General features: G+C 46.4%; 2 protein-coding genes and 1 pseudogene across 6 annotated transcripts; 1 reads left to right on the top strand and 2 right to left on the bottom strand.

Moving 5' to 3' along the window:
• Nucleotides 1–5,360: 5,360 nt before the first annotated feature.
• OPRD1 (opioid receptor delta 1) lies at nucleotides 5,361–73,382 on the bottom strand. Of its 4 annotated transcripts, XM_084958637.1 has the most exons (6): nucleotides 73,103–73,382; nucleotides 68,994–69,147; nucleotides 66,691–66,755; nucleotides 60,585–60,783; nucleotides 15,398–15,747; nucleotides 5,361–12,830 (listed from the first exon to the last, which is right to left on the bottom strand). In XM_084958637.1, exons 5-6 carry the CDS (start codon nucleotides 15,735–15,737, stop codon nucleotides 12,289–12,291), a joined length of 882 nt encoding a protein of 293 aa, XP_084814763.1. In that variant the 5' UTR covers nucleotides 15,738–15,747; nucleotides 60,585–60,783; nucleotides 66,691–66,755; nucleotides 68,994–69,147; nucleotides 73,103–73,382; the 3' UTR covers nucleotides 5,361–12,288.
• On the top strand, nucleotides 33,669–34,072 carry LOC146402637 (small ribosomal subunit protein eS12 pseudogene; annotated as a pseudogene).
• Nucleotides 73,383–88,920: 15,538 nt separating the features above from the next.
• Nucleotides 88,921–119,386, bottom strand: YTHDF2 (YTH N6-methyladenosine RNA binding protein F2). Of its 2 annotated transcripts, none has more exons than XM_005665152.4 (5): nucleotides 119,175–119,386; nucleotides 118,651–118,675; nucleotides 118,017–118,096; nucleotides 112,549–114,135; nucleotides 88,921–89,774 (listed from the first exon to the last, which is right to left on the bottom strand). In XM_005665152.4, the coding sequence occupies exons 1-5, from the start codon at nucleotides 119,199–119,201 to the stop codon at nucleotides 89,751–89,753; spliced, it is 1,743 nt and encodes a 580-aa protein (XP_005665209.2). In that variant the 5' UTR covers nucleotides 119,202–119,386; the 3' UTR covers nucleotides 88,921–89,750. The 2 variants fall into 2 exon arrangements, with proteins under 2 accessions (XP_005665209.2, XP_084819696.1); XM_084963570.1 differs by having other exon boundaries at nucleotides 89,580–89,776; nucleotides 112,552–114,135.
• Nucleotides 119,387–126,957: the final 7,571 nt, after the last annotated feature.

Genomic DNA, 126,957 nt, shown 5'->3' with positions numbered 1-126,957 from the left:
CCCCTCTTCTTGCAGCCAGGCCTGGCAGGAATGGAGGGTGGGAGACAGAGAAGAGACTCAGACCCAATCCCAGCCCTCCTAGTCTAGCTCAGTCTGATGGTCAGTAAATGGACTGAGTCTTAAAACTTTTGATTGTAAATCAACTATTCTTTAATTTTTTTTTAAAGTGGAATTCCCATTGTGGCTCAGTGGGTTAAGAACCTGACAAGTGTCCATGAGGATGCAGGTTCGATCCCTGGCCTCTCTCAATAGGCTAAAGATCCCATGTTGCTGTAAGCTGCAGGGTAGGTGGCAAATGTGGCTCAGATCTGGTGTGGCTGTGGCTGTGGTGTAGGCCAGTAGCTACAGCTCCAATTCGACCCCTAGTCTGGGAACTTCCATATGCCGAAGGATATGGCCCTAAAAAGAAAGAAAAAAAAAAGTGCATTTAGAGAAAAAAAAAAAACTTTTAGGCTTAAGAATAACTTAGAAATGGACTAGTCGGTGGAGAGTTCCCGTCACGGCGTAGCAGAAACAAATCCAACTAGGAACCATGAGGTTGCAGGTTCAATCCCTGGCCTGGCTCATCGGGTTAAGGATCTGGAGTTGCTGTGAGCTGTGGTGTAGGTGGCAGACGCAGCTTGGATATGGTGTGGCTGTGGCTGTGTTGTAGGCCAGCAGCTGTAACTATGATTTGACCCCTAGCCTGGGAACCTCCATATGCCGCAGGTGCGGCCCTACAAAGCAAGAAAGCAAGCAAGCAAGAAAGCAAGCAAGCAAGCAAGAAAGAAATGGACTAGTCTGAGGGATTATCAAACACATTTAGCCACAGAAGCTCAGTGTAGGGAACAGAGGGAAGCAGAGCTGTTCTGAGCGAAGCAGTGGGTGTGCTCTCATTCTGGATCCTCCATGCACTCAGCACAGACAGCTGAAGAGAAGCTCCAAGGGGTTCTGGGGGCCCATGGAAGTGGGACAGCAGGAAGGAGCCCTTTTGGAGCCGCATATACTGAATGAGGGCAGAGACTGGGCTTTCGTCTGTTTAACTGCTTGTCCTCAGTCTGACCACAGAGCCTGCCGCCCTGTGCACCATAAATATTAGTTGAATAAATGAACTTGAAGCAGCAGCTCAGGATAGGAGAACATTCTTGGGTGGGGAAATTATCCCTCCAGGTTGACCTCATCCACCTCTGGGCACTTCTGGTCCTCTGGGGGTGGGATCTGGGCTGGGCTTCCTGCAGGTCTTAGTAAAGATTTTCAAGAGTTCCCACTGTGGTGCATGTCACAGGGTGGCCAAAAAAAAAGAAAAAAAGATTTTCAGTTTTGCTTTTTTTTTTTTTTTTTTTGGTCTTTTTAGGGCCACACCCACAGCATATGGAGGTTTCCAGGCTAGGGGTCGAATCAGAGCCGTAGCTACTGGCCCACGCCAGAGGCACAGCAATGCTGGATCTTAGCCACGTCTGCGACCTATACCACAGCTCACAGCAATGCTGGATCCTTAACCCACTGAGTTAGGCCAGGAATTGAACCCACAACCTCATGGTTCCTCATCGGATTCATTTCTGCTGCGCCACAATGGGAACTCCAAGATTTTCAGCTTTGCTGCACCTTCCTTCTTTTTCTCTTTGGAGCAATGTCTTAACAATCAGAGGAAGCTGTTGTGTGTCTTTGGGGCAAGTCATTATCCCTCTCTGAGCCTCCAGATCCTCATTTGGTAAAAATACACATTTTAAATTGTTTTTAATTATTCAAATGAAATATTCATTATGACTTTTCATGTGCCAGGCACTGCATAAGGCCCATGGGAATGAGCAAATAAAGGAGGTAACAGAGTTCCCATTGTGGCTCAGTAGATTAAGAACCCAACATAGTGTCCAGGAGGATGCAGGTTCAATCCCTGGCCTCGCTCAGTGGGTTAAGGATCTGGAGTTGCCCCAAGCTGAAGTGCCAGTTGCAAATGTGGCTCAGATCTGGCATGGCCATGGCATAGGCTGGGAGCTGCAGCTCTGATTCATCCCCTAGCCTAGGAACTTCCATATGCCATGAGCGGGGCCCTAAAAAGAAAAAAAAAAAAGGAGGTAATAGTTTTCAGGGACAGCCGTGCCTGACGTATAGTGGGTAGTCAGTCAGTGATAATTCCCTACACTTACCCAGTGTCTCCCAGCAGAATGTCTCCCTCTCAAGACCCTCTTTCAGGAGCCAGTTCCAGTCCACAACTTCCAGGGATGAGGAGAGGACTGGGCAGGTGGATGAAGTGTAGACAACAGAACAGGAGAAAGGAGTAGGAACCAAATAAAGGTGCATATGCCAAGTATGGCCAGTAGGTGGCAGAGGCATCCGTGGAATGAGCTTTTCCTCCTGCAGATGCACCTCAATTTCTCTCAGACCAAGCCGCCTTCATACAGTGAACACAAGGGTGTGAATAAGTGTTTGGCCTGGTGGGAGGTGTGTGTACAAAGAAGTGTGTGTGCATGCCTGTGGTATGAACGCACCTGTGCATGGGTATGTGAATAATATGTATACAGTGATTCTGGGTGAGAGAACTGAGTGTCACCAGTGTTGTGAAGGGGTGTGTGAGGAGAGGTTTGTGCTCAGTCAGGTGTGTGTGTGTGTGTGGCCTCAGGGTCAGTGTATGTCTATTTGCGAGCAGCTGTGTGGTGCCTGTGGACAGCCCTCCGTGCAGTTCAGCCTGTTACCGTTTTGGGTCTTGAGCCCCTGCAGCCTCCATCAAATCCTGGGGCAAAGCACACAGTTGACATACAATCCATACCCCCTTTCAGAGGGTTCTGGAATCATTGTGAACCCCCTGGGGGGCTCCCCTGAGTAAGGGGATACATTCAAATGTTAATAGAATGGGGAACTATGGGTGATTTTTTTCCGCTTCTTTTCAAGCTTATTCTGTTTCTATAATGAGCATTCTGCATCAACCATCAACATCACTGAAGGGAAAAACCCTTGTTTTTTTTAATTTTAGGGCCACACCCATGGCATATGGAGGTTCCCAGGCTAGCAGCAACCCCAGATCTGAGCCACGTCTGCGACCTACCCCACAGCTCACGGCAACGGCGGATCCTTAACCCACTGAGCGAGGCCAGGGACAGAACTCGAAACCTCATGGTTCCTAGTCGGATTCATTTCCGCTGTGCCACAATGGGAACTCTCCTTCCACCGATCTTTCCTGCCCTCTCCCCCAACCCCTGAGGAGGCAGCTGGGTTCCCCTGCATCTGGGCAGTGTGGTGGGGGCCCAGCAGCCTGCTGAGAGAGAGCTGGTCTTGCCTTGATAGAAAGAGCCCTGATAGCAGCTATGGGACATCCAAGCAGAGCAAACGGTCAGCACAGAACAATCAGAGAAGGCTTCCTGGAGGCAGAGGGAGTAGTGTTGACCTGGAAGTGAGATGGAGTTGGCACCTGCCTGTCCCATTTCTCTGAGGACTGCCTGACCTTGGGCTGGGCCTCAGAAGCCACCTTCCGGTAGAGGGTCCCCCTCTCTCTAAGGGAGTTTGAGGTGGCAGCCAGGCAAGATTGAATCTGGACTCCTAGAATCCTCCACTGGGAAGGAGCATGAGAGGTGATGTGAATTTTCAGGCAACTGGAAGCTACTGCAGGTGAAAAGAAGAGTGTGTTTCCCCATCAATAACAATGTGCCCTCATTACATGCATAGCTGTTGTCTTGTTGGGTCCTCAAGAGAATCCTGGGAAGTTAGTTATAGCGATCATTATCTTATTTTACAGAAGAGGAAAGTGATGCCCAGAGTGGTCCTATCCACGCTTTTCTCAGGGCATACATAGAGGCGAATTAAAAAATCTCTACTATGGAGTTTCTGTTGTGGGACAATGGTAATGAACCCGACTAGTGTCCATGAGGACATGGGTTCAATCCCTGGCCTCGCTCAGTGGGTTAAGGATCTGGTGGTGCCGTGAGCTGTGGTGTCATTTTCAGACACAGCTTGGATCGCGAGTTGCTGTGGCTCTGGTGTAGGCCGGCTGTAGCTCTAATTCAACCCCTAGCCTGGGAACTTCCATATGCCTCAGGAGAGGCCCTAAAAAGACCAAAAACAAAACAAAACAAAACAAAAAACCCTCTACTGTGTGCATATTCACATAAATGCCTCCGTGTTCTGGCACGTGCTTCCCCCTCCCCTCCATCTCCCGCTTCCCCCAGCCCCCTGTCATCCCCTTACCTTCAGAGCTGTTCTTTCCAGCCTCAAGTGGGAGTTGGCTCTGGGCAGAGCTGAGGGGCCTGTGGGAGGGAGGTCTCCTTGACAGGAGCCGCTCTCTGAGTAGAGGGAAGCCACGTGGTCGAATCCCTTCCCACAAGGGGCAGTCTGGTAGCCCTGCCCACCCCACTGCCCACACAGCCTGCAGCCAGGGGGGCGAGATCCTGGGCTGGGTGGGGCATCCACCTGTGCTCATCACTTTGACACTACAGGCCTCAGGTGGGCAGACCACCCAGGGCTTCAGCTCTGGGGCTCTAAAGGGAGGTGGCCCCAGAGGGGAAGAGGAGCTGCATGCCCTGGGGCTCTCTTAAGGCCCTGGTCACACTTGTGAGGAGGCAGATCCCGGCTCAGGAAGTTTCCCTTCTGCAAAGTTATTTATTAACCATCTGGGCCAGCAACTATTTGAGGAGGACACAGGAGGTGGAGGTCTCTGGAGGCCTCAGGCTCTAACTCCTGCCCCCTGGGCTGCTGTGAATGTGAGTGCACACAGAACAGATCTGAAGTTTCTATGGAGAAAGGCAAGGTCATTGCAGGGCTGGTGGGAGGAGCGGGGAGGGGTTAGTGGGAGACCCAAGAGGCATGAGGGCAGGACAGGGCAGAGCTCTGGAGGACAAGGGCCTTAGACAAGGGGGGTGGACCGCTGGGAAGAAGGAGGAGCCAACGTGGAGGTTTGGGGGCCTGGAGGCCAGGGTGGGGCTGGGGCAAGCTCTACGAAGCAGCTCTAGCCGCCTTGTGTGTCTGTGCCTTCCACCTGACGGGCTTCTTCTTCTTCTTCTTTTTTTTTTAGGGCTGCACCTGTGGCATATGGCTGGGGTCCAATCAGAGCTACAGCTGCTGGCCTACACCACAGCCACAGCAATGCAGGATCCAAGCCGTGTCTTCGACCCACACAACAGCTCACAGCAATCCTGGATCCTTAATCCACTGAGTGAGCCCAGGGATGGAATCCGCATCCTTATGGATATTAGTCGGGTTTGCTACCACCGCGCCAAAATAGGAACTCCTGGATGGGTTTCCGAAGGACAGTTTCATCTCCTCCAAGACAGGTCCTGAGGGGAGGGCCACACTTCCCACTCAGTGTGAGCCAACAGGTCTATGTCACCCTCCAGACTGGGGGTCCCCTCATGAGGGGACCACAGAGGATGAGCGAAAGAAACAGTGAGAGATGAGGACACTGAGAACAGAGCTCACTTTATTGGGAAAAGAGAAAGTTGGGTCCTTGGTCTCAAAACAGGACCTGGAAGAGGCAAAAGCCAGGTGTTTGAATCAAGCGTCATTTGAACATGCCCGCCTCCCTCACCTCCCAAGTGGGGCAGCTCCAGTTACAAGCACCAGCGGCCCCCGCCCCCCAACCCCAGGCTGTGTTACCAATGGACATCTGTTTCTGGGATCAAGGAACGTGAGGGAAATGTCTCCTTCTCTCCCAGCATGGCAGTGCCCTCAGAACCCATCAGCTCCTACCTCTAACCCTCCATTGCACAGAGGCCCAGAAAGGGACAGAACCCTGCCCAGAGGCACACAGTCAGCAAGTGCAGGATGGAGAGTCAAACCTGCATTCCCTGTCTCCTGGCTTGGGACTCATTCCAAGAGAAGATTCTAGAAGATGGGCCCCATCAAATGGGTATCACCTGCCCTGACACTCGCCAAGAGACTCCATCCCCATGACTCATAGGTGCAAGCCAGAAGACGCAGGCCAGTGCCACCTGGGGACCTCCTAGGGTGGGCCCCTGGGAGGGCGGTGCTGCTGAGGACAAAAGGGACAGCTATGGGGAAGGTGCTTGGGAAGAAGACATCCTCTTGAAATTTGCTTCTCTGATGAGTGCAATCCTACCTTCTGAAATCCAAGATGGTTAAAAAGCAAAGTCCTTCGCTCCTGACCCATCTACAGCATCCAGAGACGGCCATCAGAGCAGGAATAACCTAGAATGTTAGATAATGTCAAAAAGCTCCATTTGGAGTTCCTGCTGTGATGCAATGGGATCAGCAGTGTCTCTGCAGCACCAGCATGCCAGTTCAATCCCCAGCCTGGCAGTGGGTTAAAACAGGTGTTGCCACAGCTGCAGCAGCGTAGGTCTGCAACTGCAGCTTGGATCCAGTCCCTAGCCCGGGAAATCCCTATGCCGTAGAGTGGCCAAACACGGGAAAAAAAAGCTCCACTTGTCAAGCACTTACTATGCACCAGGCACCTCATTGATCCACTTGGTGGATTAACTGCCTTGTGCCAGTTGCAGCATCAGTTGCTGGGAAATTTGTGAGACTAAAACAGACATGATCCTTCACTCATAGCTTCTTTGTAAATCTTCACAACTTCTTGGTAGGCACGGTCCCCCATGATTAAGGAAATGGGCTCACAGAGTGAGGTGATTTTCCCAAGGTTACACAGCAAAGACATGGCAAGCAGTCAAAAAAATCACAGAACAAGCTGGCCTTCCAAGACACAGAGGGACTAGATGGGAGAGGGACCTGCCAAAGTCACAGCAGTTTCTTGAGTGGCTGGCACCTGCCCCTGCTACAAAGGTGATGAGAAACAGAGCTGGCAGGGAGCATGCTCAGTCCACACCTGTGAGCTAGACACAAGGAATCCCCACAGTGCCCTCCGCGTAATCACAGAATGTCCTCTTGGGAGCCAGGAGGAGGTAAGCAGAGGAAGTGAACTTGATGGAACCAGGATGGGATTCTAGCTGGCCCAGCCATGGACAAGCTGTGTGGCCTTGGGAAAATCATTCCCCTCTCTGAGCCTCAGTTTCCTCATCTGTAAAATAGGGGTAATAATAATGCCTACTTCACTGTCATGTGGTGAAGATGAAATGTTACCCCATGTAAAGTGCCTGGAACCAGGAAGGGCCCCGTGTGCCATCTGTATTATCTATTATAATGACACTGGCCTCTCACTGAGATCTGCATCTGGGGAGGGCTCTGCACAGGTGAGGCTCATGGCAAGTGGTGCTGATGGAGCCAGAACCTTAGCAAGCCCCCAGCCCAGCTCGCCACTCTGTCAGGAAGTCCATCCTGAAGACACCTCACCAGCCCCTCTCTGGCCCTCATTTTGAATTTCCAAGCTGCCTGACCCCAGGACCAGCCTGCTATTCTAGTCCCTGCTCTCCCAACACCTGCAAGCTCAGAGTAGGGGGGGGGGTCCAGGTCCTGACCCTCTGCCGTCACCCCCCTACACACACCAGCTCCCAGCACTAGGTGCTCAGTGCCCAGAAATGAAATAAAGGAAGAAATGATGATGAGTAAGTAAGTGATGAGAAAAGGGGTGTGTGTGTGTGTTTAAGTGCTGGAGCCAGGATCGGGGGGAATCACTTCATAGGGGTTTTAGAGCCTCAAAGGTGCTCCCTGCCTGGATCTGCAGTGGTTGCAAGGCTGAGGATCTGCAGCTGATGACAGAGGGGCTGGTCTTCAGGCAGAGGCCCCACAGGGGCCCAACCTGTGTTATTGCTCCTCCAAGTTCTCTCAGGACATAGTGACTCCACCTTGTGGAACATTTCAAATTCCACCTCAAGCAAACCTCTTTAGACAGCAGCCTCTGGCACCCCCATTACTATTGCAGAATAACCTTATATCAGGGCCCCCTATGTGCCAGGCAGAATCTCTAGGCCTCAGAGAGGGTGCTTGGAAACAAAGTGACTTGCTTAAGATCACATTGCCAGTAAGTGGACAGGAATCTAGCAAAATCAGGATACTCACTAGAAACTGAGCATCATATTAGAGACTGACTCATTCCCTCACCGTAAATCTAGGAGGAAACAGGAGTTCCCATTGTGGCTCAACCGAAACAAATCTGACTAGTATCCATGAGGATGCAGGTTCAATTCCTGGCTTCGATCAGTGGGTCAAGGATCCAGTGTTGCCGTGAGCTGTGGTGTAGGTTGCAGATGCAGCTTGGATCTGGCATTGCTGTGGCTGTGGCGAGAGCCAGCGACTGCAGCTCTGATTCAACTCCTAGCCTGGGAACTTCCATGTGCCATGGTGTGGCCCTAAAAAAGACCAAAAGAAAAGAAAAATCTAGGAGGAAACAGAAGCTCAGAGAGGGTAAAACCTTGCCAAGGTCACACACCCAACCAGTTAGCATCAGAAGTGAGAGTTGAATCCATTGTTGGGGCTCCCCAGGCCATGCAGAAAAGTGAACCTGAGGGCTCTGGTTTACTCCCATCACCCTCCTGCCCTCCCCACCCAGCCTCTCTTACATGACACTTGACATTATCCATCACTCCCTCCCCCTGGGAACGCCCTCCTCCTCCAGTTTCCATGGCAGCACATTCTCCCCATCCTCCTCTTGTTTCTCTGGCAGCTTCACATCTCCAACAGTGGCTCCTGAGCCTACAAAGCAGGGGGGTCCCCAGGCTTGGTCCCACATCTCGTCTCCCTCCATCGCTACCTCCAAAAGCTCATCTCCTTTTCCCTCTAGATCTCTAACTATCACTTTGCACTGCCGCTCCACTTTTAAGTAATAAAAAGCTCTTACCAAGTTCCTGTTGTGGCTCATCAGTAACGTAGCCGACTAGTACCCAAGAGGATGTGGGTTCAAGCCCTGGCCTTGCTCAGTGGATTAAGGATCACTGGCATTGCTGTGAGCTGTGATGTAGGTTGCAGACAGGCCTCGGATCTGGCATTGCTGTGGCTGCGGTGTGGGCCGACTGCTGTAGCTACGATTGGCCCCCTAGCCTGGGAACTTTCATATGCATAGGTGCATCCCTAAAAAGACAAAAAAAAAAAAAAAAAAAAAGCTCTTTCCACATGCTAAGAGCTTACTTATGTGCTGGGTCCTACACATGCATTAACTTATTAAATCCTCAAAACAACCCCAAGAAGCTATTCTACAGATGAGAAAACTGAGGTACAGAGAGGGAAAGCCAAGATCTGACTCCTGCCTTAACTACTATTTCTATTAGAAGAAGAGATCATCTTGAAACCAGAGGCAAAAACTGTCCTCCCACCTCTTGAAAAAAGAGGAGTAGAAATTCTGGAGGAAACCAGACCCGCTCTACCACTTTGAGAGCCCTGTGATGATCTAGAATTACACTGTCAATTTGGAGCTTTAAAATGCATCATGCACAATACACTTTGAAACATGAAAATTTGGAGAGCTTCAGGAGAAACAAAAGTTCACGGAAAATTGCCCTTTTCCCTCAGATTTCCCCACTCAGTTTTAAGTCTTCAAAACCCTCCTCCCAGGGTACCAGCTACTGAGGCTCTTCTATTTCAATGATGCCTGAGGTTCACTGGAAACTTGGGCTATGGAGTTCCACTGACTTGAGTTCTAACGGGTTCTGTGACTTAGGGGTAAGTGGCTTGACCTTTCTGAGCCTGACTTCTTGTCTAAACTTAGGGCAATACTACTTGCCCCACTGGGCTGGCATGGAGATCAAAGGGATACTGTTCAGCAAGCACTTGGCATGGGGCCTGGCACACAGAAGCATTAGGCTAAGCCCTATGTTCCAGCAGCGCATAGCTTCTTGCGTTTGCCAGGCACTTGAAATTGCCCTGCTTTTGCACACACTCTTCTTTCTTCTTGGCAGCCAACTTCATCATCCTCCAAGGCCCTCTGGCCCTTTCCACCTCTTCCAGAATTGCTACAAAGATGGATTTCAGTAAAAAGCTAGAAAAGGCACTTGCCTGTGACACCCCCACCCAGCCAGGAGCTCCCTGTCACTGCGTGCGTCACACTGAGATGCAGTGATCTGTTTATGCTTTGGTCCCAGCACAGGTTTGAACGTTCTGAGGGCAGGGCCCTATCTGGCTCATTTCATGTGAAGTGGATTTCCATATGTTTGCTCTACCTTAAATGCACATGGTCTGGACCCGGCCCCTGCCAACTCCAAGACAGATTTATATAGAGAAATGGTAAACAGCAAGCAGATCTGTTATACCCCCAGGAGATGGCACTGAGTGGATCTGGAGCAGCCTCCAGACAGGCCTGTCCCGGGAGGAGCTGAAGGAGACACAGTCTTTGTAAGGAGAATACAGTTCTGGCTCCAATGTCACCTCCTTCAGCAGTCCTCCCCAGTTCCTAAATAGTCCTCTTTCTATGACATCTCCACAAGGCATTAGCAGAAGGGGCCCCAAGTGATAAACAAGTGTCCAGGAGGTGCCCCCTCCTTGCTGACACTCCCCCATCCAGACACAGAGGTCTCTACAGTCACAGGCTCCATTTGGATGGTGATGGTGATCTAGGTGTGCTGGGACCCTAAACCTCGGTTGCTTAGCAGCCTGGATGCCCACATCTTCCAGGGTTCTAGTGCAGCCATTTCCTGAAGGAAGGGAATTCCCAGATCTGGTGCTTCCAGGACCCTCATCCCGGGGAGGGGGGGGGTTGTCCACTAAGGGCATGTGCCCTAATGTGCCCAAAGCTCACCTTGGTTCCTAAGTCCCCAACCCCCTGAATGCTAACTCAGCCCCCTGCTGGAGTGACAGCCTCCTAGACAGGGAAAAAACTTTTGTTCCAAGGAAATGACTGTCAAAAGGAGAAAAGGTGTCTTTTTTTTTTTTCTGTTTGAGATGAAGACGTCAATTTCTTTCCATCTGTCCCAAAAAGGGAAGAAAATTAAATTTGTTTTTACAAAGATGTCAGCACACTGCTTCAATAGGGAGTCAGGGGTGTGTGACAGAGAGAGGCGGGGGATGGGGGGGGATGAACCACACAAGAGGCACAGGAAACAAGCCAGACCCTGATCCTGGGGGAAGCCAAGATCTGGGAATGGTTGAATAAATTGCCAAACTAAGAGAAAAACTTCTATGCCTAGCTCTGGTGGACCTCACCCTCAGCAGCTCGAGCAAGTGGGGGACCTGAGGACCCTGGGGAGCGGGAGAGAGACGGAAGAACACACTGATGCTGGCATTTTGCTTATAAACCCCACCCCCCACTCCACCCCCACCCCATTCCTTCAAAGTCAGGTCCTGGGGTGGGATGCAGTTCCAGTTCCCTGGATGTACTGGGTGCAGCCAGATGTTAGAGAAGGGAGAGAGGACTTCCTGGTGGTTCTTATCAAGAGGCCAGAGATTGAGAGGAGGAAAATTCCACTCCAATGCTTCAGATCCCCCCACCCAGTCCCAGGGCCACCAACACTCATGGAGCTCTAACTAGTGTGGACCTCTGTCCCCCAGCACCAAGGCCAGAGAAAATGGGGTCATGAGGACCCCCCAAAGCATCTGCCCTCCAGCTTGAGGACCTAACCTCAAAACAGATGCCCCCTATTAGCCCTTGGCACAGAGACAGACAAGCAGTTCTGGTTTGGGGTTTTGGACCCACAGGTCCCCCCTTACTCCTCCCTATTAGGGATCCCACACCATCTGAGGCCCTGTCCCACTACCCCACCCTGGAGCCTTTGGCCCTGCTCCACTGCCCCATCCCAAGCCTCACTGGGACACTGTGCTGGGGACACTCCTTGGATGCTGGGCATCTCTACCAATTCCAGGGAAACTGGAGAGAGAAAGTATATTGTTTCTCTCCATATTATTTTCTCTTTATAAAGATGTCAAGCTGGGCCTGGACCTTGGCAGGCCTTGACTCTGTCATGACCTCCTGGCTGGGACTCTACCCCAAGCTGAGGCCCCTCTCCGCAAAGAGGCCCCATCTCATGGCCCAAGGTTGAGCTGTCGCCGCAGCTTCTTTGTCCTGTCCTTCCCAGTCACCCCCAAGGAGGCCCCTCCCCACCACGCAGAGACCCAGTCTTCCCCCTCAATTCCACCTTCCTCATCATTGCCTGTCCGGGTCCTGGGCCGGTCTCAGGCCAGACCCCGCTGCCCCCACAAGCCTGGCTTCAATTAGAACTCATGGCCCTCTCAAGGTTGAGACCCCACCCCCATCTAAGGGGCCCGGTTTAGCCGCCCGGTTCTAGAGCGGCAGGTCCCGTTCCCCTGGGCTCGCTAACTCCCCCAACACAACCCAAGGCCGTTGACCTTGCGCTCAGCCTAGAAGCACTCCCACCTTCTTCCTGCCCCCTGCCAGCCCCAGACCAAAGGTCCACCCCACGGAAGGGGCCTCATCCCCATCCAGCTGTCCCCTTCCGCGTCGTGGCCCCCGCCCCCAGGAGAACTTGGCGTGCCACAGGGTTACTCTGGAGGGGCGCACGGCGGGCCTGCCCGGCCGGGTCAGGCAGCAGCGCCACCGCCGGGGCCGTCAGACGGGGTGCAGGCGGTGACCCGTTCGCGGGCAGTGGCTTCGCGGGCGCGACTGAAGCTGCTGGGTTCCGGACGGCTGCAGGGCGTGCGGCAGAGCTGGCGGAAGCAGCGCTTGAAGTTCTCGTCCAGGAAGGCGTAGAGCACGGGGTTGAGGCTGCTGTTGGCATAGCCGAGCGCGATGCACAGGTGCAGCGCGGCCACCACGAGCGGGTCACGGCGGTCGATGTCCACCAGCGTCCAGACGATGACGAAGATGTGGATGGGAGCCCAGCACACTACGAAGGCTCCCACCACCACCAGCACCATGCGCGTGATGCGCCGGAGGCTGCGGTCCTTCTCCTTGGAACCTGACAGCAGGCGCACGCTGCGCAGCCGCAGCAGCATAAGGCCATAGCACACGGTGATGACGAGGATGGGCACGACGAAGGCGAAGAGGAACACACAGATCTTGGTCACCGTGTCCCAATACCAGCTGGGGCTGGGGAACTGGAGCATGCACACCACTGCCCCGTCTGGGCCAGGGAAACAAGCAAAGATAGACAGGATGAGGGCCTTATGGGTCTAAGGATCTTGCCTCCCTGCTCGCCCACCCTTCTCCCCTTGGTCAAGCTCCACTGCCTCCTCCTGGCCTTTGCTCCAGGGGATTTTTCTACCTGGAATGTCCTCCTTCTCTTCTGTACTTGGTGACCTCCTACTCATCCTTCAAGACCCCAGCAGGATTGGCCCCAATCTAGGAAGTCTGCTTACTGTATTCTCTCCTGGTACTTTTATATGCCTCTAAGTCCATGGGAAGCAGTGATGCTATAATTTTGCCCAAGCCTACTAGATGCTATTCATTATAATTACTCAAAGCACTCCACACATTTCCAGAGTAGCTCCAGTGGAGACAATACTGCTATGACTGACTTAGAGCATGAGTTAAGAGCAGGACTCAGGCCCTGCTAACTGTGTAATGTGGCCTTGGGCAAATTATTCAATCACTAGGAGAGCTTCCATAATGTGAGACTACTAACGGTACCTAAACTCATAGGATTGTTGAGGATTAAATGGGCCATAGCATGGAAAGCACTTAGCACAGTGGGGTTCAAGCACTCGGCGTACTCACAAGGCAGAGGGGCAGAAACATGTGGGAGGCCAGAGGTCAGAGCTAGGGCCAGGGAGGCAGATCTTAGCTTCATGTCAAGAACTTTCCAACTCCCAGACTTGACCAAAGATGAGAAGAGCACCCAGGATGGCGTGAGCTCCCTGTTCCTGGGGTGTGGGCTCGGGCTGGATGAGCACCTCAGGGGATATTGTGGGATTCAGATACAGGCCTGAGGCTGGCCCAGGGGACTCCCAAGACCTCTTAGGATTCTGGAATCTGAGGAGCCACACAGTGGACTTGGAGCCTGAGAGCTGTGAGAAAGGAGCTGAGATCCACAGACAAGGTGGGTCCACAGGACATCGGGCTGGCAGGACCCCCAGCGATGACTGAACCCAAGGACTTCATTCTACAGACGGCAGGAGCCCACTCAGAGAGGAATAGCACTTGTCTGAGGTCACACAGCAAATGGCTTATAGAACTGAGTGCCGATGGCACACACTGGGGGAGTGTGTATGTGTGTGAGAGAGAGAGATGAGGAGGCCCATCTGGCCTGGCCCCCAGGAGGGCTGCAGTTAATGGCCTGTAAACTGAAGGCTGACAGTGAGGAATGGGGCCCAACTGCTGAGTCAAAACTAATCACTGTATAAGGGCACCCAGGGTTCTACCCTTGTGAGAGTTGACGGTGGCCAAGAAACGCCCCTCCAAGCCTTTTCCCCTCTTCCACCACAACATCTACAATCTGCAAACCTTCCCCCCGGGGCCAAGAGGAGCAACAGATATGGGGGCTTAATCCTTGGGTTTTAGGCCAAATGCTACCAAACGTCTCTGGCTGTGTGACCCTAAACAAACCATCTGACCTCTCTGATTCTCAGTTTTCTTACAATCAAATGGCAGTAGGAGTCCCTGCCTTGTTTATCTTGTAGGCTTCATCATTCCTTTTTTTTTTTTGATAGGTAAGAAATAGATTTATTAAGATAGGATAGGACATTTGTAAGAGGTGCAAGCAGGCAGGCACAGAAGCTCTGCCAGGCTTCATCATTCTAATAGCTGCTATTTATTGGGCCTTGGCAATGAGCCAGGCCTTGTCCTAAGTGTTTTACACATATAACCTTGTGTAATCTCCTCAACAACCCATGGTAAAGCATGGCTCAAATAGGTTAATGACCAATGTCTTTGGCACTCCGCTAAACTACTTTTCCAACTTATTTACATCAAGTTGGGGTCATGTGATCAGCTGTCACTAGGAAGAGATGGGCCATGACATTTAAAAGTAGCTGTGCTTTCTCACTACTCCCATATTCATCTTCTGGCCAGATGCCAGCACACTGCATCCAACACCATCATTTGGAGCCTGGATTTCTGAATGACTGTGTGGAATAGAGCCCAGCCCCCTGCCCTCACTCACACTGTATTGTTTATAAGTGAGAAAATTCTACTTTGTTAAGCCTCTTAGCTTTGGAGATTGTTACCGCAGCCACCCTGACTGATACCAGTAGTTTCTCTATTAATTACTCTTACTCTGAGGACGTGCACCTGTCATTTGCGCAGGCTGTTCTCTGAGGCCTTGCTTTGGGCATCTGGGTCAGTGGTTTTCAACTTGGGGTAGAAGAGAGTTTGGGATGAGACTGCAGATCTATGGCCTCCACTGCTCACTGGTCATTGACCAGTGACACCTTCACCCCACTGGCCATCCATCCCTCTCCCTATATATAGGTCATTCACACTCATTTGGCCATCTGTAATCCCATTCATAAACTTCCTTTGGCCAGCAACCCCTATGACCACTGACCTCTGCAGTCAGTCCTTCACACTCCCATTGGGTTGACTATCCACACTCCCACTGGCCAGCCATCCACACTTTCACTGATCAGCAATCCGCACCTCCACTCGTGAGCCAGCTACAACCACCCTGGTAAGTGACCTGCCAACCCACAGAGGCCAGTGTGCTGCCTCCTGTGGTCAGTGACCTGTACCAAGGCACCCTCCCTCACTCACCCCGGGGGCGGGTCACGGCCATGACCATGATGGGTACACCAACACCCGAGGCCAGGACCCAGATGCAGATGTTGATCAGCTTGGCCTTGGCAGGTGTGCGGAAGTCCAGGGCTTTGACCGGGTGGCAGACGGCAATATAGCGGTCGACGCTCATCATGGTGAGCGTGAAGATGCTGGTGAACATGTTGTAGTAGTCGATGGAGAGTACGGCCTTGCAGAGCAGCTCCCCAAAAGGCCACGTCTCCATCAGGTACTTGGCACTCTGGAAGGGCAGCGTGCTGGTGGCCAGTGCATCTGCCAAGGCCAGGTTGAAGATGTAGATGTTGGTGGCCGTCTTCATCTTAGTGTACCTTAAAAGGAAGTACATGTGCAATTGTCCCATTTCACAGATTTCAGTTTCACATGAAGCTCAGGAGGGGAAGTGACATGTGCAAGATCACACAAAAGGTCAGGGGCAGAGGTGGAACCAGGACCCTGAACTATGATTCAGCATCACTCCCTTCAACTATAACAGACGCAAAAGGATTTCTCTGGCAGGAAGTATCTGCGGAAAAATCCTTATCTTCCCAGGGATTCTAAGAATATGATTAAAGACAAAACTGGGCTCCAGAGGAAAACAAGTCTAGGTTCTCATCCTGCCACTACTATTCATTAGCTAAGTGACTCTGGGCTAGTAACTTGATTTCTCTAAGCCTCAGTGTCCATAACTTAAAAAAAAAAAAAAAAAAAAAAGGCTCGGAGTTCCCTTCATGGCTCAGCGGTAATGAACCCAACTATTATCCATGAGGATGTGGGTTCAACCCCAGCCTCACTCAGTGGGTTAAGGATCCAGCATTGCCATGAGTTGTGGTGTAGGTCGCAAACACAACTCGGATCTGCGTTGCTATGGCTATGGCGTAGGCTGGCAGCTGTAGCTCCAATGTGACCCCTAGCCTGGGAACTTCCATATGCCTCAGGTATGGCCCTAAAAAGACCAAAACAAACAAACAAACAAACAAACAAAATGAAAGAAAACAAAGGCTGAAACTTTTACCAACCTCATACAGTTGTTATAACATCAGATGAGATGATATAGCATTTAGCCCTGAGCTCAAAACATGGTAAGTGCTCAATATGTTTTAGCTGTTATTCTTCATATATAAGAATGAAGCTGGGGGCTAGACCAGAGTGACCTGACCCTCTGGCCTCTGCCAGTGACTTGGCCTTTTGGGAATATGATTAGCCAGCTCTGAGGAAGCCGGGGCAGACAGGTTGGGGCCTTAGACCACCCGAGCGTTCTTCATAGTAGACCAGGACTCCCAGTCCGTGGTCTCAGCCAGACCATCTTATCCCCATGTAGTTGGACTCACCCAGATGTGGGAAAGGGGAACAGATGATAGATTCACACATCTGACCCAGGGCATGAGCCCAGGTGTCCCAGCCAGATGTCTGCAACCAAGGCAAGCACTCAGAGCTCTCCAACATCCCTCCATGCTCTGTGCCACCCAGCTGCCTGCACTGCACTTGGCCCCTTGTTGGCCAGCACGTACAGTCACAGCCCCTTCTGTACCGGGGCACTGAGCTGGGCAGCGGGGAGCCCGGAGGAGGCTAAATACACTGAAACAGACCATGTCTGTGCAGTGTGATCGTCACAGAAACACACATGCTGAGGCAGGGGTCAGGACGCCCCTGGAATGGTCTGAGAAACCCAGGGTTGCATGAGCAACTTGTCAAATTTCAGAGCAGAAAAAGCCCTGAGAGATTAAAGGGAAGTGATTTTACTAACATGGGGTCCAAGGACTCCCAAAGGAATTGCTGGAAGAGCCTATGGGAAATGCAGATCCTTGGACCCCACCCCAGACCTCTGAGTCTTAATCTCTGGAAATCAGGCCTGGGAATCTTTGTCTTTAACAAGATACCACAAAAGTTCCCTGGTGGCTCAGTAGGTTACGGATCTGGCATTGTCACTACTGTGGCTCAGGTCATTGCTGTAGTGAAGGTTCCATCCCTGGCCCAGAATCTTCTGTGTGCTATAGGAGTGGCAGAAACAAACAAAATGAAAAACAAGTTCTCTCTCTCTCTCTCTCTCTCTCTCACACACACACACACACACACACACACACACACACACACACACACACGATTCTCATGGGCTCTAAAAGCTTGAGAAACACTACGTAGCCCAAGGCTCACACTGGGGGAGATGGGAAACTGACTCAAGGTCACAGAGCAGCAGCATCAGAACCAAGATGAGACCTTGGACCTCCCAGCTCCCACACAGTACTCTCTCTCCACCCTCCACCAACAGTGGATCTACACTGCATGCCTCTGCTCCTCTGGGTGGGAATTCCCAGGGCATCCAGAATGAGTGCACCCCATGTGTTCTGAATGACTGAATGAACTCCTGTCAGCTAAGGCTGTTCCTTCATGAGGTATCTGATTTTTTTTCTTTTTTTTTGGTTTTTTAAAAAATCGACTCCTTCATTGGTTTTAATCCAGATGGCAGTGGGGAGCCATGGAAGACGTGTAAGTGGTAGAGGCAAACCTTAGAGTGAGCACCCTGATTCATGCGGAGGATGAATCGTGGGGCCAGGAGGCTGGTGTCATGACACCAGGGCCAGTATTTGTCCCATTCCCTCCCCAAATAGCTATCATTTGCCCCGGGGCTGGAGAAGCAAAAAGTTTTGCTGGAAGACAGCAGAATTGCAAGTCTCAGCACGTCTGCCTTCAGCGGGTGCGGGATCACGGCTGCGTGGGAAGCGGTCTCAACCCCACAGCTGACTCGTCTAATTTCACTTCTTTCACGCAGAACAATTAGAAGCTGTTCTTTGCCTGCTATTTTGATTTGTGAAGGATCCTTCAATTCCCAGAGGGGGCTGGGATGCGGGGAAGTGGGTGATGAAGCTGCTGTCGCTGGTCCAGGTAGGGCTGAGGCACAGCCGACGCTGGCACGCAGGGCCCCCCAGAGGGAGAGGGGGCCTCTCCTCATAGGTCTCCCAACTGCCACGGCTGCCGGCCACCAAGCCCGGTCCTCTTGGCCTCCTCAGACAGATCCTGCCACTCTCCGGCTCTCTGCTCTGCCCCAGAGGCTCCCCAAAGTCTTCTCCACACACTACAAACTGGCCCGGACCCCACCTCTTGAGCCTGAGCTTCCAGAACCTCCCCCTGGATGGATGTAGCCCCCACCCCAGCCTCTTTGTCCCGCCTTAAACACATCAAGCCCATCCCACCTCAGGGTCTGTGGACTGCTGCTCGCTCAGCCTGGAACCGTCATCCCCCTAAATTTTGCATGGCTTGTTCCTTCACTTAATTCAGGGCTCTATTCAAGTATCACCTCCTCAGAGAGGCGGCCCTGACCTCTCCACCTTAAGGATCCTCTCTCTTCCCTGTCTCCTTACACGGCTTCATTCTTCCCTGTGGCACCAATCACCACCTAACTTCTCGTCTCTTCTCTCCCTTGGCCTCTCTCGCCCCACCCCCTCCCCATAAGCTCCTGGAGGCAGGGCACTTTGCCCACCTCGTTCCCTGTTGTATCGTCAGATCTACCAATGGTACCTGGCAAACAGGCCCTCACCAGACATTTGTTGTGTGGATGCCTTAGTCCACGCCTCCTCAGCTCTCACAGACACCACAACAGCAGCCTCCCTCACCCACGATTCATCCTCCATGTGAGTTAGAGTGCTCACTCTACGATCTGCCTCTACCGCTTACAAGCCTTCCATGGCTCCCCGCTGCCATCTGGATAAAAACCAAACTCCTCACACTGGCATTCCAGCTGGGTAGCCTCCTTTCCCATGGTGCCTGCCCATCCTGTGCAGCCACATCTCTAGTTCCCTCAGATGTCCATGCCCTCCCTTCTAAGAGACAGCCATGGTGATGGTTTGGCAGGAATCCTTCCAAACCGCAGATATGTGGTTTCCGCCAACGCAAGACAATTACAGTGTGAAAAGTCACACAGCACCGTGATGAAAACAGTTGCCCTGCTGCCCTACCCTTCCTCACTTTTCTGTCCCGCTCCCCGGAGGCAGACACTTTTTTTTTTTTATGAAAAGAGTCAACCACTTTTAATGTTTTTAGTTATTCTTCTAGTGATAATGTCCATAGTTCTAAACAATATGCTCAAATACCTTTTTTGGGTTTTGTACGCACCCGAGGCATGTGATGGTTCCTGGGCCAGGAACTGAACTTGAGCCACAGCAGCAACTGGAGCTGCTGCAACGACACCACCAAATCCTTAACCCACTGAGCCACCAGGGAATTCCTTAAATGTCTATTTCTTGACGTATCTCTCTCTTTTTTTGCATTTTATGGCCACACCTGTGGCATATAGAAGTTCCTGGGCTACGGGTTGAATCAGAGCTGCAGCTGCCGGCCTACAACACAGCCACAGAGCAATATGGAATCTAAGCCGTGTCTGCGACTTACACCAAAGCTCACAGCAACTCGGATCCTTAAGACACTGAGGCCAAGGATCGAACCCGCATCCTCATGGTTACTAGTTGGGTTTGTTACTGCTGAGCCACAGCTGGAACTCCCTTGATGTATCTATTTTGGACAGTATCTGTTAAAGTTTGTATTTCATTAAGCCAGGGTATGCAGCAGTAATGAACAATCCCAAAATCTCAGTGGCTTGGGAGGTCCCATTGTGGCTCCGTGGCTAATGAAACTGACTAGTATCCATGAGGATATGGGTTCTATCCCTGGCCTTACTCAGTGGGCTAAGGATCAGGTATTGCTTTGGCTGTGGTGTAGGCCAGTAGCTGCAGCTCTGACTGGACCCCTAGCCTGGAACTTCCATATGCCACGGGTGCAGCCCTAAAAAGCAAAAAACAAAACAGAAACAGAATCTCAGTGGCTTAACACACAAAAAAGGTGTATTTCTTATCCTTGAAGAATCCATTCAGTGTCTCCAAGACAACCACATTCCATGAAGCAATTCCAGCCTGCTTGATACTGCGGCTCTGCTGTCTTAACCTAAGGCCTCCTTGGTCACCACGGAGGGAGAAGGGACAGCCACAGGGTCACTTAAGCTTCATCCTAGCTGCAACATGCACTTTCACTTGAAGCCAACTGACCAGAACTGGTTATACAACCCCATCCAATTGCAAGGAGCTGAGAAGTACTTTTATGTGCCCAGAAAGAGGGAGAACCAAATGGTATTGAATTCTGCTACAGCCCTCCACAGCTGTCTCATATGGCAGATGAGGACTGACTTCCTACACTACCCAACTTCCTCTTCATTGTCTCAATATAATCTTACCACAATATAAATTTTTTTAGTTAGATATTCAGCGTTTACTTTTTCCCCAGAGTTTATATTCTTTTTGGCCATGTCTGTGGCGTGCAGAAATTCCCAGGCCAGAGACTGAACTCTCACTACAGCAGTAGCCAGAGTCACAGCAGGGACAATGCCAGATCTTTAACCTGCTGAGCCACCAGGGAACTCCAGGGTTTTCATTCTTTTTTTTTTTTTTTTTGGTCTTTTGTCTTTTTAGGGCTGCACACTGCACCATATGGAGGTTCCCAGGCTAGGGATCAAATCGGAGCTATAGCTGCCAGTCTACACTACAACCACAGCAATGTGGGATCCAAGTCACGTCTGTGACCTACACCACAGCTCATGGCAATGTGGGATCCTTAACTCACTGAGCAAGGCCAGGGATCAAACCCGAGTCCTCATAGATACTAGTCGGGTTCGTTAACTACTGAGCCACGATGGGGACTCCTACATTCTTATAACTTAGTAGATAATTGTGCACTGCTGAGCCAAATAGTATAGTATAGTTACATTTGTTTTCTAGTCCCGATTTTTGTTTTTCCTGGAGTTAATAACTGCCTCTTTTTTTCATTTGCTTAGTTCAGTGTATTGCTAAATCTCCTCAAACACTCCAGCAGATCCATAAAATGCCTTTTCTGTGCAGTCACATTATCTATCTGTTCCTTTTGTTTTTCTAGTGATCTACTTCCTGGAGCTTCCCCCCTCTCCCTTTCAATCTAGGACTTGTTGCTTTCTAGACCAGCTGCACACTTGCCCCCCTGTTAGAGCAACTGTTTCCTGGCTTACAAGTCTTCTCTATGTTGGTTTTTGCCCTCCTTTTGGTGGAGCACATCCTCTAGTCACCTCCTCAGAAAGGGCACATAGGAAGTAAAAATGTTACCCCTTGCAGGTCTGAAAATGTCTTTCCTCTATCTTCACTCCTGACTTCTTTGACTATGCATAAAACAGTAGATTGGAAATAATTTTCTACCAGAAAATTGAAGGCATGGCTTCCCTATTTCTAGTTTCCTGTTTGCCTATTGGGGTATCTGAAACCATTCTGATTCCTGATGTTTTGTATGTAATGTGTCCTCCCAATTCCTGAAACTTTTCCAACCTTCTCTTTATTCTTAGTATTCTGACATTTGTGATAATGTGCCTTAGGATGGCTTTTTTTCTTTTTCATTTTTTAAAAGAAGAGTATATTCTAGGAACCAGTGGCAAACGATTTTTATGTTGGAAATGGCACTTACATTTATCTAAAAAAATTTTTTTTTCTTTTTGGCTGCACCCAGGACATGCAGAAGTTCCCAGGCCAAGGATGGGACCCATGTTACAGCAGCAACTCAAGCTACAGCAGTGACAACGCTGGATCCTTAACCAGCAGCACCACCAGGCCCTTTTTCATTTTTATTGGGTCCTCCTGGTCTGAAGGTTTATGCCCTTCAGTATGAAATGTCCTCTTATCATTTCTTTGATCATTTCCTCCCCTCTGCTTTCTCCAGAATCCCTGGACAATCCGGTTGTCAGATATTGGGCCTCCTAGATTGATCATCTAATTTTCTTATCTTTTTTTTTTATCTCTTTGTTTTTTTGGTACATCTTCTGGGAAATTTCCTTTTCATTACCTCTCAATCTATTAAATTTTTTATACTTTATTTTGGCTCACATGTTTTATTTTCCCAGTGCCCTTTCTCTTTTCATTATTCCCCCTTTATTTCGGCCACCCCGCAGTACATGGAGCTCCTGGGCCAGGGATCAGATCCGAGCCAAAGCCTGGAACTAAGCTGCAGCTGTGGCAATGCCGGATCCTTAACCCACTGTGCAGGACCAGGACCAAACCCGTGTCTCAGCCCTCCCAAGACGCCAATCCCGTAGTGCCACAGCGGGAGCTCCTATTCCATTTTTTTAACAGTTTTTACAGCATCTTATTTCATGGATATAATATCTTCTCTCTCTGAGGACACTAATAATTTTTGTTTTGTCTTTTCTTCTGCTCTCTGCACCATCTCCTTCAAACATTTTGGTTTATTAGTCCACTCTGGGCTTCCTCTTTTATCCTGGAGAGTTCCTTCAAATATCTGGTGATCAGTCTTTGAGGGAAGCACTAAATAAAGAATTGGCAGCTTGGGCGGGGGTGAGGCTGTCAACTGGTGGGCTTCATTCTAGGGGGACTGAAGGAAGATCTGGGTTTTACACTACGAAATATCAGTGTCTGGAGGTCTCTTCTTTGGGGCCTTCAGAAAAGAACCCTCCCGTTTCCTGCCTAGGGAGCACACTTCTGGCTGTTAGGATTCTGGGAGCAGAGCTGGAGAAGGGGTCTGGGAAATCTTCATTTTTTTTCTTTTGCTATCTCAATCTGACCCTTTCTGTGTCTGCTGACCCCAAATTCAGTTTCCCTAGGTTAACTTCTCCAAGGAAAAAACCCTGACCTCCTGCAGAGTAGAGGGGTAGTCACCTGGCTGGCTGTGCAGGGTGCTGGGGTGGGGGGCTAAGGGTGTCACTGCTCCCTCTGTAGATAATGGATTCCTTGCCCCTGTTTTCAGCCCCCACATCTCACCCCTGCCTAACCTGTCCCTCCTCTTCAAATTGCTTTTCATCATCCAAATATGTGTTACCATCACTTAAGGAACAAAAACTGAGACAGAAAGAGGTGAAGCAATTTGCCCAAGGTTGCATGGCTATTAAGTAGCAGAGCTGGTATTTAACTTGGGATGTCTAGTGCCAACATCTGGTAATGACTTTGCTATTCTGCCCCTCTGTGCTCATTACTTTCCTTTCTCCCCTATGTTCTTTGAAAAGGTCAAGGAATGTGAGCTTATTATAACCAGAAGTTTGTTCACTCAGCCAACAGGTATTAACTGAGCACCTGATGTGTGTGAGGCACTGAACAAGGGATATAGGAATGAAGATGCCAGTCTGGCTTCTTAAAATTTGTGGTCTAAGGGAGGGAGCGGACACTGAATTGCTACACTTTTAAAGGAAAGGAGTGACGTGGTTTGATTTACGTGTGTTTCTCAAAAGATCTTTGACTTACTGTGTGCAGGTTAGATGGAGGGCAGAGCAAGAGTAGACGAGAGAATGAAATTCCTAGAAAGATAAGTTGTTAGAGACCTACCGTTGGTCTCTAATTCTTTTTTTTTTTTTTTTCTATTTCAAAAAGTTGTAGCACTGACACTGGCCGCACCTAGAGCATGCAGAAGTTCCTGGGCTAGGGATCAAACCCATGCCACAACAGCAACCCAAGCCACAGCAGTGACAATGGTGGGCCCTTAACCCACTGAGCACCAAGGAACTCCAGACCCTTATATTATACCATATAAAAAATTAACTTAAAATGGATGAAAGACCTAAATATGTGCTAGAACTATAAAACTTGTAGAAGAGGAGCTCCCGTCGTGGCTCAGCGGTTAACGAATCTGACTAGGAACCCTGAGGTTGTGGGTTCGATCCCTGGCCTTGCTCAGTGGGTTAGGGATCCGGTGTTGTCGTGAGCTGTGGTGTAGGTTGCAGACTTGGCTTGGATCCCGAGTTGCTGTGGCTCTGGCGTAGGCTGGCAGCTACAGCTCCCATTAGACCCCTAGCCTGGGAACCTCCATATGCTGCAGGAGAGGCCCAAGAAATGGCAAAAAGACCAAAAAAAAAAAAAACTTGTAGAAGAAAACATAGGTGGAAAACTTCGTGTCACTGGATTAGGAAATGATTTCTGGGATATGCTACCCAAAGCAGAGGCAACAAAAAGAAAAAATAGAAACTGGACTATATCAAAATTAAAAATTTTATGCATCAAGGGACACTACCAACAAAGTGAAGAGGCCATCTGCAAAATGGGAGAAAATATATGCAAATCGCATATCAGACAGGTTAATATCTAGACTATATAAAGAACCTCTCCTACAACTCAACCATAAAAAAGCAAACAACAGGATTTAAAATATGGGTAAAGGACTTGAACAGACATTTCTCTAAAGACATACAAATGACCAATAAGCACATGAAAAGATGCTCACCATCACTAATCACTAGAGAAATGCAAATCAAAACCACAGCGAGATACCATTTCACACCTATTAGGATTGCTACTATCAAAAAACAAAACAGGAGTTCCCACTGTGGCACAGTGGATTAAGGATCCAGCATTGCTGCAGCTGAGGCATAGGTCTCAGCTGCAGCTAGGATTTGATCCCTGGCCTGGGAACTCCCATATGTCAAGGGTGTGGCCAAAAAAGAAAAAAGCCAAAAACAAACAGACAAAAACAGAAAATAACAAGTGTTGACGAAGATGTGAAGAAATTGGAACACTTGCGCATTGCTGGTGGAAATATAAAATAGCACAGCCATTGTGAAAAACGGCATGGCAGTCCCTCAAAAAAATTGAAAATAGAATTGCAATCTGATCCAGCGATTTCACTCTAGTATAAACCCCAAAGAATTAAAAGTAGAGTCTTGAAGAGACATATGTGCATCCATGTTCATAGCAGCAGCATCCACGATAGTCTAAAGGTGCCCATCGGTAAGTGAAGGGATAAACAAAAAGTGGTCTATACATACAATGGAATATTATTCAGCCTTAAAAAGGAAGGAGATTTTGACATATGCTACCACATGGATGAATCTTGAGGACACGGTGCCAGTGAAATAAGCCAGGCACAAAAAGACAAAAATGATTTGTATCCTATGATTCCACTCACATGAGGTCCTTAGAGTTGTCAGATTCATAGAGGCAGAAAGTAGAACGGTGGTTGCCAGGGGCTGAGGGAAGAGGGAAATTATTTAACGGGTATCGAGTTTCAGCTTGGGAAGATGAAAAAAAGTTCTGGAGGTGGAGGTGGCTGCACAACAATGTCAGTGACCCATACACTTAAAAATGCTTAACGTGGTAAATTTTATGTTACGTGTTTTTTACCACAATAAAAAAAAAAAAAAAAAGAAACCGTGGGTAATAAAAGCTCTCACTGTTTTCTAAGCTAGAGTCTGGTGAGGGAGCTCTTTAGAGGCATTCAGATCTTAGCTCCTCAGCCTACTTAGCTGTGTGATCTTGAAAAAATTACTTCACCTCTCTGAAACTGTTTCCTCATTGGTAATTTCAGTGTAATCAAGCTTTTTAGGAGCCAGAACACAGCTGGCACATAGACAAGAATTAGCAGATCTGGAGCTTCTGGTGTGGCTCAGCAGGTTAAGAACCTGACATAGTGTCTGTGAGGATTCGGATTCAATCCCTGGCCTCGCTCAGTGGGTTAAGGATCCCACATTGCCACAAGCTTCGGTGTAGGTCACAGATGTGGCTTGGATCCCTCGTTGCTGTGGCTGTGGCATAGGCCAGCAGCTGCAGCTCTGATTCGACCCCTATCCTGTGAGCCTCCATATGCTGCAGGTGCAGCCCTAAAAAGGAAAAAATAAAAAATAAAAAAAGAATTAGTAGTCCTTTGGGGTTTATGTCCCCTGAGATTTTTCTCCATTTTTTTCCTCACAGATTTCAATCTTCCACAACTGGATCCAACCCTGAGAGTGAACTCTATGGACTCTGAGATGCCTTTGCTCTTTTTCTAGGTCAAAAGCCCCATAAGTACATCTTTTTTTTTTTTTTTTTTTTTTTTTTGGTCTTTTCTGGGGCCACTCCTGCGCGGCATATGGAGGTTCCCAGGCTAGGGGTTGAATCGGAGCTGTAGCCACCCGCCTACACCAGAGCCACAGCAACACCGGATCTGAGCCTTGTCTGCGACCTACACCACAGCTCACAGCAACGCCAGATCGTTACCCACTGAGCAAGGGCAGGGATCGAACCCGCAACCTCATGGTTCCTAGTCGGTTTCGGTAACCACTGCGCCACGACGGGAACTCCGCACATCTTGAATTATGCAGCTGCTGAAGAATTTGCTCCCAACCATCTTTCTCAGACCTCAGAGAGGCTCCCTTTACACAGTGCATCAGGTGGCCGACCATGTTGGTTTCAGGGCCTTAAATTCATTCCATCATCTGCCAGACAAGCCCCCCTGGCAGGGAAGAACGTCACCATCTCTGAATTTTTCTTCAATGTCATGGCGACTGGGCGTGCTCTACAGCTGAAGCACAACCAGGGCCACATTAAAGCCACACACACACCTGGGTCTCCTGAGTGCTGGGCTTTTCAACTGACAAGAAAGCTCCTCGTAAGAATTTCCTCCCCCAGGCAAACCCAGGGCAGCTGGTCAGACCCGGGGACCTCTTAATGCCAGGTGCCCAGAAGAAGGCTGAGACATCCCCTCCTTTGTACAAGACTCAATGGGACAGGTCTGACAGCTTTGGGGTGGTCTTTTTTTTTCTCTTTTGCTTTTTATTTAGGGCCACACCTGCAGCATATGGAAGTTCCCAGGCTAGGGGTTGAATCGGAACTGCAGCTGCAGTCTACACCATAGCCACAGCAACACCAGATCCAAGCTGCATCTGAGACTTACACAACAGCTTGCAGCAATGCCAGATCCTTAACCCACTGAGTGAGGCCAGGGATCAAACCCATATTCTCGCAGATCCTATGTCAGGCTCTTAACCTGCCAAGCCACAGTGGGAACTCCTGTTTGTTTTCTTTAAGCAATATTCTCAGTGTCTTTTATTTCATGTACCAGGCACTATGCCCAAAGCAGCAAATGCTTGATTTCATTTCATCCTCACTGCAACCCTGAGTATTAAGAGCAGGTGTGGAAATGTCTCCATCCTACAGAGGAGCTAAGTTAGATGGCTCATCCAAATACACATGGCTAGGAAGTGACAGTGACAGGATTCCAACTTGGACCTGGTTTCAGTGCCCACTCTCATAGCCACCTGCGTCTGTACTCTGATCACTGTCCCCCAGCCACCCACCACCTGCACTAGCTCATCACACACCAGCCATGGGAGGGGCCCATCCTGGAGGCCAGGACCCAAGCGAGGGAACAGGGCCAGAGGCGGGCTGGCTCCAGAGTATTCACTTGTTTTCACACATCTCTCAACCCTGCTACAGTCTGGGGATTTGGAGATAATCTGCTCAGAGTCCAGGCAGGGTCAGGAAGAGACAGACTTACAAACATGAGAACAATGTCACCATGATGCCTCCTGGTGGGGCAAGGAGAGGTCAGTACAGGACAAAATGTACACCTCTGGTCACAAGAGGGTGGCAACCAGGATTTGTGGCATAACAATTATGTGCCAGGTCTTTCTCAGGCATGGCTTTATGGACTCCTTACACCTGTGTTGTGTTTAATAGATACGAGACATTTGCTGGACACTGACTCTGTGCCAGGCGCTGGGAGGGCACTTTATATCACCGAAGCATCCCGGCTCCCCTACAGGGTAGATAGTATTTATTCTTCCCGATTTACAGAGAGCGGCAAAAGAAACTGCCCAAGGTTGCAGACCCAGAAAGAGGCTAAGTGGAGATTCAAAGCCCTTGCTCTTCCCTGAGACCCCAGTGCCTTCCTCTTGCCTGAGGACCCAAAGTGTGCCCCTCCCACATTGACTTTGATCACGAAAACCTAAGCTCCTGAGGGCATGGCACTGTCTTGGCTGCCATAATGCGCCAGGGACTTCCAGCAGCGCCCGCTCAGAGTAGGTGCTCCAAACACACCTGGTGAATGAATGAATGTTGACGTGTCCATCAGCGTCTTCAGGCAGGAACCGTGTCCCCTGCATGCTCTGCAGAGGGGACCTAGCGTTTATCAGAGGGTTCCCTGTGCGACAGAGGGTCAGGTGCCCTAATCCTTGGAAGTAAGCAGCCACAGAGAGAAGAGCTTTGGGACAGATGAAAACAGCGCTCCCTCCCTCCCCACCTTCTTCCTCACCTCCCCCCTTCCATCCTCAACCTGGACCAACTGAGGTCCCCTGAAGGACACCTTGGGCCTGACCCTGTCTGTTCTGAATGTGTAGTGACTCGGCTCTCCTGAGGGAAAGGGAAATGTTATCAGATCATCTACCCAAAGCAGCTAATTTGTTTTTAGCTAAACTGGGGGGTATTTTTTTTTTTCCTGTTATGCACAACAGCTCACGGGGATCAACGTCAAGGCAAGAGACCTAAAAACAAAAACAACAACCGCAACAGTAGCAAGGTAGGAGCACCAACCCCCATCTGATCAAACTTGTGGCCCCTGAGGAACCAAACTGAACAAAATGGCTTCAGTCTGGATCAAATCTCATATGGTCCCAAACAGCATGTACTGCTGAAGTACTGAGTTAATGTTATTCCCAAATGCTTTGTGAGATCTCAAAAATAACAGCTGTTCACTCTAAACGGGCCAAACAATACAGAATCATTTCCAAAAAAAATTTAAAAACCACCATCAATAGTACAGACTATCATTAACAGATAATAGGCAAAACAGACATGCCCTGTTTTATATAAATGGGATCTTGCTCTAATACCATTTTATAACCTATTTCTTTCCTCTCAAAAATCTGCTGTGACCATCTTTCTATATCCACAGGTACAAATTAATACAATTTTTGGTGACCAACTGTTATCCTAGTCCAGCATAACAATTCTTTGTTATCCATATTTACAAACAATCCATATTTACTCTTTGGGTCTTTTTCTGTAAATATTTCAGGCTTGGTAGGCCCCAGAAGGTCTCTGAAGCACATTCTTCTATTTTTTGTTTTTGTCTTGCCACATCCATGGCATACAGATGGTTCTGGGCCAGGGAACGAACCTGCACCACAGCAGTGACAATGCTGGCTCCTTAACACACTCAGCCACCAGGGAACTCCTTGTTTCTGTTTTTTACAACCCTTTCAAAGTGTTAAAAAAACAGAGTCTCTGCTGTGGCAGAGGAGGTTACAGATCTGGCATTTGCCACAGCTGTGGCATAGGTCGCTGTTGCAGCTTAGCTTTGACCCCTGGCTCGGGAACTTCTACATGCCGAGGACATGGCTAAAAAAGAAAAAAAAAGTGTAGAGAACCATTTCTAGCTCAAGGATCATCCAAAAACAGAGTACAGGATGGAGCTCATCTCACTTATAGACATTAAAGCTCCTGAATAAAATTACTTTTTTTTTTTTTTTTTATGACCACACCTGTGGCACATGTGGGTTCCCAGGCTAGGGGTCGAATGGGAGCTGTAACTGCCAGCCTACACCACAGCCACAGCAACGCGGGATCCGAGCCACGTCTGTGACCTACACCATAGCTCACGGCAACGCCAGATCCTTAACCCATGGATCAAGGCCAGGGATGGAACCCACGTCCTCATGAATCCTAGTCAGATTCATTAACCACTGAGCCATCATGGGAACTCCATAAAGTTACTTAATAAATCCCCTATTAAAAGATATGTAGGGGGGTTCCCATCGTGGCGCAGTGGTTAACGAATCCGACTAGGAACCATGAGGTTGTGGGTTCGATCTCTGCCCTTGCTCAGTGGGTTGAGGATCTGGCGTTGCCGTGAGCTGTGGTGTAGGTTGCAGACACAGCTTGGATCCACATTGCTGTGGCTCTGGCGTAGGCTGGCAGCTACAGCTCCGATTCAACCCCTAGCCTGGGAAACTCCATATGCCGAGGGAGCGGCCCAAGAAATGGCAAAAAGACAAAAAAAAAAAAAAAAAAAAAAAAAAAAAAAAAAGATATGTAGGTCCTTTCTGCCTTTATGTTATTATAAATAATGGAGTGATAAACATCTTGGTGCACACAGCTATCTGATGGTCTCCCTGGGGAAACTTCCTAGAATCTCAGAGATAGAAGGAAACTTCACAGTGAGGGCATTCCCTCTGTGACACTCCAGACAGATGGCTATGCGGTTTCCACTTGACTATGTCCAGAGACGGGGAGCTCACCACCTGTGCGCAGAGTCCATCCCATTGCTGGGACAACTCACAGGGTAATAAGTTCTTTCATTTGAGTGGAAAACTGCCCCCTTCTTATCTGGCACCATTTTTCCTGCTTCCGCTCACAGAATCACAGAATCTAAACTTAACCTTTTCCCTTCCATATGCTGGGAAATAAAGATATCCACAGCACACGCCTCACCCAGCTGTGGTGAGACCTGAGTTATTACAAGTCAGTGCTCAGTAGGTATTAGAGGTTATGGCTGGTAGGTGAGCTGCCTTCTCACACTGGGTGGCCCTTCCTAGGAGCCCCCACCTCCGCTGGTCCTCATGCATTCATGAGTGTCATCATCTGAGGAGAGATGATGGGAGTTCTCTCGTTGGCTTAGTGGGTTAAAAAACTGGTGTGGTCACTGCTATGGTGCAGATTCGATCCCTGGCCTGGGAACTTGCACATGCCGTTACCACCCACCCCCTGCAAAAAAAAATGATATCTCCCTCTTAGGTTAAGGGAAGGCCCAAGATGATGCAGGTAAATCATATCACTGGCACTCAGGCCACGCCTTCTTCCATCACTCCAGGCAAGTAAATGAGGACAAATCCATTTCTTCATGGGACCCATAACCTCAAAATCATTAACATGGACACACTCCACAACAGAAAAGGTGGCCTCTATGGACAAGTTTCCAGGTTTCTACCCTGTGGCTGGCTGCATCCACCATACTCAGAGGTGCTTTTTTTTTTTTCCTTTTTCTTTTCTTTAAAAAAAAAATTTTTTTTTTCTTTTTAGGGCTGCACCCATGGCATACGGAAGTTTCCAGGCTAGGGGTTGAATCAGAGCTATAGCTGCTGGCCTACAGCAGTCACAGCAATGCCAGATCCTTAACCCACTGAGCGAGACCAGGGATCAAACCCACATTCTCATGGACACTATGTCAGGTTCTTAACCCAGTGAGCCACAATGGGAACACCTCTTTTTTTTTAATTTTTAATTTTTGTGGCTTTGTTTGTTTTTGGTTTAATTTCTTTTTTCCTTTTCCTTTCTTTTCAGATGTAGTTTTGTGTATTTCTTACCTCACTAACATGACTGCTGGTGGAACATCAGTTAAGCCTCACCCCATCACACATGTCCCCCCAGATTGGCCTCCCCAGCTCACAATTTTGCTCCTCTCCTTCTACTTCTAAACTGCTCCAGAAGTTCCCTGCTCCCTGCACCCTCAGCAGATACTGTCACCACCAAGGCTTTAATAACTGTAGTGGGTTGAATGGTGGCTCCTCCTCTAAAAGACAAATCTAGGTCCCAACCCCCAGCACCTGTGAATGTGGCCTTATTTGGGAAAAGGGTCTTTACATGTGTAATTAAGTTAAGAATCTTGAGACCATCTTGGATTATCTGGGTAGGACAGACAGTGTCCTTGGAAGAGACACACAGGAGAGAAAGATGCAGCCACAAGCCAGGGGCTGCCAGAGCCACCAGAAGCTGAAGAGAAGAGGAAGGATTCCCCTTAAGAGCCTTCAGAGGGAGTGCAGCCCTGAAGACACTTTCTGGACTTCTGCCCCCAGAACTGTGAAAGGATAAATTTCTGGGAGCTCCCATTGTGGCTCGGCAGGTTAAGAACCCAACTAGTATCCATGAGGATAAGAGTTCAATCCCTGGCGTCACTCAGTGGGTTAAGGATATAGCATTGCTGCAAGGTCGCAGATGCGGCTCAGATCTGGCATTGCTGCAGCTGTGGCATAGGTCAGCAGCTCCAATTTGACTCCATAGCCCTAGAACTTCCATATGCCTGAGGTGTGGCCATAAAAAGAAAAAAAAAGAGTAGGAGTTTCCGTTGTAGCTCAGAGGTAATGAACCCAACTAGTATGCATAACGACTTGGGTTTCATCCCTGGCCTCGCTCAGTGTGTTAAGGATCCAGTCTTGCCGTGAGTTTTGGTGTAGGTCATAGACGTGGCTTGGATCTGGCATTGCTGTGGCTGTGAGTTAGGCTGGCGGCTACAGCTCTGATTCAACCCCTGGCCTGGGAACTTCCCTATGCCTCAAGTGCAGCCCTAAAAAAAAGGAAAAAAAAATAAAAGAATAAATTTCTGTTGTCTTAGCCATCATGTTTGCATTAATATGTTACACCAGCTGTAGGAAACTGATATGGTAAAAGTGCAGCCAAGGAAAAGCATGGATTTTGGCATCAGACACTCCTAGAATCAAGGCCCAGCTCTGACTCTAACTAACTCTAAGATAGGACTTTGGGCAAGTTCTAACTTCTCTGAGCCTCAGTCTGCACCCCTGAGAACTGGGTATTACCATCCTACCTCTTGAGTGTGGTGAGTGTGGGATGATTTCACACCTATGATGGCCCTAGCACAATCCCTGGCACACTCCTGTCGCAGTGGTTTCTCTTCTTGTCCAGAGAGGGGAAATGGATCCAGGATGATCCCTGGTGAGCTGCCCTGGGGTCCTAGGCTCCCGATTCCTTTTCTGGCCATTGGTCACCTGCCACCATTGGGGTGGAACCCAAAGCCCTGCGCTAGAACTTCAGCACTAGAAGAGGCTCAGATCTGTTAACACTGAGTTCACACCTCCTCTCCCACTTTACAGATGGGGAAACTGAGGTGTGGAGAAGGAAAGATAATTGTGCAAGGTTACACAGAGTATCGGTTCCTCTGACATCTGGGAGCCCAAGATCTTTCTACTTCTCCAAGCTGCCCTCCCAGGAGCTAAGTCTCAGATGAGGGTTCAAGGTGGCTGAGGCCAAAGAGAAATAGAGGCTCCCATCCAAAGCTTCAGAATTCCTGGCAAGGACCTGAGCTCTTAGTAGACGCCTACATTCTATGTCCCCATGTCCAGCGATTCACTAATATTCAGTAGGTCCATGGATGGACCCATCCCCACCACTGTCATCATCTTTACCAACAACCACATCCAGCAGCTACACTGACTCAGTGCTCTCACAGCCCGATGTATTCTCTTGTGTTCTGCCGTGACATTTACAGAGATTATCTCATTTACTCACTCCGACAACCCTACAGAATTGCTGCTATGATCATTCTTGCACAGAAGAGGAAGCTGAGCCTTGGAGAACACAGGTTGAATAGTTTCTCCCAAAATTCATATCTACTTAGAACCTCAGAATTACTTGGCACTAGGGTCTCAGCATATGTAATCCATTAAGATGAGGTCATACTACTTTCCCCGCTGCCATGGAATCTTGCGGAGGGAGGCAGAGTTTTAGGTGCACTCAAGATTCGACTCTACCCATAACCCACCGCCATGGCCGAGGAAAGCATTGCTGCTAGAAGTGTAACGGACATTAATAAATACTTCTCTACAAGAGGTGCTGAAGACTGCCCTTCTCCATGATGGCCTAGCACATGGAATTCATGAAGCTGCCAAAGCCTTAGACAAGCACCAAACCCATCTTTGTGTGCTTGCATCCAACTATGATGAGCTAATGTCTGTTAGGCTGGTGGAAGCCCTTTGTGCTGGGCACCCAATCAACCTAATTAAGGTCAATGACAACCAGAAACTAGGGGAATGGGTAGGCCTCTGTAAAACTGACAGAGAGGGAAAACCCCACAAAGTGGTTGGTTGCAGCAGTGTGGTAGTTAAGTGACTATGGCAAAGAGTCTTAGGCCAAGGATGTCATCAAGGAGTACTTCAAATACAAGAAATGATCAAATTAAAAAACTGGCTCTTAACAACAACAAAAAAAAGATGTGGTCATACTAGACTAGGATTGACCCTAAATCCAATGTGACTGGTGTCCTTATAAGAGGAGACACGGAGGCACACACAGAGGGACATGGTCATGTGAAAACAGAGGCAAAAATTGGAGTGATACAAGGAGTTCCCGTGTGACTCAGTGGGTGAAGGATCTGGCGTTGTCACTGCAGCAGCTCAGGTGGCTGCTGTGGTGTGGGTTCAATCCCTGGTCCGGGAACTTCCACATGCTGTGGGTGTGGCCAAAAAAAATTGGGGTGATAGGGCTGCATCCAAAGGGATGCCAAGGAAGGTCGGCAATGGCCAGGCACTCGGCAAGGAGAGTCTTCCCAAGAGCCTTCAGGGGAGTATGGCCTTGCTGATTGCAGACTTTTTTTTAAAACTAGGTGTTTTTTTTTTTGTTTTTCTGCCATGTCCGCAGTATGCAGAAGTTCCCAGGCCAGGGACTGAACCCAAGCTCCAGCAGTGACAACAAGCCACAGCAGTGACAAGGCCAAATCCTTAATAGCTAGGCTACAGGGAACTCCTAATTTCAGACTTTTAGTCTCCTAAGCTATAAAGAATACATTTCTGGAGTTCCCATTGTGGCGCAGCGGAAATGAATCCAACTAGGAACCATGAGGTTGCGGGTTCAATCCCTGGCCTCATTCAGTGGGTTAAGGATCCGGCGTTGCTATGGCTGTGGCTGGCAGCTGCAGCTCCAATTTGACCCCTAGCCTGGGAACCTCCAGAAGCCTCTAGTGTAGCCCTAAAAAAGCAAAAGCAAAAAAAAAAAAAAAAAAAAGCAATACATTTCTGTTGTTTTAAGCCACTGATAACTTGTTGCAGCAGCCACAGGAAATTAATACAGAGGCGTTAACCATCTTGCCAGCCATGACCTAAAACACAGAAGCAACATCTGTTAAAACTCCTCCACTTCCCAGTTCTCCCAACAAAATAACTTTTTCCAGCAGGAAAATGAATGTTAGCACTGAAAGGAAAGACAGTTGATGAGAGTATTTAGTAAGCACTTACTATGTACCAGTTGCCCTGCTAAGGGCCACAAAAGTACATCCACTGTTCCACTGAATCTGTACAACCACCACAAGAAATGAGCATTATTCTCCCCATTTTACAGGTGAGGAACATTGAGGCTCAGAAGGTGAAGTAACTCACCCAAAATCCAGCTGAGAGTGGCAGGGCCTGGGTCTGTCAAATTCAATCCCTTTGTTTTACAAATGAGGCAACAGAGGCACAGCTAAAGCAGTGATTACAAAGGCTCTGGCCAAGATGGGGGATAAACATTAAACAAAGCGACTGCTGGCCAACCGGCCAACAGGGGTCCACCTGGGGCTCCCTCTATTTGCATACAAAGAGTGGTTGCTCTTCCAACTGGCAAAATAAGCCTGCCTGGGCAGCGAGTTCTGCAAGCTACAACCCTACCCACCATTGCACTGGAGCGGCAAGTGGCCAGAAATTAATTACCTCTCTCAGTTCTGGCAAAGCCTGAGGAAGGAGGGTTTATTATAACGAGGCCCAGTGAGTGTCGAAAGAGATGATTAAAGGCTGGAACATGGAAACACAGGGCCCTGGAGCTGCACACGAGCGGGCAGGCTGGCCAGTGCGCACTCAGCAATAAACAGGGCAGATGCCTTGTTCCGTTCAGTTCAAGAACCACAACATGCTCGTGGGAGGCAGGGAAGAAACACTCTTCTCCATCATCCTGGCTCTGCTACCAAAGTAAGGATGGCTGGACCAGGGGGTGGGGCAGCCAGACACAAGGGAAGCCTGGAGAGAGCAGATTTCCTTAAGTATGGCATGTCAGCCCAGGGGTGTCTGGAAACAGGACAGGTCCATCCAGCAAACACCTAGGGATGTGTCAGACCCTAGGCTGTGGCCCCAGCTACAAACAAAGGATGCTCACCTCACCCGACACGTCCTCATTCAGGGAGAGAGAGAATGAGTGATCAGAGGTTTGAAAAGTGGGTGGTCTCTGCTCTGATGGGGACAGTGTGGGAACACAGAGGAGGCATCAGAGAAGGCTCCTTGGAGAAAAGACTTAGTAAGCTGAAAAGCAAGGGCTCACTTTAGAGGGAACAGAGATCTGAGGTTCCTGCACATCTTCTTTCCCTCTTGTCTTGTCATTGGGGGGTTTTGATTATAGAGCCCAACTCCCCAGAGGGAATCCCATTAACGGAGTGCCGGGAGGAGTTCCTGTTGAGGATCAGTGGGTTAAGAACCTGAGTAGTATTCATGAGGATACAGGTTTGATCCCTGGCCTCACTCAATGGGTTAAGGATCAGGCATAGGTGGCAGATGTGGCTCAGATCTGGCATTGCTGTGGCTGTGATTGCTGTGGCTGTGGCGTAGGCTGGTGGCTGCGACTCCAATTCAACCCCTAGCCCTGCAACTTCCATGTGCCACAGGCGTGGCTGTTAAAAAAACAAACAAACAAAAAAGTGTCAGAGATTGACCTAGGAAACAAGACAGAAGATGAATGGGATGCTCCCTCCAGGAGCAACCAGTGCAGAAGGGAAGACAAACACAGGAACCAGGCACGACACTATAACCAGGAAATACCCATTTCGCGGCATGGATGTTTGTGCATCTTCCCTCTTCCCTATGACAGGCATGAGAGGAAAGTACTCGATTTGCATCATTGCACTTGATCCCCGCAACAAATGACTGTGGGGAAGCACTGTTGCTGCATTTGGCAGATGAGGGGACTCTGAGGCTCAGAGAGAAAGAGAAATTTGTCTAAGGTCATACAGCCTATAGGTTGTAGGACCAGGACTCAAGCCCAGGTCTGTCTGACCCTGTGATGATAATTAATTTTATATGTCAACGTGGTTGGGCTGTAGTCCCAGTTATATAATCAAACACCCACTGAAAACAACAAGGTCCTACTGTATAGCACAGGAACGATATTCAATATCGGTGTGATGAACCATAATGGAAAAGAATATAAAAAATAATACATACACATATATATACATGGATCACCTCACTATACAGCAGAAATTAACACAACACTGTAAAGCAACTATATTTCAACTTAAAAAAACCAAAAAAACAAAAAAAACTAAGGCATTCCTGTTATGCCTCAATGGGTTAAGAACCAGACTAGTATCCATGAGGACACGGGTTCGATCCCTGGCCTTGCTCAGTGAGTTAAGGATCCAGCACTGCTGTGAGCAGTGGTGTAGGTCACAGACATGGCTTGGATCTTGCATTGTTATGGTTGTGGAGTAGGCCGGCAGCTGCAGCTCCGCTTTGACCCCTAGCCTGGGAGCTTCCATATGCTGCACGTGCAACCCTGTTGCTGTGAAGGAATTTTGTAGATGTGGTTAACATCGACAATCAGTCGACTTGAAGTCCAAGTGGTAATGAAGGCCGGCCTTAAGAGCAAAACAGGTTTCCCAGAGGGAAAAGAAATTCTGCCTGTGGATTGAATTATCAGCTCTCACCCGAGAATTGCCAGCCTGCCAGCCTGCCAGTCTGCCAGCCTGCGCTGCAAATTTCAGGCTTGCCTAGCCAGATCCCACAGTGGCATCAGCTAATTCCTTGAAATATCTCTTAGTGGTCTGTCTTTCTGGTAGGGACCTGACTGATTCAGACCTGAAAACCATGCTCTAGGCTAAGGCTGATGTGAGAGAGCCACATGGTCTGCTCACCCAGAAAAGGACGATGACAACCACCACCATGTTGGGTTGTTTCGGAGGTCAAATGTGATGAGAGGCAGCAGGATAAAATGGAGAGAGGGCAGGCTCTGTGGTCACTTACTGACCTTGGCATCCTTGGGCAAAAGTCTCTTATCTCTGAGCCTCAGCTTCTTCATCTGTACAGCGGGCACATTCAATAGTTCCTGCTTCACAGAAGTGTTGTGAAGATTAAGTGAGATTTTGCATGTAAGGTCTCTTGTATGGAGCTTTGTAATAGGGCCAAAGAACATGCTCATTTTTGCCACAGCTGTAATTGGTGTTTTTTGTTTGTTTGTTTTTGCTTTTTAGAGCTATACCTGTGGCATATGAAGTTCCCAGGCTAGGGGCTGAATCGAAGGTGCAGCTGCCAGCCAACACCACAGCCACAGCCACACCAGACAGAAGGGGCATCTGCGACCTACACTGCAGCTCACGGCAAAGCAGGATCCTTAACCCACAGAGCGGGGCCAGGGATCGAACCGGCATCTTCACAGATACTAGTCGGGTTCTTAACTGGCTGAGCCACAACAGGAACTCCAGCAGATTCTTAATTATTTTGAGTCCTTACCATCGCCAAATAAACGTTCCAGCCCCACAATTTCATGTGAAAAGATACCACCCACAAGTCTATCCTTCTTAGTGGCCTTATATGGATGCTATGCACTTGGCCTAATCTGTCCCCCCATCCCCGGGCCACTCCTTGAGGACAATGGGCAAGGCAGGCCCCATGCAGAGCGCTTCACACACACTCTCCTTTGCCTCACACCCACTGGGGAAGTAGGCATCAATACATACCCATTTCGCTCACAGAAGGAGCCTGTGGTCCAGAGACAGAGTTGCTTGTTAAGAAGCAGAGTGAACAGGAACCAGGATCTATCTTCTTTTTTTTTCTTTTTCTTAAAGTATAGTTGATTTACAGTGTTGTGCCAATTTCTGCTGTCCAGCAAAGCGACTCTGTCATAAGTATATACACATTCTTTTTTTCTATATTATTTTCTATCATGGGCTAACCCAGGAGATTGGCTGTAGTTTCCTGTGCTGTACAGCAGGGCCTTGTTTATTCATTCTAAACAGAACCAGGATCTAAAGCCACATGTTCTGAAAGGCCCAGGCTTCCCACCGCTAGGCCTTTGGCCACATGGGTACTAGACCTCCTTCTGCCTGATACACTCCAGAGTTTCGCTTTTGTTTTATTTATTAACAATTCAGTATTTTCATAACTGTGAATCAATCCTCCCTGCTCCACAGTCTCTCCCAATCCCTGGCTGTTCAGAAAATCTTTGTTCCACAGTTGGACTCAGGGGGTATCATGAGTTGGATCTTCTTCAGGGGCATTCCTTCATGGACACTCTGCCCAAGTGGGCTCTGGGAATTGAGGGGCCTCGGTCCAAAGGCTGACTCTGCCCTTTCCCAGCTGTGGCCCTTGAGCCTCAGCAGCCTCATCTGTCAAATGGAAGGAAACATGGTACCAGCCTCAAAGAGCTGGAAGAACTAAATGAGATGGTATCTGTGAGGCGCTCAGCACGGACTGCCCACGTTGTCAGCCCTCAGGAAAGGTCAGCGGTGCTATTTTTGGTGTTAAATCCTGACCAGTCAATCTGCCATGCTTTGCTGTTGACCCCTCCCTTATCTGCGATGACCAGGCCAGAGCCAGAGCCCGGGAGGGAAGCGTCTTGTGGCCACCTGCCCCTCCCAGCAGGACAGTCCTCTGAGCACGTGTGGGCTCCACTCTCTCCTCACCGGGAGGAATGGAAAATCACTAGATGTGGGGCCTTTCCTAGCACTTCAGGAAGATGAGTTTTTGTAACCAAGGGAAACAGATAATCTCCATCTGGCCTGCAGGGGCATTTGGTCTGGCCGGGAGAAGCAGTTTCTTTCCCTTGGCTTAATCCCTGCCTCTGTTCCCAAGTCCTAGGCAACCAGCCAAACGACATCATTATCACCAACAACTTCCTGTTATGGGCCAGGCGTGTGCTAAGGCCATACATCATCTCCCTTAACCTTTGCCTTCACTGTTGCCTCTGCCTAAAGCACTTCCTACCAGCAACAGACCTCTGCTCAATCGTCTCCTCCTCAACCTCCCCATCTACGTCTGCAGCCCCACCGCTCTCTCTCTCGTTTTAATTGACTTCATGGCCTACAGCACTGTCCTTATATCCATTTCTTTATTGTCTATCTTTTCCCCACTAGAATATCAGCTCCATGAGGACAGGGACTGTGGCTTGATCATGCTGCACACCTGGCACCTAGAACTGTGCCTGGTACTTAGGAGGGGCTGCTGAATGTATGTTTGCCTGCTGTGTAGGTGTTTTTCTAGCACCCCCATTTCATGGATGAGAAAACAGGCTTGGGGAGGTAAGCCCAAGGGAGGAAGGCCAGCAAGAAGCCGACATAGCTTTGAACTCCAATCTTTGAAGGATATGGCTGCCTCACCAACTGCTGGCCTTGCCCCAGGGAACTCGGGTTCTTGGGGCCTGTTAAGTGTTGTCAGTGGCCCCCAGGATGGACTGCCCTGTGTAGGAACCCACTTCTCATGCTTCCAGCCACCCTTTGGGTCTCCAAGAAGGGGCAGAGGGTCAGGAAAGGCAAGTTCCAGTCTTGGCCATTGACTCCAAGACAGAGAACCTCTCCAAGCCTCAGTTTCCTCATTTATAGATCAGAAGGGCTGGACTTAACAAACAAGATGGCAGAGGACAGGGCAGTGGTTAAAAGTGCAGACTCTGTGACCAGAATGACCTGATTTCATTCTGACTCGGGCTTTGAGCATGTTATACCCAACACTCTCTGAACCTCGAGGTTCCTCATCTAGAAAATGGGCACAACAACACTCACCTCACACGGTTCTGTGCGGATTAAACAGCACACTATATATACATCTCTAAGCAGAGCGCCTGGCACTAAATAACTGTACCATAAAGAAAGTCATCATCATGATTCAAAATCCTATGCCTTGGGAGTTCCCTGATGGTCTAGTGGTTAAGGATATGGCATTGTCATTGCTGTGGCTCAGGTCACTGCTGCAGCACAGGTTTAATCCCTGGCCTGGGAACCTCCACATGACGCAGGTGCAGAAAAATAAATAAATAAATAAATTCTGGCGTTTCCCACTATGGCACATTGGGTTAATGATCCGGCCTGTCTCTCTGGAGGCACCGGTTCAATCCCTGGCCCGGTGGAGTGGGTTAAGGTATTGCTGCAGCTGTGGCATAGATCACAGCTCTGGATCAGAGTCAGTCCCTGGCCAGGCAACTTCCATATGCTGTGGGTGTGGCTGGAGAAAAAAAAAATCTGTGCCTTAGTGAAAAGATTACTTCTACAAGAGAGGGCAGCAAGGCCATTTCCATCTCTCCCTGTGTTGTGTTCACTGAATGGGACTTTTTTTTTTTTTTTTTTTTGTCTTTTTTGTCTTTTTTGTTGTTGTTGTTGTTGTTGTTGTTGCTATTTCTTGGGCCGCTCCTACGGCATATGGAGGTTCCCAGGCTAGGGGTTGAATCGGAGCTGTAGCCACCGGCCTACGCCAGAGCCACAGCAACGCGGGATCCGAGCCGCGTCTGCAACCTACACCACAGCTCATGGCAACGCCGGATCGTTAACCCACTGAGCAAGGGCAGGGATCGAACCTGCAACCTCATGGTTCCTAGTTGGATTCGTTAACCACTGCGCCACGACGGGAACTCTGAATGGGACTTTTTGACCTCACAGGAGTCTGAAGTTTGAGTTCCTTCCACTTATCAAGAAAGACTCGGAAAGCTGCAGAAGAAAGATTCTTTCTGCACTCACCCCGGCCCCAGACAAAGCTGCTGATTTCTGCAGCTGCACTGGGAGCTATAAATCAACACAACACACCCCAGATACCCCACCCCACTCCACACCCCCCAGCTGGTAATGGGGCCGCCGCCGCAGCCTGCATGATGGTAAATTGCTAATTTAAGCCAGGCTTTCTGCTCTACCCCGCGATTATCCCTCTTCCTGTGCGTGTTATGATGCTCTGGGTAGCCAATTAGATTTAAAGGTCCCAGGACTCTGAGGTTAATGAAATCATGCTTTGCCCTTGCACAGCCCCCTTCCTCTCAAAGTTCAAGCATCATCTGCCAGGAAGGGGAGAAGGGAAATCTGAGATCACAGAATCTGAGAAGCATTCGTCCCGAGTCTCAGCTGTGGGGAGAAGAGCCTGAAATTATGCTTGGTCTATCTTTCTCCACCGAAATCTCCAGTGCCAAACCTCCACATAGTGGTTTGCCAGTGTGCTCTTGCATGCCTTCAGTGACAGGAAACTCCCTGTATTACACAGCGGCCCATACCTTCTTTTTTCTTTTTTGGCCACCATGTTGCATATGGAGTTCCCCAGCCAGGGATCAGATCTGAGCCGTAATTGCGACCTAAGCCAAAGCTGCAGCAATGGGGGATCCTTAACCCACTATGCCGGGCTGGGGATCAAACCTGCATCCCAGTGCTCACAAGACACCACCAATCCCATTGTGCCACAGTGGGAATTCTGTTCATACCTTCCTGAACAATTCTGCTATAAAATCCTTTATAAAAATAACATAAGATGTATACAAACATGTGTTCAAGAATATTCATAGACACTATTTAGAATGCCATAATATGTGAAACAACATTAAGTCCCCCCTAGAGAATACATTCACACAATCAGCCACCAAAAATCATGTCTTCAGGAGTTCCCTGAATCTTGCGCTAGTGGGTTAAGAATCTGGGGTTGTCACTGCAGTGGGTTGGGTCACTGCTGTGGTGCAGGTTCAATTCCTGGCCCCGGGAACTTCTTCATGCCACAGGTACAGGCCAAAGAAAAACATCCTGTCTTCAAGGAATATTTGATAAATGAGAATACACTCATGACACAATGGTATGTGAAAAGACAGCTTAAAAAGTATTTTATATGATGTGATCATTATTTCAATATAGTATGACCCTAATGTCATTAAAACAAGCACACACACACATGCACACACATATGCAGAGCAAGGGACACAGAAAGAGATGGGAAGGAAATACACCAAAATGACAAAGCTTTTCTCTTCATGGTAGGATTATGGGTAATGTCTGTCTCTGCTTAATCTACTCGTATTTTCTGAAATAACTACAGTGTTACTTGTAGTGATTTATGTTACCATGTTTATTACAAAAGAAAATGTCTAGTACTGAGCTGATAAAGTTTCCCTGCAGCATCCACCCAATAATTCTAGCTCCCCGATAAATATTTAACAAACGAATGAGAAGCAGGTCTCACTCTTCTTCTAAATAGACATAATAATAGAAAATGTTTATAGGATACTTACCAAGTTCCCTGCTCTGTGCTGAAGTCCTGCACGTCAAGCCTCATGAACTTCTCATAACCACTCTATGAGGGTCCACTGCTACTCCCATTTCACAGATGAGAAAACTGAGGCTCAGAGATGTTATATGTGTATCGCCCAAGCTCCTCTCTTAGTAAATATGATCCCAGGCCAGTCTGGTGCCGATGTCCAGGCTCTCCGCTATTACTCCATGCAGAAGCCTCAGAGGTTTGCAGACAGCAGCCTGCCCTGCTCTCCAGCGCTGGTGCTCCCTTCTTCAACTAGACAGCCCCAGCTCTCACCTCCATTTCCCATGTGTCTCATGGACTGGACTGGCAGAGTGGACAAGGAGGGGTTTTGGAGCTGGAAAGACCTGGGTTTGCCCCTCTCTGGTGGGGAGAGGCACCTGCCCGCTCTGAGCCTCGCCGTCCTCATCTACAACCCCCTTGCAGGGCCATCATGCAGCTTGGAGAAGCTTCTGGCATGTGGCAGGAGCTCAGGAGAGGCTCTCCAGCGCCCTCTGTGACTGCTCTGGCTTCTCCCCAGTGTGCCTGTGAGTCACATATGCTCCCCAGGGAGTGAACCGGAGACCTAGTAAGCGGAGGCCCTGGGGCAGGGCCAGGAGGCACTGCAGAAACTCCAGCCAGGGCTGCTGCCTGCCCTCCCTGCTCAGCCTCACCAGCTCCTCCGGCCCAGCCTCCTGCCTTCTTGTAGGAAAGTCTCACGACACTCCATCTTAGAAAGGGACAACCAGGGCCAGGGTTTCTGGGACCTGTCCACGGTCACCCAGCCCTCTTCCATCGCCCTGAGCTGACCCCATTCAATCCACCCCACACCCACCCACACCAAATTCCTCCTCTGGAACTCCATTCTGCACCAATGGCTCCAAAGTCCTCTTCCCCATAGCCTGGGACCCAAAATCCCCTCATCTACAGCATGGCTGCCTCACCTCGCCGTGGGCCCCAAGAACCTGTTCAGTCTCATAACTGGAGCCTCAGCACATCCCCTGGCCCCTGGCCTCTAACACTGTCATGTTCTCTGTCCTCCCTTCCCTCTCCCCTACCCATCGGAAAGACTCCCTCCCAAATCCCTGGGGACGGTCCATGCAGTTCCTCTAACATTTGCACCTCCCCAGGAATTCTGGAAAGCAGAACCAGAGTTCATCACTGGCCCCAGGGCTTGGCTGCAGCTTAGCACACAGCAGGTGCTCCCAATACCTGTGGTGGGGAGGACACCTGGCAGCCTCTCCAGCCTCACAGCCAGCCCAGCCCCTGGTACTCTCAGTTCAGCCATGGTGAACCTCCCTGCCCTCAGCTCTGCCAACCGATCATCCGCTAAAGCCTTCTTTGCTCATGCTGTTCCCTCTGCCTAGAATGCTCCGCCCTCACCTCTCCATGGAGCTGACTACTGCTCCCGCTTCACGACTCAGCCAGACACCACCTGCTCAGGCTGAGTCAAGCCCCCCCACCCCAGGACTCCCATAGCTCCTGGAAGCTGCAAGTGTCCCTGCAGCTGTAACTAACTAGGGGGTTCTGGGAGCAGGTCATAAGCCAGAGGCCACACTGAGGCTTAAGCTGAGAGTCCGGGCAGTGGGAGCTGAGGCTGAGCTGAGGCTGAACAGGCCTAGCTGGGTCAGCATCATAAATGCTAGTTGAAATGAGTCAATGTGCAGACAATGAGGGAAGCAGGAAGGGACCCAAGGTGGAAACAGAGACAATCAGGCCTCAAGGCCACCGGCTCTGCCTGCCGACAGCAGCTGCAGGGGGCCTGCTAATCTCAATACCTGGCATATACTGAGGACCTACTGTGTGATCTTTACACACGTGATCTCACTTAATCTTTCCAATAACCCGTCCTGATGACTCCAATTTCGCAAATGCAGAAAAAGAGGCTCAGGGAAGTTGAGCTGCTTGCGCAGAGCCACAGAGCATCTAGGACATGTTTGAGCTGGGCTAGAGATCCCCATGACCTATCGCTCCCCCACCCCCACTGGGACCTTTACCACTGTGTCACCTCACTGGGCTCTCCCCTGGCCTAGGGGCCCTGGGTCCACAGACCCCAACCTGGGCTAAAGAGCAGAGGGAGACAAGAGGGCAAGGGGCTCGTGCCAGATCTCCACAAGCAAGCCGGGGACTTGGAGCTCCCCGGCTGAGCACTTGTCCCAGGAACCCCTGGCACCTCGATAGGAGACAGAGGGGACAACCAGACTCTTTCATTCATCTCTCGTGACCCTGACCTCTGCCAGGCTGCCCAGCCCAACCTCCCCTCGCTGCTCCTGCTGCAGTCAGCTGGGATGGGAGGGTAAACACGATGCTTTACCAACAGCATCTTCCTTTAGGACAAAGGTGCCTCTGAGGCAGGGGCTATGATCCACATTTTATAAATGAAGAAACTGAGGTGCAGAGTGGCCAGCCAACCGGCTAAAGATCTTGGCAGGTGGCAGAGCTGGCACTTGATACAGGAGTCAGGTGGCAGAGCTGGCACTTGATACAGGAGTCAGAAGAGATACCAGCTGAGGAAGAGCTCAAGGGGCAGAGAAGTGCATAGCCTGAAAGAGAATCATGAAAAGGCAGGCTGGGCTGCTAGGAGGCAGGGAGGCCCCAGGGGGTGGTGGCTGGTAAGAGACACGGCAGGGTGCAAACCTGCTGAAACCAGGGTCAAGGAGAGGTGGAGGCAGGTGACAGGGCAGGTTGTCAAGAGACCGGATGGAGAAGCATCAACTCCATCCTACCTGGATTTAGGGCCAGCCTGAGATTGGGAGATTGGGCCGCAGAGAGAAGATGGGCTCACACACCTGATATGCAGGGGTCTGTAAGCCCTTCGCATTCCACCCTGCCTAGAGGGCTGCCTAGAGGGAACTCTAAAATGCCAGGGCACAACTCCACCCAGGAGGACTTGTGGGGTATCCGCTCTAAAGACCCACCGAGGAGTTCCCTGGTGGCCTAAGTCAAGAATCTGGCACTGTCGCTGCTGTAGCTCAGGTCACTGCTGTGGCATAGGTTCGACCCCTAGCCCGGGAACTTCTGCATGCCACAGCCAAAAAAAAAAGACTCACTAAGTCTCCATGAAGGCAGAACTTACCCTGCAGGGGTAGGAAGTGAGGACCAGAGATCCCCCGAACCCTTGCTCATACTTCATGGAAGCCTCAGCAACCACATGCTGTTTGCTAAGAGTGCAATTCTCAGAGGTCCCTCTCACGTATCCCAGAAGGATGAGTGAGCTTCTCAGGCAGGTCCATGGAGCAGGGAGAGGGTCAGAGTGTCAGGGAGGAGCAAATGGAGAGTATTTTGTGCACTGGGATTCTGAGATTTCTGTGTTCTTTTTCTTTTCAGCCCCTTGTCCATGTCTGGCTTCCCATCACAGGCTCATCCCTCAGCTTCTTACCCAGTTCCGCCCCTGCTCATCCTTCAGCTCTTCAGAGGCCTTCCCTAAACTCCCTGTCCAGGTGAGACCCTCCCCCCATGGTGGGCTCCCACAGCCCCCTCATACTCTTCCACAGCCCTCAGCACAGCTGCAAATTTTTTTTTTTTTTTTTGGTCTTTTTGCCTTTTCTAGGGCCACACCCGCGGCATATGGAGGTTCCCAGGCTAGGGGTCGAATCGGAGCTGTAGCCACCAGCCTACGCCAGAGCCACAGCAACGCAGGATCTGAGCCGAATCTGCAACCTACACCATAGTTCACGCAACACCAGATCCTTAACCTACTGAGCAAGGGCAGGGATCAAACCCACAATCTCATGGTTCCTAGTCGGATTCGTTAACCACTGAGCCACAATGGGAACGCCACAGCTGCAAATTTAAATGTGCTGGATGCCTGGTTGATGAATGTCTACTTCTCCCATGAGGGCAGGGGCTGTGCAATTTCTTCCCCACTGTTGTATTTCAGCATCTAGCACAGCGCATCCATAGGATTTTTTTTTTCTGCGTCTGAGGTATGCAGAAGTTCCCGGGCCAGGATTCAAACCCGCACCACTGGAGCAACTGAGGCCACAGCAGTGACGATGCCAGCTCCTTAACCTGCTGCACCACAAGGGAACTCCCATGGGATTTTTCTTGAATGAGTTCATTCTTTTCATTTCTTTTATAGAGACCTTGCCTGTTAGAAAGAGCTTAAAAGGCTCAGACACAACATGCTATCTCATTTAATCCTTACAGATGCACTGCTGTTACTTCTCCTTCACAGGTGAAGCAACGAGAAAGGTGAAGTCACAAGAGCAAATACACAGCAAGTGGCTTTGGGCTCAGGATCTGCATGTAGATTTGCCTGGCTTCAGAGCCTCAGCTCTGCCACTACACCACCCTGCTTGTCGGCCTCAAGGGTCCTCTGGACCTTCCTTTGCAAACCTTACCCTACTCCCCAAATAGCCTGAGCTCAAGACTGACAGGCAGAATTGATTCATTCAATCACTCATTCATTCCACCCAGCAACTGACTCACTTCTTGGGGGGGGCTGGGCTCTGCATGGGGTGTCGGGGAACTGCAGATACCTGGGAGGTTTTCTCCTTCCTGGCTCCCCTCCCTCCGCTGCTCTCCAGCAGAAGCAGAAGCCTCAGGAAGCTGCCCAGTCCCCAGCTCCCTCTCACTGAGGAAAGATTAAGTGGGGGGAGGGGGATGGCCCTCATTCCCCTCCCCCAGGGACGGCAGCCTAAAATACGTATGCTGAACGATGTGTGCGGTCACTGTCCTTTTGTCTCCATCATTCTGAGAATCCTAGGACAAGAGGAAGGACAGGATTCTGCCCCCTCCTTCCATGCAATTCTTTGCCCCCTATCCTAAGCAGCTATGGAAAAAGTTCTAGGCAAGACCAGGGTTCTAACTCCTGGTCTGGGGCCACCTGTGGGACCTGAGGAGAACAAGCCACTCTGCTTCCCTCCAAACTGCCCGATTCCTCACCTACAGAATGGAGATGACAATGACGCGGATCCCGCAGGGTTGCAGATGAGGATTAAATCAGTCAGACCCAGAGACACAGTGATCACACAGATGGTTGGCCTGGGAAATATCTTAGCAACACAGGGACCTCCGGGGAATGCATTTGACAATGTGATTTCGAGAAGGCTGGTTGGGAGCCCTAGCAGACGGAGCCCAGGGCCTGCCCTGAGTGGACCCTCAGAAGTGAGAGGCCCTCCCCTGGCTCAGTGGGGGAGGAGGAGAGCCGCACTCATCAGCCCACCAGCCAGAGGCCCTGGGAAGAGGCTGGAGGACATCGAAGCTCAGTTTTCCCCTGGCTAGAGCACTGAGACCCCTCCTAGAGCGCCAGGAAGCCGGGATTCCCAGAATCAGAGCTCTTCCCAGGCCCGCCTTAGGGTGGCCACGCTCTCACTCTCCTCCCTTCATAGGCACTGGGTTCTGAAGAGTCTGGAAAGTTACTCCTCTTCATCACACACACAGCTGCCACTTACAGTATCCAGGCACCATGCCAGCTGCATTATATATGCTCGCTCAAGGACACCTCACCAAAACCCTATCAAAGAAGGCTCCACTATTCCACCTTTCTATAGAGGAAGAAACTGAGGCTCAAAGAGGCTAAATAATCGGCCCAAAACACAGAGCCAGTTCGTGGCAGAGCTGGGATTAACACTCACACTGACCCGGGTCAACAGCCTGCACTACTCCCAAAGGTAAAGTGGAGAGGATCACTGATAAAAACGCAAAGATAAATCCTGCCTGTGCTTGGGGGAATTTTCCCTTTGTAGCTGGCGATGAGTCACTGAAAGCACAAAAAATTCCTATGCCCTCCACTCTTTCTGGGGGAGCCAAAGTTCCCTCAACACCCACACACCCACCAACGCTCCAATGCTCTGTGCCCTGAGCAGCAGAGACCCCATACTCTGAAATTCATGCTCCCAACTAAGAAGAGTGAGTCTCAAGCCCTCAGATGGGGAAACTGAGGCAGACGGGGTAGATGGAGGGCAGGGGAAAGGGACATCCCCCCTCCCCCCTGCTGCCCCCATGACAGGCATCAGCGACTGGGCTGAGACCACAGTTCACATCTTCAGCCTCTGAATCCACAATCTGCCCTCTGCCTTCTGCCCTGCCTGGTGACACCAGAGCCCAGAGAAATTTAGGGTTGTACCCTTAGTCAACCAGCATGGATGACCCATTTCCAACGAACAGTAAATACCAGGGATCTTTGTTGTTGTCAAGATAGGATTTCCTGGAGTTCCCGTCATGGCACAGCAGAAATGAATCCAACTAGAAACCATGAGGTTGTGGGTTCAATCCCTGGCCTTGCTCAGTGGGTTAAGGAACTGGTGTTGCTGTGAGCTGTGGTGTAGGCCAGCAGCTGTAGCTCCGATTCTACCCCTAGCCTGGGAAACCTCCATATGCTGCAGGTGCAGCCCTGAAAAAGACAAAAGATGGGGAAAAAAAAAGATAGGACATCCTTCCTTCTTTTGCCCCGTCTGCACTGGCAGAGCTGATCAGGAAGGCTGCTTCTGGGTAAGCCAAGGATGTCTTATATTCTCTGAGCATAGATACGAAGACAAGAACTTGGCTTCCTCAGGCTCCTGACATGAAAGCACAAACTCCACTCCAGCCCAAATAAACCACTTTTGCCTTTGCCAGAAAAAAACAAACAAACAAACAAACAAAAAAAAAAAACTGTTAGAGGAGAGGAGAAGATGAGAGGAGGCATTTGTGAGGAAAATCTGAGGCCTCGCTGAATCACATCCAGAGCTCACGACCAGATGGCCTCTGGGGAAGGAAGCAGAGAGCGACTGGTCAGCCTGCTGTACCCAGGAACCATGGCTCCCCCTTGGCAAACGCACACACAGGTGCACAAACACCAGTGCCCAAGCCACTCTGGATGCGCTCCTGCCCCTGGGGTTTCTATATAACACAGTCACATTGTCATGTTCCCATACAGAGAGAATCACAAACTGACAGTGTGGGACAAGCACATATAACAACACTGGGACCCCAAAAGAGGATACCTAGATGTGACTTAGTTAAGTGCCCCACACCATGATGCAGACACACAAGCACTCCTATGCCCCCACCTGCAAAGACAGCCCACACACCACTGTCTCCCCAGAAGTTCATGGCATCTCAAGCATCTCTGCCCACACCTACCAGGTTTTTGGAGGTCCTAACACATATTCGTACTGTAAGGAACACAGAATCACGCATTCACAAACTGTGACAGACACACAACTGTCACTAAACTGTCCCACAGAGCTTAATACAGAAATAGCGGTATACCAACATATGATCAAATGTTGTTTAGTTAAACACGGGGCGCACGCGCGCGTGCGCGCAACACATGCACATACATACATACACACAAAGGCCAGCGTCCCCCTTGAGATGGAAGCGGTCTCTCCGCTGGGCCCCGGGCGCCCCCTGCAGGAAGTACAGAAGCCCAGGCAGTGCGGGGTCCGAGGTTAGGATCCCAGGTCCGCGATCTCCAACCTCACCGGAGGTGGGGGGGGGGAGAGCCAGTCCCGGACATCAGCCCGCAGCGGACTCACCGGACGATGCCGAACATGACGAGCACGTTGCCCAGCAGCCCCACCGCACACACCGCCGAGTAGAGCGCGGTGATGGCTATAGCCAGGGCGAGGGACGAGGCGCTCCGTGCGCCCGGCGGCCCCGACGCATTGGCGCTCGGGCTCGGGAAGGTGCTGGGAAAGGTGTCCGACGCGTTGGCCAGGATCAGGGGCCTCAGCTCGGCGTCGGGAGAGGGGGTGGGCTCCATGGCCGCCTGGCAGCCAGTGCAGCGTCCCTGCCCGCCGTGCGCCCTGGGCGCGGAGACCCGGTGCGAGAGGCGCACCAAGGGCCGAAGCTGCGGCCCCGACGCCGCCGGCTACTGCGCCCCAGCCGCCCCGCTGCCTGCGTGCTTCCTCCGGCCTCCTCGCCGCCTGCACCGGTCCTGCCCCGGGCGCCCGCCCGCTCTCCAAGCCCGGACTGCTCTGAGCCAGGAGCCGCTGCGGGCTCCTCGGACGCGCCCGCCGCGCGCACCACGTGGCCCGGAGGCGGCCGCCAGTCTGCGCCCACGACCGACCGGGGGCGGGCGCTGCAACACCAGCTTGGAGCAGGGCCGGGGAAGCTGCCCACTTCCTCCCTAGAGATGCTCCGTGGGTTCCAATGCGCCGGCACCCCAGTCAGGACTCACCTCCCCACCCTTTGCCGCTTTGGGGTCAGAAGGATCTGAATGTGAACCCCTCCCTTCACCCCTGCACTAACAAAAAGAGTGACCTTGGGCAAGTTATTTAACCTCTCTCAACTCCATTTTCCTCTTCTGTAAAATAAGGATAATTGCACCATCTCCCTCAGAGGCTTGCTGGGGAGATTAAAGATGACGCCGGTAAAGAACTTAGCTTAGTGCCAGGTACACAGTAAATGCTCCATAAGTAGCCATTGTTAACCATGGTTTTTCTGCACCTCATTCATTTGTTCAACAGATCTTTTTTTGGGTGCCAAATAGAAGAACCAGGTACTATCGGGGATCCACTAGTGCACAAAAGCAGCTGTTGGCCCCTGCCTTCTTACAGCCCAGTGGAGGGGAGACACACCAAACTTAAGATCACATCGATAAAGGTATAGTTACAACACATGGAGGAAAGAGAAGGAGAGCAAGGCATTCCTGTGGCGGGACCTACAAAACCCAGAGGTCAGGACAGCTCCCCTGAGGAAATGACACTTAGGTGAGATGTGAAGTTTAAGAAGGAATCGACTTAGGGAAGAAACTGGGGAACAGCATTCCAGACAGAGGAACCACATGTGCCAAGACCCTGTGGTCAGAGGGATTAAAAGGCCAGGAAGAGGAGAAGGCAGAAAGCAAGGGTGGGGAGAAAGGGATGCGGTGGTGGGCAGGGTCTCAAAGACCACCTTAAGGATCACTCTGGCTGCTGTAGGTGCAGATGGAAGGGGGCCATTTCTAACACCTTCTGCCTAACCTGACCAGCCCGGACCCAGAACTATCCTCCTTCTTGGGGCACCTACCCTTCCCAGAACACCCTCCTCCCTACCATCCCTTTATCCATGCATCAATACTTTGGAGTAGATTCTATTATTAGTGTCCCCAGTTTACAGTTTACAGATGAGTAGATTAGGCTAGGCATTAAATTATCCCACGTGGTAATCATTTCTAAGTTTGTTTCCTCCTTGGGAAGACCAGGCCTGATTGACCCCTGGACCCAGTAGAGGGCTAAGGTCCCACTGGGTGCTCAGGAAATACCAGTTGAATGAAGAAAGGTCCCAAGGAGGAATAGAATGGGACAACATGGGGTTCCCCAGCTCTAGGCTCTGGGGTGACTTTCTGGGCCCTGTGAGTGGCTGGGCAAGGACCCCACACCATATCACTCTCTGGCTTGAGCCATCCATCCATGTGCAAGGCTCATATTCTTTCCCAGAAAGAGCAAAGCCAGAATTCCCAAGTTTACCCTCCTCTCCATTCTCTTTGTCTCTCCCAGCTGCTGTCCAAGCCCCTCTAGCAGCTACAACAAACCCCCTGCCCCAAGGTTTTCCCATTCAGCCATCGAAGGACTCATCACACAGGTGATTTTTGCTCCATGATCACAAGTGTTGCCAAAACTACATTCCTTGTCCCAAAGGGCCTGGTACTTCAGAGACTTTCCTGGTGCCAGGGGAGAGAAATTGAGACAGGAAAGAGGGCAATTTCACTAGAGTTCTGGCCCCCTCCCCACCCTCCCAACCTCAGGATATCTGCACATTCTATTTCTTCCCCTCGGAGGGCTCAGCCACTGCCCCAGCCTAAATGCAATTCATCCCTCAAGTTTCAGCTTAAATATCATTTCCTCCATGAACCCTTCACTGACTGCACCCACCACCACCATTGTATGAGCAATTAGACCAAATGCCCTTGTTACTCGTTCTCACGGCATCAAGTACCTCTTCTTTACAGAATATCCCACATATTTGTGTGGGTAATCATTGGATGTTTGTGTATCACTTCTACAATAGGTCTTGTGCACTTCTGTGGCCCCACCTTAGTTCAATTCCTGATGTCAATGAGTGATTGACTAGGAAGCTCCATTCCAGGAGTTTCCACTGGGGCTTAGTAGGTTAAGAACCCGAATGGTATCCACAAGGATGCCGGTTCAAGCCCTGGCCTCGCTCAGTGAGTTAAGGATCTGGTGTTGCTATGAGCTGTGACGTAAGTCAGGTAGGCAGCTCCCATCTGGCAATGCTGTGGCTGTAGTGTAGGCTGGCAGCTATGGCTCCTATTCAACCCATGGCCTGGGAACTTCCATATGCCACAGGTGCAACCCTAAAAAAGGAAGCTCAATTCCAACTTTGGTGAGTGCTCACTTTGATGAGACAGACAAAGCAGATGAAAGTTTAATATAGGACCTAGGAATTCTTTTAAGCAACTAAATCTCTTTGCATAAATTCTGTAGTCAATCTTATTTGGAACTGAAATACAGATCTTCCTCTATTACAATGGGGTTACATCCCAATAAACCCAAAATGCACTCCCAGCACCTAACCTACTGAACATGGTAGCTTAGCCTAGTCTACCTTAAACAGAACACTTACATTAACCTACGGTCTAGCAAAACCATCTAACATAAAGCCTATTTTATAACAGTGTTGACTCTCTCATGTAATTTATTGGATACGGTACTGAAAGTGAAAACCAGAAGAGTTGTGTGGGTGCAGAATGTTGTAAATGTATTAGTTGTTTGCTGTTGTGATCTCATGGCTGACTGGGAGCTGCGGCTCACAGCTCTGCCCTGAATCACCAGAGGATCATACAGCATATCCAAGCCTGAAAAGGATCAAAATTCAAAATCCAAAGTACAGTTTCTACTGAATGTCTATTGAAAGTTGAAAAATCATAAACTGAACCATTGTAAATCAGGGACCATCTGTACCAGTTCCTAGCTCCATCCCCACCCTTGGCTTTGGCTGTCACCAAAGTCTACCCTTACCCCTTGGCACTGCCTCTGGGGCCCTCCCCAGCCTGGTTCTAAACCGGGTTTATTGCTGCCCTCCTCTGTCTCCAGCCCCTATTCCCCCCCCACTCACCAATCCCACACTCCAGCCTTACTGGGCTGAAGGGAGGTTTTGGGTTTTTCTTTCCTTTTCTTTTTGGCCGCCCCAAGGCTCCTGGGCCAGGGATCAGATCCAAGCTGCAGTCACAACCCAAGTTGCAGCTGTGTGGCAACACCAGATCCTTAACCCACTGTGCCAGGCCAGGATCAAACCTGTGTCCCAGCGCTCCCAAGGCGCCGCCCATCCCATTGTGGGATGGGAACCCCGTGAGGGGAGGTTTTTAAATTTGTATTCCACAACGTTTCCTGGGCATGGATATTCTATGGTGAAAGTCATAGCTATGGTGGAGGTAAAAGACAGAAAAAGAGTTTCCCTTAACTTCTCCAAGCCTTAGCTTTCACATCCATAAGGTAGAGAGGGGCAGGACTGGGGTGAGGATCTGGTAAGACAGCAGATGCTCAGCCAAATGAGGAAGGGCTGCATGAGCACAAGTTATTAAACCAGGAGCATAAGCCCCCTGCTCACAGTCAAGAAGCTATGACTGAGTCTGTGAGTGACGTAATTGCCGAGAAAGCCCACATGGTCTGCCCCTCTTCAGAGTTGGCTTGCTGTCTCTGCTCTCTCACATGAGGATACAATCAGAAGGCAGCAGTCTGCAGCCTAGAAGAAGTTTCTCAGCAGAATCCAACCCTGCTGGCATGCTGATCTCACACTTCCAGCCTCCAGAACTGTGACAAATAAATATCTGTTGTTTATAAGCCACTCAGTTACAGTACTTTGTTTCAGCCCCAAACAGCTAAGGCACATGCCAAGTGCAGGTGCAATGCTCCCTTCCCCGACACTGGAAGGACACATGGAAACTTGGAAGGCATCTAAAGGAGTTTCCCCAAAGGCTTCCCAAAGTGAATATTTGAAAGATCAACTCTAACTTGGATAGATTCTAGTCTACTTATCTTTAAAAGGCAGTCTCATTTCTTTTCTTTTCTTTCTTTTTCTAAATTTTTTTAGTAGCTGCACCCACAGCATGTGGAAGTTCCCCTGGCCAGGGACTGAATCTGAGCCACAGTTTCAACATACTCTGCAGCTGTGGCAATGCCAGATCCTTTAACCCACTCCCCCTGGGCGGGGGAGCGGGGCGGGGGGGAAAATCCAACCCTGGGGAATTGACCTGAGCCTCAACTGCAGTATATGGAAGTTCCCAGAATACGGGTCGAATCAGAGCTGCAGCTGCCAGTCCATGCCACATCCACAGCAACATCATATCTGAGCCGCATCCGAAACCTACAAACCTACGCTGAGCTTGCAGCAACGCCAGATCCTTAACCTACTGAGCAAGGTCAGGGATCGAACCCGCATCCTCACAGACACCATGTCAGGTTCTTAATCTGCTGAGCCACAATGAGAACTCCCTGCAGTCAGATTCTTCATCCACTGTGCCACAGTGGGAACTCCAAGGCAATCCCATTTCTGTGGGCCCAACTCATAAATAATCCTGTTGCCTGCCATTTAGAGAGAGCTGCTGGGTGCCAGGCACTGGGCCAGGTGCTTGTGGATTATCCCATTTAATCCTAAGAAGCCCTAGAGGTGTGAGGTCCTGCTACCGTTATTTCATTTTGCAGAGGTGAGATTATGTGCCCACGCCAAAGCTGGGATGCCAAGCCAGGTCTATGGGACCTCAAAAGCCACTCCTGACTACCAGGCTGCTATCTCTCAGAGCAAGTCCAGAAAGTCATCTCCCCACAGACACGAGAACCCAGGGTTCCTGTCTCTGCAGAGTTTCCTTGCTCAGGAGATCCTTGCATCCATCTCTGCTCTTGGTGGAGCAGAGTAGACACAGTCCTCCATGCCCGGGCTGCCAAATGGTTCCATTCTGCTTGGCCCCACCCTTAACTTCAGATCAGAGCAAAAACAAAAACAGAAATTGGTGGGAAATCCTGGGCCAACCCAGGGCATCAGAAAGTGAAGCAACCGCTGAAATTACTGAAGGAGTCAGAGTAGAAAGGAACCCCCTGGGGAAGCTATTAACAATTTAGTACGTGGGATGGTGGCTCCCACCTGGCAAAGAGACACTGCCTGATGGAAATACCGCAACTGGCTCTGAGTGAGTGAGTGAGCAGACTGGCAGCTCCCCTGGGTGCCTTTAGTCTGGCTCCATCTGCAAGCCCCAGGAGGAGCAGGACCTTAGCGATAACCATAAAATAATAACCACTTGCATTTGCAAAGTACTTCTGACTTTCCGAAGCACTTCCAAATTGATGACTTCATGTTATCTCGACACCATCTGGATAATGGGGAGGTCAGGTTTCATTACCTTCATTTTCTAGCCAAGAAGACAGATAGCTAGAGCGCCTGGGTGAGATCACTGCAAGCCAGTGAAAGAAATAAGGTTGGGGAAGTTCCTGCTGTGGCTCAGCCAGTTGCAAACCCTGCTAGTATCCACGAGGATGTGGGTTTGATCCCTGGCCTTGCTCAGTGGGTTAAGGATCTGGCCTTGCCGTGAGCTGTGGTATAGGTCACAGATGTGGCTTGGATCTGGCATTGCTGTGGTTGTGGTGTAGGCCGGCCACTGCAGCTCCAATTTAACCCCTAGCCTGGGAACTTCCATATGCCACAGGTTTGGCCTTAAAAAGCAAAAAAATAAATAATTAAGCATGCCAGCTCTGGACCTCAAGACCTTTTGTTTAAGCCACTTCTAGTCGTGGGGTTTTTTTTGTTATTTCTGGCTTAAAGCATTGCTATAGGATGAACCAGTGTGGGGGTAACATCCCAGAATGATACAAGAATAAGCAGACATGGTTTCTTGGCCTGACTACAACTTTCTCTGGCGGCTGCAAGGTGGAATTCTCTAAGAGAATAGACTCTGGGTTTGTACACTGGGTTGGCCATATGCTAGTTATGTGACTTTGGATAAGTTTCTCAACTTATCTCAAGCCTTAGTTTCCTCATCTGTTAAGAGGAAATGATAATAATACATATTTTATAGGATTAGGAAGGAAATAAATGAGGTCATGCCAATAGAGAACTTGTTGCAGTGCCTGACACATTGAAACCATTCGATAAGTTGTCTCAGCTGGTATTATTATTACAATAATCATGCCTAATATTAATCACAAGAACCATGTTTATATCAAATTTTCTTTCTCCATCTAGTGAGACAAAGTGATCCCAGATTTAGCCAGTGGCAGGTGGGCTGGGTCCTGCCTGGAGTCCACTCACAAGTCAAATTGCAGGATATGTTTAGAGTGGAGGGTGATGAGAGGAGGAATTAGAAGGGATTTGAGAGATGAGTGAGCAGCAGCAAGGAAGGAGCAGGGGCTGGGAGGAGAGTAGGGGACAGGCTCAGAGCTCCCCAGCTACATTTGCATGAATTGAAGCCTCAGGTGCAACTGGCAGAAGACAAGGGGCCTGTGAGGCGGGGCCCCAGGAGCCCAGCCCATCCAGTATGACCCAGTTAGGAGAAGGGCCCACTGTTCCGGCTCTGAACAGTATACGTGCCTCCCTCCTGGCCTCCGGGGCCAGGGAGCAGACAGGAGAGTGCAAGTGAAACGTGCTCCGTCTCCTGTTTTTTCTATCAAGCTATCATTTTCCTTCAACAAAAAGCAGTTCCTGCCTTTCCTCTTTTTCTTCTCTCCATCCCACTGTTAACCTCCTCCTCCCCCGAATTTGGATTCCTATTCCCTCCTCAGGAATCCCTAACGCCACCCACTCCCATCTCTCCTCCTCATCCATCCTCAGTAATTTCTCCCTGGAGCACTGAAGCTGCCCATCTCTCACCTCCACACTCTAATGCTGGTAGTATTAAAAATCACCTTCAGGGAGTTCCCGTCGTGGCTCAGTGGTTAACGAATCCGACTAGGAACCATGAGGTTGCGGGTTCGGTCCCTGCCCTTGCTCAGTGGGTTGAGGATCTGGCATTGCTGTGAGCTGTGGTGTAGGTTGCAGACGCGGCTCCGATCCCGTGTTGCTGTGGCTCTGGCGTAGGCCAGCAGCTGCAGGCCAATTAGACCCCTAGCCTGGGAACCTCCATATGCCGCGGGAAGCAGCTCTAGAAAAGGCAAAAAGACCAAAAAAAAAAAAAAAAATCACCTTCAGTTGCTCTCGTCAGATGGGTATCCCCACCAGCAAGTCCCCAGCCTCCTTCTTTCCGCTTCCACCCATCCCTGTCCTCCCCACAAAGTCTGGGAAGGACTCTGAACCAGAGGCGGATACTGGGCAGCCAGCCTGAGTGCCAACAACCCCAGGCCTCATGGAAAGTTCCTGCCTTCAGGGGCATTTCTCCCTCTGCCACAAAAGGCCCTGGGGCTCAGGGTGCTGGCCTCCTGGCTGGGTCCCAGGGCCGTTCTGGTGGTGAGGCAGGGTGATGCAGTGAAAGAACACAGCTTTGGGAGCCCTGGGACTAGCATTCTGTCATGAGATGTAGTGAACTGGAGGAAAAAAAAAAAAAAAAGCTTAGGCATTGTCTAGTCCAACCCTCCTTTTGTGTAGAGAAAAAGAGGCTGAGGTCCAGAGTGGTGAAGGGACTTAGTTGCAAGTTGGTAGCAAAGTCAAGAGGAGAACCCATGCCTCCTGAATCCTGTAACAATGCGCTCTCCTCCACACTGGGCAGAGTGAGCTTGGGCAACTGTATCTATTCACCTACCAGGCATTTAGGAAGCACTTTTATGTATATGATATGATTTAACCCTTCACATAACTCTTTCAGGGAGGGATTGTCATGATCCCCAGCTTACGAATCCAGAGCTCAGAGCAGTTCAGGAGCTTGCCCAATGTCATGCAGGGGCTGGCTTGGAACCCAGGTCTCTCTGACCCCATCCTCCTGCCACAGCACAAAACCTCTTTGTGAAACACTAAGCACCTGGGCCTCAGTTTCCTCATCTGTGAAATGGAGGGACTGGACGCATGGCCCTAAGATCCACCTGCGAGGCATCAAAAGGAGAGGCAGGCTGTTTGCTAGTTGCCCACATTCGTGGGAGAATTTCTCTGTTTTCCCCCATTTGCTTCACAACAGCTCACCCCCAGGTTTACACTGAGATGAGCCTGGGGACGGTGCCATGGCAACCACAGTGGCTTCAGGGAGCCGAATTTGCCTGACTTGGCCAGACAGGCAAACTGAGTGACCTGAAGCCTGCCCTACTGGAGAGGGTCAAGGCAGAGCCAGGGCCAGCCCAGAGGACTTGAATCAGACCACAGGGGATGAGCAGCCTGCACTCTGCCCCAGAGATCCTGGCAGGGCAGAAAGAGCTTCAGTTTGTAGCCTGAAAATAAGGTTCTGTGGCCAGGTCTGTGACATATACATTGGGCGAACTTGGGCAAATCACTTGCTCTCTCTGAGCCTCAAGTTTTCTCCCTGCTAGGCCCAGAGAATATGCACAACATAAACAGCAGCTGCTATTGTTAACACTAAAATCCAAATTTCGAAAAGTTGGATGCTCATCAGATAATGAACTTGAAAATGCTTATATACTGCAAGATTACACAGGTATAAGATATTATTACCCAGTGAGAATATTCACACACCCTTGGCTGCACAGGATCCCTTATTACATATAATAACTGAAGCAAGCACGTTCTATACAAAAGCCACATTAGACACTGTATTTGGGGAGAGGTCCAAAGATTTTTCACACATGAATCTTCACAGACTAGATGGTGATGTGTAAGACATACTGGAGGAGTAAATGTTACGAGCGAGGGTCAGATGAAGCTGTTGGGAGTGGAGAGAGTGCCCAGACTGAGGTGTGGAAAGCTTTGCTGGGGAGGCAGCCGGTTAGGCAGGCCACATCCTCACTGTACTCCAAACTGTGGACACCTCTGTCAAGGCACACACTTCCTGGGTTACAGCTATTTAAAGCCATTGCCTCTACCAGAACTCCCCAGTGGCCAACTCCCTACTACTAACTTAAGCAGAGAAGGAGATTTATTGTGAGGGAAAAGGGGGTGTCTGAAAACCCACAGTCAGGGATGTAGACTGGCTCTGGAAGGACCCTGGCACCACGAATATAATCCCAGGAGCTCAATGTCTTTTTTTCATCTCTCCCCAACTCTCTCTCACTCTAAAGACCAGCCTCCTCTGCTGCTCCAGCCACAGTGAAGGGTCGGACCACCCGCAGCTCCTAAATTCTCAGGTTTTGTTTGTTTGTTTTTGTTTTAGTTTTGCGGGTTTTTTAGGGCCGCATGAGCTCACTTGGAAGTTCCCTGGCTAGGGGTCAAACAGGAGCTGCAGCTGCCAGCCTACACCACAGCCACAACAATGCCAAATCCCAGGCACATCTGTGACCTACACTGCAGCTCATGGCAATGCAGGATCCTTAACCCACTGAGCAAGGCCAGGGATCAAACCCGCATCCTCATGGATACCAGCCAGGTTAGTTACCCCTGAACCATAACAGGAACTCCCAATTCTCAGGTTTAACACTCAGCTTGGGCAACCAACCATCCTGGCACTCTCCTAGTTCCTCCATGGCAACCTCTCAATCCTGGGAAAACTGGAAAGGTTAGTCACCCCGAGGATAGCTGCTGGCAACATACCTGAGTTAATAAATGTTCCAGTTCCAGTGCCAGTGGCAAGTAGGCTCAGTGTTGGAACCCCCATTCCATGGTCCTGCGTGAAGGAAAGGTCCTGACTGGTCCAGCCTAAGTCAGGTGACACCTTCCCAACCAATCACCCCTGGCCTAAAAGTCCAACATGGCTGCCAGGGGCCAGGAGCCACGAACTATGAAAAAGTTCCTGGAGAAAGAAGGGGGTGCAATTATTGGCTCATGGTCCAATGGATGTCAGCTGTAATTTCTGTCTTCCTCCCAAATAATGAACTCTTTAGGGGGAAAAACGATGCCCTGTTTATCTTTGTATTCCCAGAGCCTAGCACATGTCTGACAGAAAGTACGTAATAGGTACAAGTTTTTTTCTTTCTATTCTTATAACATATCAAACCCCTCCTACCCTTGCACCTTGCACCTTGCACTTAACTCCTGCACCTTGGCACTTGCTGTTCCTTCTACCTAGAATGTTCTTCCATCACTCCCCACGTGGCTGGGGTCCCAAACAGCAGCCCTGAGCTCTGATCTAAATTTCATCCTTTGCCAAACCTAGCACGATCTTTCACATCAGCCTATTTACAGCTTGTTTGTACTTCCTGGTTTTCTTCCCAGCGCCTATCACCATCTGAAATTATCTTGTTTATTTACTGTCTTGAGTTGTGTCTCTTTTTCCCAGTACTAGCATGTGCGCTCCAAAAGGGCAGGCATCTTCTCTTTCTGTTCATCACCGTGTCCCCTCTGCTAAGTCATACTCCCTGGCCCGTGTAGGTGCTAAAGAAATTTTTGTTGAATGAATAAATGAATGGATGAGGTGGAGAGGAGGGGGGGATTCATTCCAGGTATATTAACAGCACCAGGTGAAACACAGCAGAGGGAATTAATTGCAAAGTCTGTACCTTGAGCAAGAAGAGGCTTAGTTTGGCTGAAGAGCAGGGAGCACAAAGTGGGGCAGGCAAGGACTTGAGGAGTAGGTTAGTGGTTTAGGGCCAGAGCTTATTCATGCCTGCAGGAGAAGGTTTTAGGTGAGGTGCTCCTTTTTGTAAAAGAGTAAATCCTTGGTTGCTCCAGGTCACACTGGTAGTGAAAATTTCTGTCTTAGGAGCCATTGTGTAATGATGCCAGACAGGAGCAAAGGCCTTTGTGAAATGTAAAGTGCTTGCAGGGGAATGTCTTCTGTGCTCTGACAATAGCCCTAGGAATAGCACAGGATTGGCTCTGGTCACCATTTGGAGAAGCCGGTTGCAATAGGGTAGAAAGAACAGCTGCCTGCATTGAATCCTAAAGACCTGGGCCTTCTTTTTGCCAGCTGTGTGACCCTGGCAAGACTCTCACCCTCAAGTTCATTCTTCATTCTTTCATTCATTCATTTATTCTGCCACTCATTCAACAAATAGTTATAATATGCCTATTGTAATGGCTAATTTTACATGTCAACTTGTCTGGGCCATAGTGCAAACATATTTGGTCAAACATTATTCCGAATGTTTCTCTGAGGGTGATTTGGGGTTTTTTGTTTGTTTGTTTGTTGGGGGTTTTTTGTTTTGGCCGTGCCCATGGCATGCAGAAGTTCCTAGGCCAGGGCTCAAACCCGTGCCACAGCAATGACCCAAGCCACGGAAATGACAATGCCAGATCCTTAACTACTAGGCCACCAGGGCACTCCCTCTGTGGTTGTTTTTGGATGCAATTAACATTTAAGTTGGTAAATTTGGGGTAAAACACATTGCTCACCATAGTGTGGGTGGGCCTCATTCAATCAGTTGAAGGAGTGAATTGAACAAAAGACTAATCTCCCCCAGGCAAGAAGGATCCTCCAATTTGACAATCTCCAGACCTGAAATGTTCTTCCCTGGGTCTCTAGGCTTCCAGCCCACCCTATAGGTTTTGGACTTGCCAGCCTTTATAACCACCTGAGCTACTTTTTTTTTTTTTTTTTTTTGTCTTTTTGCCATTTCTAGGGCCACTCCTGTGGCATATGGAGGTTCCCAGGCTAGGGGTCCAATAGGCCTACACCAGAGCCACAGCATCGCCAGATCCGAGGTGCATCTGCAACTTACACCACAGCTCATGGCAACGCCGGATCCTTAACCTACTGAGCAAGGCCAGGGATCAAACCCGCAGCCTCATCGTTCCTACTCGGATTCGCTAACCACTTAGCCACCACGGGAACTCCCTGAGCTACTTCTTTAAAACAAATATTTCTCAGAGTTCATGTCCTGGTTCAGCGGGTTAAGAACCTGACATAGTATTTGTGAGGATGCTGGTTTGATCACTGGCCTTGCTCAGTGGGTAAAGGATCCGGCATTGCTTAAAGCTGCCATGTAGGTCACAGGTGCAGCTCGGCCGGCATTGCTGTGGGGTAGCGTAGCAGTTGCAGCTCTAATTCAACCCCTAGCCTGGGAATTTCTGTATGCTGCAGGTGTGGCCCTAAAAAGCAAAACGAAACAAAACAAAACAAAAACTCTCTCTACATAGACACATCATATTGATTCTCTTTCTCTGGAGAACATTGACTAACACAGCCTGCTATGTGATTAATTATGACAACAAAGCAGTGAGCAAAACAGTCTGTGGCTTCACTGAATTTAGATCCTTTTTTTTTTTTTTTTCCTTTTTAGGGCCATACCTGTGATATATGGAAGTTTCCAGACTAAGGGTTGAATCAGAGCTGCAGCTGCCAGTCTATGCCACAGCCACAGCAACTCGGGATCTGAGCTGAGTCTGTGACCTCCACCACAGCTCACAGCAATGCCGGATCCTTAACCCACTGAGCAAGGCCAGGGATCAAACCCACAACTTCATGAATTCTAATCAGGTTGCAACCACATGAGCCACAATGGGGATCTCCCTCACTGAGTTGGGAGGAAGGAGGAAACAATAAATAAGAAGCAGAACATTGGAGTTCCCACTGTGGCTCAGTGGGAACAAAGCCCACTAGGATCCGGCATTACCATGTGGTGTAGGCTAGCAGCTGCAGCTCTGATTTGACCCCTAGCCTGGGAACTTCTATATGCTGCAGCTCTGGCCTTAAAAAGCAAAGGAAGGAGAACTATGTCTAGATACTCATGTTGCAACAGAACAAAGGGTGGGGGGAAAAATGTAATGTATACATGTAAGGATAACTTGATCCCCTTGCTGTACAGTGGGAAAATAAAAAAATTTTAAAAAAGCAAAGGAAGGAAGGAGAGGGAGGAAGGAAGGAAGGAAGGAGAGGGAGGAAGGAAGGAAGAAAGCAGAAAGGAGGGAGGGAGGAAGGAGAAACACAACATTAAAGACATTAATTAGAGATGTTCACAAATGTGTCCAAGCCCAGGGCAGAGCTCTGGCTGACCTGCAGACCTGGCCAGGTGAAAAACTAGGTAAAGCAGGAGTTCCCGTCATGGCGCAGTGGTTAACAAATCCAACTAGGAAGCATGAGGTTGCGGGTTTGTTCCCTGGCCTTGCTCAGTGGGTTAAGAATCTGGCGTTGCCTTGAGCTGTGGTGTAGGTCGCAGATGCGGCTCGGATCCCGCGTTGCTGTGGCTCTGGCGTAGGCTGGGGGCTACAGCTCCGATTCGACCCCTAGCCTGGGAACCTCCATATGCCACAGGAGCGGTCCAAAGAAATAGCAAAAAAGACAAAGAAAAAAAAAAACAAAACAAAACAAAACTGGCAAAGCAGCTCTTAGGCAAGAACCATGTTTCATTCCGCTCTCCTCTTTTGTAAAATGGAGGGAAAAAATATCAGTTCCATTGTCATAGAGGATGTGTAGAATGAGCTCATTTTTGTTTAAAAAAAAAGATGTGTCTAGCAGGATGGAAAGAACTGTCATCCTAACAGATGGCAGCAGGCTCCTTGGGGGAGAGAGTTGTCTCTCTTTAAGACAGCACTCTGATAAACCACTTGAGGGGGAGTGCGCACCCAAGGGCATTAGCTCTCAGACCAGCGGGTAAGAGAGATGCGTTAGGAACACTGGGAACTGGGGTGGAAGGAAGAAAGGAAAGGAAGGAGGATGGGATGGGCTCCCTGACAGAGGATCCAAGGACTTTTCTTTCTTTCTTTTTTTTTTTTTTTTTAGGGCCGAACCCACAGTATATGGAAGTGCACAGGCTAGGAGCTACAGCTGCCGGCCTACACCACAGCCATAGCCACACAAGATCCACGCTGGGTCTGTGACCTACACCACAGCTCATGGTAACACTGGATCCTTAACCCACTGAGTGAGGCCAGGGATCAAACCCGCAACCTCATGGTTACTAGTCAGATTCATTTCCACCGAGCCACTATGGGAACTCCCTCAAAGGGACTTTTCTTAACAGCATATCAAAATTCCTTTTTTTTTTTTTTTTTTTTGGCCACCCCCAGGGATTGAAGCTTGGGCTACAGCAGTGACAATGCTGAATCCTCAACTGCTAGGCCACCAGTCAACATTCCACATTCCATTTTAAATGACATGTCAACATTCCATCAAAGGCTTTGTACTCCCCATCATTTTCCCTCCTACCTTATCAGTGTTTGCAATAGTTTTACACATGGCTTCTTGTGAAGAGAAATAGAGGAAAGAAGCTAAATTCCAGGTCCCAGTTACTAGCTGGTTGTGTTGCCCAAAGAGTTAGACACAAGAACAGTCAAAAGGACCCAGAACAGAGACTAAGAATTTTGGTGAGTTGGGGAGGTAGGGGCCAGAGATGACTGGGCTCACGTGGGCCCCCGGAGAAACTTAGTTTTGAGGAGGGAACTAGATTTTCCAATGAGCATAGGATGAAGAGTTCAGGATCATCTTAGCTTCATCTTATGACCCCAGGTGACTTCCAGGTGACCTGAATGTCAATGTGTAAGAACACAAAATGTAGGAGTTCCTGTTGTGGCTCAGTGGGTTAAGAACCCAACTAGTATTCATGAGGATGCAGGTTTGATCCCTGGCTTTGCTAAGTGGGTTAGGTATCCAGCATTGCTGTGAGCTGTGGTGTAGGTCACAGATTCTGCTGGCATTGCTGTGGCTGTGGGGTAGGCTGGCAGCTATAGCTCCAATTCAACCCCTAGCCTGGGGGAACCTCCATGAGCCGAGGTGCAGCCCTAAAAAAAAATAAAATAAAAGGGGAGTTCCCGTCATGGTGCAGTGGTTAATGAATCCGACTAGGAACCATGAGGTTGTGGGTTCGGTCCCTGCCCTTGCTCAGTGGGGTGACGATCCGGCGTTGCCGTGAGCTGTGGTGTAGGTCGCAGACACGGCTCAGATCCGGCGTTGCTGTGGCTCTGGCGTAGGCTGGTGGCTGCAGCTTTGATTAGACCCCTAGCCTGGGAACCTCCATATGCCAAGGGAGCAGCCCAAGAAATGGCAAAAAAAAAAAAAAAAAAAAGGAAACAAAATGTGGAAAGCTCGCCACCCCAAGCTACACCTGGGGCCATATCTGGATGATGGAATGACGATGTATTTGTTTACTTTATAGATAGAAAAATATCATTATGCAACTGTCTAAATCTCATAATAAGCAGAAATAATCCAACAAAGCTATTTTCATTGTCTTAGAAATCAGTAAACCTCCCCTCCTGCAGCCAATCCTGCTGAAGTGGCTGAGACACCAGGAGGGGACATGCAGAGGGCCCAGGAAGACAGAGGCTGGGTCTCCTTCCTCCTCTGTATTTGGAAACATGACTCATCTTGCTCTTCAAGCTTCTATGAAAATGAACACAGAGCTGCCAAGGAGACTCACAAATCACGCATTTGCTTCTCTCCTTCCACAGTGAGAGCGAGAGGAACCTGATGGTCCTGCTCTCTCTCCAGAGACCCAGCTCCCAGCCCTTTGCCTGCTGCTGGGCCCCAGAGCTGCCTCCCGCTCACCTTGCAAGGCCTAGAAAAGCAACAAGGGGAGCGGTGTTCATTTCGCTTTCTTTTCCCTTCCAGCGCCATACCCAGGCCTGCATTCCAGAGAAGGCCACTCTCTCTGCAGCTTCCAGCGCCCTCATGAAGCCCCCAGCCTTTCCTGCCAGCAGGCCCTGCCGTCAGAGCAGCACCCTAAGAAAGCCAGCCCCCCTCCCCCCTCCCTCCTGGAGACCCCACCAGGACCCCAACCCTAGTTTCTCTCCACACCTCAGGTTTCATAAGACTCCTCCTCACCTGCTTCCACAGAACCAGCCTCCTCAAATCATGGCCCAAGGAAAATCTGCAGAGGAGGGAGGGGTCTGAGAGAGAAATACAGGTTAGAAAAACCCAGGGTTAGGAGTTCTCTTGTGGCACAGTGGGTTAAGGATCCAGTGTTGTCATTGCTGTGGTGAAGGTTCAATCTCTGGCCGGGGAGCTTCCACGTGCCATAGGCATGGCCAAAAAAAAAGAAGGAAATTAACAATAATAATCAATAATTAAATAGGGGGAGTTCCCATCATGGCACAGAGGAAACGAATCTGGCTAGTATCCATGAGGGTGACGGTTCAATCCCTGGCCTTGCTCAGTGGGTCGGGGATCCAGCATTGCCGTGAGCTGTGGCATAGGTCACAGACATGGCTTAGATCCGGCGTTCCTGTGGCTCTGGCATAGGCCAGCAGCTGTAGCTCTGATTTGACCCCTAGTCTGGGAACTTCAATATGCTGCAGGTTTAGCCCTAAAAAGCCAAAAAAAAAAAAAAAGAAGAAATAGGATAATTACAATGACATACTGTGACATACTGTAGTAAAAGTTATATCAACATAGATTATCTCTCTCAAAATATCTTGTAGAAATCTAATTCTTTTTTCATCTTAACTAAGCACTTATCACACATTGTGTCTATAACTTTTGTAATTTGAGGTGCAACAGCAAAGGTAGCTTTTCTTTTTCCTTCTTCACAATTTCATAGATAGAAGATTCATTCTTATTGCAGATCTTAGCAATCTCAGCATATGACTTTTTTCTTTCCTTAAGTTTAGAACTTTCAACTTTCACTTCAAAGAACCACTTTATAGCTTCTCGTCGGCATATCTGAATTGCCAGCATCACTACTCTTGTGCTTTGGAGTCATTATTAAGTAAAATAAAGGTCATAGTCACGGCATATGGAGGTTCCCAGGCTAGGGGTCTAATTGGAACTACAGCTGCTGGCCTATACCACAGCTCACAGCAACACCAGACCCACTGAGCAGGGCCAGGGATTGAACCTGCAACGTCATGGTTCCTAGTCAGGTTCATTAACCACTGAGCCATGACGGGAACTCCTCAACAGACACTCTAATAACGAAGGTGACTACTGAATATCAGGCGGGATGCACTGGACAAGGGATGATTCACAGCCTAGGGTGGGATGGAGCTGGACCACACGATATTTTATCTGCAACTCAGGATAGTGCACAATCACAATTTAAAACTCGTGACTTGTTTATTTCTGGAATTTTCCATTTAATACTTTCAGGCCATGGTTGGCCGTGGGTAACTGCAACCTCAGAAAAGGAAACCACAGATGAGGGGCTACCCCTGTATCTCATTTAATCCCTGAGACAGCCCTGTGAGGTAGGGCCTAGTATACTTTCTCACTTAACAGAGAGTAAAACTGAGGCTCTGGGAGGCTAGTTAACTTGCTCAAGGCTGCACAGCTTGTAAGGTACAACCAGGAGTCAAAACCAGACTATCTGAATCCAAAACTCATAGCTTAACCACAGTCACACATCTGGTGTCCATGGAATCGGCACAGCTGCTCTTGTTTCTTCCCAATCATTGCAGGCTGTGTTGCAATCACTTTTTCAGGCTGTTGCCACCACCTTCCCAATCCCCTCCACCAATCAGACTCACCTGAAGAGACAGTGTCTGTTCTTCCCTTCCCTTCCCAAGGCAGCACTGGGCTCAGGCTAGTTGTAGCACCACAAGCCTTGCCGACAGCTTGGGTAAGTCCTGAGGAAACTGCTCTTCAGCAAATGAAAACCTGAAATTGATGTTCAACCAGGAAACTCAAATATGGGTGACTTCAGGGCCCTCAGCCATGGGCTACCCCCTGCCACATTAGCAGGGCCTTCCCTGCTCAAATCAAGGCCTTCTGTCCCTGCCCTGCCTTTTTTTTTTTTTTTTTTTTTTTTTTTTTTGGCTCTTTAGGACTGCACCAGCAGCATATGGAAGTTCCCAGGCGATGGGTCTAATTGGAGCTATAGCTATGGCCTACGCCACAGCCACAGCAAGGCTGGATCTAAGCCATATCTGAGACCTACACCACAGCTCAGCAACGCTGGATCCTTAACCCGCTGAACAAGGCCAGGGATCAAACCCATAACCTCATGGTTCCTAGTTGGATTCATTTCCACTGTGCCATGGCAGCAATTCCCCTACCTTTTCTGTGACCAAACTGTGCCCTACATCCATTTCTTGGGTCCTCCTGAGAAAGAGAACCAGAACAGCATCTGTAGCCAAAGAACAGCAACTGCAAAAACAACCAGCTAACAACTCTCCACCCAGAAGACTCACCCTTCATGTCCTGGAGCAAAGAGTCCAGCCCTTTTGGTCTCAGCAGCTCCCTCCACCCTCATTCATGAGACTTGCTTGGCGTCACAGAGGCCAAGTAGGTATGTTATTCTAGAAAAGGCAGTCTTCATCAGACAACGCTTTCTTCTCCAGTGATCTTTGAGAAGAGAGGAAAAGATCTTCAGAGGCAATGTTTTTGTTGGCATCTCGTCTGTCATTGCTGTAAAGACTGCAGAAGCTTTGACCAATTTGACTTAGAGATGAAATGTAACGGCTTACAAAAATTGCCCTTAGACTCCTGCTTAAGGTGTTTTAATTTTCTGTGAGCACACTAAAAGCCAAAAGTAAATGTGACTAAAATGTTAAAAAGAAAATAACGAATAAAAAAAAGCAGTCTTGGAGTTCCCTTTGTGACTCAGCAGTTAATGAACCCAACTAGGATTCATGAGGATGCTGGTTCAGTCCCTGGCCTCGCTCAGTGTGTTAAGGATCCAGCGTTGCCATGAGCTGTGGTGTAGGTCGCAGATACGGCTCAGATCCCATGTGGCTGTGGCTGTGACTGTGACCAAAAAAAAAAAAAAAAAAAAAAAAAAAAAAAAAAAATGCAGTCTTCCACCAGGATGAAATGAATTCTGGCAGATTTTTTTTTTTTGTCAATTATACATATCATAAAATTTACCATTTTGGGCAGCTTGTGTTGTTTTGTTTTGTTTTGCTTTTTAGGGCCACATCTGCAGCTTGTGGAAGTTCCCAGACTGGGGAACTTAAGGCTCACAGCAACACCAAATCCTTAACCCACTGAGCAGGGCCAGGGATCAAACCGGCATTCTCAGGGATACTAGTCAGGTTCATTACCGCTGAGCCACAGCAGGCAGCTTTCTATTTTGTTTTATTTTATTATTATTATTTTTTTGTCTTTCTGTCTTTTCCAGGGCCACACCCTCAGCATCTGGAGGTTCCAAGGCTAGGGGTCTAATTGGAGCTGTAGCCGCCCGCCTACACCACAGCCACAGCAACTTGGGATCCAAGCCACATCTGTGACCTATACCACAGCTCACGGCAACGCCAGATCCTTAACCCACTGAGCAAGGCCAGGGATCAAACTTGCAACTTCGTGGGTGCCAGTCGGGTTCACTAACCGCTGAGCCACGATGGGACTCCTCAAGCAGCTTTTTAAAATAGCGTTTTTTTGTTTTTTGTTTTTTGTTTTTTGTTTTTTTTTTTGTCTTTTGTCTTTTTGTTGTTGTTGTTGTTGCTGCTATTTCTTGGGCCGCTCCCGCGGCATATGGAGATTCCCAGGCTAGGGGTTGAATCGGAGCTGTAGCCACCGGCCTACGCCAGAGCCACAGCAACGCGGGATCCGAGCCTCGTCTGCAACCTACACCACAGCTCAGGGCAACGCCGGATCGTTAACCCACTGAGCAAGGGCAGGGACCGAACCCGCAACCTCATGGTTCCTAGTCGGATTCGTTAACCACTGCGCCACGACGGGAACTCCTAAAATAGCGTTTTTTTCCATCCCTGCTACGTTATGAATAAAATGGGCAAATGAAGTGGGAGGAGAATGTGAGTGACAGAGGATTGGAAAGAGGAGTCATTCTGCCAGGCAAGTGGCCCCCGGTGCCCTGCAGATAGCAGGCAGTTCTCTCTCGTGCCCCCCAAGTTACTGCTCTGCCTGCCTGGCGACCTCTCTGCTGGAAGCACCGGTGATAAGACAGTCAACGTGGGATGAGGCCCTGCTGAGTGAAATGCTACTTCATTAATGACATGCTACATTTCTAACCCATGGGAAACCATTGAAGGCTGTTGAGCATGATCTGAGCCACCTTGCTAAGATTCATCCAGGGTGAAGTTGAAGAATAGCAGGGGAAGATTCCCAGGATGTGGAGATGAGTTAAGAGATGGCAAGGGGTCCAGGTTCTAGTGATACGGGGTAAGGAGATCGAACTGAGACCCTCGTATAAAGCAGGGCCCTCCAAGGACCATGCTCTTGGTGGAAGAGGAGATAAGAGACGTGTCTCCTCTGGCACAGGGAAACAAGGAAATGGGTATGTCTCCCCCTGAGTTAGGATGGGAGGGTCGGTATTTCCCGGGAATTTACAACCCAAGCTCAGGCTTCTAGTTTGACTGACACTACTCCCGTAGTCTTGGAATCACAAGCTGAAGAATTAACATAAAATGTGTCTTGGACCCCTAAGAATGTTCTGGAGAGACACACCTTCATCCCTGGGGACGGTGCTAGACTTCCCCTGGAAGGCGAAGGGACTCTCTAGAGGGACTTCACAGGAGCAGAAAGAAGCCTGGCTCAGCCCTTCCATCTGGGCTCTTCCTAGTTGTTTTTGTTGTTGTTGTTGTGTTTTTTTGTTTTTTTGTTTGTTTGTTTGTTTTGGCCAAGCCCAAAGCATATGGAAGTTCCCAAGCCATAGCAGTGACCTGAACCAGAGCAGTTACAATGCCAGATCCTTAACCCACTAGGCCACCAGGGAACTCTTCTCCCTGGTTTTAGTGATCTCATGCTGGGCACTGCCTTTTTTTTTTTTTTTTTTGTCTTTTGTCTTTTGTCTTTTTGGGTTGTTGTTGTTGTTATTGTTGCTATTTTTTGGGCCGCTCCCGCGGCATATGGAGGTTCCCAGGCTAGGGGTTGAATCGGAGCTGTAGCCACCGGCCTACGCCAGAGCCACAGCAACGCGGGATCCGAGCCACGTCTGCAACCTACACCACAGCTCACGGCAACGCCGGATCCTTAACCCACTGAGCAAGGGCAGGGACCGAACCCGCAACCTCATGGTTCCTAGTCGGATTCGTTAACCACTGCGCCACGACGGGAACTCCTGGGCACTGCCTTTTGGCATCAGAGTGAAGGCCCCAGGGTCTGTGTTCAGACATCACCCCAGGTTGAGAGGCAGAGCTGGCCTCAATCTTCATGACGAGCCCTGGACTCATGCTGGAGGTGATGCCAAGGATGAGGAAATAGGCCTCTGTTGGGGCTCATTGGAAGACACACCAAATGAGGAGTTTAAAATCACCCATGGAAAATAAATAAATAAAAATAAAGTCTCTTCAGATGCTAAGGTTCTGTGTCAGGCTGGGGGAACAGAGGGAAGAGTGAAATCCAGGGGGACTCAGCTCCCAGTCGTTGAGCTTTGGAAGGGGAGGGAAGCCCAGAAGGAGCCAGGGGAGGGGTCGGCTGGGGCAGACGGTGGAGAACTTGGCCTTGGGGCCTGTATTCTTTTTTCTTTTTTTTTTTTTTTTCAGGACTGCACCCGCAGCATAGAGAGGCTCCCAGGCTAGGGGCTAAATTGGAGCTGTAGTCACTGGCCTACACTACAGCCACAGCCACAGCAGATCCGAGCTGTATCTGCAACCTACACCACAGTTCACGGCAATACTGGATCCTTAACCCACTGAGCGAGGCCAGGGATCGAACCTGTGTCCTCAGGGATCCTAGTCAGATTCATTAACCGCTGAGCTATGACAGAAAGTCCTCAGGGCCTGTGTTCTCACCCGCCTAGAAACCTAGGGTCCTCACTGGGTCCTGAACACTGAACCCTGGCCTTGGTACCCTCCTGAAACTGCTTTCTCTGTGGTCCCCAGTGATCCCGGCACCAAAGCCTTCTCTGTGTCCTCATCCTCAGTCTCTCGGGAACAGTGTCCTTCACTATGTTGTTGGCCTAGAGCCAGATCCTTCCTGCTTCACATTGTCCTCTTATGGGTACCAAGCTATTCTTCTTAACATGCAAATGGAAAATCTCACTCTTGCTTAAAAAATAAATTAATTAATTAATCAATTAATTAAAAAAAAAAAAACCTCCAGGACTAGAGTTCCCTGGTGGCTCATTGGGTTAAGGATCCAGCATCATTACTATTTTGGTGAGGGTTCAATCCCCGGCCCCAGAAACCCCAAATGCCATGGGCTCAGCCCAAAACACAACAATAAACAAACCTCCAAGGATTCTTACTGCCAGCTGGTTCAAGCACCAACTCTGCACCCAGATGCGCACGGCTGTCCACAGTGCAGCCTCAATCTTTACCTCACTGCTTTCCCAGCTTTATCTCACTGCTCCCTGGCAACAAACTCTGCCCGCAAACATACCGTCACCATTCTTTCCTACCTCCCTGCCTTTGCTTGTCCAGCGGGTCCCTCCTGGAACCTCCCTTCTCTGCTGGTCCAATTACTTCCCATCATCCACGTCCACGCTACTGCTTCCTTGAAGATCAGTCTCGATCATTCCCAAATGCAACTGTGATGGTTAAGCTTCGGAAACAAAGGCACCCTCAGACACACAGGCTTAAATAAGCCTTCTTTGATTCCCGCCTGTTTTCTGACCCTAGTTCTCCAGTTTTCCTTTGATCCCGTGAGCTCTTTGCTAACATCCCACCCACCCCTTCTCTGCTCAAGCTACCCAGAACTTGTTTCTCCTGCCTGCAATCAATAACCGTGACTGAGAGCCCCGCCTCCCCCCAGATCACCATCATCACGCGAGACACCCGTGCACATGGGTGCTTTGGGCCATGAAGCCCAGCAGAGATGCGATTTACCGTCCGGCTCTGTGTTCCCCCAGCCGTGGCTTCCCATCACCCAGCCACCTCCAGACAGAAAAGAACCAGCAAAAACAAGGGGCAATCACATTAGCCGAAGGGAAGGAAAGGCCAGAAGAGCCGGCAAGGAGGCCAAAAATAGAGCCCTCATGTTACCCTTGATAATTACCTCCCTGACTATGACTTTTGCAATTATATAATCCCGAACTTTTTTTTTCCCAATGTAAACAGAGAGCAAATAATATCCAAAACCACTTACAGATGATTCCCGACTCCATTTAAGATCAAGTGCTTTGTTTAGATGCCCTGTTACTGAGCCACCAAGAGAGAGAAAGTGGCTCTTTCCCCACTGCAGTTCCCTCCCCGCTGGGCGGCCTGCCCTGACCCCTCCCTTCTCTAAACTCCTCTGTGCGGATTGTTTAAAATATAATTTACAGGAAGTTCCCGTTGAGGCTCAGTGGGTTACAAACCTGACTAGTATCCATGAGGATGTGGGTTTGATACTTGGCCTCACTCAGTGGGTTAGGGATCCAGTGTGGACGTGAGCTGTGGCGTAGGCCAGCAGCTGAAGCTCTGATTCAGCCCCAAGCCTGGGAACCTCCATATGCCACGAGTGCAGCCCTAAAATATATATATTTTATTTACATACAGTTTACTGTATGTAAGATTTCCACAAATCTTAAGTGTACCACTGGGTGAATTTTTACATATTTGGCATATGCCCAGGGGTCCACTACCCAGATAAAGACAGAACATTTCCAGAAAGTTGCCTCATGCCTTTCCCAACCAAAACCTCAGCAGGAACTACTCCTCTGATCTCTATCAGCAGTTCTAGAGTGTCATAAAAATGGAATCATGTGGCATGGGCTCTTTTGCTTCTAGCTTCTTTCATTCGACAAGTTTTTGAGTCTCTCTCTTTTTTTAAAAAAAATAACGTTTGTCACTTTGCACATGAAAAGTTTCCTTACTTATGTACATGTCTTCTGTACTAGACTTGAGAGAAGGGGGTGCCCTACGGGACGCTCTGCAAATTGGATCCTTGATAAACAGCTCCCAAATGAACCCACCAGTGAGAATCAGAACTGCTGACCCACTTTCTCTGTCCCCCTGGCCACCTCCGACATGATGCTGTGCGCATCTACTGAGCACCTACCAGGTACCAGGCTCTGGGTACATGAGCTTCGCATAAATGCTCACAACAACCCTGGATGCAGGTACAGCTTGGTCCCCATTTTCCTCATGCACATACTGAGACTCACAGATGTTACCTGACCTCCCGAAGTTCAGCTAACTAAGAAGTGATGAAGCCAGGACTCAGACCCTGGTCTGTCTAACCCAGATCCCAGACTGCTAACCACTCACCTGCACTGCCTCATGGTTAGGAAAGAAGCTGACATTAATGGGTTTAACGGGTCCTCTGTGAACTCATGAATGCCTCCCATCAGCCCAGCAATACACATCTGACTATGCCTGTCTTCCCCACAGGTAGGAAAGTTGAGAGACGGAAACATCGAATGACCTGTTCACCCCACCAGCAAGTGACCAAGGCCTGAAGCCAGAATCCTTCTCATTGGAAAGCCCCTGTTCTTTGTTTGACACCCCTGAGCCACCTTGCCGTAGGATGAGCTGACTGTACGAAAGGCTTTAGCCTCGGATCTCTGTGTGGGCTGGGTGCTTGCTTTCTTAAACCCAGGTGATATTAAGGTCAACGACCTCCTTAAAAACACAGCATTGGAGCCTGGGAGACTGGATTGTGCAAGACTACGCCTAGGGTGGCCCTGTCTAGGAGCATTTAAGATGCCATCCTCTGGCGTTTTGTGTGGCTTAGCTGGTTAAGGATCCAGCATTGTCACTGCAGCGGCTCAGGTCACTGCTATGGTGAGGGTTTGATCCCTGGCCTGGGAACTTTAGTATGCTGCCAATGAGGCAAAATAAAAAAATAAAATCATCCTCAAATAGTCTAAAAGAGCAAATCCAAATGAAAAGCCTGGGTCCTTTCATTCTAATATATTGAGATCACGACATGAGCCAGGCATAGTGCCAAGCACTGGCGAACACAGCAGACCTGGTTTTTAGGCTCATGGAGCCTCTGGTCCAGCAAGGGAAACAGATGTGAGTAATGAAGGCAAGTCAGGATCCTGGGATCTATAACAGGAGTCCTAACTGCCCCTGGAGAGCTTCAGAGAGGAAATGACATTTAATTTTGACCTGAATGGTGTGCTGGAGTTAGCAGCAGAGGGGAGTAGAGTGTATGCGTTGGAGGAGGGAGTTCGGGCAGCGGGAGCATCATGCGAAATCAGCCTGATGCGGGAAGAGAGAGCTCAGGAAGGGTATGAGGGCAGAGACACCTTGTTTACACTTAAGCACCTTGTACCACGCGTGGCACAACGGAGGCACTCTATAAATGCCTGGTTGCTTAAATAAATGAAATTCCTACTGGCTGAAGTAGAGTGGGGAAAAAACCAGCACGAGACAGAGCCTGAGAGGTAGGTACCAGCCAGATCATACAAAGTCTTGAAGGTCACGGTTAAAGGGCTGCAATTTTATATAAGGGAAATGGGATGGTATTTGAAGAATGTTGAGTCCTGGCATGATCTTATTTGCCTTTTTAAAAGGTCACTTTGGCAACTGAGGAGAGAATGGCCTGCAAAAGGGGCAGCTCGAGATAATGGTAGTGTTGAGAATGGAGGGCAGTGGAAAGATTCGGGAGACAGTGAGGGGGTGGAATGATCAGGACCTGAGTCAAGGATGAGTCACACACACAGGCTGCTGGCTGAAGCAACAGACTGGGTGATGCGGGCATTCACCAGGATAGGGGAATAGGTGGGGAAGATGGGGAGTTTTTATACATGTTGAGATTAAGATGCCCACAAAACATCCAAGTGAAAAAGTCAAGTAGGCTGTTGGGTGTGTGGGCTGGAGTGCAGAGGAGAGCCACCGAGGAAACTCCAAGGACGTTTGACATCTAGGTGGTAGTTGAAACCACAAGGAAAAATGAGATCCCCAGAGTTCTGGTCATAGCTCAGCAGAAATGAATCTGACTAGTATCCATGAGGATGCAGGTTTGATCCCTGGCCTCATTCAGTAGGTTAAGGATCCGGTGTTGCCATGAGCTGTGGTGTACGTCGCAGATGTGACTCAGATCTGGCGTAGCTGTGGCTATGGCATAGGCTAGCAGCTGTAGCTCCAATTAGACCCCTAGCCTGGGAACCTCCATGTGCCATGGGTGCAGCCCTAAAAAGACAAAAAAAAAACAAAACGGAGGGGGAATGAGATCACACAGGAAAAGGATAAAGTAAGAGGCTAGGGCTTAGAACTCAACCTTAAACAGCTGCAGAGAGGAATGGAAGAAAGCAGCTGATGAAGCCAAGAAGAGGAGAGGGGCTAGCAGTAAACTGGAGAGCCCAGGGTCACACAAGTAAGATGGAAAGTGTTTCGATAAAGAAGAAGCCTTCTGAATTAAAAATGAGCTTTGAAATGTTTCCAGTGGATTTATCAATATGGAAGTGATGGATGACATCACTGCTATAAATATGTAAGTGATGGTTACTATCATCTCAGCTCTAAGGAAGGAGGCTATGTTCTAGGGACAGGGCTTGGGAATCCTCTCAGAAGGAAAGCTCTAGGTAACAGGGACCTCAGAGGCTATTGCAGTCCTTTCCTTTTTGGGTCAGGATTTCTTATCTTTGGAGGAAGGAAAAGCTGTCTGTAAAGAGCTTCAGACACAGGAAGAAAGAATCTTGGAAAACACATTCTGGTTTTTTTGGGGGGTTTTTTGTTTGTTTTGTTTTGTCTTTTTGCCTTTTCTAGGGCCACTCTCGCAGCATATGGAGGTTCCCAGGCTAGGGGTCCAATCGGGAGCTGCAGCCACCAGCCTACGCCAGAGCCATAGCAACGCAGGATCCAAGACGCATCTGGAACCTACACTACAGCTCACGGCAACGCCGGATCCTTAACCCACTAAGCAAGGCCAGGGACCGAACCGGCCACCTCATGACTCCTAGTCAGATTCGTTAACCACTGCGCCACAATGGGAACTCTGGAAAACACATTCTTAAAGTATCAGCAAGTATATGTGATTTAGCAAAGAAACTACCAGAGTCCCAGGAGTCATTCATTCAGTAACGCATTTATTAATGTTAAATCTAATATTTACCTGACACATAAATCTCAATCCTTTGACTATTTCTTGAGCTGCTACTGTAGGTGTTGCATTAATTCCATAAGTCTTTTGTCCTTTCATCAAAAATGTAAACTCTCAGAGCAGAATGTTTTCTTTACCCCTTGATCTCCCCAAAATCTTGGACAATGCAGCCATTCTTGGTAATTCACCAGTCTCCAATTTCTCATGAATCCATCCCCTCTACCTAGAATGTCCTCCAACTGCATAAATCCTCCCCACTTTCAAGGCCCAGAGGAGATGTCACTTCCTCTGTGAACTTTCCCCAAATGCTTCAACCAGACTTAATCTTTCCTTCTCCGGATTCCTGAAGGCCAGAATAGCACTTGTCTTCTTATACAGTGTTGATTTCTGCTGTAGGCTTCTGTCTCCCTGGCCCAGCTGTGTCTCTTCTTATAAACCCTAGTGACTTGTAGAGCTGCTCAGTAAACTTGTCAAAAATCAGCTACACTTTCCCTTGGTCAAAATAGCACTCTGCACCCCAGACTGTTAAGTCTTGGGCTGAACTGACATCTCAGAAAATGATCCTCTAGTGCCACCTTCTGGTTATATGTGGTATTACAGCTCCCTCTTCCAGATGTTCAACTCAAATTTTATTCTTTTTTTTTTTTTTTTTTTTTTTTTTTTTTTTTTAAGGGCCGTACCCGTGGCATATGGAGGCTCCCAGGCTGGGGTCCAGCCAGAGCTGTAGCCGCCACCACAGCCACAGCAACACCAGATCCGAGCCGCTTCTACCACACCACACCACATACCACATACCATACCACAGTTCAATCCTTAACCCACTGAGCAAGGCCAGGGATTGAATCCACATCCTCATGGATACTGGTCAGATTCGTTTCCGCTGAACCATGACAGAAACTCCTCAAATTTTATTCTTTCACTTAACTCCTTGTCTCTTCTATCCCAGGATGTAAGTATACTGGTGAGCAAGACAGACAGTTCCTGACCTCAAAAAATTTAGAATCCAAGGAAGAAGACAATCTCAGAACTGGAGTGTGGTAGGTTTTGTGATCCCGAATGTTCTGAGGCCTCAGGAAAGGGGGCTGCTTTGCTTGTCCCTCAGGCTGCCATCTGCAGAGGCTGTGATGGGGCATGGTCCAAGCAGGACATTGTCCTCTTGTGTCCTCTTGGGCTCTCACTTGATAAGTGCATCTGTGCCAGGCAAATCAGTCACATTTCACCTGCCATACTCTCCCCGTCACATTTTTTTTAAGCTTATCGATAACCACAAAGGAAAAGCGTCCACCACACTGCAAAACAATTCGGTGTCTCTTTGGTTCCCTCTAAATGGCTGGTTCTAGAACCTGTGTTTCTTTTATTCTTTGAAGGCCTAAGATTAGAATCCAGTGTTAGAACAGGAAGAGACCTTCATTCTTTCATCCATTCATCCTGTAATTACTTACTGAGCCCTATTAAGTGCCAGGCATTGTGTTAAGTGCTGAGGACATAATAGGGAATGAAGGAGTTCCCGTCGTGGCACAGTGGTTAACGAATCCGACTAGGAACCATGAGGTTGCGGGTTCGGTCCCTGCCCTTGCTCAGTGGGTTAACGATCCAGCGTTGCCGTGAGCTGTGGTGTAGGTTGCAGTCGCGGCTCGGATCCCGAGTTGCTGTGGCTCTGGCGTAGGCCGGTGGCTGCAGCTCTGATTAGACCCCTAGCCTGGGAACCTCCATATGCTGCGGGAGCGGCCCAAGAAATAGCAACAACAACAAAAATAATAATAATAATAATAGGGAATGAAAAAAGACATGGTACACACTGTCAGAATGTTTATGTTCTCTTTGGGGAGGTAGGAAAACAAAGCAAGTTACACAATTTTTAAATATTTACTTATTTATTTTTCATAGGTGGTACACTATATGATTCAAAATACAAAAAGGTGCACAGTGAAAAGCCCCCCACTCCTGCCCCTAGCCACCTAGTCCTCCTCATAAAGGCCAGCAATGTTATCAGTTTCTTCTGTGCCCATCCAGAGATAACATATGCATATACAAGCAAATATATTCTTCCCCCTCTATTATACAAATGGTGGTATTCTATACACTCTGGACTTCACCTTGGGATTTTTTTTTTCACTGAACAATATCTTAAATTGTTCTATATCAATACATAGATTTCTTTTTACAGTTGTATGGTATTCCATTTTGTGACTATTGCATGACTTAATGTTACATTGTGGTAAATGTCTCTATGGGAACAAAAAAATAAGTAGGGAGCTGAATTTTAAACTAATGAGGAAGAACTGGCTTTAGAAAAAGTGATCAGGAAAGGGAGCTTACACTCAGGAAAAGACCTTGAAGCTGAGTCCTAAAAAAATGAGAGGGAATCCACCAGGAGGACACAAGGAGGAAGAACTTGTAAGCAAAACAAAGGATTGCTTAGGCAGGAATGAGCTTGGCAAATCTGAGGGGCTGGACACCACTGTGGCTGGAACCAGATGAGGGAGGGAGCCCAGAGCCAGATGGTGAGAGGCCCTGCAGGCCACGGTGGGGAGCACAGGGGTGATTCTCAGCACAGTGGGAAGCTGCTGGAGGGTTTCAGAGAGAAACAGGCATGCTCTGAGTTACACCTTAGGCAGCTATGTGGAAGCTGGATTAAAGACAAGAGTGAAAGGAGGTAAGGAGGCTGATGCAATGGCCTGGCAGGAAGTGAATAGAGCACGGAGAGGAGGTAGCGCAGCAGGGATGAGAAACATTGACAGCATTGGGATTTATTTTGGAAGCAGAGTTGACAGGATTGGAGTGTTAACCTCATGGATCATTTAGTCCCAGTTCCCTCACTTCCCAGGCTGACCAAGACTGAGGACTTGCTTGCCACAGGTCACAGAGCTCCTGAGTAATAGATCGAGGCCTAGAATCCAAGGTTTCTAACTCCCAGGTCAGTGTTCTATCACTCTAGGAAAGCAGGAGTTGGAAATGGAGAATACAAACTGTATTTTAAAATTCTGCTAACCAGTAATTACCGATCCATTTGATTCTTAAAAGTTGTGTAATGGCTTTTTATCAGCTTTCTTGACTCCCCACTTCAAAGTAGAAAGAGACAGATCTTTGGGAATGGAATCTCAGGTCCACCTCTGCCTACGGGAAGCCCAGAGCAAGGGAGACAGGTGGTGTGGGAGGTGGGATAGCGAGTGCAAATAAGAGTCAGGGGAGACCTCACTGATAAGGTGATACCTGCTGGAAAAGGTAACTGGGCCTTGTAGATATGAGGGAAGTGTACTCCAGATGGAAGACCCAGCTAGCGTGAAGACCCTCTGAAAGGAACCTGGCATTTTGAAGGGTAGAAGGGAGGACAAGGTGGGTGGAGTAGATAAGAACAGTGGAGATGTAAGCAGGGAAAACAGTGAGGTGACAGTGGAAATGGGAGATCAGAAGACAAGAATTTGTGAGCCATCAAAGTCTTTGGCTTTTACTCTCAGATGGGAGCCAGGAGAAAGTCTGAGAAATGACAGGATCTGATGTACATTTTCACAGGATCCCTCTGTTACTGTGTGGAGGACAGACTGTAGGAAGCAAAGTGCAAGTAGAAACCAGCTAAGAGATTATGCCATCATCCAGGTGAGAGTTGGTGACTTGGCCGTAGATATGGCAAGAACTGGTCAACCAGTAAATACGATATAGGATGTGAGAAATATTACTCTCAGGATTTGGCCTGAGAAATGGGAGAGATGAATTCATTATAAGTGATGGGGCAGATGAGGAAGAGGTTTAGGTTTGCAAGTGTTGGGTTTGTGATGTTGGCGAGACATCGGTGGAGAGGTTGAGCTAGCGACTGAACATACCAGAGATCAGGAGATAGACCTGGACCGATTCTACATTTGGGAGTTGTTGGCACAAGGATGGTGTTTAAAGCCATAGGACTGGATGTAATCTAGTGAGTGTAGAGGGTCAAGGACTGAGCCTTGGGTCACTGTGGCATCAAGAGGATAAAAAGAAGAGGAGGAACCAGCCAAGGAGACTAAGAAGGAACAACAGGTAAAATAGGAGGAAAATCAGGAGGTATTCTGTGCTAGAATCCAAGTGAAGAAAGTGTATCAAGGGGATCCTGTACCATCTATAGGTCAAATAAGATGAGGGCTGAGAGAAAACCATGACTTGAAAAGATACATGTACTCCAATGTTCATTGCAGCACTATATACAACAGCCAAGACATGGAAACAACCTAAATGTCCATTGACAGAGGAGTGGATAAAGATGTGGTACATTTACACAATTGAATATTACTCAGCCATTAAAAGGAAAGAAATAATGGCATTTGCGGCAACATCGATGGACCTAGAAATCATCATGCTAAGTGAAATTAATCAGACATCACCAACATCAAATGCTATTCACTTACATGTGGAATCTAAAAAAAAGGACACAATGAACTTCTTTGCAGAACAGATACTGACTCACAGACTTTGAAAAACTTATGGTTTCCAAAGGAGACAGGTTGAGGGGTGGGGTGATGGGCTGGGGATTTGGGATGGAAATGCTATAAAATTGGGTTGTGATGATCGTTGTACAACTATAAATGTAATAAAATTCATTGAGTAACTTTTTTAAATGATACCAAAAAAATCTCCTTTCCTTGCTTATCTACTAATGCTTAAATAAAATGGACATTTATTCTCAACTGCAAAAAAAAAAAAAAAAAAAAAAAACCCAGAGAGAGAGATGAGGACTGAGAATCAAAAATGTGTGGTCTTGACAAGACGATTTCCACTGGAATGAAGAGGATGAAAGCTTGATTGGACTGGGTTAGAAAAAAATGGAGAAATGGAATCAATAACAGCTTCCTCTTTGGGGTCTTGCTGCAAAGAGGAATAGAGAAATGGGTGGTAACTGATGAAGAAATGGGAGAAACAGCAGCATGTTTTTATGCTGACAAGAATAATCCAATAGAAGTAAAACTGGGATGCAGAAGAGGGAGATTTGATGGAGCCATGTAACTTAGTTGATGAGAGACTGAGGTCTGGTGCACAAATAGATTCTTTCTAGACAGAAACATGCAGAGGGGGACTGGTTCTCAAACTCTTAAGCTTCATCATAATCACCTGGAACACTTACTAAAGCACAGATTGCTGGGCCCCAAGCCCAGAATTTGATTCAGTAGGTCTGAGGTGGGACTCAATAATTTGCATTTCTGATAAGTTCCTTGGTGGTGCTGATACCGCTGGCCCAGAGACCAGATTTTTAGAAACATTCATCTACAATTATGTGAAGTAAGTAGATGTAGGGGGCCGGTGATGTTTTGTTCTGGCTGCTTCAATTTTCTCAGTCAAGTAGAGTCATTGAGAATAAAGGTAAGATTGATTTGAGGAAAGCGAGAAGGTATGAAATGGTTCTTTTGAGTAGGAAAGTGAATAGATAGGGAGAATGATTCCCCTCCTGAGGCTGATGATCATGAATTTAAGATGAGACACTGGTTGAATGTTTTTCTCCACTATAAACTGCACAGGTATGGCTAGGCATCACCAAGATTGTGGTTTGTCCATTAAAATAGATGAAACAAGGGAAAGTGGCAAGGGAGTTGATGGTGAATACAGGTGGGGAGTGGGATCATGATGGACCATAGAATTTAATCTGGGAAAGAAAAGAGGTGAAGTATGAGGTAAAATGAAAAGGTGATAATATACTTTTCTCGGAAGTGAGTGCTTTCTTCTCAAAGCCTTACCCAACCTGTCTTCATCTCTCACCTCTCTGAATTTGTTAGTATGACTCTTCCAGCCTCATACATTTCGCTTGTGTTACTTTTCTCTATAGTACTCATCACACCTGATTAATCTGTTTGTCTCTCCACCAGAAATGAAGTCCCATTGAAGGCAGGAATTTTAAGTTCTCTGCTGTTGCCCCAGTGCCTAGAATTTTGCTGGTAGTTAACAGCCCTTCCCGACACCATCCTCCCTATCCAAACCTGGCCAGCTTACTCTTCCACCACTTGCCCAGGGCATGTTTTATACTTCTGCATAAAGGACCTTGATTTGGAATGACATTCACCTAAAAACAGAGTGCCTAACTCTTTAAGTTGGAAAGCTTTGGGGAAGCAGAAATCTAGAAAAGTTTGGGTTCCAATACTTAAGAGGAACAAGATTACAAGGTCAGGGTTCTGCCAGATTGCTTTTGATGAGACCTAGGCCCTCGGACCATTGCTCACTCCAGGATCCTAGAAGGCCAACCATATTAAGTTGTTACAGAAGATCTGGGTCCTTCTCAAGCAGACCAAAACAGAAGATTCATGGATCGTGACAGAGGAGAGACAGACACAGACACCCTGTATATGGTTTAGTAGTATACCATTTTTGTAAAATAACTTAAAATTATGTAATTATATACTCAGGAATACACACATGCTCTATACTATATACTGAATTCAAATGTATCATAAAGCAATTTTAAAAAGGTTTAGAAGCAAGCTATGTCAAGATATACCTTTTTTAATTCTACATATGTAACTGGACTGGTTTTGGTTTTAATTAGAAAAGCACTAGTAATTAAAATTAATTTAAATCCCTGCAAAAATCATACATCAAGTGGCTTCAGAGGTCTTTTCCTCTTTCCATGGAGGAAACGTGCACAAAGCAATTCCCTGACTTGCCCAACATCAGACGTCTCATTAGTGATGGAGCAGAGAACCTAGGCGTGAGAGCTGAAACTGTGACGGAAGAAAAAGAGGCAAGGCGCTCATGAGGTTTCCACTGAGCTAGGGAGGAAAAATCCAGTACTGCAAGGGCAATCTTCTGGGCAGAAACCCTTCTGCTTTTCCAACACTGTGTGTTATCTCCCACAACCCCAAACCGTATTACAGTAATCCTTAAACTAAATTCTAAGACAAGGATCTTATTTACTTCCCTTTCCTCCAATGCCCAACAGTACCAACAGGGGTTCACAAAATAAGGCTGAATGACTCTGAGTAGATGGAAAAGCAGACAAAAACTCTCATGAAAAACTGGACAAGCAGCAAAATTGGGAGTTTCTTTGAGAGCTTCCCCCTAAAGGGCAACTCTAGAGTATAACTTTTTTTTTTTTTTTTTTTTTGAGTACATTAACATTGCTTATGGCCAGCAGATGGGGCTACAGTAAGTTTTACAACCTTTAGCCAGCCAAATTGAGCATTATTTTAAAAGGTAGAAGAAAGCAACAAGCCATGCACAGCACTAATGTCCTTTGCCCTCTATTACAATAGTGAGAAACACTAGTTCCCCGTGCCTTAGGCGACCTAGCTTGCTCACCTGTGAAGGTAAGGGGTTTGGCACTGGGAGAGGCTTTTGCGCAGGTGCAAAAGCAGTAACGACAACATCTGGAATCCACATTTCTCAAAGTAAAATAGTTGCTTGGTCAGGGAAGGGGAAGAGCAGACAAAAATGAATGGGTATACCAAGCAGGCCTCGAGTGCATGGGTCGCAGGAGTAGAGTGAGAATCTGGTTAGCAGGACAGAGGCTTGCTTCCCTGCAGGTCACAGAGCCATGGCCACCATGTGCAGCCAGTGAAGTGCCTGTGCTGTTCCAATCACCAAGCCCAGCAGCTGGGCGGGAACAGGGCAGGGGGTGCTGCCCTAAACTTCCCAGCAGGTGGGGCTACAGAGCCAATCCAGGAAATCTGGAAGCAGAGCCCTGCAAGTTCGTGACTTTACACTTTGTCTCTGTATGGATGTCTTACCCTACAAGCCATGTCAGCTTTCCATGAGTAAACCCAGCAGATGTAATAAGTATTAGTTTCAAAGAAAGGTTTCTCAGGGGTAAGGAGTTGCACCGGCTACCCAGAATACACTAGCAGTGAGTGATACAGTTCTAAGTGGCAGTACTACCCAAGGCAAAAACAATGATTGTAAACTTACTGAATCCTAGGGATACTTTTCACTCACTCCCATCTTCAAAACCAAGGGTCCTACATTCATGACACAAGGTTACATTTCAAATAAAGGTCAAAATAAGTGCTATCAGCTCCATAATGAAAAACAGAAAACTTTAGTGTATGACAATTTATTTTCTCATAGGTAGAAAAAGCTCTGAACCCCTAAAATAGTTTAGGTGGAGTGGAAATCAGGAGTTCCAACATTTTGGGTCTGTAGTTACAAGACTAAAGATAGCAACTATGGAAGGGTGCAAACCAACCCACATTCATTGGGCCTCACTCTAAGTGATGTAATATGCCAAGTGAAAAACCTCTCCACAGCTCCAGAAGACTGAGATACATACAGCTCTATGAAAGTGGTTAGGTGTTTTGATTGGGCCAAATAAATCTTCACCTACATGAGTAGTAAAAAGCCCCACTTTAATAACCTGTTGAAATTTAAAGGATTTTTTAAAAACACTCAAGGGATGGTTTCTAATTATTCTTCAGTAAAAGAAACCTTTTATTGAAGGTTCCTGGGGCACTGAAAATAAGACTATTCAGGAGCATCTTACAGTACTCTAATGTTAAGGAAGGGCTCCAAAATACACTGGGGGCATGTCAAAAAGACAAAGGAGCCAACTTGAAGGAGGTCCAAAGAGCCAAAGCTGGACCAATATGAGCCACAAAATAAATGATAGCATTAACCCATGGAATAAAATACCTCTAAGTCCATACTGATTGTGAATAAATAAAATGGAGAAAAGGGATAGCTCCTCCTTACAGTAGAATTCTAATTAGAATAAATGTAGAAGAAACAATAGACAGAGTGAATTAACATTTGGCCAACGCCACAGTTAATAACTTGTTCCAGAGAATAACAATCCAATGTCAAAATCAGTGAACCAAAACTCGATAGTTTTACAAAGGGAAACAATAACTTTACAGTGGAGAAATCTGGCAAACACTACAGATCACCAAAGTGATCGAAGTGAAGGTTACCAGTGATAATATATATGGACATCATGTACCCTGATAATGCACTGAGAAGGGCAGATGATTTCTGCAGTATTCTTACCAAAAAATAATTTCAATCTAATAGAAAATATTAAACAAATTCAATTTGAGGGGCACTTTAAAAAAATAACTGGGCAGTTGGTACTCTCCAAAAGTGTCAAAACTACAAGAAATAAAGATTGAAGAACTCACAGTCTACAGCCTGTGACAACAAAATGCATCGAGGGATCCTAGACTGGATGGCTGAGCCAGAAAAAAAGACATTCCTTGACCAGCTGGCACAATCCACATAAAGTCTGTAGATTAGTTAGTAAGTAGCACTGCATCAATATTTACTGTTTTGTTTTGTTGTCTTTTCTAGGGCTGCTCCCATGGCATATGGAGATTCCCAGGCTAGAGGTCTAACTGGAGCTGCAGCCACCGACCTACGCCAGAGGCCTACGCCAGAGACACAGCAACGTGGGATCCGAGCCATGTCTGCAACCTACACCACAGCTCACAGTAACGCCAGATCCTTAACCCACTGAGCAAGGCCAGGGAAGGAACCCGCAATCTCATGGTTCCTAGCTGGATTCGTTAACGACGGGAACGCCAATATTTACTGTTTTTGATAATTGTTACATGGTTATGTAAAATGTAAACATTTGGGGGAAGCTGAGAGTAGGGTACGTGAGAACTCCCCATACATTTTTGCAAAGTAAGTTTTTTTCAAAATGGAACATGGTGAGGAATGAAGAGCCAATCACATATAATTAAGATTAAATTGAGTGAATATGAGATTTATAAATTTTGTTCATAAATGTTTAAAATGCTTTGAAGTAACACTGACGGCATGTGGTGAGATTGCTCATTTCCCATATTCAACAAATGAGAAAAGTAAACAAACATGGCTATTCAAAGTCTTACATCACAAATGACAAAACAGAACAAAGCATTAAGGGCAAGTAGTCAAAAGTCAACAATTTCCATGGCAAAGCTGTCATAAGCATTAAGAGAACTAGTTTAGTTGCCTTTTGGGATCTTCACCCAACTAACTTGTGGCCCAAACTCTTAAGAATGAACATAATCTAATTTTATACTACATTAAAAGGCCTATGTGGTTTTTTAAAAAAAACACACAAATCCAACAACCTGACTCCCTCAATACTCACTCAGGGACAGCCAGGTGAGCAAACTTGTTAAGGGCTCCAAATTCCTTTGTTTGTCCTCAAGGCCATACCATTTCTATGTGATATGCAAATAAAAGACTGAGAAACACTGGCTTAAATAAATAGAGGCACTAACATTTAAAACTGCAAAAAACTATCTTGAATAACCTCATATCCAACATGAATACAAGGTAGGAAAATCTAGGTAAGACTGCTTTTGAATTTACTTTGCTCAGGGTTATTTTCCCTTTTGAAAGTGAAAATACTAAATCATTAAGCTCACAGGAGTTCTCCAGAAGTTAGAGAAGTTTCAGCTAAAATGGAAAACAATGAAGGTTACATTTCTAGCTTGAAATAGAACATCTTCAAATTGATGAAAGCACAAAGGACTCCCAAATTTGAGGGGAATAAGTATCTCAAAAAGCTTATTTAGCAAATAGCAATTATCTAGGTATACTGTGCTGTGCCTCAAATAGGCAAAGTGTCAACTATGACACTAATTACAAATCAGTATTTATTCATTTTACCACACCCTTGATTTGGTAGCCTGGGCTATGAAGAACAGAATGAATAAGTCATCTGAGGGTAAAAGACTATCCAACAATATTAAAACCCATTTTCAGAACCCTTTCTTATTACAGAAGTTTTCACACATTTAACTCTCCCAAACTGGGACATCCTAAGGGCTAAAAATCTTTTAAGGTAGAGAAGCTCCAAACCTTAGGAAATAAACAAGGGTGAATCAAATAGCACTATGGTTATACGGTTTACAAAGACCCAAGCCCACTGGAATTTCTTATTCTTGGACCTGCATCTATAGGGAATCCTGTCTAAATAAATCATATTTCAGATTAAACATTCATATCCTTGATATTGGGCTCTATCTACTTTGCACATAAGATATGTGGCCAGGCTTCTTCAGGGTTATTAGCACAGTGCCTGGCACCCAAAAAGCACTCACAATCAAATATTTGCTGAATGATTTAGCAGTGGATCTACTTTCTCAAAGAAGTAGACAGAAATAAAACATTATGAATACTGACTGGCCCACCTTGCTTTGCAGAGGTCATGGTTATCCAACCCTGAGTACAAAAGCAAGCCTGAACTATTTCATCTCAGTGAATTTTCTAAAAATAGTTGCTCTCTCACCTCTTAAAACTCCTTATACTCCAAAGCTTTCATAAAATATAGCAGATTCAAATAATACTAATAAATGGTACTAGAAGTGATGCTCAACAGGATCTCACGTTTATTGAGAAGTGATTAATGGTAAAAAGAAAGGCAATGCCCTTTCCTCATTGGCTGAACAAGAAACTGAAGAAACATTCACTACACGTTTTACAATATTTTTCTCTTCCAAAATGCATTTCTGTAAACAAGTTTTTACCACTGTTCTTAGCTTTGAAATCAAATTAATCCTGACTTAATCAGTATAATGTACAAGAACAGAACATTTCTTAGGACTCCTAGTACTTTACTTTGAGTAACAAAGGGTCAGAGAAAATGAACCACCCTTAAAGACACAACCTTGGGTAACACTGTTAAATTCTCCAAGACAAAAATTCTTCATAAAAATGTTCTTCCAGTTTGGAAGGGAAAAACCAAATTCCCACTTTCTGGGGTGGAGGCCCAAAACCTTCGAAACTCAAGTGTTCTCCAAGTGCAAATGTCAAAATGGGGGGAGGAAAGGGTTTAAAAATTAGAGAAAATTGTATGCACTTAACGGACTTTAAAATCCGAAAAACATAGTAAAAAGACAAAAAACCAAAGCATTATGCTCTGAAATCACAACCAAAGCCAAAATAAAAGGGACATTTTTCACCTAAACTACCTAGAGGGAATTTTTGTTTAGTTTTTTCTTTTTCTTTTTTTTTTTTTTTCGTTTTCCAGTTTAGTCCTATGTCTTTTGTGAAATTCCAATACTTAAACTGCAAGTCTGCAATCGTCTCTGAAGTCAATGAAATTAAGAAAAAAGTCCTAATTCTCTTGAAGGTCATTTTTTTCCTCTTAGGATATGCAGATGCAACCGTTGCTGCAGTCTGTGCAGAACTGCCTTTTATTTCCCACGACCTTGACGTTCCTACAGAAGTTAAAAAAAAAAAGAAAAAAAAGAAATTGTTAGTTAAAACTTAATCTGAACATGTTTAAGAATTAAAACTTTGTAGAATAACACAATAGAATTTTTTTTGCTAAACAGAACATTCCCCACAAATAAAAACTGACTTTTACTTATATTTTAAACCAAAGTTCTAATACTCAAATTGATACAAATTTTTTTCTTTGACTTTAAAATTCTTAATTGACTAAACAGATTTTCCTATCATAGTTGGTTTAGGATAATACATGTCAGTTCCCCAAAATACAGGCCTAAGTAACATAAACACATGTCAATGGCCCATAGAAGGGAAGCAGCATTTACAGAATACACACACCCTAATAGTACTAATCATTCACATTAGTCCCAAGGCCTTAGACATATTCACAGGCCTCAATTTCCTTTTTTTTTTATGTAAAGTTAGGATATGTGTATCTGAGCTGTGGGAGAACTAATGAGCTGACATAAAGAAATGCTTAGTCCACAGCTGGCAAGAAAAAAATCATGTTCTTCCCTTAGGGAGAGTTTAAAATCCACTCAACCTGTTAAATTTTTTTTTTTTAGGGCTGAACCGGAGACATATGGAAGTTTCCAGGTTAGGGGTCGAATCTGAGCTGCAGCTGCCGGCCTAAGCCACAGCCACACAGCAATACTGGATCCTTAACCCACTGAATGGGGCCAGGGATGGAACCCATGTCCTCATGGACACTAATCAGGTTCGTTAGTGCTGAGCCTCAACGGAAATTCCTGAAGTTAAATATAATTCCCACTACAAAAGAACAGCAACTACCACTTACAAGCTTCCATGTTCCAGGCACTGTACATAAAAATGATCTTCATAACCACCCTGCAAGGATTGTACTATTCCCGCTTTAGAGATAAGAAAACTAAAGTTCAAAAAAGTTACTTTACCAAGATTCAAACTTAGGGCTATGAAGGCTCTTTTCCTATACCACATCATTACAAGTATTTATATAAAAGTCAACAAAGCTAAGTAAGGCTTTGTAGTAAACTGACTACCCTTATCACTAAATTAATTACTCCATGGACCTAAAAACAATAAATTATTCAAAAAGAACAGTTACTTTTTTTTTTTTTTTTTTTGTCTTTTTTGCCATTTCTTGGGCCGCTCCCATGGCATATGGAGGTTCCCAGGCTAGGGGTCTAATTGGAGCTGTAGCTGCCAGCCTACGCCAGAGCCACAGCAACTCAGGATCCGAGCTGTGTCTGCGACCTACACCACAGCTCACGGCAACGCCGGATCCTTCACCCACTGAGCAAGGCCAGGGATCAAACCCGCAACCTCATGGTTCCTAGTTGGATTCCTTAATCACTGCGCCACGACGCAAACTCCCTGGTTACCTTTTTGTGATGTCCCACTTCACATATCTGAAATAAGCTCACCAACATACAAAGACTTGGGGTTTGTGGGTTTTTTTGTTTTGTTTTGTATTTTGGTTTTGTGGGTTTTTTTTGTTTTTTGGGTTTTTTGGGGTTTTTTTTTGCTGTTTAGGGCCGCACCCTCAGCATATGGAAGTTCTCAGCTAGGGGTCAAATCAGAGCTACAGCTGCTGGCAAACACCACAGCCACAGCAACGTAGCATCTGAGCCATGTCTGTGACCTACAACCACAGCTCACAGCAACACCAGATCCCCAACCCACTAAGCAAGGCAAGGAATCAAACCCATATCCTCATGGATACTAGTCAGATTCCTTTCCGCTGCGCCACAATGGGACCTCCAGGGTTTTATTTTAAAAATAAGTCATTCTGGGAGATCACCCTGTGGAGCAGCACATTGATGATCCAGCGTTCTCTCTGTGGCGGCATGGATTTGATCCTCAGCCTGGCACAGTGAGCTTTTAAGGATCCAGTGTTGCCACAGCTGTGGCTCGGATTTGATCCCTGGCCTGTGACCTTCCATTTGCCATGGGTGCAGTTGAAAAGTTTTGTTTGTGTTAAAAAAGCCATTTTGAATTTTCGAATTAAATAAAATTTAATAATTCACCCATATACCATTTCTAGAAATCAAACTCAAGAAGAAGAAAGAAAAAAAAAGAAATCCAATCCCTGGTAGCCTAGTGGTTAATGACTTGGCATTGTGGTTGCTGGGGTACAACCCCTGGCCCAGGAACTTCCACATGTCATAGGTGAGGCCAAAAACAAAAGGTCATTCCAACAAAAAAGGGATATCAAAAGTTCTGATGTTCCTGGAGTTCCCACTGTGGCACAGCAGAAACGAATCTGACAAGTATCCATGAGGAGGTGGGTTCAACCCCTGGCCTTGTTCAGTGGGTTAAGGATCCATCACTGCCATGAGCTGTAGTGTAGGTTACAGACTCGGGTCAGATCTGGCATTGCTGTGGCTGTGGTGTAGGCCTGTGGATGCAGCCCCAATTCGACCCCAGGCTAGGAACTTCCATATATATGCTGCAGGTATGGCCCTAAAAAGCAAAAAAAGAAAGAAAAAAAACAAAAGAATTTTTTTTTTCCAAATTTCAAAAGGAATTGAAAACAGCACTGTGAAATTACAATTACTATACTAAGAGGGCAAGTACCACCTGTAGCCTAAGGCAAACCTGTATGAGAGACAGTCTACTTTAAATTATGGAAATTACACACAAACAACAAATGACATTAGCTGCCTTAATCTCTTGATCGATATCAAGAAAATATCACTGATACAATACAGCAAGCTGACTGAGATGCTCTATAAATTTCCAAATACAATTGTGATGTATACACAAAAAATAAGCCTAGGAGTTCCCACCGTGGTGTGATGGGATCAGTGGCATCTGCAGCACTGGGATTCAGGCACAGTGGCTTAAGGATCCAGTTACAACTGTGCCTCAGATCTGACCCCTGGCCCAGGAACTCCATATGCTTGTAGGGCAGCCAATAATATAAGAAAAAAATGCATTCTTGTTCTTAGAAACTGAACAGCAAAATATTCAGGAGAAAAGGACATGAAGTCTGGAACTTACTCTCATGTGGTTCAGGAAAAAATTACACACACATCTCCAAAGACAATGATAAAACAAATGTAGCAAAATATTACACTGGTAAATATAGGTGAAAAGTGTATGGGAGTTCTCTGCAGAGTCTTTTAAATTTCAAGTCTGAAATTATTTCAAAATAAAAAGTTAACACAATAGGAGAGGAAGTTCCCCTGCGGTGTAGCGGGTTAAAGATCTGGCGCTGCCCTAGCTGTGGCACAGGCTGCAACTGTGGAGCGGGTTCAATGCAGGTGCAGTCAAAAAGAATTAATAAAATGGGAGAAAATTCATCTAATTCTTCTGCAAAAATTGGCTGCATTAAAAAGTTATGTTTGGGAGCTCCCGTCATGGCTCAGCGGTTAATGAATCTGACTAGCATCCATGAGGATGCAGGTTCCATCCCTGGTTCCGCTCAGTGGGTTAAGGATCCTGCACTGCTGTGGCTGTGGCTTAGGCCAGCGGCTATAGCTCTGATTTCCCTAGCCTGGAAACCTCCATATGGCACAGGATGTGGCCCTAAAAAGACAAAAAGAATAAAGTTATGTTTAACAACTCATAAAAGTTTGAAATGTGTTTATTTCCTTATACCTATATGAAAGGCACTGTACTTAAGGGTATTTTAACAAAAGAAAAAAGGAAACAAAAAAATCTGCCTAGCAGTTTTTTATAAGTCTTTTAAAGTGAGAAAAGATGATACAGCGAAGGTTCTAACACAAGGACTATTCTGGACATTAAAACCTTTTCAGTTTCTATAAAAAACTTCTCTTACAGAAAATCTTTTCTTTCACTTTTGTGACTATTTCCTATTGATACCTGACCACTTACAGCCGAAAGACTTCACTTGTCAGCTCTATTTATTAACATTTCTTTCTGATCACCCAGTCTTACCTTGGTAATATTTAATAAAGAAAATGCCTGGGGGGGGGGAGTGGGAAATGACAGAGAATGATGATAGATACACAATAAAAGAGCAGTAGAACCCATAAAAGCAAGCTGAGACCTTCAATGTGTCCAAGTCCCAGCTGGAACTACCATAAGCACAACACACACTGTATTGTGTTGGACACTCCAGCTTTTACACATGAAGATGCTACTGACCCACCTACCACCTTTTTTAACCTACTGCCATCTGTGAGGCAGCTATACTGAGATGTGTGGTAGGAACAGGCTGGAGCGACCAGTCTAAATTAAGCTCCTGCCTAAGATCCTCAAGCACAAACACAAAATTAATCATAAAACTCCAGTTAATCAGAAGATAGCCAAATGTTAAAAGGAAGGAAGATGCATTCCTAAAACTTGAGGATACTGTGACGGTAATAAATAAAGGAAAATAGCAGAGCAAGATTTTAATGAATTCACACCTCATCCCAAAATTCCACAATCTCACTGTTCATTAATGAGGAGACTAACGAAAAAAAAATTTTTTTTGGTCTTTTTAGGGCTGCACCCAAGCAGTTCCCAAGCTAGGGGCTGAATCGGAGCTACAGCTGCCAGCCTAGGCCACAGCCACAGCAACACCAGATCCAGGTTGTGTCTTCAACATACACAGCAGCTCAGTGTAATTCTGGATCCTTAACCCACTGAGCAAGGCCAGGGATGGAACCTGCATCCTTATGGATACTAGTCAGGTTTGTTACCTCTGAGCCACAATGGAAACTCCCTAAAGAAAAAATCAAGGCGTTCTCTTGCGGCACAGTGGGTTAAGGATCCAGCACTGTCACTGCAGTGGCTTGGGTTGCTATTGTGGCATATGTTTGATCCCTGGCCCAGGAACTTCCACATGCCACAGCCAAAAAAAAGAAAAAGAAAAACATCTATTTCTTAAGATAAATTTAAAGATGTTACCCAAGAACATATAAACCTGGAGAAGAAATTTCTAGGCCTCACTATCTGATCTGCCACTTAAACAATCAGAAGCAACACTCATACAATCAATCCACCCATCCCATCTTATTAGCCCCTCTTCACATCTATGACTATAACATATGAAGTTCATCTCTAGAGGAAAATTCTAAAAGCCACAAAGTGATAATGTTTCTTAAAACCTACACATTTGCAATCTCTTCCTACAATACTGTAAATGGGCTTATTTATTTTTCCTCTAGTTTAATATCCTTTCCTTTTTCTTCTACTACCCCTCCCTACTTTTAAGAGGGCCATAAAACACAACTGAGGCACATTCTTATTTGTCAGATACATTTATTAACTTTAAAATCTGATGTCTATCTCCCAAATAAAATTTACTTTTAATAGCCTTCAACTAATTTTTATTTATGTCCCAAGGTCTTTTTTTTTTTTTTTTTTTTTTTGTCTTTTTGCCTTTTCTTTAGCTGCTCCCACAGCATATGGAGGTTCCCAGGCTAGGGGTCTAATTGGAGCTGTAGCCACCAGCCTACGCCAGAGCCACAGCAACTTGGGATCTGAGCCTTGTCTACGACCCACACCACAGCTCACGGCAACGCCAGATCCTTAACCCACTGAACAAGGCCAGGGACTGAACCCACAACCTCATGGTTCCTAGTCAGATTCATTAACCACTGCGCCACGAGGGGAACTCCTGTCCCATGGTCCTTGATAGAAAAGAACACAAATTTCAGTGCCTAGGCTAAAAATAAGAAAATGCTAAGACAGGCTAACATGAAAAAATAGGATTATACGAAAATCACTTTCAGTGCTTAACATGGTTTATGAAATAAATCTTAATAGACTGATGCTGTGAATGTATGAGTTATGAGTCTAATGGCAGAAAGACCAAGTTACACATAATTAATATTCTCTCTTCCATATGTGAGGCAACAAAAATATTTTCAGTCCTCCAATTTAAAGCAGGGCTATATAGTATTTTATTTAATTATCTTCTATTGGGATTTCCCATCGTGGCTCAGTGGTAATGAACCCAACTAGTATCCATGAGGAAGAGGGTTCGATTCCTGGCCTCGCTCAGTGGGTTAAGGATCCAGCATTGCCATGAGCTGTGGTGTAGGCCGCAGACATGGCTCAGATGTGGCATTGCTGTGGCTGTGGTGTAGGCCAGCAGCTGTAGCTCTGATTCTACCCCTAGCCTGGGAACCTCCAGGTGCGGCCTTGAAAGGAAAAAAGACAAAAAAAAAAAAAAATTTTACAAAAAATTATGTACCTTCGATCTTTTCACTCCCTTTTAAGACTTTCTAGGTGCAGAAGTGGGGCACTTAGTTGGAATAAATTTTGGGGACCTGACGTATGAGCAACCAGATGAAGTAAATGCATTTAACTAAAAATCTTTCCTAACACAAAAAATCTTAAGACTGTTAATGAAGAGCTGAACTCCTATATAAATTTCACCAAAAGGGTCAGAAGCAAAAGCCTGGATAATCTATTTTCAGCCCCTTAATAATGTCTAACAAAGTAACAGAATGTTAAGATAGACACATTAATATTTTTTTTCAGCTATTCTTTGACTCACTCCTTTGCTCTCTAGTAAGAACTATATTTGAACAAATTTTTGAAAACACTCCAGGATACAAGTAAATAAGGTTTATAATAGCTTGCCAGTCAAATCCCCCCCAACCCCAGCACCTGACAGATAGTTCAAAAAGAATGAAGCAATCATTAGAATATGCTTTCCAGCTATCTGATGAATGATATCACAGCCTCCAGTTCCACCTTCAAAAATACCAGTCAACCATTCTCAACACTAATAGCTCTCTAGCCCAAGCTACTGTATTACCTCAATAGGACTTTGCCAAACTCCTTTCAACTGATCTTTCAGTCTTGCGCCCTCCTCAATCTAATTCCATGTGTGGGGCCCCAAAATGGATACCCAGTAGTACTATTACGTACCATTCCAAATGTTACTGAAGAATTTGATGATTGACCCAAACTAAACAAAGGCGTATGTGGGTATATTTTTGTGTACATAAACATTTACATGCCTGAGATTATGGATCACAATCATCATTCATAAAAGGCTTGTATTCAAACATTTCACTTGTATACATTTAATCCTAACAACCCAAAAAGTTTTTTTCCCTATTTTCATAAGACAGTAAGGCTGAGAAGTTTACTTGCTCAAATCAGTGACAGTAGCAGGCAGATATGACACCAGGCGTTCTTAGAGAACTCCTAGCCTTTTCACTACTATGTTAATGAGACCACAGAATCTAGGATTTCATGCTCTATTGATATCAACCTAATGTACATACAAACCTAAAATTTTAAGGTCCTAAAATTTTAAGGTATCCTAAAAAACTAAGTACTCTTTTTTTTTTTCTCCCCCGTCTTTCTGCCTTTTCTAGAGCCCCTCCCGTTGCCCATGGAGGTTCCCAGACTAGGGGTCTAATCAGAGCTACAGCTGCCGGCCTAGGCCATAGCCACAGCAATGCCAGATCCAAGACTCATTTTCGATCTACACCACAGCTCACAGCAACGCCGGATCCTTAACCCACTGAGCGAGGCCAGGGATCAAACCCGCAACCTCATGGTTCCTAGTCGGATTTGTTAACCACTGAGCCATGACAGGAACTCCACTACGTGCTCTTAAAAATCAATCAACACCTTTGAGCCACTTCAGGATGGCTAGTGGCTACTAAATCTTATTGCATAAAATTATCTAACAACTCTCTAAAAAATTAATGTGCTCACGAAAAAAGGAAGACACACAAAAAAGTAAAACCTAAAGTATTAAAGCCTCTTAAAAGTAGCCATAATGTCTCTGAGGAATAGATTATAAAATGGAGTTATATGTGCAGGATATTAAGCCAAAGACATTACTGCCTCACCCCCCACCCCTTTTTCGGCCACCCCCCGTGGAATTTTTAAGTTCCCAGGCTAGGGATCAAATCCGAGCCAGAGCAGATCTGGCATTGTTGCAGCTGTCTGAGACCTACATCAAAGCTCTCAGCAATGTTGGATCCTTAGTCTACTGAGCAAGGCCAGGGATCGAACCACCATGCTTATCGATACTAGTCAGGTTTGTTACCATTGAACCAAGATGGAACGCCTGACATCCATAATTAAAATACAAGAAAATCACCTATACAGCTGATAAAATCCAGATTCTAAGGCCTAACCTCCAAAGACGTTCACTCAGTAGGTGAAGGACAAGAATCTGCAGTATAAGGAGTTCCCCTCATGGCGCAGTGGATAACGAATCCGACTAGGAACCATGAGGTTGCGGGTTCGGTCCCTGCCCTTGCTCAGTGGGTTAACGGTCCGGCGTTGCCGTGAGCTGTGGTGTAGGTTGCAGACACGGCTCGGATCCCATATTGCTGTGGCCCTGGCGTAGGCCGGTGGCTACAGCTCCGATTCAACCCCTAGCCTGGGAACCTCCATATGCCGTGGGAGCGGCTCAAGAAATAGCAAAAAGACAAAAAAAAAAAAAAAAAGAATCTGCAGTATAAGTACTCAGATGGTAACTTATACAAACTGAGAAACTTCTCTTCAGTTGCTTCTAATCCTTTTAAGAAATACTTAGGGAGCTTACTAAATATAAGTTCAGTTTTTTATCAGTTTTTGGTAAATATTTTCCAGATGACTCAAAATTTGTTTTAAACTGTTGTCACCTTTTTTTTGGAATTTATACTCTAAAAATCTCTCATACCGGGTCCACCCTGCTCCCCTCCCCACTCCTTTGCAGGTTTATAGACTCCAAGCAGGGTAACAGTTGTCATAAAGGACTTTGAATTACCCAAGAACTTGTCTAGGGCTCTAGTTCTACCACTAAAATCAGGTAATAAACAGAAGAGTTAGACAGCCTAAAACCTTCCTACTCAACTTCACAACCTTTTGGAGCTGTAATTCTGACTGCAATGATAATTCAGAATCATTTGTCATCACAGCAACTCTCACAAGTTTAGGAAGAGTAGATCCAATTTGCTTGTGATGAGGAAGTTCTAAACCTAAGTGCTTAAAATAAAGGTTTGAGTTTCAATTCATTATGTGCTCCTAGCTAGCCAACAAAGAGATAACTGGTTACAAACATTAGTAAATAGCTTTTTTTTTTGGGGGGGGGTTCTTTTTTGGAAGCCTAGCGGGATATAGAGTTCCAACCTAAGCTGCAGTTAGGCAACTGAACCTGCATCCCAGTGCTCCCAAGACACTGCTGATCCCACTGCACCAATGAGAATTCCAGGAGATAGCTTTTTTTTTTTTGGTCTTTTTGACATTTCTTGGGCCGCTCTCGCGGCATATGGAGGTTCCCAGGCTAGGGGTCGAATTGGAGCTGTAGCCGCCGGCCGACGCCAGAGCCACAGCAACGCAAGATCCGAGCCGCGTCTGCAACCTACACCACAGCTCACGGCAACGCCGGATCATTAACCCACTGAGCAAGGGCAGGGATCGAACCCGCAACCTCATGGTTCCTAGTCGGATTTGTTAACCACTGCGCCACGACAGGAACTCCGAGATAGCTATTTTAAATGATAAACGTGAAGATGCAGCAAGGCCGAAGAACAAAAAGAACAAAATTTGGGGCAAAACAAATTCCAGCTCTTCAACAACTTAGTGTTCTTGAGAAAGTTATTCCTTTTTGAATCTCAGCTCCCTACCTGTAAAATGAAAATAATCTTAACTATTCTATAGTATTTTTGCAAGGGTGATATGAAAAGTGCCTTATACAGATGTCCAAAAAGTGGATAAATATGGGTAAATACTTGAAGAATTAAGGAAGAAAAGCAGAATAAAATAAATGCTATACAGAATGCTATTATAACCCACTTGTGTAGCTAAAGAAAAGAAAAATATGCCAAAATGATGGGTGGCTTTGTCAAGAGTATAGGAATCATGGGTGAGTTTTCTTTCATTTTCTACACTTTTTATAATTTGGTTATGAAAAACAAATGCAAAGGAGACATTTACAAATGTTAATATAAAATTTATACATTGCAAATTTTGTTAACATGCAAACAGCTTTTTTTGTGTCATTCTAGGGCCACACCCAAGGCATATGAAGTTTCCAGGCTAGGGGTCAAATCGGAGCTGCAGCTGCTGGCCTACACCACAGCCACAGCAATGTGGGATCCAAGCCATGTCTTCGACCTACACTGTAGTTCTGAGCAATGCTGGATCCTTATCCTGCTGGGCGAGGTCAGGGACCAAACCCACATCCTCATGGATACTAATCGGGTTCATTACTGCTGAGCCACAACGGGAACTCCAACATGCAAACAGTTTAAAAGCTCTATATACTACCCCCACCCTGATTGCCAAAATGGTCCACATGAAGTCAAAAGCTTATGTGCCTACCTTTTCTAAATGGCTTCATGTATTAAACAAGTGACATGTCCAAATTCCTAGCTCTGACACATGTAGAAGAGTATTAAATTATCTCTTAAGAACCACCAGATATTACAACAGTACTAAGTGCAAATGAGTTGGAAAGAGCAATTCCCTGTCTCTTCCCTCCCCTCCCCAATACCTAACAGCTCTAACTTGGGGATTTAGCCATTTTCTTCCTTCGTCTCTCCATCATCTTTCCCTGTTTATACATCCTTCCAGAATTGACTCAAATCCAGTCTATCATAAAAATATAAAAGTTAAAGAAAAAAGAGGGAGGGAGTTCCCATCGTGGCTCAGCAGAAATGAATCTGACTAGTATCCATGAGGACGCAGGTTCAATCCCTGGCCTCACTCAGTGGGTTAAAGATGAGGCGTTGCTGTGAGCTACGGTGTAGGCCAGCGGCTACAACTTCAATTTGATTCCTAGCCTGGGAACCTCCATATGCTACGTCTGTGGCCCTAAAAAGGTAAAAAAACAAAAGAAACAGAGTTCCCTGGTGGCTTGATGGGTTAAGGATCCAGCACTGCCACTGCTTTCGCTCTGGTTACAGCTGTGGGTGGGTCCAATCCCTGGCCTGTTAACTTGAGCATGGTGTGGACACAGCCAGAAAAGAAAGAAAAGAAAATGACCTGACTTCATTCCTAATTGGTCTTTTAATTCTTTTCTTCTGTATTTAGTCTCATATTGAAAAGTTAGCTCTTTAATGTACACTGTCCTAAACTGTTTCATTTATGTCTCCTCCCCATGGCTAGCTGGAGTTAAATCAGTTCAATTAGGGAACTGCTTATTCAGCAAGGGATGAAAAGCATTAGAGCACTATTTATTGAGCTAGTTATTATAGTCTACATTGTCTAGTTATAACTAGAAAAATTTGGTCTGGAGGAGGTGGGAGCAGGATGCAAATTTAAACTGAGTTACCTACTTTCTGTGGAGAAACAGGATGATCCGACCCTCCCATACTCAGAGCCTTTGTCCTTGCTCATTTGCAGACTTGCAAGGTTCAATGGTAAAGATGAGAACAGAGCTTTTTTTCCTTCTCTATGTTAAAGTCCTCAACAGTGCCGGTGTTAGTCCTTTATCATATTGTTCCTTAAACTACAGCAGTCAAAGTCAATGCTGTAGCTGGGTGAGATGCTGAAGCTGCAGATTCCTTTCACTTCTTCAATTTCAAAACAGCTCCACTAATCACCACACAGCATTCCTTCATCTTCAAACAATTTATTTCAGAGTTCCCACTGTGGTACAGCAGTAGCCACAAACCCCACTAATATCCTTGAGAATGCAGGTTCGATCCCTGGCCTCACTCAGTGGGTTAACAATCTAGTGTTGCTGTGAGCTGTGGTGTATGTAGGTAACAAGTGTGGCTCAGATCCTGTGATGCTGTGGCTCCAATTCAACCCCTAGCCTGAGAACCTCCACATGCTGCAGCTGCAGCCCTAAACCAGCACAAAAAAAAAAAAAAAAAAAAAGAAAAAGAAAAAAAAAAAAGAAATTCATTTCATCTGGTGTGTTTACAAAGGAGCTGCTTCAAAAATCTCCCAGGGAAAGAAGGGGGCTGAGCATGTAAAGTTAGCCATTCATGGGGCCTGAGGAAGGTTTTGTTTTAAGGGGAAAGAACATTCAACTGCTAAAAAGTATGAAAACTGTTACAGAACTAATCTGGCAAGTAAGCAGTATGGTTCACATATTAGTCTTCTTGGTTCGAACTATACAGAATAAATACTAAGTAATTCTAGAATTGCTAACTACCAAAATGTCTGGAAAAACAGCAGTCTCCTATGGATTAATCTTTAGCCATATTAAATAAGAACAGAATACTGTCATTTTAATACTCAACTTATTTCAGACACTGTTACATGGTCTAACCCACCAAACAGCCCATATTAATTAAATAAATGCTAGTCTTCACTAAATTTCTTTAAGGCTTGGAACAGACAACACGGAAGAATTTACAGGTGGGGAAGGGTTGGAACAATATAGAAACAACAAATAATGATGTGTGGAGACCAAAGCCTTCAAACCCCTAAACAAGGCACTCTCGTGCTACTTTTATTCAGACAGTTGCTGGCATTTGCAGTTATGTTACCTCTCTGCGGTCTCTGAATAAGGTGATTATATCCCACTGCTTGAAATTCTACTCAAGATATAGCCCTTTCCTTGTTCTCTTTCTAAAGCTCAAACTACTCCTTCTCAGTCTCTTTCACTTGCTCCCTCTTTTCACCCATCCTTCAAATTGTGTTATTTCTGGGGGTTCTTTCTTTTGGCCCTCTTCCCTTGGTCTGTGTTAGCTTTGGAACCACACTGCAGAAGTATAACATCTGTTCTGCTTAGTTTGGGGAACTCTGCAAAGGTGTTCGTTTACTCTTTTCTATGCTTCAGTGCCTTCAACTGTACAACTGAGATAGCTACACCTACCTCACCATGAAAGAATTAAATGAAAACCTACATAAAAATTTATTCAGGACTGCTATGTATTAAGACACTCCAGGACTTTCAATAATTTCACCTTTTTTTGGAAGGGGGGGCCACACCTCCGGCATGTAAGTTCCCAGGCTAAGGATCCAATCTGCACCACAGCACTGATCCAGTGACAACGCTGGATCCTTAACCAGCTGAGCCACAAAAGAACTCCAGCCATTGTTTTTTATTACCACTATTTCTGAAGAATCTTAAAATCATCCCTGCCTTTACCTATACGAGGCCTGAAAACTCCCAAACTTCTATCGATATATGTCACTCATGAACTCCAGATCCTATCATCTTACTGTTCCAAAGCCAACACAGCTCCAAACACTAACCTGCTGTTCATCCCATACTCTTGAAGCTTTCTAAAATAACTAATCAGGAAATAACTAATCAGGAAATATGTCTACCACACTTTTCCACTCTTAACTTCCCCATTCCTGTTGTCTTGATTCAGGCTCTCATTGTCTCTCTCCCAACTGTTATAAAAGCCTCTCGTTTGAAGTCTTTGAATCATCTACCTGTCTCTTCATCTAATAGATGAGTTCAGGTAAGTTGCTAACCTAATTTCTCATTTCCCTACCTATATACATGGGTTACTGCCTTCCACAGTTGGTGTAGGTATTAAAGTAAAACTATGAGGAGTTCCCGTCGTGGCGCAGTGGTTAACGAATCCGACTAGGAACCATGAGGTTGCGGGTTCGGTCCCTGCCCCTTGCTCAGTGGGTTAACGATCCGGCGTTGCCGTGAGCTGTGGTGTAGGTTGCAGACGCGGCTCGGATCCCGCGTTGCTGTGGCTCTGGCGTAGGCCAGTGGCTACAGCTCCGATTCAACCCCTAGCCTGGGAACCTCCATATGCCGCGGGAGCGGCCCAAGAAATAGCAACAACAACAACAACAACAAGACAAAAAAATAAAAATAAAAATAAAAAATTAAAAATAAAAAAAAATAAAGCAAAACTATGAAAGTACCTAATAGTCAGTGCCCAGTCAGTATTTAATCCTTCCCATGCTTCAAAATGTCACTCTACATTGACCAACCTCCCTTACAATCTAAAATGTAAATACAGAATAAAAATCCAAAGCCCTTCTTTATACTGGGCCCAACCAACCTCTCTAGTTTTGTCACTTATTCTTTTCCATATTAAACTTTATTATTACCATAACCTAAGCTCTGACAAGACCCACTTTTGTATTTCACATTTTCCACCTATCACACAGTGGTCCATGGGCTTTGGGGCTAGAGACTGTGGCTCTGAGTGTCATCCCAACATATTTTCATTTATCATTTACTCACGACAAAAGTGAAATAACAAAGACGTGTCAAAACTTCACTGGCTTGTCAATGATTTGAGCAACTTGTTAAACTGGACGACAATAATTCTCAAATTCTAGAAGATTATTTCTTCAAATTTTGTGTTATTCAAAATAATGTCAGGATATAGACATGACACTTAAATTTAATCTGCATTAATATTTTCTCCATCATTCTAAGTCTAGACAATCAACAAAAATCAAGTCAAGCTTTATATATAGCATTTGCCAATTTCCATGGTGCTAACTACATGGCTGATTTCAAACTACCAATGGGGCTGAGATGCACCATACCACAGTATTATATATTGATACAGATATAACTTTCAGAGTGATAAAATTTTTTTTCATTTTTGGCTGCCCCACGGATATGGAGCTCCTGGGCTAGGGATCAGATCAGAGCCAAAATTTCGACCTAAGCCACAGCTTTGGCAATGTCAAATCTCTGACCTACTTGGGATCAAATCCGCATCCCAGTGCTCTGAAGACACCACCCATCCCATTATGCCCCAGCAGGAGCTCCAGAGTGGTGAATTTAAATATTATGGCCTAAAGTTCCCCTTGTGGCTCAGCAGGTTAAGGACTAACATAATGTCCATGAGGATGTGGGTTCAACTGCTGGCCTTGCCCAGTGAATTAAGAATCTGGCGCTGGAGTTTCTGTTCGTGGCTCAGTGGTTAACGAATCTGACTAGGAACCATGAGGTTGTGGGTTCAACCCCTGGCCTCAATCAGTGGGTTAAGGATCCAGCGTTGCCATGAGCTGTGGTGTAGGTTGCAGACACGACTCAGATCTTGTGCTGCTGTGGCTCTGGCGTAGGCCAAGGCTACAGCTCTGATCAGACCCCTAGCCTGGGAACTTCCATATGCTGAGGGAGCGGCCCTAGAAAAAGGCAAAAAAAAAAAAAGAAGCTGGCATTGCCACAAGCTGCAGTGTAGGTCACAGATGCGGCTCAGATCCAGCACTGCTGTGGCTGTGGTGTAGGCTAGCAGCACAGCTCCAGTTCAACCCCTAGCCCCAGGAACTTCCATGCTGCAGGTGTGGTCTTAAAAATAAATAAATATATATTACAGTTTGGAGTTCCCTTGTGGTGCAGTGGGTTAAGGATCCAGTGTTGGCATTGCAGCAGCTAGAGTCACTCCTGTGGCATAGGTTTGATTCCTGGCCCAGAAACTTCCACATGACTGTGGGTGTGCCAAAATATGTGTGCGAATTATGCATATACACACACACATAAAATGGTTTAATGGTAATAACAATAGTACCTAAGTTTATGTAGTTTAACTGCAATTTATATTACAAACTATAGTTTATAATTAATTTAATGTAAATAGAAACACATTTAAAACAATTTATTACAATGTACTGCTTAATAATGGCTATGTTTAAAAACTAGCTTGCTGAATTTTTTTTTTAATTATAGCTGATTTACTGTCAATTTCTGCTGTAGAGCAAAGTGATCCAGTAATACATATATATACATTATTTTTCTCATATCATCTTCTATCATGTTCTATCACAAGTGATTGGATATAGTTCCTTATGCTATACTACAGGACCTCACTACTTATCCATTCTAAATGTAATAGTTTGCATCTACTAACCTCAAAATCCCAGTCCATCCCACACTCTCCTCCTCCCCCAATGCTTGCTAAATTCTTGAAAACAAAACAGTTGCCTTACATTTAGCCAGCTCAAGCACATCACTGGATGCTGAAGTACCAACTCTGCCACTTGTTAGCTATGAGACCTTGTATAAATAATCTCTTTGAGGAGTTCTTGTAGTGGCTCAGTGGCTAACAAACCCAACTAGTATCTGTGAGGATGTGGGTGCGATCTCTGACCTCGCTCAGTGGGTTAAGGATCCGGTGTGTTTCCATGAGCTGTGGTGTAGGTCGCAGACAGACACGGCTCGGATCCTGCATTGCTATGGCTGTGGTGTAGGCTGACCCATGGGCTGGGACCCTCCATATGCCGCAGGTGTGGCCCTAAAAGACAAAAAAAAAAAGTAAAAAATAATCACCTCTTGAGCCTGCTTCCTCATCTAAAATATGAAAATGAAGTATCAGATGAGACAGCTGAACTTCTATGTGAACCATGTGCCAAGCACAGCACTGTGCTATGACTTAAGTGCTTATTACTGCATTACTCAATCTATTTGACATAGATCAAATGTTGTTTCCTCCATGAAGCCTTAATTTCCCCAAATTTATCACTTCTCCAGAAAGCCAAAACATTTTTCATTTCTCTACTACAGCACTTACCTTGTATTTTATCCATTGTCTCATCCTCCTAATAACACTATCTGGTCCTAAGACAAAGATGGTGCCTTGTTTATCTCTTCTATCCCAGTAAGTAACACAAACATTTATAGAAAGATGGATACAAAGGCATTCTTCAAAGAGATCCAAACTCAAGGTCACTGATTCTCTTCTGGTACTCCTTTAAGGAGGCTACAGAAAGGCATTTTATATATCCACGAAACAAAGAAGGTGATGAATAATACAAATAAAATTCCCTCAACCCTTTTGGCAGACAGACAAGTTAATTTATCCCAAGACATAAATGGCCTTAAAATTTTACAGAAAGTTCAGGTTTGCCCTCCTGATTAAAAACAAGATCCTACTCGCTAGTCTGAAGAAGAATTTTTTTGAAGAAGAAGAAGAAGCAATTTAAAGCAGCAGTGGACTGGGGAAATGTTAAACAATACTGAACAATACTGCATGGTTATTTATTTCCTCAGGATTTAAAGAAAACAATATATTTGGCTAAAATGATGTTTTTCTTCCTTTCTGATTGAGCCAAGTTGATCACCTCAAATATTTATAAACAAGGGGCTAAAAGCCCAAATTAAAGGGTGAGGAGGAAAAAGATGGCTGTAAGAAACATAAAACAAAAAACTTCCTGTTGGTACCATGATTCCTCTCCACAAAACAGGTTATCATGGGCCACCTAGCCCTCTCTTTAATCTCTGCTTTCTCCGATTTAAACTATCCCATGTGAATCTTCTCTACAATTTATCTAATAAAAGTTCTTTTACTCTCTTCTTAAAACCTTCAGGTGACTAGGACTCTTTTTCTTTTCTTTTTTCTTTTTTTTTTTTTTTTTTTGTCTCTTGTCTTTTTAGGGGTGCACCCATGGCATATGGAGGTTCTCAGGCCAGGGGTCTAATTGGAGCTACAGCTGCTGACCTCCACCACAGCCACAGCAATGCGGGATCTGAGCTGTGTCTGCAACCTGCACCACAGCTCACGGCAATGCCGGATCCTTAACCCACTGAGCCAGGCCAGGGATGGAACCAGCAACCTCATGGTTCCTGGTTGGATTCGTTTCCCCTGGCCACAACGGGAACTCTCCTAGGATTCCATTTCTAGAAGGTTCTTTTATTTTAAAAAATTTTCCTCCCTATAACCTCTATCCCTTGCTTCTAGTGCTGTCAGTTTTAAAAACATCTTAAAACAGTTTTAATAACAGCTCTCATACTCCCCTTCTAAATCACCTCTACTAAGCTAAACACTATGATGAGAAATAAGATAACACGTATACAGCACACTGCAAAAAGAAGTGAACTGTGTGTGTGTGTATATATACAGACACAATAACAATACCTATTATTACGTTTACTTTGACAAGTTTCCCAAAGCATTTCATGTGAAGGTTACATCAAGGACCTCCTACATCCTTATTCAAATTAAATTTTACTAGGAGTTCTCTCATGATACAGCAGGTTAAGATCCAGCATGGTCAATGCTATGGCACAGGTTTGATCCCTGGACCAGGAACTTTGGCAGCACCCTCATGTGGAAGTTCCTGGGCCAGGGATCAATCCAGAACCACAGTGATGACCCTAGCCACATGAATGACAATGCTGGATCCTTAACCTGCTGATCCACCAGGGAACTCCCAGTAGATTCCTTCTATATCCAACTAACCACATAAACATTCCATTCAACTCTCTTTTCCTAATCTAACCTCCAAACTTCTCATTTGGGAAACCCATTCCAAAAACTCCAATTAGACTTGTTCCTGAACTGTACTATACTTGTTCCTGTAACTTCCTATTACAAGTTACTATCTATACAGTGTTATTATCTATACAGATTTGGGCTGTTCTGAACCTATGTTCATGCTTCTTAAAACACCTCTGGCTATCTTCTCTACATTTTTCAAGGCTCAGCTAAAAGACTACTTCTTCCAGGATTCTTCTATGAGAGAATCCAGGCTGGGTTAGGCAATATTCTAGCTTGCAAACTGCACCTCATGCACACCCTGAGAAAACACTTTCCATTCTGTATTGTTGTCACTAATATAAGGCTGACTATACACTCTTGGTTTCTCTGTAGTGTCTAGCACACAGTAAAGTTGTTCAAAGAAAGATGAATGAGCTTCATCTCATTCTTAAACACCATAATAAATTTTCAGTATTATCTAAACACACTACAAGTCACCATTTTTAAGTCTTCTGCTTGCAAATAAGAATTCTAGAAGTATTTAAGAAATCCTACTATTCTCGATAGTAATGAAATTTTTAAAAAAAATTTAAGCTGTTGTCACTACAATCACATCTTTTTTAGATCTCTCCCAAATCTCCCATTAATTTTCAGTTACTCAGAAAAATCATTCATCCAAGTGCCTGAGTCTAATGTTGGGCTAGGCTTTAAGAAAATTACAATCCTTAGTTCCTCTACTAGACTATTTTTTTTTTGCTGTTGCTTTTTTTGCCACATCTCCAGCACATGGAAGTTCCGTTCCGGGCCAGGGATCAAAGCTGCACTGCAGTTTGCAGCCTTACGCCAGATCCTTAACCCACTGCGCCACAAGGGAACTTCTAGACTATCTTATTTTTACCTAGAGTGAAAGGCTAGAAATGTAAGACAAAGACTAAGTCAACTATTTTATGAGGTTTACAAAAAAAACACAAAAACCTATCACTAATGTAGGGAGTAAGTCTCCCTGTATGCCAGACTACACCAAAGATGAGGCAAAGGGAAAGGTTAACTGTCTTCTGAATAGCTGACAGTAATTCTCTCAAGAAAAAAATTTTTAAGAAAAATGCCCGTATGGCAATACATAGTACAGCCAAGACCTTCAAAAGAATATATCCTTTGACCCAGCACTTAAGGGTAGGTATGAATCAATATTCATATTTTTGGATGTTTACTATGATGCTATTTTAGCTGGGAAAAAAATTATAAAGAAGCTGACATTCAATAACAGATACAGGTAAACAACAATAAATCTATGTTAGAATACTACAAAAAGAGTGAGGTCACAGAAATATAGTTGGCAATTAGGGAAAAGTTCTAAATAAATGCAGAAAGATTACAAAATAGTTTCTGAAGTACACAACAAAGCCAGCCACATATCTAAGATGTCACTAAAATCTACTGGAAGTTTTCAAGCCAGACAGATATCAAAAGTTCTAAGACACTGAATTAGATAATGTGACAGAAGAAGGCAAAAATGGCTGCAGTTCTGCTTCAGTGTGTTCTGCCAAGAAACATGCCCAATCTTGGAACTTGGAACAGCTATGACATCATTTTCCAGATGAAGTTTTAGTATTTCCCTACTGATTGAGTTACCATTTGGTATGAAAACTTTCTGTAATCTGGTAAATAATACCAAGGCACATATACAAACACCCCATTTAGGGGAGTTAACTGCTTCAATGAGCTATCAGTCACATTCTCATGAAAACTTGTTTTGTCCGGGAAACCTAATAAAGACTGGAGGAACAGTTTACAGTCAGTTACGTAAGGATGTTAAAGGATAACAGTGAGCAACATAATAAGGCAATACTGACTGAATGGTAACTGGGTTTAGAAGCAATCATAGGGACCTGTCTGAAATCTAGCAAGCTCCTCTTACAAACAATAAACTAATAAGTAATCTGACACGAGTATGATCTTTTTTTTATTACTCACATGAATTTATCATATCTATAGCTGCATAATGATCATCACAGTCCAATTAAGTATGATATTTTTTAATCTTTTTTTTTTTTTTTTTTGGTGGTTTGTTCAACAGCCTGAGGACAATTAGGATACTCATTCATCAGAAAGATTCATTAGTTAACAAAAAATAACAAAAACCCTAAACTTTGATTATATTACTCCCACTCTATGAAAAACAACACAAGGCTGTTCAATTCCAACATGAATCTTATACTTACTTATGAAATTTTACCATTCACTGAACCACTTAAGTAAAAGTAATACAAATGTATACCTGGTTTAAAAGTACACATAGGAGTTCCGTTTTGGCACAGCAGAAACAAACCCAACTAGTGTCCATGAGGATTCGGGTTCAATCCCTGGCCTAGCTCAGTGAGTTAAGGATCCAGTGTTGCCGTGAGCTGTGATGTAGGTCGCAGATGCGGCTCAGATCTGGCACTGCTTGTGGCTGCAGCACAGGCCTGTAGCTCTGATTTGACCCCTAGCCCAGGAACTTTCAGATGCTGAACCTGAGGCCTTAAAAAACAGAAGTACACATAGACAAAGTTCCCACTGTGGCACAGTGGATTAAGGATTTGGCGTGCTCCTCCTGTGACACAGGACGCATCTGTGGCTCACATTCGATATGCCTTGGGTTCGGGTGTACACATAGTTGAGGGAAAGGATAAACTGGGAAGACAGGGTTGGCACATGCACACTACCATATATGAGGCAGATGACTAATAGGGACCTACTGTATGGCACAAGGAAGTCTACTCAGTGTTCTGTAATAACCTGTATGTGAAAAAAGAATGGATATATGTACACGTGTAACTGATTCACTTTGCTGTAAACCTGAAGCTAATACACCATTGTAAATTAACTACACCCCAATAAAATTTTTTCTTTTTTTGGCTGTTCCACAGAATAGGGAGTTCCCAGGCCAGGGCCCGAATCTGTGCCCTAGCGCTGCGGAGACACTGCTGATCCCACTGTACCACAGCAGGAACTCCACCCCAACAAAATTTTTAAAATAAAAAAAAAAGTCCGCATAAATTAACAGTCCTCAAACTTGCTACTTGATTTTTAAATGCAAGCTTCCCTACTAGTTCTAACAAACACAAATTTATCTTAGCTATGCTGTACATCCCCAAAAATATTTCTGTCTTTGCCTTCCTGCTTTTAAATCACAAGATGTAGGGCAAAACTTTGCAGATGAAAGCAAACAGATTCATAGTAAGTGACAGATATTATGCATGTGTCAAGTGGTTAAACCAAGCACCCTGATGCCCCTCACACACATTAGTAATCTGCTATGCCACTACATGATACCTGAAAGGTCACAGCTGCTTCCTTCTCTAGAAACAGAAGCCTATGAAGATATCTTTAAAGTCTTCCAGATGCTGGGCAAAAATAACCAATCAACTATTTTTTTCTACAAGATTATGGAAGATTTTAAGTTAAACTGTTAAACTACAGGAAAGGGAAGAGTTTAAAGGACCAAAAAGGACTAAGTTTTCTTTTCTAACAGCCAACTTTCCAATAATATGACTCTATCTCCCCAATACTTTCAGCATCACTGACAAGCATATCTCCATTTTTTATTTGTACACACTGGAAGATGAGAGTCAAAGATTCAGTGTTAGACAACTATGGGCCTTTGATTCTGTTATGGAGGTAGAGAATCCTCTCTTCCCACTGCTCAAGGGAGTTAAGGTTTTATAGAGGCGTAACAAGTGTCAGGTCCTAGATGAACTATATAAGATCCCACAGAACTAACAACAAATTGAAGGAAAATTTATTTACCTAAGCCTGTTGGGTTTTGTTTCCTATTTTACATTTGAAGCTAACCACTCAAGATTCTATCATTAATACATATGTTTTTAAAATATGTTCTCCTTGCCATTATCTTTTCACTTACTTCCTATTTTTACATAAGTCTAAGTTCTAGATAATATACGATCTACCCCAACCAGTATTTTATCATTCTCTTAGGGTCCTAGAGTTTTCACTCAATACACAGGACCAAGCACTACCACCTCTTTAAGATAAATCCAACTCTTCAGTCCGAAACTATTCTCCATCAATCTACTCAAGATCCCTACTTGTTACACAGAATCTTTAAGAATACAAAAATATGAAAAAAAAAAAAAAAGAATACAAAAACATGCTAAGAGCAAGACGTCAGCTTTTCCTGATTATCTGTTTCCCACGTTTCATATAATAAACATTAAGTTTTCTAATGGGAAAAAGGTTTTCGAAAAAGTAATCAGAACAGTACAAAGGACAGAAGCAAGGAAGAAGGTTCTGAAAAAGCATCCTCTTAACATTGCCAGCTGTCAGAAGGCAGGCAGAAATGTCAGGGTTTGGTGATATACCAACTCTTGAAAATAACCACAATACCCAGTTAAGCCAAAAGTTAATTCCAATATAATTTTTATCTTTTTCTCTGCCATGTTACAGCCTCAATCTTTTAATTTCATTTCCATGGTTCTATAACTTCAGTTATCCCCTATGCATTTTTTCAGACTCATTCTTCACCTTTCTGTATCACAAAAAGTCAGTTTCTCTATTGTCTCTGCCTTCCTTTTAAGCCCACATTTCTGTCCTCCACTAATGTTCCCACATCCCTTCACACTAAGGTCTGAATAATAAGACCAATTATCCTTCCATAAAGGCTTCAACTGTTAAGTGATACTTATTTACAGAGCTTTTATTAACAGTTCAGTATAATACCTCCCCTGTTCTCTCTAGTTCCTTCTCCTTCCCTAAAAGTCTTAAGAAGAGTTAAGCCGGTTACCTTTTTAACACTCTCTTCTTCCTCTTGGCGTTTCTCATAGTGTGAGAAGTCATCGAAAATGGAAGTGGTATGCTTGTAGCTGGCTATGATTTTCAACACCTGCTTAGCCTTTTCCAGAGGCACTTCCTGAGTGTCCCTGGAGTTGGTCACTGGTTTATTCTCGTTGTTCTCCAGGCGAATGTGTCGCAGTTGGCTATTGGGAACGTCCTTCACAAAAATCCACCTGACGTCAAAACGACCCTTCCATTTGTCCTGGGACCATACACCTGCACATGTGTTGTAGTCCACAGCAGATTTCATCTCTGCAACGCCACAGAAGTGTCCACTGCCGTTGACACTGAAAAGTAAGTAAACGGGGCCCTTCCCGTTCATGGAGCGATAAGCAGCATCCAGTCTCTTGTTACCATGCTCTGTGCTGCACCAGATGTTATACTTAATGGAACGGTGGATATCGTCCTCAGAGTAGCTCTTAATGATGAAAACCCGGCCATGTTTCAGATTCCAGTCAAAATCCTTGGGGTTGTAGTTATTAATGGACCGAAGCTTCTCCAAAACTGGGTGAGGTTCTGAAGGAGTAGATCCAGATCCAGCCTGAGACTGTCCTACTCCATTACCATCCACCCCATTATGACCGAACCCACTGCCACGGTTCCGAGGTGCTACCCAGCGGGTTGGCTGAGCTGCCTGTTGCTGCACTGAGAGCTGAGTAGGCTGTGGTGGAGGTGGGGGCAATGGCTGTGTCTGTTGCCCTACTGATGCCTGAGCCACTGGTGGGCTACTGGTAGCCTGTTGACCTACAGGCTGGGGAGACCCCTGGGTTGGCTGCTGACCTATATTCTGAACCAAAGCCTGTGAGGGGGCTTTTGCCACAGGACCCTTGTTATCCCAAGTTCCAATATCCATGTTATGCTTTATTGGGGGTGGTGGAAGACTTGACCCTGCAATGCCATTCTTGGTCTTCAACTTGGGTTGTTGTTTTGCAGGCTTGCTAGCAATATCAGCCCAAGATGCTGGTTTTGGAGGAGCAATCGTAGCTGGAGGCAAACTACTGGAAGCCACAATGTTACTAGTAATGGACCCACTACCAACAGCAGAGCCTACAACTTTTGGAACATTGCTTGCAACTTCTGTGCTACCCAACTTTAGTGCTGCCATCCCTTGGTCTATAGTATTCATGCCAGGAGCCTTATTGAGGGTCTCACTGGCAAAAGCTGACTGTCCATCAATCATGGCTCCACCTAAGGAGCTAGGTGCATAAGCATAATTACTACTATATCCAGAGCTCTGAGTAGACTGTCCCTGAGAACTATTATTCCCCCAAGCTGAGAAGTCAATCCCGCTGGGAAAGAAATTAAAACCATGCTGACCAAGAAATGGAGTGCTACCTAGGGCTCCTGGTTGTCCAAACATTGCATCTGGTAGGAAGTGAGGCTCTCCGTTGCTCAGTTGTCCATAAGAAGTTAGATAGGGCATGGCTGTATCACCCCCAGTAGACCAAGCAGCTTCACCCAAAGAATAGGAGAAGCCAATGGAGGGACTGTAGTAACTGGGTAAGTAGGAATCTGACATGGCAGTATATGCATTATTCTGTGGAAGAAAAAAAAAAGCAAATTAAAACTAAACACAAAAATAAAACAACCAGGACATTTCCTCTCTTAATTATTCACATAATTCAAATATTCCAGCCATTACTATAAAAAAAGGAGCGATTTTTCAGATAGTCTCTTTCTAAAAACCTGCAGGTGTTTTTGTAGGCTAAGATATTTTTGTTTAAGGGAGTTCCCATCGTGGCGCAGCAGAAACAAATCCGTCTAAGAACCATGAGGTTGTGGGTTGGATCCCTGGCCTTGTTCAGTGGGTTAAAGATCCAGCGTTGCTGTGAGCTGTGGTTGTAGGTCACAGACGCAGATAGGATCTGTTATTGCTGTGGCTCTGGCACAGGCCGGTGGCTACAGCTCCAATTAGACCCCTAGCCTGGGAACCTCCATATGCCGCAGGTGCGGCCCTAAAAAGACCAAAAAAAAAAAGATATTTTAGCTTAATAACTGAACTGTTTAAACATTTGAAATTAAACCAACATACAGCAAATATAGATGGATTTTAAGTGCTAAAATTCAGAAAAGGGAAAACCCAGCATCTCACCAAGTTTAGGTCTTGCTATACAGAAGTGTTAAGAGGATACGTTTGTTAAAACCACAGTTTCTGGACTGAAAGCTGGGAATAATGGCAGAACAGAGGAGTATTCAAGAGTTTCCTTGAACATCTCCTCAGAAAAGAAAATCAATCATGGACTTGGAGAAGAGACTTGTGGTTGCCTGATGGGAGGGGGAGGGAGTGGGAGGGATCGGGAGCTTGGGCTTATCAGTCACAACGTAGAATAGATTTACAAGGAGATCCCGCTGAATAGCATTGAGAACTATGTCTAGATACTCATGTTGCAACAGAAGAAATGGTGGGGGAAAAACTGTAATTGTAATGTATACATGTAAGGATAACCTGACCCCCTTGCTGTACAGTGGGAAAATAAAATTTAATAAAAAAAAAAAAAAAAAAAAAAGAGTTTCCTGTTAAAACTGTACTAGGACTTCCACATGCCACAGGGCAGCCAAAAAAAACCCCAGAAACCCAGAAACACAAAACAAACCAAAAAATCTGTACTATATAACAGATACATTAACAAAAAGAACTGGAAATTTCACCGTCTATCCCCAAAATCTGTGCAACCATTCCTCAACCATAAACCAAAAAAGCAAGGTTCAATGAATCTACTTTAAAGTATAGCCTCCTGGCAAACCATCTGGGAACATCAACATAAGCCAATATTTAATTATAAACTGGAAAGGAAAGCACAGTGGCTTCTAGAGGATTCAAAACTAAAAAAACTTGCTATTTGTTCTGCTTAATCCATGAGAGCAAAGCCTGTAAACTGAAATGCACACCTAACTTTTCCATTAAAAACATGAGTATAATCCTAAAGACACAGTAAAGTCCTTATCTTTAAAAAGGAATCACCCTTTAGAATAACCAGAAAAATATACAATGTCTTCACATTAGAAGATAGATTACATTGCAAAAACATTCTTTTATTTGTGCTGACAATATTTTAACTTTTTATAAATCCTATAGCCCAGAGTAGTCCCTTAAATGAGAAGCCAGAGATACACAGAATTGGTTTCTATACAGCTCAATTCAAAAATAGAGTACTTTACCATAACTTCAAAAAAGCTCTGGTATCTAAGAATCTATCAACTAGCCAACAGGGTGTTTTGCTTTTTTATTAAAATATGGTTGATTTACAATGTTGTGCCAATTTCTGCTGTACAACGAAGTGATTCAGTTATCATATATTTATGTTCTTTTTAAAATTCTTTTCCATCATTGTCTACCCCAGTAGACTGGATATAGTTCCCTGTGGATTCCATTCTTGTTGTTTTGTTCTTTTTTTTTTTTGTCTTGTTCTTAAGAGACTTGGAAGACCATGAATATGTTAGTCTTTAAGTTCATAGTACTAAAGCCCAAAGGTCTTCTCCCTAGCCACTAAAACACATCTCTTGAAGATTAAATGTTTCAGCTAATGTGGCCTGATAAAATGGTGTTGCTTTTCTCTGCCAATTTAAAATTTTCCTTTAAAAAAGTCTTTAACATACACCCTCAAGTTTAAGGCAAATCTATTTCTCGAAGATAAATGTTATACTTTTAACAGTCCCACATCCACTGTTTACAAGAAACTCAGTCAATACTCAATAGGTCAAGCTGGAGGAATTAATCCAACATAAGGTGGCGAAAAACTGGTTAAAAAGTGGTTGAGGGGGAGTTCCTGTTGTGGAGCAGAGGAAAGGAATCCAACTAGGAACCATGAGGTTTTGGGTTCAATCCCAGGCCTCACTCAGTGGGTTAAGAATCCAGCATTGCCATGAGCTGTGGTGTAGGTCACCAGCTACGGCTCTGATGATATGACCCCTAGCCTGGGAACCTCCATATGCCACGGATGAGGTCCTTTAAAAAAAAAAAAAAAAAAAGTGGATGAAATACTCTTGACATTAATTACAAAGACGAAATTTTTTAAAGACATTATGCTTTAGCTTACTTAACAAAAAAACAAATGCACTTAGTATCACCGGTTATGCCATTATACAGCAGAATGCCTACACCTGAACTGGCAGGTTCCCACATGCCCCTGAGCTCAAAAATCTGAATTACACAATGTTTCACAACTACCTAGAATTATGTTTCCAAATGCTCCCACTCTCCCTGTTATAATGATTACGTAAGCAAACTACTTCAAGAGCAGGAACCCAATAGTTCATTCCTCTACTTCCTTCCCTACTTTTCCTCATTAATTGGGTGTCTTCTGCAAAAACTTTTTTCAAATCACATAAGTGGTTTCTAAACTTTCAACGCAGAAAATTTTACATAAAGAATCAAAAAGTTTTATGTAAAAATTAGGCCCAAACATGGGCATGCACTAATATGTAAATTTATTCAACAATTGTACATATCATACAACATCTATTTAGAATTTATATAAATGTACCCTAAGTTTCTTCATCTTCTACAATATTTTGCATGAGTCATAGTCAGTTTTCTTTTGACTGGGAAGTTATATTCATTGGCTAAAACTTTGTGACTATGTCTTTGGGATCCAAGAGATATCAATACACAAAAACTACAAAATCACGTTTCTGCATGCACAGGCCATGTTCATATATGTGAACCTATATACAACTAATCTTCCTGTTAGAAGATTACACTGCAAAAACAAGAACTCCTTTATTTATTTATTTTTTTTTTTTTTGGCCACTACACAGTGGCTTGATGTGGGATCTGTTCCCAGACTAGGGACTGAACCCAGGCCACTGTGGTGAAAGTGCCTGAGTCCCAACCATTCTCCGTCTTTGCGCTAAACAGCACTGTATCTTAACACTATTTTGTAAATCCTCTAGCTCCCCTAAATAAAAAGCCGGATACGTCCAAAATTGGTCTTTATAAATGTAGACATGGCTCAACTTCAAAATCGTTCTAAGAACCCAGTAACTAGTGGCCAGACAAAAGGAAGATAACCAGTTCCACAGCAATGAATAAAATTAAGGTGATTTTGTTACTTTCTCCCATCACGTACAAATCCAATTTTCCTAAAAGAAAAATGCTTTGGGGATGAAAATTCAAAATCTTCAACAATGGAAAGGATCCTTAAATTCTGCACTGATATATTATTTGTAAGGAGGAAAAACTACTCAAACAAGTGCCACTGTTAGTATACTGTAAAATGTTATCAGTACTAGTCTCTCTCAGAAAATTGTGTTTGCTGACAAAGCAGATGAGGATCTTAACATTTGTAACTGTTTTTATACCATACTGATTGGTATTAAGAAAGTCATTCCCTAAAAATGAGATTTACTGACAGATCAGAGAAAAGATAATGGTATACTACATCCTTTGATCAAGCATGTAAATGGTTAACTACTCACGGGCCTTGCCTGTGGACTCAAGTAAGGTTCAAAATCATCATCATTTAATCCATCCTTTTGATGTACAGATCCATTTTGCACTAAAGAAAAAAAAGCTCGTGTTAGGGGTGTCTCAAACATGCACTCTACTTCACAAATTAATTAAAAGCCTTCCAACCAGAGAAAAACCTTACCAAACAGAGCAAATATGTTTGGATTTCAAAAGGATAAACCAATATTCGTCAGTGAAAATGTCTCCCTCCACCCAGAGCAAGTTGATCTTAAAAGGTCATTTTATTGGCTCCTCTAGATTTCAATTCCCTCCCGCTTCCCCTCCCCCATCACATGTGAGTACTTCCAGAGTGTGATCCACGAGGATGAAAAACAAAGGCCTTCTAAGACCTACAGGAAACTAAGGACCTGGGACATTTCAAAACCGAATCCACCCCCACCTCTAATGAATTACTCCTTGTTCACCAAAAAGCTGTTCGCCAGCTGCAGGAACACACGGAAAGGGTCAGATACTTAAGTGTGAGGCACCTGCAAACTAAGCGGCTTCCGAAAGGTCCTCTCCCCGGGGCGCTTCCCGGAGACCCCGCCCCCACCACTCGGGGCCCCCTTCCCGGCCCGTGGCCACCGGCGGAGCTGGGCTCACCTTTGTTTCCTTGACCTTTTGGTCTCTGCGGGCGAAGGAAACGTCGCCGAGCAGCGGGTCGTCCGAGGAAGAAATGGAAAAGGAAACACCAATTAAAGCCGGGCCCGAGAAGGGAATAAAGGCGCAGGCCTGAGGAGAGGCGTCGGGGAACGGGAGTGAGGGGGAGACTGAGGATGGGAGGCGGGGGAAAGCGCGAGGCCAGCGGGCCCCGCGGAGAGAAGCGGGGGCCGCGCCACGAACAACGCGAGGAAACCGGGGCTTCACAGAAGGGGAAGGAAACAAGAGGAAAAACGAGGCCCGCCGAGAGAAGGGAACACGGCGCGGCCGGCGGGCTCCGAGACCCGGGGAGGAGCGGGGAGTGCGGGTGAGGGCGAGGCGCTGGGCGCGGCCGGCCGGAGAGCCTCGAAACCCGGCCCGCGAAAGGCGCCGCCTCGGCTCGGCCCGACCGGGGGCGGCGGGCCCGGGCCTAGTCGGGCTCCCTCTCGCCTCACACAATGGCCGAGGCATGCGGGCCGGGCCTGTACCTGCTCCAAGAGGCTGCTGGCCGACATGGCTCTCGGATCCTCCGGGGGGGCGACGGCGGCGGACTCTCCTCAGGGCGGCGGCGGCGGATGAGCCCTGGCGGCGGGAGCAGGCGGCGCGGCGGCGGCTTTTGTCCCTGACACTCGGGGGCCTCGGCGGACGCAGCGGAGACACCGCGCGCGGCTCGGGCTCCGGCTCCGACTCAGCGACGCTCTAGCCCGAGAACTCAACGCCCGTCTCTATGCCTTGACGCGCGCACCCGCCCCTCGCAGCCGAAATAAGGGCGCCGAGCGGCGAAAGCGGACGGCGCGCGCGGCGCGACGCTGACTCTCACATTCACTCACCCACGCGGAAGGGGCCGGGCGCGAAGCACCCCGGGAAGGAAGAGGCGGGGGCGCAGCGCCCTCTGGTGGGCTGGAGGAGCGGAAGCGGCGCGCGCGGCCTCCCCGCCCCCACCGCCTCGGTATTGGGGCCTAGGAGGGTGGGGGCGGCTAGGGTCGCACCAAGAGGCTTTGACTAACAGCTGGAGGGAAGGGAGCAGCTTTAAGCTTGTGCAAACACATAAACGCCGGTTTTTCGGTGAGGAAGCGACCCCCCGAAGGCTGAGAGACCTTAAAATAAACCTGTTTCCCCAGTTGCAGATGGCACCCTACCCCATGTGGGAGGGAACAAGAACTGGGGTCACAGAGCCCTTAGGGAAACTTCAAGGGAGCCCTGCCCTGAGAAAGACACCCTCCCACCTGGTTATCCTCTTCTGTTGGCACACTACAAAAAGAGTGCCCGGAGAGCAAAAATAACCGCAAAAAATCTGGTCCCCTGAGAAAAGGATTCACCCTTTGGCATTGCAGGGAGGAGAATCTAGAAACTACAGTTCTTTTTTTAGGGATGTCGCTGACCCCCATGATACTCTGTTAAACTATGGACTTTATTTCCAAGAAAAGTCACCTCATTAATCTACACAAAATTGTACATGTTCTTTCAACGAGTTCAGAAAATCTGCAGAAAGACATTAATGCTATCTGAATACCTGCTATAATCTAGGCTTTGTTGTTAAATGCTTTAAACATATTAAAGTCTTTCAGCATCTTCAAAATTGCTATCAGTCTATTCGTTTTACAGCTGAAGAAACAGAAGTTAAGTCATGTGCCCAAAGTCACACAGCTTTTAAATAGGTTTATATGACATTGAGAAGAATAGTGTCCCTCTGCCCTCAAGAGAAATCCTGTATTCAGGAACCAGAATCCAGAGGAGATTAAAAGGGTGGGAAAAAGCATTTTTAATCAGAGGCAAACCTAACTTCTGCAGGGATATTTGATCCTGGCAGGCCATCTCCTAGTAGCTTTTGTAATTTCAAATACTTGTAAACAAATAATGCTCTAATAAGTGTCAACCTGATACCATCCACTCCATGGATACAAGAGTCATTGGTAGACTCAGTAGTAAAATAAGTGATAACACAGCATCTTGGATTTTGCATCATACTTTTGCTTGAAGTGCTCAAAGCATTTTTTTCTGCCCATGATCATGTAGTTAAAATGAATAAGGTCAGGTACCAAATGCACTAGACTTCAGCTGAGTCCACTCTCAGAGCATGGAGCCCACCAAGGGAATAAAAGAAACCTAGTAAGTCTTTTTCTTTCTTTTTTTTTTTTTTTTAAGATACTTAGCAAATCAGCTATAACAGATGTTTTTAAAAATAAGTTAAAAAAAATAAAGATACTTAGCCAGTTAACCCCATTGCCCAGATTTTTGGGTAAACCCTAAGCAGTTACCTACACTTACTCTTGCAGTGGTATGGTAAAAAGAGCATTAGACCAAAAGTCATAACCTCGGAGGGAGAGAGACCAAATACTGGCCTCCCCAACAGATTTGCAAAATTAGGTAAACTACTAAAACTTTCAAGTTCCTACTGTGTCACAGCACAATGGATGGCCTCTCAGGAGCACTGGTATGCTGGTTCCATGCCCCGCCCGGCACAGGGGGTTAAAGATCCAGTGTTGGGAGTTCCCGTCGTGGCGCAGTGGTTAACGAATCCGACTAGGAACCATGAGGTCGCGGGTTCGATCCCTGCCCTTGCTCAGTGGGTTAACGATCCGGCGTTGCCGTGAGCTGTGGTGTAGGTTGCAGACGCGGCTCGGATCCTGCGTTGCTGTGGCTCTGGTGTAGGCCGGTGGCTACAGCTCCGATTCAACCCCTAGCCTGGGAACCTCCATATGCCGCGGGAGCGGCCCAAGAAATAGCAACAACAACAACAACAAAAAAAAAAAAAAAAAAAAAAAAAAAAGACAAAAAAAGACAAAAGACAAAAAAAAAAAAAAAAAAAAAAAAAAAAAAAAAAAAGATCCAGTGTTGCTTGTAGCTGTGGCATAGGCTGCAACTGCAGCTGGGACTGTGAACAGTGGCCAAAAAAAAAAATTTACCAAACCTTTCAGAGATTCCCTCATTTAATAAAGGGGATAATAATATCTACCCAACAGGTTTGTTGCAAAGATAAATTTCAAAAAAGATCTTTAAAAACAACAAACGCAAACATTAAAGCAAATCTGGTACATTGTAAATTCCTTTCCTGTGATCCCATTAAGGGATGATAGTGAAAATTCCCTCCTGGAGTTACTGTCCTGGCACGGCAGGAACGAATCCAACTAGGAACATTGAGGTTGAGGGTTCAATATCTGGCTTCGCTCATTGGGTTAAGGATCTGGCGTTGCCATGAGCTGTGGTGTAGGTCACAACTTGGCTCAGATCTGGTGTGGCTGTGGCTCTGGTGTAGACTGGCAGCTACTACTCCAATTCGACTCCTAGCCTGGGACCCTCCATATGCTTCGGGTATGGCCCTAAAAAGACAAAAGACAAAAAAAAAGGAAGAAAAAGGAAATCCCCTCCATTTAATAATATTTTCTGTAGTGCCTGAAATTTTGGTTAGTTTCTTTGGGATTACTTTCTGTACTACTGGAGTTCCCTTTTAAAATGCATATATCGGAGTTCCCGTCGTGGCGCAGTGGTTAACGAATCCGACTAGGAACCATGAGGTTGCGGGTTCGGTCCCTGCCCCTTGCTCAGTGGGTTAACGATCCGGCGTTGCCGTGAGCTGTGGTGTAGGTTGCAGACGCGGCTTGGATCCTGCGTTGCTGTGGCTCTGGTGTAGGCCGGTGGCTACAGCTCCGATTCAACCCCTAGCCTGGGAACCTCCATATGCCGCGGAAGCGGCCCAAGAAATAGCAACAACAACAACAAAAGACAAAAAGACAAAAAAATAAAATAAAATAAAATAAATAAAATAAAATAAAATAAAATGCATATATCCTGTGGGAAGGGTAGTCTCTAAACCTGGGCTAGCTTTAACTGGTCCCTGAACAGAATACACAAGACTTATATATATTTAAGGTGTTTGTTTTTTTCCTTTTGTCTAGGGTCACATGCGTGGCATATGGAAGTTCCCAGGCTAGGAGTCATATCAGAGCTGTAGCTGCCAGCCTACACCACAGCCACATCAACTAGGGATCTGAGCCACCTCTGGGACCTATGCACAGCTTGTGGCAGTGCTGGATCCTTAACCCTATGAGTGAGGCCAAGGATCCAACCCGGTCCTCATAGATACTAGTGGGGTTCTTAACCCATTGAGCCACAGAGGAAACTCCTCAGTCCATCTTCTAACAAGTGTTTATTGAAAGTCAGGCAGTGTGCTGGGAAGAAAGTCCTTTTTTTTTTTTTTTTTTTTTTTTTAAATTCATCCTTGTATTTATTTCTTCTTTTTTTGGCTCCCCCATGGCATATGGAGTTCCTGCGTCAGGCTGCAGGTTTGACCTAAACCACAGCTGTGGCAATGCTGGATCTTTAACTCACTGTGACAGGCCGGGGGTTGAACCTGTGTCCCAGCAGCTCCCAAGACACCGCCAATCCTGTTGCGCCACATAGGGAACTCCTGGGAAGAAAGTCTTAAGAGCTCACTTCTCACTGAAGCCTACAGTCAGGGAAACAGACAGTAAGCAAAGAGCTATTCAAATAGCTTTTCAATCACTGTCGTATAGAGTGCAATGAGAAAACACAGATGGACCTTGCTTAGTCAGGGGACCAAGAAGCTTTCCCTGAAGTCCTAAACTTCAGCTAAAACCTGAAAGATGACCAGACAAGGACGGAAGGAAGGAGTCAATATGCACAAAGGCCTCCAGCAGGGAAGGAGCTTGAAAGTGGTAAGGAATTTTAAAAAGGCCAGTGTGGGAGTTCCCGTCGTGGCGCAGTGGTTAACGAATCCGACTAGGAACCATGAGGTTGCGGGTTCGGTCCCTGCCCTTGCTCAGTGGGTTAACGATCCAGCGTTGCTGTGAGCTGTGGTATAGGTTGCAGACGCTGCTCGGATCCTGCGTTGTTGTGGCTCTGGCGTAGGCTGGTGGCTGAACCTCCATATGCCGCAGGAGCGGCCCAAGAAATAGCAAAAAAAAAAAAAAAAAAAAAGACCAAAAACAAAAACAAACAAAAAAAAAAGGCCAGTGTGACTGACACATTATGAAAGAGAGAGGGTGACACCAGATGAGACTCAAGAATTGGGCAGAAAGGAGAAAAATAGGGACTTTAGTTGTTAGTTATAAACAATGATGAACTAGTTAAGGAATAATAGGAGCCTAGCATTCTCAGGTTTATGTTTTAGGAAGTTCACTCTGGTTGCAGTGTGGGAAATAGATTCAGGAATAGTAGGTTAAGTATTAGAATATTGCAAAAGATGATGGTCTAATATAATGACAGTGAAGTCAATGAGAAATGGACAAAATGGGAGTTCCCATTGTGGTGCGGTGGTTAACGAATCCGACAAGGAACCATGAGGTTGCGGGTTCGATCCCTTGCCTCCTCGGTGGGTTAAGGATCTGGCGTTGCTGTGAGCTGTGGTGTGGGTCGCAGATGCAGCTCAGATCCCGCGCTGCTGTGGCTCTGGCGTAGGCCCATGGCTGCAGCTCCGATTGGACCCCTAGCCTGGGAACCTCCATATGCCGTGGGAGTAGCTCAAGAAAATGCAAAAAGACAAAAAAAAAAAAAAAAAAAAAAAAAAAAGGACGTCTTAGAAGGTAAAATGGGGAGTTCCCATTGTAACTCAGCAGAAACAAATCTGATTAGCATCCATGAGGACGCAGTTTTGATCCCTGGCCTCATTCAGTGATCTGGCATTGTCCTGAGTTGTGGTGTAGGTCGCAGACACTGCTTGCATCTGGTGTGGCTGTGGCTGTGGGGTAGGCCAGCAGCTACAACTCTGATTTGACCCCTAACCTGGGAACCTCCGTATTCACAGATGCGGCCTTAAAGACAAAAAAAAAAAAAAGAACTTAAAATGAGAGGTCTTGGTGATTGATTGGATTGTGGGGAGGTTTTTAAAGCAGGAGATCTCAACATACTGTCTGGTCTGACTTGAGCAATTGTGTGAACCAGATGCCTTTTTCTCCCCACCCCCACCCCTGAGGTGTCATTTTCTTTTCTTTTTTTTAAATGGCTGCACCCACGGCATATGGAAGTTCCCAGGCTAAAGATTGAATCATAGCAGCTGCAACCTACACCACAGCTGCAGCAACACCAGATCTTTAACCCACTGCACCAGGCCAGGGATCAAACGTATGTCTCTGCAGCAACCTGAGCTGTGCAACAGCAGGAACTCCAAGAAGTGCCATTTTTCTAGTGTGGATAATACTAGAGAAATTTGTGGGGATGGAGCAAGACCATAAATTTATCTTTGGGAGTTCCCACTGCGGTTTAGCAGGTTAAGAACTCATTTAGTGGAGTTCCCGTCGTGGCGCAGTGGTTAGCGAATCCGACTAGGAACCATGAGGTTGCGGGTTCTGTCCCTGCCCTTGCTCAGTGGGTTAACGATCTGGCCTTGCCGTGAGCTGCGGTGTAGGTTGCAGACTCGGCTCGGATCCCGCGTTGCTGTGGCTCTGGCGTAGGCCAGTGGCTACAGCTCCGATTCAACCCCTAGCCTGGGAATCTCCATATGCCGCAGGAGCGGCCCAAGAAATAGCAACAACAACAACAACAACAAAAGACAAAAGATAAAAAAAAAAAAAAAAAAAAGAACTCATTTAGTATCCATGAAGATTCGAGTTCAAGTCCTGGTTCTCAAACTTCCAGACTTCAGAAACAACAGACTTCTGGCGTTCCCATCGTGACTCAGTGGTAATGAACCCGGTTAGTATCCATGAGGATGCAGATTTGATTCCTGGCCTTGCTCAGTGGGTTAAGGGTCCAAATCCAGCATTGCTGTGAGCTGTGGTTTAGGTCACAGACACGGCTCAGATCCTGCACTGCTGTGGCTGTGGTGTAGGCTGGCAGCTCTAGCTCTGATTTGACCGCTGGCCTGGGAACTTCCATATGCCACAAGTGTAGCCCTGAAAAAAAAAGACAAAAAAAAGAAAAGAAAAGAAAAAAGAAAAGAAACAACAGACCTCATTGCCCAAGTCACCCCCATAGTAAGGCAGGAATAGAAGAGGCCTCCTTTGGGATTTTGAAGATTTCTGCTGGTTCTCTGTAGTCCACACTGTACAAAGGTTGTCACTCTCTAGCCTTTTATATTTTATATTTACAATTATAATTATATATTTTATATTTCTCACCATGCATCCTATGCTCCAGCCACACTGAATTTTTCCCAAATAACATTTTTTTCTAGAACACATGATTTTGCACATGTAGTTCTTTCTGCCTCAAATGTCTTTGCCACCTCCCCTCTCCAATTCCTATCTGTCCTTCAAGACCCTGATCAAAGAAGCCGTATTTTCTCCCCCTAAGTAGAAGAAGTTTCTCTATTCTTTGTTCACCCGTAATACTGGTAACATTTCATTATGATAATTTATTTTAGTGTATTAAGACTATCTATTTACATCGATTTTTTTGGAATCTAATGAGAGTAATGAAAATTCTCAGAAAAATGCGCATATACACAGATTTTTGCCTATAATCTCATTAAGGACTCCCTTCCCCAAGTCCATCCATCTCATGGACCCCAGGTTAGAGAACCCATCCTCAGCTTACATGTTTCCTCACCAATAAATCTATGACTGCTTATAGGACAAAAAACATTTTTATTATTAATCTTTCTTTTTGGTTTTTTAGGGCTGCACCCACAGCATATGGAAGTTCCTAGGCTAGGGGGTGAATCGGAGCTACAGCTGCTGGCCTACCCCACAGCCACAGCAATGCCAGATCTGAGCCCCATCTTCAACCTACACCACAACTCATGGAAACTTCAGATCCTTAACCCACTGAGCGAGGCCAGGGATCAATCCTGTGTCCTAATAGGTACTAGTCAGATTTGTTTCTACTGAGCCACGATGGGAACTCCTATTATTAATCTTTATAATCCAACGCTAAATAAATATTTTTGAATTAATTTATCATATTTTCAAAATTCCTCCTAATAATGCCAATTTATCAATGAAAACTTGGTGGGGCCAACATTTTTGTTAAAAAGTTAACTGTGCAAATCTAGCTAGCTAAATTGAATGTTAAAGGAAAGGCACTGTGGAAATCTCAAGATAAATTGGTGGTTGGTTTTTATGACTCCTTTTCAAATGAAGTTTTGAAAAGAGCAACCTGAGAACAGGGCTAAAGGAAGAAAAGACTTGCCATGGCCTGGGTGCCCTAAGGACGCTAGGAATTCGCATCTGAGTATATACAAGGGAAGCTGTAGGAGACTTCACCATGGGCATAAAGAACAGGAAAGAACCAAGTGAGGGCCAGCAGGAAAGAAATCTTGAAGATTCAACTTAGAGTCTAGAGATGAAAAAGGAGTTTCCGTCCTGGCATAGC

The sequence above is a fragment of the Sus scrofa genome, chromosome 6 (genome assembly GCF_054392235.1).
Source record: "Sus scrofa isolate SSC_HxYL_T2T_F1_AM1 chromosome 6, Sscrofa_HxYL_maternal_Yorkshire_Landrace_v2.0, whole genome shotgun sequence".
Classification (NCBI taxonomy): Eukaryota; Metazoa; Chordata; class Mammalia; order Artiodactyla; family Suidae; genus Sus; species Sus scrofa.
Note: the sequence above shows the minus strand (reverse complement) of the source record. Positions and strands in the feature narration are given on the sequence as shown.

Coding starts and splice junctions, on each gene's coding strand:
- OPRD1 (XM_084958636.1), bottom strand. CDS start 43,142: ATGAGGCTTGACGTGCAGGACTTCAGCACAGAGCAGGGAACTTG. Junction 15,748..43,098: donor AGCACAGAGCAGGGAACTTG/GTAAGTATCCTA, acceptor CTTCCTTTTAAG/GTACACTAAGATGAAGACGG. Junction 12,831..15,397: donor GGCCGTGACCCGCCCCCGGG/GTGAGTGAGGGA, acceptor TCCCTGGCCCAG/ACGGGGCAGTGGTGTGCATG.
- YTHDF2 (XM_084963570.1), bottom strand. CDS start 119,201: ATGTCGGCCAGCAGCCTCTTGGAGCAG. Junction 114,136..118,016: donor TGAGTCCACAGGCAAGGCCC/GTGAGTAGTTAA, acceptor TTTCTTCCACAG/AATAATGCATATACTGCCAT. Junction 89,777..112,551: donor AGGAAGAAGAGAGTGTTAAA/AAGGTAACCGGC, acceptor TTTAACTTCTGT/AGGAACGTCAAGGTCGTGGG.